Genomic DNA, 144179 nt, shown 5'->3' with positions numbered 1-144179 from the left:
CCTCCACAGCGGATACATAGACCTCACCAGCATCTCAGGTCTGCAAAGGCTTTTCTCAGTTTACGGATTTTCCCCTTCACCCCATTCCCTTCCTCTTCTTTAGTCCCTGCATCTCTAATGTGTATGTGAACTTAGGAACACATACATCCTTGGAAGGTTACAGGGGTTGTTTCATGTGAACATGTGGTCTCACTCTGCATACATTGCACTGACCTATAAATCTGGTTCTCTTCATTATTTTCCACTCAACAATGTACTCTCAAGATGTGTATAGTTAGCTACAGTTCGCACCCCGATCACGGCTGTTAAACGCCACAGGATAGGTCCCTGTATGCATCAGCGTCACTTTACCTGTCCTTTCCCTGGTGACGGTGTCCTCCAGCATCTCTCCACCACAGACAGTGATGCAGCAAACGCCCTCAGACATGTCGAAGAGGAGTCTGTAACCGAGAACGGGGTTGTGGGAGTTTTAGAGTATACACGTGTATTATTTCAGGAGGTATTGCCAGATTTCTCTCCCCAAGGTTTCTATCAGTTTATAGTTTTTCCAGCAGAGTAGGACGGTCCCCATTTCATTGCCATCACCAGTGTGTGCTGGTGGCCTAATTTCTAGTCACCCATCTGAGGAGCTTAAAGGACTGCTTCAGTATTATATGACCAATCTGAAAAATATAAAGTTTTACTTTTTAAATTTATTATCATGAAATTTTTAAAATTTTACATTTCTCTGATTATTACTGAGGGTAAGAATCTCTTATAAGACATTTAGGTTTCCCTGTTTGTGAGCTGCCAATTCACATCCATTGATTATTTTCTATTTTATTTTATTTCAACTGCAGAGCAACAGACATTTCTGTATGTTCTAGACAGTAATCTCTTGGTTTTCAATGTTCCAAATACAATTCTTGGTTCCCAAATTGTCCTTCGTTTGTTGCCTTCAGTGTCCTTCACTGCCAAAAAACCCTTAATTTAGATGTATTCACAATCAACCCATTTTTTTCCCTGAGGTCTTAAATTTTTTTCCATATGTATATTGACGTCCAGGAAATATGTTCACCACATATTGTTAAAGAAGAAAGCAAGTCATAAAACAGCACGTATACTATGATCCATCCTATTTATATAAAATGATTCACAAGGTCAGTAACAAGTATGCCCTTTTCATTGATTTGGGCATAAAAGAGTTATTTTCTTTAATTGTTCAAATGATAATAACACCAATCCTAGTCTGCTCAGTTTAGTGGAAAGCACAATTCTCCTTCCTGGGTCTCCTGCCCCCAGATTCCTCAGTGACTTTTCTCAATGTCGATTTTGTTGATCTTTTCACAGAACCAACTCTTGGTTTTGGTCATTTTTCTCCTATTGTTTTTCTATTCTCCATTTTATTTATCTCTGCTTTAATCTTTATTATTTTCTTCCTTCTTCTAACTTTGTCAAATCCACTTTTGGCTTTTAGGGTGTGTGCTTTAGGGTTTTGTCTTTAAAAAAATCATAGTTTTTAAATTTAGCTTTCTATTTGGTATAGACTTTAAAAACACCACTGTTCATTTTTTTCACCTAAAAGACCAATTTCTTCCAAAATATCAATTAATAAGTCATTCCATTTCCCATGATTAGTAGTGAAATTTGTATCATTTAATAAGGACTAGATTCTAGGATCTCCATTATATTTATTGGCCTTTTTGAATTCATTTATCCTATTATCCATTAATTCATTTAACAAACATTTATTGAGTACCTATTATAACCTGGACATTATTTTACCTGGGAAAACAGACAAAAGTTTCTGACTACCACAGAGTGTATCTTAAAGTAGGTAGTGTAGAGCCTTAAAGGTCATTATAAGGATTTTGGTGTTTACTAAAATAACAGTAACAGCTGACACACATCTTGCCTTCTTATTTGCCAGGCACTGTTCTAAGGGATTTCCATGTATTAATTTATCTAATACTCTCCACAATCCTATGAAATACTACTATTATTCCCCACCTTACAGGTGAAGAAACCATGGCACAGATAGCTTAAGTAATTTGCCCAAAGTCATAGAGCTAGTGAGTGACAAAGCTGAAATTCCAACCCAATCAGTCTAATTCTGGAGCCCTTGCTCTTACACACGGCCCAGTCTGCCTTTGAGTGAGATTGGAAATCATTGGAGGAGGACCATGATTGGCTCACATGTTAGGTTTACTTAAGCTGATGTGTTGAAATTAGGCTGTAGGTGGGGCAAGAATAGAAAAAAAGAGACCAATTAGGGAATATTTCAACAGTGTAAACAAGAGATGATGGTGATTTGGATGAATTAGTAGCAAAGAAGGAGGTAAGAAGGAGTCAGTTCTGGATTTATTGACAACTGAGCAGTGGAGTGTGGAAGAGAGAGAAGGATCATGGGTGATTTTAGAGTTTTTATCTTGAATGACTTGAAGGACAGAGTTGCCATGTCCTGAATGGAGAAGACTACCTAAAGAACAAATTAAAAAACTACCTTAGTCTTTTAGAAGTTATTAGACACTCAAGTGAGATTTGAATGGACAGTTATCTATGTGAGTCCAGGGTTCAGAGGCAAAATCTGTCCATTAGATATAAATTTGAGAGCGTCACCATATAAACTTAAAAGACTAGAGTAGGTCACCAAGAAAGAGAGAATAGAGGGAAAAAGAAGTCTAAGGACTGATCCTGGTGTACTGCAACATTACTCCAGAAAGGCAGAGGAAATGGACAAAGAAGATTAAGAAGAGGGGCTAGAGAAGGTGGAGTAAAACTAAGAGGTTACAGTTTTGTAGAGGTCAAACGAATAGAGAGTTAGAGGAGGAAGTAATCCACTTTATCAAATACCAATGATAGGTCAAGTTAGAAAAGACCTGAGCATCAATTACTGGATTAGCTACATGGAAGGCATTAATCATCATGAAACAAACAGTGGAAGATTGTGGGTTCAAGAGACAAAGAAGGGAGAGCAAGTGGAGATAATAAGAGCAACACAACTCTTTCAAAGAGCTTGGCTCGTGAATGTCACAACAAAATGGAGTGGGTGGGAGTAATCGACACATACAGGATTCTTTTTAAGGTGTGAGAACTTGAAGAATGTTTGAGTACTGATAGAAAATATTCTACAGTGAATAAAAAAATGGAGAATTGTAGTCTGTTTGAATGGGTGAGAGAGACTAGAAGTGACAAGAAGCACAAATATTTTATCCATAATAATAGGAGAGAAGGCAATGGACATGAGCACACGTGACGTTCAGTACTACTGTTTGTTTTTGTAAACTGATCACATATTCAGCAACATTGCTACAAGACCTTATTAGTTATAATTATTTGGCTGTAGGTTTTCTTGTATTTTTTGTTGGTTTAAGTACTAAGAAATCTACGAAAAAGGAGAGTTTTGTGTCTTGTCCTCTTTTTCAGTTAATATGCTTCTGTGGTAGTCCTATGTAATATTCACCAATATTTCCATAGCTTTCCTTTCTGGGTCTATATTAGGATTTTACTTCCTGGGTCCCTTGTTCTTGAGTGGGGCCATGTGACTATTTCTGGCCAACTGAATGTTGAAACAATGTTATCACTTTGGAACCAGAGCATTTAATTGTGGATACCAGACTCTCCCAAGTAGTCATGTTCCCTTAGATACAATGACCAGAAATCTTTAAGATGATGGCTTTTCCACCAGTCTGCATGTTTGAGTGTTAATGAGCCCAGCTCCCCTGCCAAGCCAGAAAGAACATTTAACATGAGCAAGAAATAAGCTCTTGTGGTTTTTAAGCAACTAAAATGTTTGGGTTTTATGAACTGCAGCATAATCTAGCCCATCCTGATTGATATGTCTCTTATTTGTTTATCTTATCTGGTTACATTGGTCAGTACTTCCAATATCATGATGAAGAGTAATGATGGAACTGGGGATCCTTGTATTATTAAATGGCAGTAAGTAATGTTTGTACTAGGTTTTTATTAAGTTAAGTAATCTTCCACTTATTTCTAGTTGTCCAGATCTTTTAATCACAAATAGTAATTGGATGCTATCAAATACATTTTGTACTTCTATTCAAATAAATCATGATTTTTCTTCTCTAATCCACTGGTGATGTAGACCTTTGCTACTAAATTATATTTAAATTCCAGGGATAAACCATACTTCATCATGATATGCTATATTGTTGGATTTAATTAACATTTTATTTTGCATTTTACCGCTTACATTTGTAAGCACAAAGGATTTAAAATTTTCTTTTCATATCATTTTTATATTTGAAAGAATGCTTTTTCTAGTCTCATACTATGAAGTGGGCATATGTATGTCTCTGTTTTCAGGAAAAAAATTAGTAGGGTAGGAGTCATCTGTTTCTTGATAATTTGATAGAACTCAACAGAAAAAAAATGTTTAATGTAATTTAATATTTTTACATAATTATTTAAATTTTTGGTTTGATTAATATTCTCTACTATTTTACTCAATTTCATTAACTTCTGCATTTATCTTTATTATTGTGGATCAAGTGAGTTAAGCATTAATAACAATGTCTGGGTCAATAAATATTCCATATAAAAATTGGCATAATTTTAATTTTCTTCTTTATTTCTTACTTGGGCTTAACTATTTTGTACATTTTTAATTCTTTTCAAAGATGAACGATCAGTTCACTTGACTTTAGTTTTTATTGCAGTAAATGGTTTAAAGCTATAAGTTTTCCACTAAATACTGCCTTTAACTATATTCCATAAATTTTGTCATGTAACAACTTCATATATCAGCTAATTATTAAATTATTTCTACTAATAATTTATGAATAACACTTCATAATTATTCTAATTATGAAATATCTGCTCAATTCTAATTATGAAATATTCAATAGCATAATTTTAGTTTCCAAACATGGGCCAGTTTTCTAGCTTTCCTTTTGTTGTCAGTTTCTAATTTGATTGAAATATTCTGTGTGGTGTTGATTCTTTCATTTATCAAAACTTCTTTGTCACATAGTATTTGTATAGTTTTGTGAACGTTTTATGGGCATTCAACAATATTAAAAATTTTCTACGCATATTTTACATTTCTGTATAAATCCATTATCCTGGGTATATTAATTACGTTATTCACATCTTCTCTTTTGCTTAATGTCTGTTTGATTAGTAAGTTTCTGAGAAACATGTGCTAAAATGCCACTCCACTGTCTTATATGCAGCGTTGCTGTTGGAACCAATCCCTTTGCCTGCTTCTGATGTTCAATGCTCCCAACCTAAGCTGAATTTCAGCACCACTTACACAGTACTCCATGAACCCAGGCCAAAGATCGGCTGGACCTGTGGATTTGGGGCCTCACAATGGTTCAGGCATAAACAACAAGCCACCAAGTTAATAAGAGCACAAGTCAAAAGGATCCCCCAACCTCCTTCCCAAGCACCTTGTACCCTTCCTATGTCTCCCAGGAGACTCACAGTTTTTCCATTCACTTTTCCAGTTCCTAATACAATGCACGTTCCACAAAGGTTCACATTCAGTGGGTCACAGTCAAACTCCAATAGGCATAGAAAGGCCTAGAAGGTGACTAAACAAAGTATTGAATCTAGAATCTATTCACCTCAACAGCATGTCCAGATTTGAGTTCAGAGTAGGAAGCCATCGGCACAAGTAAGTTCACCAATTTGTCATTTACAACACTCAGCAAGTTTCTTTTCACCTGTTTCAGAGCAAGAAGTGCCTTTATTGCAATACCATGTTATTTCTCCACTCTGAGGACTTGTTCCATGAATTATGCTCTCTCTTTTTCTTTGCATCTTAATTCTCTCTACTGGCTTCCTCTTTTCAGCCTAAAAACATGTTCAATATCCTTCCGCCTACCTTTTTATTTCTTTCAGTCCCTTTCCTCTGGAACTTCATTAAATTATGTTTTAATGACTGACTCCACCACATCACTCCTAGTACCCTGTATTTGGGCTCGAGCAACAAGATGAGGCAACAACAAAACAAGAGTGGAATCAGCCTCTAATGAGATCCTGCACTAGTCCAGGTGGAAGTGAAAGGGAATTTGGATTCATCTGGTGGCAGTGAGGATTGAGGAAAGGCCTAAAGGGCAGAAGAAAGGATTATAGTTGAGACAGTGGAGGAAAAGCTGTGAAGTACTCATCTCAAAAGTAAGCATTACTAAAGAAAGCCAATAGGATTTTCCAGCAGTGTTGTGTATCCACTTGAGTTTGATGATCAAGAACTTATCAATATATCAATCTGCCCAATTGTGTGATTTCCTCTAGCAGGTTTCAAATGATACTGCCAATCATGAAATTAGTAAGTGATTTGAGAACCCACGATTTGTTAGCCATCTCTTCTAGATTAAGCTTCTTAAATTAGAGTTGGATTTATTTACTTCTCCACAGAAATATGTGCAATGATTAGCTATCTAATGCCTGCAAAATGAAACTTACATATTTCTTAGCCTGACATTCAAGACCTCACCATAATCTAGCCAAGACTAAAACCTTGCAGCCTTACTTTCTGTATAGTTAGCTGTGTCCTTGACTTGTTGGTTAGTCAACAGCACATGACAATACAAGTACAAAGGATCTGTTGTTTTGCTTTATTTTCTCCCAGAGTCCATCATCTCCCTTTCCTCTCATACCTGCACTTAGATTTTCCTTTGGGAATCCACTTCTCCTAGGCTTTTAACCCATACAGTTTTGGGAGAGCACTCTTTTGATGCAAGGGATACATAAATAACCCAGGCCAACACACAGAAATTAGCTCAGGAAACAAATATGTCACCGAAGCCATGGTAATTAGAATACGTGAGCATCAATCTTGGAACTGTTTCTGGAAACACAGAGGAGGACAACCTCCTTACTAGTGGTGGTAAGCAGGCAGACTGTAATTCCAAAGCTGCGAGCAGTCTGGCCCACATTCAGAGGAACTTACTGAGAGTTAATCCAACAGCAGAAAGCAAATCCAGGATAAAGAAGGAAAAATATTCTTGATGACATCATTTGCATCCTGTTACAGACATGCCAGAAAATGAACTCTTGGGTTTTTCTGTTATATCACCAATGAAGTTGGTTTAGTTCACCTAAGTTTGAGATTTTTTTTGAATCCGTTAAGCTCTGTAACCTCTACAAATAGCCATCCACAACATTCTCTCCCAGCTCCAGGCCCCTAGGCGTCATTCACAGACCCTGAATCCAGACTTCCTGGGATTTAAATCATGGCTCTGCCTTTTACCTGCTGAGTGACATTGAGCAAAGTGTTGCACATTTTTGTGTTTTCTGATTCATCATCCATAAGATGGGAATGAGAACAGTGGCACCTGAAAAACAAAAACAAAACAAGCAAAGGAATGGAAACACCATATAGAGTAGCTGTAAGGAGTTAATGCATGTAAAGCCCTTAGAAAAGTATCTGGCACATCACACACACCATACAAGGAAGCCCGATGGGAGTTCGAGCTATTTTTGTTACTATTATTATCACAATGGTGATGATTATCATTATTATTATTTGTAATCCTGTTGCCTACTGCAGTGCCCCTCAATTATAAAGAGTGAATCACTTAATTATTATATAAGAGGATTTTAATATAGTACTTGTTTGTCTCATCCTGCAGTTTTAACATGGATCAAAAAACCAAGGCATTACAAGGCAGCCCTGTCATCTCAGCTCAGAATACTGTGAAAGCCCCAAATCTTCCTGCCTCATTCCTGCTACTTCCTTCTCCTTCCCCTCCACACCTCCCTGTACTCAGTTCCTGCCCTGTTAGTGTCATCTTTCCTGCCCAGCATCCATCCAGCCGGTCCTAGAACTTGCTGACAGATTTCTCCTTGGTCATTTTTGGATTCCAACTTCTGTCTTTCCCCTACCTCTTCATCTTACGGTAGTTTCTCTGCATTACTGCCACTTACTAGAAGAACATCCACTCCACTTCAAGGCTTCAGAACACACTCTAATCAGGATCCAAAATGTAACCTCCGAGACACAGGAAGTTGCTAATACTATGTATTCCAAATGGGTAAGAATACAAATCTATCTTCTCTTCAACTAAAAACTCTTCCCACGTCTCTCTTCCCTACAAGTTCAAGGAGAATCTCTAGATTGGGTAGGTCCATTTCATGTTAACAGCAGTCAGTCCCAAAGTAGGATTAGAATGAAGATGGGGCCACATTAGTCACTTACTACCTAAGGAAGATGACAAGAGGGAAGAGGGGCCAGTTAGTTTGCAAATCGTGGGGATTATTCAGCTCTATTTAAAGAATGCAAGACGTGGTTATGACCTGGCCATTTTGAGAGCTCAACACCATCACCAGCCTGGATACAGGAGAAACCACCATCACTCAGAATGTTACCTGAAGCAAAGCGGAGGATGAAGTAGCAAAAGGCTCAAAACCCACCAAAAAATAAATCTATGATTTAAACATGAGACGTTTCCAATATACTAAATTAGGAATGATTTGCTTATCTGTGGTCCTGCTGGAGGAAATAAAATGTTCAGCTTGGGAAATGAAGAAAGGAAACATATCAGTGATTTGCTCATAATGCTGGAAGAAATGGAATTATCTCAACCATGTGGATTCAAAATGTTCCCACTCTAAAAAAGTGTACTTGCTATATTTGGAAGACAATTTAAGAACTTAGAATTTCAAACTCCTAGAAATTTAATAGCTAATTTTTAAGGCAATTTCTAGTTTTCATACAACAAATATCTATAAGCTGTACTTTTATACATGGACACACTCAGTAGGAAACTTTTTTTCTACATGGCTTGCTACAAAAATTCTCACAGGTCAAATAAAATCTTATGAAAAGTTATAGAACAGAAGGCATGACACTGCATGTAATGTTGGTCATTGATTTTTTTTCCCCACCTAAAATGAGGTAAGAAGGCACATACACCATGTTAAATATTGAAAAGAAACTAACATGTACTTTGAAGAGAGACATTAGCATATTCATTAGATTTTAATGTCTCATTTTTCCTAGGTCAATTTCCCCAGAAGCAGATCCTGAGATGAAGGCGCATATGCAATGATTTATCAAGGAAATCTCATTAGTGAAACCAATAAAAGGCTGAAGGAAGCAAGACAGTGAAGAGAATGAAGCTAAATAAGGGTGTGACCTCAAGCAACATCCCACACAGGGTAGCTCCAGCCTGATGCCACAGAAGACTGAAAAGAAAGTTATACCTTAGAATTATCTGAGTCAAAGGAACTTGGCTTAAAAACTTCTGCACCCATAGGAAAGGGTCATTGGCAAAAAGGTCAACCCAGAAGGACATAAATTCCCATGTGTTCAGTCAAAGGCAGCTCTAGTAGACTGAAGAAAGTTCTCTCCAAGGTTGATAAAGTTTATGAATGATTTAATATAAGCATATTAAAGTATAGGGAAAAGGGATATTAGGGAATGTGGATATATTTTTGACATTATTTACTACTTGGTTCTTTGATGATATTCATTTATTCATTCATATTATTCATCGTTAATGATATTCATTTATTTATATAACAATTTATACCATTATTTTTATATTTTAAAACACAGGATAGACACACTTTGTATAATTCAAACACACGGTATCTTTCCAATATGAATGGATATTTAATTGCTTATATAAATGCTTAAATGAATGGATTTAATTGCTTACATAGATCAACTCAAAACAAGTCTTCATTCTGTGATCCATCATTTTTATTTATCTAGTCGTTCAAAATTATGCATTGATTGGCCACCGTGGAGAGTCCATTTAACATTGTTGTTAATAACCTTGGAGTCATCAAGAACTCGTTTTAAATCCTGGCTCCACTGGTTACCAACTGTATGCTTTAGAGCAAATAATTTAGTTCTCTAAGTTCCTGTTTACAGCCGTGTAAAATGGGGACAGTTATATTTAAGGATTAAGTGAGATAATGCATTTAACTGATTTTGCGCAATGTCTGGTACATGGTAAGTGCTCAATAAATGTTAGTTAATACAACAGTGAAAATTATGATGATAATGTACAAAGTGGGGCAGTAACATCTGTGTATGAGACAGTATACTTGAAAGAAAAGCAAGATGTGGCTCCTGCCTTCCAGGGCTTAAGATCTCAGAAGGCAAATCATGAATAAATATTTAGCATAGAAAAGATAATACAAGAGAGCAATGTGTGATTGATGCCGAATTAAATACTTAAAAAAGATACCCCACCTCTAGCCTTTCCTCCCCAGTACTGTGGTCCTCACACTGACACTGCAGTTCTCTAATACATAGCTCTAACAGTGACACCCTTCTCCCCCTAAATTGTCAAAGACTCCCTTTTTCCTGTGTAAAAACAGCCAGGTTCTGTAGCGCTCACCTATGGCATGTGGGCTCCCTGTCCCCCACCACCTACTATAGTTCACATCTTCCACTTCATCCTAGTGATAGTTCATGCTAGGACTATGAAGAATATGTAATATTTTTCAACTTCTCTGTCATTGCTCAAGTAGTTCCATCCATGTGGAGTATCTTTTTTCTACTTCTTACCGATGAAATTTCTCCATCTTTTTATATCCCTCCCAAGAGTCACCCCCCACATAAAGTTCCCTGGCTCCTCCATTCATATTACCTCTCTCCTGTCCATGCTCTTTTGGTACAGTTTTACTGAGTAGTAAGTACTGCCTGGTTTTACCCGGAGTCATGCAGTAGTAGATGTATAAAGGAAAATGGCCAGGAAGAGGGGCTTGTGCAATGAGATTGCGTCCGCCATTCAGCAACGTCCACCAAAATGTGGGTCTTTACACTGGATTGGAAGTTTTTTTTTTTTTAATGGAGGTACTGGGGACTGAACCCAGGACCTTGTGCATACTAAGCATGTGCTCTACCGCTAAGCTATACCTGTCCCAACTATAAGTTTCTTGAGGCCAAGGATGACCCTAAGATAGCACAAAGGAGTTATGAAGAAGTGAAGAAAAACATCACATTACAATATTATGGAAATTAAGGGAAGATAATCTAAAGAAAGTAGACCAGGTGTCAAATCCTTCTGAGAAATCAAGGAAGATAATGGACAAAAGAGACTTGAACAGGTGAAGGCTTAGTTATTTCAGAAAATGTTATTTTCCAAACATACCATCCTTATATATGAATATACTCCTACATTAATGTCTATGTATAGATATTGGTGGGGATAGTAAAAATATGAAACTAGCAGTGGTAAACCAGTCACTCACAGTGCAAACAGAAACTATGAGACATGGTAGCTGATGGTGGGAGGTTGAGGAGATTTATGTCATGAGAAAGTAATCTGCAAGGTTTTTCAAGAACCTATTTCTGTTGAAGGATAAAAGGAAATGATTTACTTAAGAGGGAAATATCAAAAGTGCTAGAGAGAAGAATTATTTGAGAAGGAACTGGTTTTTTTTTAAAAAAAACTCTGCTCAAAACTTTACCCTGTAATTAATCAGTGTAGCTCCCTAATTCTTATCATTCTAGAATATGGAAATTAAAACCACCCAAAATCCAGCTCGACCCGTCTGCAATTTAGCGTTTCTCCATTACATAAGTAGATTCATGTATTGAATTACGACAGCAATGGTCTGTCCACTGCTGCATTCTGAGGGAAACCCCCAATTTGCTCAATAAGGAAAATGAACTGGGTCTGTAAGGCTGGGGCTCTCCCTTCAAGCTCCCACACCCACACAGGATGACCAGACTCCCCAGACTGTCAGCAAAAGCCTCCGGGTGTTCGGAGCTGATGGGGAGCAGCTTGTCTGTCTGTGGGAGGTGGCTGGCGGTTGTCCAGGCAGCATGGTGTGTTCATTAGGACTCATTTCCGATGAAGGGGCTTTCCTTTCCCTCCCCACTTTGGGGATTCCTAGTCTTCTTCCAGTTCTTTCCCTCCAGAGTCATCACCCTGCCCTTCTTTTCCCTTTCCCCAGCCCCAAGCCCTCAATCCTCTCATCTATAAGAGAAAGAAAAAAAATTGACCCAAGTATCTTGATTTAGCATTCAAGTCAGTGGTCACCTTTCATTTTGCTTTCTATTGGTGTGGGCTGAGGATAAGGAAAAAAGAATCCTCAAAAGACACAGAGAACAGATTGCTGGTTGCCAGAGGTGGGGGGTGAGGGTGGGGGTGGGCAGAATGAGTGAAGGGGGTCGAAAGGTACAAATTTCCAGTTATAACATGAATAAGTCATGGTGACTATAGTTAACACTACTGTATCGCACACCTGAAACGAGCGTGGAGAGTGGCTCTGAGTGGTTCCCATCACAAGAAAATATTTTGTAACTGCATGATGTGAACTGACCTTATTGGGGTGCTCTTTTTGCAATGTATACAAATATCAAATCATTACATTATACATCTGAAATCAGTATAATGTTAATTATACCTCAATAATTTAAAAAAAATCCCTCAAGATACTAGTGAGAGGAAAAGGGGGTAGAAAAATACACTGAAAACAGATTAATGACCTGAGGCATTTATCAAATAGCTTAATAATATTACTAATAATGGATAACTTTATTGAGTGCTTAATATGAGCTAGACATTGGTCTCACCATGTATATATATACATGTGAGCCATAAATATATACACACACACACACATATATACACATATATGTGCTCTCTCTGTCTCTATATATAGAATTTATGTAATCATCACAGAAAATCAATGAGAGAAATGTGATTATTTTTGCTATTTTACAAATAAGAAAACTGAAGCACAAAGAAGTTAAATATTTCATCCAAGGTTACTCAGCTAAAAGGTGGTACACCTGGCATTTTGAGTCTAGACTATCCAGTGCCAGAAACTACACTCCTAATCATCACACCATACTTCAGGGATATAATGTTCTTAGTTTTGCTGAAATACTGTTTCTCCTAACTAAAACAATACTTTTGGATTATATTTCAAAAAATATACATCATTTTATATTACCACCTTGTAGAGAAAGATTTCATGCAAGTCAGTGAATTAAAAAATCAAGATCTTTATACAAAACAGAAATAGACTCATAGACATAGAATACAAACTTGTGGTTGCCAAGGGGACAGAGGGAGGGAAGGGATAGACGGGATTTCAAAATTGTAGAATAGATAAACAAGATTATACTGTATAGCACGGGGAAATATATACAAGATCTTATGGTAGTTCATGGAGAAAAAAAAGTCACAATGAATATATATATGTTCACGTATAACTGAAAAATTGTGCTCTACACTGGAATTTGATACAACATTGTAAAATGATTATAAATCAATAACAAATGTTTAAAAAAAATCAAGATCTTTGGTTCTTATATTGGTCCAGCTACAAGAGTGCAAAATATAATTGTTGATGCTGAGTGAATGTAATCATACAGAGAGTATTTTCTATAAGATTCTTGAGTGGAACAACTCTAATTAGTACATTAATTACTCTGATTTACACTGATGATTTATAAAAACACATATAACTTGCCATGGAATTGTGGAGGGAGTGTTAAATATACAGAGAAATTTGTGAGCAGACAAAATAGATTTGTCTCGGTTGTATGATTTCAGTTTAGTTTTTAAGTAAGTGCTTTCCACATGGCTTGAGTAATTAGAAAATTATGTGCAGATATACAGCATGGTTCTGTCACATGGGTTCTCAGGTGGGTAATTAGAGTTTACCTCTATCAACATACTATGAGTATTCTCAGCATCCAAGTGAAGCCTTCCTGAGAGGATCGTCTATGGATACAAATGGAAGAGTAATCAGCTGTTAATATTTCCTCAGTATTCACAGAAACAGTAAACACAAAAAAATCTGTGTTTCCCACAGAATTTCTATATAGAATTCATTTCCCTTTATGTTGGCAGAATCTAAAACAGCAGTTCTCTGTCTCTTGTTTGCTCATTCAAAGTAGCTAATTGTGTCTTTAAAATGTAGATTTCTAGGGGAAGAGCACAGCTCAGGGGCAGAGCATACGCAGGAGGTCCTGGGTTCAATCCCTAGTACCTCCATTAAAATAAATAAATAAGTAAACCTAATTACTTCCCCCCAGAAAATAAATTAAAATAAACATTAAAAAATTAAAATAAAATAAAGTAGATTTCTTGACTCTTAATTCATTAGACCTGGGGTGGCGGTGGGGGTGGAGGTGGCGGGGGATGCTTGGAGTCTGTTAAACAAGCCCCTCTGGGAATTCTGGTGATGATCAGCCCATCTCTTTCTCTGAGAAATAGATCAAAGGACATCAGGGCGGCATCTGGCTGTGCCCTGACATGCATGCTTTTCTCACAGAGCTCCTGCACAGTTTATGTACCTGGTTCTGTCCACTCTGCAGACCAGCCATTGGGTAAATGGTGAGTTTGTGGGTACACAGTTAAAGTACTTCCCTCAAACACTGCTGAGGGATCCAATGATGGGATTTAAAAACCAACACAAGGATTAGTTAAAGACTAAACCTGGAATATAGAACAAACTATCTGCCATTTATTCAACAGTTAACGTAAGGAAACATATATACAGCAGACGTTCGGGGGCTATCATTAATATCTAATCCCTCCTCATCCAAGGACTAATGAAAGTGCATCCAGACGAGGCTGGAGTCATGTTTTTGTCCTGTTACTGCATGAGCCATCTTCTTTCTTTTTCTTGCTTATTCCCATCTTGTCTCCTAGATGTTAATGTTGATTCTGCCATTTGCTAATTTAAAAATACTTTTAGACTATCTTCATTGCTCATTAAGGTCTTAACCAATTATGTATATATAACTCTGGTTATTCATATCTTTCTTGGCTACTGCACAGATCCGTGTAGAGTGAAAATTTGTTTCTCTTCCAGCTTGTTGAACATGTTGACCATGTCCAGTTGTGACAGCCTGGAAAAGATATAACCTTTATTGTGACAAGGTGAGGAGGAGAGAGAGAGTCTTGCCTTGTCACAAGAGGAGAAGGGCTGCCAGACTGAGTGACGTCTGCAACAGTTTCCATCAGTGGGCAGAAGTTTTTCTTTATTATGTGCCACAGAATTCAGTGCCCAATTGGATGCTGCTATTTTAACGTACCATTCCCTCCCCTCATAGGTTTCATGATCTTAGTCTGGTTCTTGGGTGACACAATATTGCATCAAAATCTGCTTGTTGGGGGTGCAGTTTGTGGTGGGAAAGGTATTTTTAGTATTTGGGTAAGTTTGGGATTTTACAGATTTAATTTTTTAGGTGGGGGTATACCATCATACAGGTTAGGTTTTCAACGTGCCAAGACCTGTAGAGAGAGAGTTGACAATTTTTTTTTTCAATCACTTCTTCCAATGATAATCTCCTAGGAAAATAAATGAATCACAGGGTGAAAACTTTCTTTATATCCTTCATTGTATAGTTTTTAATGCTAAAAGTTCTTAATTCGTAAATGGTGCTAAGGAGAAGAGCCAGATGGCTACTCCTGTGCTTCTGCAACAAGCACCTCGGGTGTCTGCAGCATGTTGGGTCAGTTGTGCCCAGAGAAGGACCCTAAGTAACCTGTGTGGGTGTGATCAGGCACAAGGTCAAATAACTGCCCAAAAAGTCTGCCCAGGAAGCTTCTGCAGTTAACCAGAAAGAATTTCTGTATTGCAGCTCCTTTAAAAAGTGGGAGGAGAAATCTGTTACACTAAGCACAAAGAAAGCAAAATAAAACCTGGCTTTCCCATGAAGGTTATGTTGTTTTTTAACAAGCAAAAAAAGGAGATGAGCAACTCCCTGCATTCTGCATTAATTCATTCTAGTTACACTCTGATAACAGAGCTTCAAAAGCAGCTGTGTTTTGGGGGGGGGGGTTCCCCTCAGGTATATATCAGATTTCTCAAGTTCTCCACAGTCTCCCTTTTGAGGTATCTACCAATTCTCAAGATTCTAAAGCTTAGTTCCTGCCCACTTGTGTGAAATTCTGGGATTAAGTTCTTGCTTTTTGCTTGAAATTTCTTTGCTCTGTTAAACTTCTCAGAAACAACCAACAATTTACGTTTTTTATTGTTGCTTTTGAAGCAAAGAAATGCGTCGCTTTGATTAAATAAAAGATAAAGGTAAATTTTTTTTCTAAAAAAAGAAAATTTGAAAGGTCAATGGGATATCAGTTCATTAACTGTGACAAATAACCACAGCGATGTAAGGTAGTCACACAAGGAAAAACTGGGTGTGAGTATAAAGGAACTCTCCATACTATCCTTGCAATGTGTATTAATCTAAAAGTATTTTATCAAAACATATCTTTTTGACAAATCTCAATGGGTACGAAGAGCAGAGAGATGAGAGGTAAGAACTGTGAGACTTTTGAGGTTACCTAGTCCAACCAGCCGCTAAGCACCGAAATCTTTTCATCAGCATCACCCAGAAATGTTCATCCAAGCTAAACGCACTTGAATTGTTTTAGGCAGAAATACCTCTAAGCCAGTAAGGACATTTTTCGAGACCCCTTAAAGAAAGTTCTCCTCTTTACCCAGTCAAAGCTGTCTCTCTGCAGATTCCATTCAGGAGCTCTCCTGGGGGTCCAGCCAGGTCACTAGGTCAAGGGCAGGGGCTCCTCTTACTGGTACTCTCTGCTCAGTACCTGATGAATATGAAACCAATCTTAGCCCTTGTCCTAGTTTTCCAGTTACCATAACAGAATGCCACAGATAGGTGGCTGCAACAATATCAACGTATTTTCTCACAGCTCTGGAGGCTGAGGTTCAAGATCAAGGTGTTGGCAGGTTTGGTTTCTCTTGAGGCCTCTCTCCTTGGCTTGTGATGTCCACCTCCTGGCTGTGTCCTCACATGGCCTCTTTTCTGTGTACACGCCCCACAGAGTCTCTTCTTACAAGGACACCAGTGCTGTTGGATTAGAGCCCCGTTCTGTGACCTCACTTCACGTTAATTACCTTTTTAAAGGCCTGTTTCCAAACGCAGTCACATTGCGGGTTAGGGCTTCAACGCACCAATTTGGAGGGACACAATTCAGTTAACCTTCCTTTTAAGCATTAAAGCCGTTTAAATGTTGGGAAACTGCATGAGATATCACAGGATACCGGTTAGGGGTGTGGACCCGGGGTTATTCTGCCCGATTCAAATCCCAGCTCCAGTCCTCGTCAGCAACACGGCTGACCTTGGGCAGCCACTTAACCTCATGGAGTCCTCACTGTCTCACACGGAAATGAGGATAATAATGCTAACTACTTAACTGGTATTGTAAGGCTTCCACTCACAATTCATGTAAAGCACTTCACGCAGTATCTAGCACATGGTAGGGCTTTGTTTAACACTCACCATGATGATCATCCCTCTTGAATCTCCTCTGGAGTAAGAAATCCTTACTTTCTATTCGATGTGGTTTGAGCCCCGTCAGCCTAAACTGTGTGTCCTCCAAGTGACCATCTAGGTGTGTCCTTGCACACGGGTCAGACGAAGCCTATTACGTCCTAGCATGAGAACCTAAGAGCTCATTTACTCTCTCCGCACTCAGACCACAACACCTTCATGTTAATTTGTCCAGTAAAACCCTCGAGTTTTGTTGACTCCTGAGTCTTTTTCTTTGGAGATTCCTGCTAAACCAGGTCTCATTCTCACCTATTTTGGAAGGTCCATTCCCTGTAACAAAACTCATAATTATACATTTAAATTTTACCTTGTTAGCATCTCATCTTCAGCTCATTTGTTTTGTGTTCACAAGTCATTTCACTTCTTATCAATAATACACCCTAGATTTTTCTCTAGATCCATCCGAGTTTGTCAATTTGCATAGAGGAACATCTCTGTACCAGTGACCCTGCAAATATCCGTGTGAACAAAGCTTGAACCACAGCTTACCTGAGTCCTGGCAGAACACCATCCTGGAATGCAGAGAGGATTGGAGGCCTCTAAGGAGCTGCTATGAAGCCATCTCCCACTCACTCATCTCCCTGAAAGGTTGCTATGAGATCGATTCTCATCATCTCCTGGGTTCTGATGAAGCACAGGCAACTTAGCAATGGGGTATCCCACAACTAGTGCTGCAATCATTGCCCCCTCCTGCTTTGATATCATCCTGTTCAGTGTGTGGTACACGGACTTGGGAACCAGCCCATCGACTCACTCTTCTTCCTGCTGTCTGTAAGTAATAGACTGCCTAAACCTAAAAGTGCCTCATTGTATCTTGACGAGTTGATCAGTGAGGTCTTGGCTGTGCCTTGTCTTCTAAGTCTGGGTGAGCTTGACGGTGTGTAGAAGTTTCCTTTTTAAAAAATTAGAAATAAACCTATCCATCTCTGATTCTTCCTGAATTCTCTATTCCTTGGAATCTCTCAAACAGCAGTTTGATAGTTTCATTCTTAATTGCATTCGATAGAATGTGTTGCAAGTCGCTGCAGCCAGGAAGCAATAATTTATAGCAGCTGTTTGTCGCTAGTTGCTTTCTTATCTTTTCATCCATTTGAACTTCTTTTGACTCTCAACTAAGTTCATTTCACACTGGGTAGCCTTTGTTGCCTATGTAACCTTCACCCGCCATTATCCCATTGGACAAATACTTTAACTCTGGAGATTCCCAACCTCTGACTTCCAGATAAGTTTTTTTACACTGAAGCACACATTCATTCTTTTGTTCAAACACTTACCAAGTGGTGACTAATAAGGGGCACTAAGACACTAAGTAAGGATTAATGCTGATCTAAGGTCCTTAATAGGTGTCAGTTCTTTATACATGTGAACCTTTTTGATCCTCACACAGGCTTATTTGGTATGTTCCATTATTATTGGGTCCATTATAGAGATAAGTAAAATGACACTCCCAAAGGTCAAATACTTTCTAGTTGTCAAATCTGATTCTCAGGGTTCGCACCATGATTCTGGAAAAACTTATACTAACAATTTATTCATTCCAAATATTTACAAATACTGGAGCTTCCTGTTTCTTAAACCAAATTTTGCATGAGTGCAACCTCATGTTTATCTAGGGAAAAAAGTCCTGGATGCCTCAGAGTAATAGCTCTTCTCATTTCCTTCTGTTGTTGGAGAAACCCACACTCCCACATGCACTCTTGTTTATGGATATTTGTATTCATTAGCTTTCGCTATGTAACAAGTCACCCAAAACTTTATTATTCATGGTTCTTTAGGTTTGCTGGGGAGTTCCTCTGTTCTGTGCTGGCACTGATGGGGTCGGGTGGTCTAGGGTGGCCTCATTCATGTATCTCATGGTTGGTAGGCTACTGGTATGGCAGGGGCTCCAACTGGGAAAGCCTGCCTCTGGTCCAAATGATCTCTCCTCCTCCTATACTAGCCCATCCTTCTCTCCATGGTGGCCAGGGTTCCAAAGAGAAGCAAGAACAAGTAGACTTCTGCTTGTGTCACTTTTGCTAATTTCCCATTGGCCAAAGCAGGTCACATGATTAAGCTTAACTTCAAGAGGTAAAGACTCCTTTTTAAAAATAACATAAAGATGGAATTTCCTTTCAAAATGGCAGACTAAGCTGACATAGCAAATCTCCCCTTCCACCTCAAATAATTAGATACATTTTTTAAAATGTCTCTTTCATGAAGATTCCAGTCCCAGACAGTTTTAGAAAGGGGTTTAACAAATGTTCAAAGATCATCTGGTGGAACTTGTTTCTGTTCCTGATTCTGATTTTGATCATTCTTGGATGACTGTGTCCTTAATACTAAAAGCACAGAAAGTGGGTTTTAATATTATGGTCAGTTCATTAAGAGCATGAGATGTCAGGAGTGGGTATGACAGGAAAGGTAAAATCTGATACACTCATTAGCTTTTTTAATGTTTATATTTGTTTAGTATCTTCAGTAACATGCGCTCTCTTAACTCTAAGGATTCTACTCGCTCCATCCAAAAACTCCAGTCTTTTATATTTTCACTTATTAGCGGTCCAATATTGTTAGAATTCGTGAAAACACAATTTCCAAACTAAAGATAAAAAGAAATTAAATCTCTCACAGGCTTTCTTTGATTTCTCTAAATGAATGAATAATTCCAAATTAATGTCCCTTCGGGGTTTTTAAATGAGGCTAAAGAAAAGAGAGAAGAAATTTATACCAATTCAAATTAGACAAATTTATCTAGAAAAACAAGTTTCTAAAGCCATGTAAACCAAGAATTACTGGGTCCCCAAAATACAACCAAGTCCAGCCTTTTTAAAATGATGAAAATCAACATTATTACAAGGTACATGGACAACAGAAAAAAATATTTTGCCAAATTCAGAAGAGAATAATGAAATTGCACAGATCCTCAACAACCATGCTCCTCTGACCAATCTAATGGTACTATTTTCTATGACTTTGTCTCATTAACTGAAAAATATTAATAGCTACTGAGACCTCCATTTCTACATTAAGACCCATAGCTTTATCGCAATTAGCGCCTGTAATTTTTTTTTAAGAGTTGATAAAATTTCCATTATAAATAGGAAATGCATTTTGGGCAAACAGTTTGATATACCTTGGTTACCTCTGGAGGAAATTAAAAAAGCATTATTTGTTGATACTGTCATTGTTCAATTAGTATCTTAAAATGTATGCTGCAGAAATAACTACATTTCCTTTGCATATGAACTCTCATTAGATCTTTAACCATGGTCATTTGTGGTCCTTTGTCATTCACAGTTACTGTTTTACACTAATTCTTCTCTGAAAGCATTTATAATTAGCTACACATGAGAATGCTTCATAATGGCATCACTTCGATAACTTTAAGACCATACCAAGGGACTAAAAGCTTCCAGAACTGATGAAGAAAGTGATGGATTCCTGTAACTCCCAGCCCAAGATCAAGCAGAATATTATTTACATGAGACTAAATGAACTGATAAGGATGATTAGAATTTTTACAATATAACTTCTTGTTTGAAAAAAAAAAATCTAATGGAGTGGGGTCTTCAATTTTTGCTAAGCTAGAATTACTGGGACCAGACCTGCCCACCATCATAAAGAACTAGAAAAATGGACAAAATATGTGAAACAACTGTTTCTGGACTTTGGAGAAATGCAGCAAAGAACTAGGACTCCCCAAGAGAGAAACAATCAAAGTGAGCACCACAGTCACCCCAGCTTTCTGTCTGGAAGTACAGACGTGCTGGAAGGAAGCACAAGTAGAGCATGGGATTGCCACTGAGTTCATGGAGGGAAGACTGGAATTCAGGGAAGCTGAAGTGGTTGGAATTTGTGGGAAAGAACCAGAGATGAGGACACCATACAAAGAGCGAGCTACAGGAATCTGCACAGGAATCTGCTCCAGACTCTAACTGAACACTACACACATAGGGTGAATCAGGAAAGAACAACTGAGAAATTATCAGAGCTCATGTTAGACTGAGAGATGTCTGAGTTTAATGGCCAGTGTGGACATGCTGCTTTGCCCCTTGAGAGCAGTGCCCACTGTGAATAGAGACCTGAGAATATCACTGCTAAGGGGTAGGGGTTAACTAGTCTTACAGCAACAGCTACCCAACAGAAGCCTTTACAAACAAGCCTTCAAAGAATCGAACAAACCCACAAGTAATTTAACTAACTTTCAGGGGAAAAAAAAGCTCCTTAAGACAAAAGAATCAAATACTCAAAGCAAAGAATCACAATGCGCAGGCTTCAGTTAAAATTAGTAGACCAAGAAGCTGAAAAATGTGGTCCAATAACTAGAAAAAAAAATCAGTCAGTAGAAAAAAATCACTAGAAATTACTTAAATGATGGAATTACAGAGACTTAAAAGAGGTATTATAAATATCAATATTTTTTTAAAAAACATGCACATAATGAGAAATTACAAAGAAGGACTAAATAAAATCATGGAGATATAATATTCAATATCTGAAATGAATAACTCACTGGATGAACTTAAGAGAGATTAGAAATCTTAGAAGATCAGTGAACTTGAAAATACAGCAATAGAAATTATCCAAACTGAAGAACAGGGAAAAAAAAACAGACAAAAAAATGAACAAAACTTCAATGATTTGGAGGCAACTGTGGGCTAAATTATGTGTAACACAAAAAAATTTCAAAGGAATAGGCTGTGGATTTTGTAAATTTTGTGAAAATAAACACACAGATCCAAGAAATATATACACATTGAAAACCACACCAAACACATGACATTTCTGAAAATCAATGATTTTTGAGGAAAATCTTAAAAGTAATCAGAAAGAAAAATATTTTACAATAAATTAATTCATCAAAGGACATAACAATCTTAAGTTTGTATGTACCTAATTATAGAATTTCAAATACATGGAAAGCAAAATGACAGAAAGGAAAGAAGTAGACAAATCCAAAATTATGGCTACAGACTTCAACATCCCTCTCTCAGCAAGTGACAGAATAATTAGAGAGAAACCAGTAATATAGACATCTCAAACACCACCATCAATCTAACCTAGTTTACATTTATAGAATGCTCTCTCCAGCAACAGTAGAATGCACATTCTTTACACATGCTCATAAAACATTCAACAAGATAGATCACATGCCGAGTATAAGTTAATTTTTTAAGGACTAAAGACATACGAAGTGTGTTCTTTGATGACAAAGGAATTAAATGGAGTCAATAAAAATAAAGATAACTGGAAAAATCTCCCAACGTCAAAGAATAAATGACGAGGAAAGTTTAAAATTATTTTTAAATGACTAAAAATGAAAAAAAAATGTAATGAACAAGCTAAAGCAGAATTTAGAAGAAAATGTATAGCTCTAAAAGCTTACACTGGGAAAGAAGAAAAATCTAGTATCAATGGACAAAATTTCCATCTTAAGAACAGAGGGGAATAGTCTCAACTTGATGAAGGCATCTATAAAAGTTCTATACTTAACCCAGATTTAATGGTGAAAGACGAAACGCTTTTTCCTTAATATTGGAAATGAGGCAAGAAAAAGAAAACATATGCAAATTAGGATGAAAACTGTCTTTATGTACAGCCAACATGATCAGGTAGATAGAAAATTCTAAAGAATCTCAAAAAAGTTACTATAAAAGTAAATTTAGCAAGTTTGCAGGAATATAGTTTTTCTATATACTATCAATAAACAATTAGGAAGTGTTCCTTCTTTCCTTTCTTGTTAACCCTGTCTTGCTTTGTTCCACTGCCAGTTCTCAACTGTTAATTTGTTAACCAGCCTTAACGTGTACTATATGCGGAACAAAACCCTCAGTTAACCACAGCTCAGGAAACGCCTGACATTATGGCGGTAGATTACAAAAATGGCCACAAACTCTTCCCAACTTGTATGTACGCTCCTTTGAAATACAGACATTGTAGCTCTTCCCATCAAGGGACAGAAGCTATTCTTCACCCCTTGAATTTGGGCTTGGCCACGCGACTGACTTTAGGGGATGGGACATTAGTAAATGCATCAGAAGGAAAGGCTTAGGAAGTGCTTCTGCATTAGAGTTTACTTTCTCTTCATGCTCTTTGGAACTCTGGGACCACTCTATGAAGAATCCAAAGTTAGTGCACTGACCATCCCAGCTGAGGCCCTCCTACACCAGCCAGCCACACATACAGCTGCCAGCTGACCACAGAGATAAGCCAACCTGTCTCAAACCAGAGGAAATGCCCACTCAACCCATAGAATTCTGAAAAATAGTGCTTGTTAAGCCACTACATTCTGAGGTGGTTTGTTACACAGTAATAGCTACCTGATACATGTTACTTCTGTTTTCATTTCATTAGTAAAAACAAATCACACACCCACAGCTCACTTCAACTACCAGCACATGCAGCAGGTTTGGGAAGAGAGATCCTAATGGATGGTAATTATACCTCAATGGTCAGTTTGTAAAAATCACATTTATTCTTTAGAGATGTATGTGGATATGTTTAGAAGTACAAATCATATGTCTAAGTTTGACATGAAATAGTCTTCATAGATTGGGCAGAAGGGAGGAGGGTGAAGAAAAAGGGGAAAACAGATAAAGGAAGTGACATATTGAAGGCATCTGAGTACAGGAGAGGGACAGAGGGCGTATTCATCTGCTTGGGCTGCTGTAGTAACACACCACGGACTGGGGGGCTTCATGTGTCTTCTCACAGTTCTGGAGGCTGGAAGTCTGAGACCAGGATGCCAGCATGGTTGATTTCTGGTGACAGCTATCTTATGGGCCTGCAGGTGTCCATCTTCTGTGTCCTCCCACGACCTTCCTCAGTATGTGCATGTGTATGTGGTGGTGGTGAGGGGAGAGATTGCTTTCTCTTCTGATCCTAAGGGGTAAGACTTCATCCTTATGGCCTCAGTTAGCCTTAATTACCTCCCCAAAACCCTATTTTCAAATGCAGTCACACTGGGGGTTAGGGCTTCAACATATGAATTTGGCAGGGATGGAGGAGACACAATTCAACCCACTGCAGAGGGGAATTCACTCTTATTTCTAATTTTTTACATGTTTGGAAGCGTCCATAAAATTTAAAAGATTTAACAGTATTTTGTTCCCTATCGTCTGCTTAGACTTTATTTAGAGAGACATAAATACTCCCTGAAAGAAGATTCTGGAAGGTTCTACAGTCCCTTTGTACCATTGAAAATTCTTGACGAAGTGGTTAGAAAGTCCAGCGCAAGATAATCAAGCTGTGAATTTGCTTTGACATCCAGTCTTCTGCTCTCTTCCAGGTGGTTCTAATGACAATGGTTCCAAGCCGGCAACAGGAAAGGGAGGAGACTGGCTTCTCCATGTCTGCCCCTTATCTCCCCCATCTACCTGCTGGGGGCTGCTTTAGCTTCTATCAGAAGTGACATGCTGGGGGAAGGGCTGAGAATGTATTTACTTGATTGGAACTGTCGTAAGTTGGCCTTGAGCTCCCTGGGTCTTACTCTGCTGCAGCTTTGTTGACAGACAGATGCACATGGTCACCTGGAATTCCTTCCTTAGTGACGGGAAGTCAGTGGCATATTGCAGACTCCTCCTGCTGGGACCTCCTTGCTCCTACAGAGGGCACTACTGGGTAAGCCTAGTGAAAACCTCTTTCCTCTGAGGTGCATGTCTCCTCCGTGGGAAGTGCTCACGCATCTTCTCCCCACATTCTGTGCCCGCTGCCCTCACAGCAGCAGCACTGTCTGAACTCTGTCACCAAAGCATCAGCCGGTGTATTAGTTTCCGATCACCACAGGAACAACTTATCACACATTTATGACTTCACAGTTCTGGATATCAGTAATGTCCAACATCAGTTTCACTGGGCTAATCAAGGTGCTGGTGGGGCTGCTTTACTACTGAAGGTTCTCAAGAGAGAGATCTCGTTTCTTGCCTTTTCCAGCTTCTGGAGGCTGCCTGCATTTCTTGGCTCATGCCACGCTGTTTCCATCACCACATCTCTGACCCTGGTGCCTTCCTTTCAAAAGGATCCTTTTGGTTACACTGGGCTCACCTGGATTATCTGGGATAACTTTTCCACCTCAATTTCCTCAGCTCAACCACATCTGCAAAGACCTGTTTGCCAAGTAAGGTGGTAACATGTTCACTGGTTCAGGGGATTAGGATGTAGACATCTTTGGGGGGGGGCCCACAGTTCTGCTGTCTTCTACATTTCTTGGGGGTAGGGGTGAGCTGGACCCTAATTCATTATGCCTCAACTTCAAAGGACACATAAGTAACATTGTAACTGACTAAACTTCAATTGAAAAACAAAACACACACATAAGCAGTCTTTCCAGGTTTCCTCATGGAAATCCCTCCCACTAGGCTGGAGGTAAAGAAGGGAGTCCACCCCACTCCTTACCAAGAATGACAACAGGTCCTCCGAAGATCTCTTCTCCAGTCTCTTCACAAACGTCTACCTGACCTTTTCTTTGGTCCGTAAGCCCTAGACTTGTGGAACACGGTCGTTCACAGTTCTTCAGTAAACCTGACATGTGATGCTTTTCCTCAGTTTGGTGTCCTGATGTTCACCAGATTGGCATCTTAGCTGAAACTGAGGCAGAGAACGTTCGAGTCTAACGTCCTATACGGGACTACTGCCCTAAAGCAGAAACATGAAATTACAACTAGATCTTCATGAATTGTTAAATTCTGAAAGCTTGTCTTATTCTGTGACAGAATGTATTTGATGAGTCAAAAGGAACTTCAGTATTCAAAGGTGAATATTAAATGAGCAACATTCTATAGAATGCAAAAATATTTTTAGAAGAGTGTTTTTGCTTCTGAATAGCTTTTCAGTCAGTTATACTGTTCCTTCTTGAATTAAGAACTATCACTCAACCAATCTTCTGTTCATATGAAAAAGAGTAACTTTAACTGGAGAGCAAATCTCACCTGCAAAATATTAAATGTGGTATGTGAGGTTGGCGTACTGTTTTGCCTGAAGAAATTTATTTTTTCATTTTTAAACCTCTTTCTATTAGCGTCATGGCTAAACTCATTTATAAGATCCACAAAATAATGGTGCCAATATTATGTTCACATTATTATGCATTTTTACTCAAATGATGAAAACGAATTAACATTTATCCAAAAGTGGAATTGCAGCTTTTGCTTGTCAGATCTAGAGTATTTCTTTCATCAAACATCCCATCAAAAGAGATGTCTCATCTTTGGGAACACACCAAAAAATGAGATGGAGGTTCTATTGCTATATCAGCTTGAACTCTTTTGGGGTGTCTGTCAACAGAAATCAACTATAGCTTCAAAAAGGAAAAAAAAAAAAGCTGGTGGGAAGGAACTCAGTGATAGAGGATTCAGTGACAGAACGTACATCAGAGAACTCACAGGTAGGGAACACAGCTAGACTCTAAGGTAATTCTAAACCCAGGCACTCTAAAGCATCTGGGCCTCTCTTTTTGGTCTCCACCCTCTAGTTTTCTGCATCATTCTTTCTGGCTGCAGGATTACGTGGCAGAATACATGGCAGCCAAAGGATCCTCAGTCTTCTAATTATCAATCAAGTGGCTGGAAAAGACGTCTTAATTCAAATTCCCAGGGAAGAGACTGCCTGCTCTGGCTTGGGCCATGCACTTGTTCCTGGAATAATTAACTATGGCCAGATCACGCTGCACCAAGATGGTATCAACATAAGGTGAGATGAGGGGTGCAAGAAAGACAACAATAGCAGGTCATTCCAATAGCATTTGGATAGAATGATGCAAAATACCGAAGAGATGGTTCACATCTGTGCACATGAATCCTGTAGGTCATGGGAAGTGTGTACTTTCCACACTGTCATGTCTGCTTCTGCGTCTGCAGAAGTGGCACCTAGCAGGGCCATGTTTTATGCTACCACCTCTGGTTGGCAATAACCATAGAAGGATGAAGGCAATAAAGATGTCAACACTAAACCTGCATGGTTATAAACTTGCAGAGGCAACAAGCCAGAACTCAAGCCATGGCTGACATACTCCCTTGTTCTCTCTCCCTGCATGTGGGTGGGATTTATTCTCCTGTGGGTGTAGCACACTGAAGGGCTCAGCTTTATGTGGGTCATCTTGGCTGCAAACCCCTGTCCTCTAGGCACCAGGCTTTGTGTCCTGTCCCTATATGATGTCAAGAGCCAGTCCTTTAGTCAACAAAACCAGCCGGACCTGCCAGGCCTGTCATGGCATCAGGCTGCCAATTTAACCCTGCAGGCAGTAAAATGTATGGAAACCTCATATAAACACGACTTATCAAATTGTTTGCATTCAATGTTAGGGACTCTTAAGTTGTAGTGAAAAACCCATGTATCTGACTCAAACTAGTCTTTCAAAGTTTCCTTTCGTTGTTGATTATAAAATTCTGAAGTTACAGGATTTTCTTCAATTTTTCCTAAGGCTAAACTGTGTCGGGGAGTATCCTACGTGAGATGATCTAAATGTCTTCGGAAACATGGTTAGAATTGCTCTACAGCAAGATCCTCTTAGTGTCCTGTCTGTACTCAGGGACACTCATGGAATGTATCCTCAGAAGGAGCACGTTCAGGCATCTTTACCCCCATGGAATTCACGCCCACAAAGTCCTAGTGGCATGGAAGGAAAACCACCAAAACAGGAGTCATGAAATTTAAGCAGGTAAGGCGATCCTTGGTGGGAGGGTTAAAAACAGAAGCAATGAATAAACTTCAAACAGTATAGTAAGTAGTTTCTCACCTCACTCTAGGATGGACAGAAATAGCATATGATTTCCTTCAAAATAAATAAAAAAGGTTTATATATATACCTTACAAGGTTTAGATGGATAATCTTACGGTCTTCATTGTTTCCAAACAACGTGCACAGAGAAACGTACAGCTCTCGATGTGTATTACATAAAAAGAAAAGGTTAATCCCATTTTAAAAGGCTACAGAAGGGACAGCAATGTAAACCCCCCAAAACATGGGAAGGAGTAAAGAACGAAGAGCAAAAGACAACAGCAGTAGACAGCAAGCACACAATGAAGAAAAGGGACGATGCCAACGCTGATTTTCTGAAAAGGTTAATACAAGTGACAAACCTCTGGGAATACTGAATTTTTTTAAATGGAGAAAACACAAAACAGCATTATCAGGAATTCTGCCAGACCAAAATGTTCTGGAGATTGACTGCACAACTGTGTATGTATTTAACCTTTAGGAAATGAGCCTTCCACTCCAATCATTTTTAAATAGGAATATTAAGGACGTAGTTCAGCAGAATGGGCACTGAATTTCCATATATTCATTGAACTCTTTTCAAAAGTGACAATCACATAATTTGCAAACGGACATAAAACCTAGCATTTTTGTTGGGAGCCCATAATGGATCAGTACTTAAAAGTAAGAGTTTTTAAAAATGTAATGAAGATGAGGTGGGAATTAAGCTCACTATTGTCTATACCAGGAACTTATCCGTGCAGTAGTCTGGTTACTTGTTCACCAAACCGTCTACCTTTCCTCCCTGGACACATAACTAGACTACATTTCCTAGACTCCTTGCAGTTAGGTGTGGCCCAAACTGTGTTTCGGCCAGTGGATTGTGAGTAGAAGTAATTTACACCATCTCCGGGCCTGATCCATACAACGCTCCCTTGAGCTTACCCTCCATCCCCCGAGGAAGTACCTAGAGAAGGGCGGAGTCACGGAACAGCAGGAAGCTGGGTGAGAACCCCTGGGGAGAGCTGCCATGCCAGGAATACACCCACCAGACCATTCCTCCAGCAAGAATCCTGTACTGTGTTGAGCCTCTAAAAGGTTGCATTTTTATAAAAGTTAAGTTTACCCAGACTCAACATGAAAGTTTAAAAACAAAAACAAACAAAAAACTAAGCAGTAAAAATTGTTCATCATGGTTAACTACCGAATTGACATTTTTACTCAGTTTCATAAAGGAACAGACGCTGACAACAAAAACGCCTGTTTAGTACTGGAGCTCATTCCTTTCACGTGCAGCACACACTTTCACGAGACACGGTACGCATGATGACACCTGGCCTGGCAGGCAAGTATAGCTTGCATATGTGCTTGCTCATTCGAACGCTCTAAATTTATCTGTACAAGCAAAACTTCATCAATATTATATGCCAAGACAGAATGAACACAATGATTGCAAAACTGAAAACGTGATTAGCTGGACTCTTTATATTGTTGGAATAACTCAGTTAAGGAATGTATCTGCAGGGCCCTCTGAAAATATTTTGAACTTTCTGAATAGACTTGGGATGCTCTGATCAGAGTCTTCATCAGTATCTTCTCAAACTAGGTGGCGGTAGCAGACAATGGAATTCAACACACTCTTTTTCTACACACTCTGTTTTATAAATATGACACGGTTAGAAGGACAATACGTGTTTCAAACAGAATAAAGCATAAGTCTGTGGAAAAAAAAGTTTAACAAGATTCTGGCTAGGAGTTAACTCTAAGCATTCCAACTCTACAAGAGCAAAGGTAGCGGTCCATTGCAGACTACATAAATGAGGGTTTCTTAAATAATACGGTCCTCTCCTTCAGTATCCACCTGAGTCATTGATATCCCTGGTTAAAAGATGCTGAAAAAAAGGTATCACCAAAGGCTGCCTGGGACTTCATCACACACAGAACTGGGTACACCAAGGAAGACAGAAAGGACTCCTAAACCTACAATGATTACTCCACATGTATTTCTCAGTTGATGCCTCCAGTGTTCCAATATTACCACTGGCTAGGAGCCGCTAATGGCCAATGTAAGACATGGTTCTACACGGGAGACCCACAGGTAGGCGGGGAAGAAGATTTAAGACAATACCAAAACTAAAAAAATAGAACCTTTTTACTGACTGCAATCTCATCTTGGTCTAAAACCAAGCAACATTACAGTCAGATTTTTATTATTGACAGATTTATAAACAGTTACAAATTTCTCTTGAAGAGTTTGCTATACTTATACAAATAAATCTACTGGTTTTATTATCACTTATATTTCAGTGGGGAGAAAAAAAGTGAGTTGATCCATATGACAGTATTAATATAAATTTAGGGAAAATATGGCAAAATTAGCAGAAGTGAGGAAATGACTTAAGTCCAGGAAACATCATAATACTTATAAATAATCAAGTTCTCTCTCAAGCTAAGAGCATTGAAGTGAATATTAAAATAATTAAATGATTTGGGGAATCTGGAAACACAGAATTAACATTTGTTTTAAGGGGGGAGGGTACAGCTCAAGTGGTAGAGCACATGCTTAGCATGCACAAGGTCCTGGGTTCAATCCCCAGTACCCCCTCTAAAAATAAATAAATAAGTAAACCTAATTACCCCCCCAAATAAATAAATAGACATTAAAAATAAATAAATAATAAAATTAAAAAAACATTTTTTTAAATTTCAGATTGCTGTTGTATGCATCACTTTCCTTGATGATTTAATTTAATTCCTGCATTAAATGCATTCAATTAATTTTTTACTTCCTCATCTTTTATGGCCTCAATCAACTTCAGTCTGGGTATCTGAACTCAACGCCTGAAACATGCAGACCTAAATGCTTAAACACCTATGTCTCAATAATGAACACAATCTAAACGTTAGCATCTACACAGAAATTGCCATCTGTTTATAAGATTATATTTATTCCTATAAATAGACTGGACATGGATGTAGAATATAAGTTACATGTGCAAAAAAGCCTGGGATTTAGAAATAAGCTGCCACCTACTAATGACCTGAAATAGTGACAAATGTTTACACATGTATATAAATCTAGTCAGAAAAATACTCATAAACCTAATTTCTATTTGTTACCTGAAAAATAGGTTAGCCTGTAACACTAGCACAAAACATCAAATTATATATATATAAAATGTGTACAGTACACACATTACATATAATATATAACAGCTTGATTTTAAAAAACTTTCATGGAATAAAATAAATCATGTGTGTTTCCTTAAGTAGAATATAACCAGTTATACCTCATTATGAAATTAAAATTCAGATAACTGGGATGAGAATAAAGTTTGGGAAAATTAGAGGTAACAGTCACTGAAGAGCACAGGTGCTTACCTTTGGAGAAGCAACACATGTACAAAGCACACTGGCCGTGGAGCCAGGTAACATGGTCCTGGTCCCAGATGTGCCATCACCTGCTGGTGTGTTCAGGTTCAGCAAGTCAGAAACTCTTTGAGCCTCAGTTGCCATAATTTTTTAAATGAGGAAAATGAATGAGCTGATTTTTAAGAAAACTGAAACATATCCTAAAAATTTATGATTCTATGAGAAATAGAGAATCCTCAACTAGCAACAAGTCACACGTTATAAAAGACAGACATGGGGAAGATGCAATGTTTTATTCACTTCCTAGACACAACATCAAGTTTCAATTCAATCAAATGCTAAGAAGGTAATTCATCACCTATGCTTTATGTTTCAAAACACTGAGGATATTTTCAGTGGATCTTCATTTTATTCCAAATATTTGATTTTATTCCTCTCCCCCATTCTCCCAGTCCCAGGTTTCTCTTCTTTCTGTTACCTGTAAGGAGCTATATTTAAATTAATAAATGCTTACTGAATGGTGAACATTTTCAGGAAGGGAAATCCCTCACTTCCTGTGGAGCTAGGAAAAAGTAGAAGAACAAAGTTCTTTTCCTACGTAGAGTTGACCTATGGGTCAAAGAAAACATATTAAATATGGGAATGATGTATTGCAAAAACACAGAGCAAAATTTAATAGCAATTTAAAAATAAGAGTTACTTACTTCATATCTTACTAGCTTATATCTTGGTCATTTCTAAACATCCTTCTCCACAAACACTTACTAGGAGACCCTGGGCCAGGTGGTACTTTAATGCATACATGGCAAACCTTTCTACTTACTTGCCTTGTTTCCCCAACTGTGCAGAATGCCTTTAAAACCAACACCTAACAGAAGGCTTAAATAGAACTACCAGTTTTATTATTGCAAAGTGAAATAATTTATTTCTAAAGCACTAACCCAGTGAAAAGTGGACATTTACACTATCCTGGGTGATCAGCTGGTGTCGTCTGAGAAGTACTTGATGTTAAGGAGTAAATCTCAGGTTTTGAGGTTTATCAAGCTTTACTCCAGCATTTCTTGAATCTGATCTGACTCAAACCTTGAGACTACTGCCTGAAACAGATCTAAACTAAGCCGTACCCATCTTTTCCGGCATTGTCTTGTGTATCAGAGGAAACTGAATGCACAAAGCAGTCAGGGCAGACCCAATCTAACTGTCCCAGAAAAGACCCAGTGAGACTGGAGACAGGAGACAGGTGAGGACTGCAGTGCATCGACGACCAGTGATTACTTTTGGATCTGACCTGCTTTTGCCCCTAGAATAGAATTTTAAAATTAGTACTTTAGCATGAATCTTGAGCAATTTTGCCTGTTTAATAACAAAGCAACAGCCAATAGCAAAGAATCCCCCCAAAATAAAGGAATGTGAAACTTACATGAACTCTTCATTTACATTCATATATGTGAAGGGGATTAAAAGGTACAGACTTCCAGTTATGAAGTAAGTCATGGGGATATAATGTACAGCATAGGGAACAGAATTAGTAATATTTTAAGACCCGTGTATGAAGACAGATGGTAACTAGACTTACCGTGGTGATCACTTCATAATGTATAAAAATATCAAATCACTATGTGGCACACCTGAAACTAACAAAGTATTGTAAGTCAAATATACTTCTATTTAAAAAGAAATAACATATGGGCTGGAAAAAAAAAAAAAAAAGAATGAATAAGAAAACTAAACCCAAATATAAACCACTGAAAAGCCACTCAAAAATAGTATTAGTGAGACAAAAGTGGTATGGCAAAAAGCAGTGCAATTTAGGAAAAGCTTTTTAGGCATTTCCATTTTCAAAAAAAGAGTTCTGTGAGATCGTCTTAAAAATGCGTAGCACTTAAAACCATATTTATAAAATACATCCATCCATAAGCCCTTTGGTGTATATGCCATAATCAGTGGAGCTAATCATGTAAAAAACTGGTAACTGATTTACGTATAATTCTCATTAAGCTGTCCCAATGCACAAACTTCATTAAAACAGAATCAAATGCTTCTATTGTAAAGTATAAAAATGTAACATTGACATAATGACAAACATCTGTTTATTGTATTAAATACAAGCCTGAAATGTTAAGTAGACGTTACAGATTCTGAGAAAATTACATTTCGGATTCCAAAAATGTCCTGCTGGTGCTTTGACCACTTAAAACAATGCTTTAGAGGTTTTTTTTTTTTTCTTTTTTCTAAATTCATAAAAAAGCAACACTTAGGGGATATACAATACACAGAATCCCAAACTTAGAAGTTTATTCAAAATTCCTTTGAATCCCTAAGGCGGCTGTAAACTGTTTTCACACGTTCATAGCTGAAAGGAATGTGACTATCAGTTTGCATGGACTTCTGCCTTGCAAGCCCACCAGCGCTACACAGTCGTTTCGTGTTTCCATAATCCAGTCCTGACATTGCCAGTGCTATCCGTACCCAGCAGGGGTCCGTCCTGACCGTTGCTTTTGACTGGTCCGTTCTGAATGGCCAAGTTGAGGCCATAAGACTTCTTTTGACCTTCCAGCTCAACCACAGTTGGCTTCCTTGATGCATCTTTTTTACTGCTAGTGGAAACGGGCTTGTCAAAATTCCTGCCGCTTTTGGGAAGTGTGCTACCAGCATCACTGCTGTCTTGCTGGGGTGGGTTGCACTGTCTCTCTCTGTAGGCTAAATAAGCCCTTCGGCTCCGGGAGTGTCCTTCTCCGCTGGCCGGCCGGCTTTTGGGCAAGCCGTTCTGCACGCTGCCTTCCACGCTGGTGGGGACGTCGTAGGCGTACTCCCGCAGGACCGTCAGGCGGCTGGCCCGGTGCGCTTTGCTTCTGTTTTTATGGTGGCGGCTTGGGTGCACGTTCGTTCGAAACTGCACTTCTAGGGGCGCCACGTGCATTTTAATATCATTGTCCATCGAGTGTTCCGTCAGACTGTTGTCCAGCTGAGGCGTGGCGTTCAAGGGCAGGGAGTTGGTTTGGCACTGAGCAGCAGCCGCCTGCAGGTTCGTTAATTTGCAGCCCTGGGAGGAGTTTTTGAAGCTCGACGCACTCTTGTTGGTGCAGGAAGACTCCGCGCTGCTGTTGGTGCACTTGGGAGCCTCCCCGCTCGGCCCACTGGAGCTGGGGGGCTGCACGTTGACCTGGACTGAGTACGAGCTGCGGCCCGGGCAGCAAGTCATGATCCACGCGAGCCGGACGTCCTCCCGACTGACACAGTGGTGAACCACGACGAACGCACTGAGGCTCAGACACGTGGCTCCAAAGAAGAAGCTGAAAACCAGGTCCAAAGGGTAATACAGAGAGACAGCCAAGGCCCCAAACATCCACAAAGCCACATATAAGAGCAAAGTAAGGCTGGCCCCCAAGAGTTGAGCATGGAAAGTGTGCTCATTTTCCAAGGCTGATGTCGAAATCAGGGACAGGGACATGGAGTCCTGATGACTGACTTCGCCATTCTCATTGGCGGCCAGCCTCTGCTGCTCCTCCGTGGGCTCCTTCAGCTCGTATTTCCGCTCAGGGTGTCTTTTCAACTGAATAAATATGCTCAGAAAGTACATACAGTTTACGAAAGTGATGAAGCTGGCAGGGCCGTAGAAGGCTCCCAAGGAGGGTTCCCACGCCATCCAGCAACTAGGAAGAGAAAACGGGGAACCAGCTCAGACGCAACACATGTCAGCAAAGTGCTTAAGAAACTGCAGGAAACTTTAGTGCCTGGGAAACAGTTTAAAGAGAAGCAACTGACTCAGGTACACAGAGAACGTTAAATACTCACTAGGGCGCGTTTGGCCGACTGCCGTAATTCTTGATGTTCGCGGCCGCTGTAATGCCGCAGACTATGATAGGTATCCCGCCGCCGATCAGGTAAAACCTAGGAGGAATGACGGAAATAACAGTTCATCGTTCCAATTTATTAAGGTGTACACGTTGCAGTCTCTCAGTACTGCAAAAGCTATTTATTCCTGAAAGATTCATTACTATTCCTATTCCAATAGCAGAACAAAGGTTAACTTTTGGAGGCTTCTTTGCTAACTATAACATTTAAAACAATTTTTAAACTTACGTTGGATTTCTTTTTTAAAGCATAAAGTCTACTGAGTTTCTGAGTTTAGGAAAGCTGATCAGCTTCTGCCACCTTGTGGACAGGCGAAGGAACAGCTTCTGCAAGTAGGGGTTTTAGTTTAAACTTTGTTTCTGCTCAGGGAGGAGGGAAATGGGCTTCTTGCAGATGTAGCTGATAAACCAGAAAAGCAGTCCATTACAAAAACGACTTTAAGATCTCACTGTGCCACAGCTCAGACTAAATATGCAATGGTGTTACTTATGTATTAATGTCCGGCTACACCTGCATATTCCGGGATGTCCTACCGCTGTGCTGTGTCTGTTTACCCTCAGGAACTGGGGGCTGGGCGGGGGGTGGGGGTGGGGTACCCGGATCCCAGCAGCTCCCTGCACTGCCCAGGCCCTTTCTGACCCCCTTCCCACAGACCAGCAGTGGGGTGGGACCTGAGGGAGACAGAGTGGTGGCTGGTCCTATGGGAAAAAAAAAAAAAACAAAACTTTTTTTTTTTTTCTTTTGGCTGCAGCTTCTTTGAGGTCTCTGAAGAGGAAAGGGGAACTTTCTACCCTGGCTAGTTACTACGGGGTAGAGTCCATCTTAATTCTGCATTTGCCAGTTTCAGAGACAAAGTCCAAGTGCTGAATTGGCTGGATAAAGGCAATATTCATAACACACCTTTACACACATTTTTTTCTTAAGTCCTGTTCACAGGTACTAAAATCCTTTAATATGATATTATTGCTTTAAAAGACAGCTAATGACCCTATAACACCACAGGCCTGTCTTGTATCTCACAGATTAACGGGAGGCCAACATACGTGACGCTTCCCTTCCTCCTGCTAGACTAATTCGTAGCTGCGTCCAACCTGGAAAGGTATCATTTCACCCAAATTCATCTTGGGCTCCGCACTCCTCCGTCACTCCTCCCCGGTCCCTCCTCCGGGACTGCCTGTTATTAGCCCTTATTTTTCAGCTTTCATCTACTTCCCCACTGCTTCTGACTTTCAGCCTACAAATATGTTCCCATTCTCCCCATCTTCTGAAGCCTTCCTTCAACTACCACCTACTTTCCTTCCCCTTCGGTGACAAACTCCTGGAAACACCAGCACCATCACCTGCCTCGCCTTTACCAGATTATTGTGAGGTGAGGCTGCTTCCAGCTCCCATGCTCTCTGGGGCCAGCAAAGACTCAAGGAAGGGCCCCTGCCAACCCTCCAGGTATCCCTGATGCTGAGGGTTCCTTAAGCTCAGGGACATGGAGGAGGGAGGGCGCCCTAAAGGGCAAACCTGCACTGTCTAAAGCGGGTCACTGGGAACTGCATACGGTCTGGAGCCCAAGCTGACTTTCACTAATTTTGTGGTTTTAATCATCACCTAACAGAAAGGAACAGCTGCACGAGGCTTGGATTTCCAAGTCTCTAGGCCAAACCATCTCTTGGTTCCTTTCATACCACTGACAGAGGCGTCATATCTCCTGTAATCTGACAGTGGCCGAGTGCTCCAGGGAACCACTCTCCACTGAATCTCTAATGTTCTCTTTCAAACCTCTTTATTTGCTATGGCCCATCTATGCGACTCTGGTATGGCCCACGGATCACTCTTAACTAACTTCCCCCTGGGAGAGCTTGTTCATTATCATGGCTTCAACGAACACATGTGAAAAAGTCTCCTGTCTCGTCCAGAGTACAGGTAGCTCGCCCTCTCTGCTGAGCATCAGGCTCCCAACATGTAAACTTTCCACAACAAAGTACTGGTGAGCCTGCCTCCCCTGTGCTTACTTGCCCGGAGCCCACCCCGCCCCATCTTCTTTTCCTCTATGCTTTTCTCAGTGGATAGAAGCATCGTCTGCAGAGGGGCCCTAGCTAACTAGAGCAGACGGTCTGCAGCCGCCTTCGAATTCTCTCCCATGTCTCTTAAAGCCAGCAGGTCATCCACCGGGGAGAAACTGTCTCAAGTCTCTGACCCTGTATCCCCTCTATTCTTTATGCCCCTGTTCTACTTTCATTCCTCACAGGGGACCATCAATGACCCCCACAGAATTATTCTTATATGCCCCCTACTCTTGGGTATTCCAATTTATAGCTCACATTTTTTTAATTGACGTATAGTCGACTTACAATGTTGTGTCAATTTCTGGTGTACAGAATAGTGATTCAGTTATACATATATATATATATATTCCTTTTCATATTCTTTGTCATTATAGGCTATTACAAAGTACTGAATATAGTTCCCTGTGCTGTACAGTCGGACCTTCTTATGTATCTGTTTTCTATATATACAGCCCACATTATAATGCAGCCTCCCAAGGCCCAAAAATCACCTTTCACCCTTAATTCCTGCTACTCTTACTCTTAAGGTTGTAGCCACAGCCAAAATGTATTTCTCCAAGTGCACTCAGCTCAGCACATAACCCCGTCCCTGGAGTACTACCTCTGCCCTTTACACTTGTCATCAAGCAGTTCCTAGGAACCCCCCATCGCCCCCCCAGAATGGATGACTCCTCCACTGTTGCTTTCACACAACGCACCTGCACAACAGCTCGTACCCAGCTGCAGTCAGCTCTTCATACCCTGGCTTGTAAAGCCCTCAAGGACGCAGGTCTGCCTTCAGTCCCTGCCCTAGTGCCAGGTACACACCCAGCGTTCAACACAGAGACACTGATCATTTCTACTCATCCAGCACAATTATCCACTGACGATTGTTAAAATTATAATGCTAGGAACAGCGTGACCCCAAAACTGTTTTGTCTTTTGTAGAGAATAACTACACTGAGCAGATTAGTATCTATCACATGACCTCAAGGAAATTACAGTTATTTTCAGAGCCTATTCTATGGCCAGCACCATCTTAGCTGCTTTATACACTAAGTCACTTATTCCCCACCACAACTGTATGAAGGAGAATCATTCCCGCTTTGTAGATGAGTCAGGCACCAAGAGGATACAAAACTTCAAGAACACTATCAGCCGGCAGGGTGCACAGCCAGTGTTCAAAACCAGGCGGCCCGGTTTACAAGCCCATTCTTTTATTTTCTAAAATTCCCTCAGCAATTTTCTGTTACGATCATGCTTCATTCAATGTAATATCTGACGAACGTTTAACATAAGACAGTACATGACGGTATCAGATACCTGAGCATCGGTCTTGGTGGAGGTGGCAGTTCATCAGGATCCTGGCATCTCTTAGCTTTTTTAGTGACTTGTTTATAGATATTTCGAGCTGTCACTCCCACCCATAGTACTGTAGCAAGGGTGGAATAATGAAGAATTATTCCAACCTAGAAAGAAGATTGAAGAATATGTAAACTAAGAGGGGGAAAAACAATTACCTTTAACAGTCATCAAGTGTAGCAGCTGCCAGTAAGCTTTATCAGAAAGACTGGGAAGTTACTTTCAAAAATCTGATTCAAAAACAGTATGGAGTATTCTCATGATCAACCCCTCTGCCTGCTAATGAAACACAGAAAGCAATCTAACAGGTGTGCAAACAGGCAAGCAGGTCCTCTAACAGACTAGCCGACAGCTGGATCCAGGAGGCCCACGGACTACAACTTACACCGAGATGACTCAATACACCACAGAATTCGCTTTGAAAAATAATAAACCAAAGGCATGTTTCTCCAAGATGCTATGCTATAAATTAGAGTTGAGTTCCTCCTTTTAAGGAGGAATGTAGAGGTCAAGGGTGACTGGGGTGTGAAAGTCACAGCACACAGAGGATAGGCTTTAGAGTCAAAGACCTGAACAGTTCTAATTCAGAGCTTTCACATACTGAAATGGTAAGCGAGTCACATAACAGATTGGTGATTAAATGAGTGAGCTAAAGAGTCAACAATTTTGCCTGGTTTTAAAATCAGAATCCACCCCTTGTGATACCTGAGCAAACCTGCATAGCAACTCAGGCACTGCCTTCCTCATGTGTAAACTGAGAAGAATGTGAAACCATTGTTGAGGTTTTCAGTAAGATCGTCTATATAAAGCATTTAGCACATTGCCTGGTACATGATAAGCAATTAATTGAAAAATACAGCAACACTTTTATTATTACTTATTAGGAGTATGGTTTTAAGGAAACAGTGTCAACCTTTTTGAAATTAATGTTCCTCATTTGCCTAGTGGATTATCAACCATCTCCTGTGGTTTCTGTAGGGACTGAATGGACACAATACTTGGGACATAATAAGTGCTCGATTAACGACGGTTAATTGCAACACACGTAAATGGTCACACCGAGTTTCCTCCTGGAGGGGTGATGGGGGCATGTTTATCACGTGATTTCTGTTTGAAGCAACACCAGTTAAAGATAAAATTCCAGATGAAGGCAAGCAGTGGGCAAAGAGACGTTTAAAATTTATTTTAAGAAAAAATAAATACCTGTGTGTCATCAAGGGAATAATTTAGCTTTCTTATCTAATTACTATCTTCTTATTGTTTCTTATACAATTATCACAGGTAAACTCCTATTAATAAAAATGTCCAAGAAAAAAGAAATATTCTAAAAGGATGGCTCTCCAATCTCAAAAAAATGAAATGGACTGACATTATCAAACGTAGGTCAGTCACAGAAGCATTCAGACTGCTGCCAGAGGTTCATCTTAATGAGAGCCAATCTGCAGTTCAACTTAGTGACATGAAGGCGCAGGGATTACTTTGCAGGGCAGAAAGCTAGGGTGGTCACGGTCCCTGCAATGACTGGAAGCGCTAGGAGGGTGGCTCCAGCCTGGCCAAGCCAGAGCAGTCAGAGTTTTCTTCTTAGGAAGAAAAGTGGCTCCTTGGTTCCCGCTAGGTTTTGCTGACTGCACTAGAAAAGCAAAATTTACAGATGTTTAAGTGGAACAAAAAGCATAAAATAACCCTTTGAACTATCCGGTGTCACACCGAATACTGTAAATAAAAATAGTATAATTGGATTTGGTGCACAGAAACCAAAACATTCAAAACAAATCACTGTTACTGACTCAAAATGGCAGGCTCTGCGGTTCCTGGAGTTCTAACGCAGAGGTCAAAAGTCAGAGGTCAAAAGAACAAGACGGGGTTGCAAATGAGTTTAAAAACAGAAGCTGAAAATTCTCTGAACACAGGAGGTGCAAGGTGGAGAATTTTCTTGTTTTGGATCCAAGTAAAATTCAACCTTTAGATTCTGAAGTGTTTTCCATGGCATTTCAAAGCTCGCAGAGAAGTATTCACACTTGAAAGACACCGAACCCCTCTAGTTAGACAATTATTACCAATAGTGGAATTTTAGGAGACTGATGTCACCTGGTAACAGTCACACAGGCAAGTCACCAAATATTCCACAAGAGCCAGAATAAAGGAGGCCCTGAGGTCTAGGAGTGAGGGTGCTCCTGTATTTTGGAATGAGGTTCTTCCTATTTTATTCTCCATCAGACACTTGGGCTATACATGAAATACAGCCTCACTGTCACAATGTCTTCCAAATAAATCAGAAATACATGTGGGAAGTTTGTAAATAAGTAAGATAATTCCTAAGGCAAGTAAATGATTTATTAAATGCAACGATTATAACTTAAGAAAGTCACCTTACCTTAGGACATCAATTTCCAAAGCTGCAAAATGGATTCAAAATAATGATCCTAAAGAGTTGTACTTACATGTTAACCTAACCATACACAGTCACATACCAGAGACTAGACATCATGACAATTGGATTTTTAACCACCAGTAAACCTACAATAGTGCAGCATTCACATCAAAGTGTTCAAAAAATCTTTAACACTCGCATAATCATATATGCATACAAAAACCATACAAGAGCTTCCACTGCTGAATGCCTGTGATGGACCCCAAAATGGATAACACAATTTTGTATGTGCTTCCATTTTAGCCTCTTAGCATCACCATCTGGCTAGTGTTACAGTAGAGGAGACTTAAGCTGAAAGAGGTCCACCAGAGGTCACATGGTCAGTGGCAGGGCTGCAGCTCAAACCCAAAGCCTGTGACCCTTCTATTATGCCCTGCTGGTCCTCACTAAACAGCAAAGCACCGTCACTAGGGAGGGCTGGAGAGGAACACTCAAGAGTCAAAAGAGACTGGCATTTGAATCATGCCTCTGCCACCCAAAAGCCCGAGTGATTTGGGGCAAGTTATTTCAACTCTCTAAGACTCAATTTCTGTACTTATAAAATATATGAGTAAGAAATACCTCCTGGGGTTAATATGAAAGTTAACACACTTGCAGTAGTTGGCAAGTGGAAAGCTCTTCATATCCATGGATTGAACCTTTCCCAATGCATCTCATGTGCCCCTGCAGCAGTCCCCTGGATAACAGAGGACACCTGAGAAGGTCACCGGGCACTACATTTAATAGATTCAATCACGGAGTGGTAGAGCAACAAGGTAGCTTAAGTAAGATGAGCCAAATCCCATCACTGCGTAGCTAAGGAAACCAAGACCCAGAAAATTAACAATCAATTACTTGGCAGCACATCGTGCTAGATGTGCTAGAATCCAGATCCCTTCCAACCTTGAGTCAACGTCCCTTCTCCTCTGTCACCCAGCTTCTCAATTCTCCTCTGGCTCCTTTTGCAAAAGGGAGTGAAAGGCTACAGAATGCAGCCATGGTACCACCTGGAATGGACAACGTAACAAGCAGAGTGGGCAGGACCTGGCTGGTGGGGTCTTTAATAACCTCCACCAGTCACTGCAGGGTGGGAACCTGCTCACACTCTTCCTAAAATACGTGAGCCCTAACAGTGAGGTCATGTCACACCGATCATGTGCACTTAAAAGACTGCATGTAAAATATGCACGCTTCAAGGTTCAGTTTTAGAGATGGAAGAACAGCCCATCCCATTATTTATAGAAGAAACAGTAAGCCCCTAGTAGGTTAAATGGCTGGTCATACGGGCTGTTCCGGCAGACCCCGCTGGCTGCTAACTGAATTAAGTAAGAAGCAAGTTATGTCTGAGTCAGAGATAACAAGAATGATGTTATGTCTTCCATAGGGGAAGGAAAGAACATGGTCAAAAAAAAAAAAAAAAAAAAAACCAGAAGAAAACAACATACAAAAAACATCTAGAGACCTGCCCGCCCCGCTCTCTGGGCAAATCTTTAACAGATACTCGTTCTAGAGGCCCTGAAAACTCAGTGCAATGCCTGTCCTTTTCATTCTAGAAATGGCATAAAATACCATTCAGGATGATGAAAGGCAGTCATCTTTACTATGGCCTCTTTCTATTCATTTCCTTAGTGAAATAAATTTATGTGCCTACTCTAAGGAATCAATGAATATTTTTAGACAGAATTGAGACGATTACTACCATTGTGTCCTGGGTATGCTCTTAATAGTCTACGCTCAAAAAATGGCTCCAGGGTTGAATGATTTCTGCTATTTGCAACAGAGGCCTTTTTTGTTCATTTACCCAATATTTGCTGAGCACCTACTACGTGTCAGGCTTTCTACTGATCCCTGGATAAACATCGGTGAATCAGATCAACATAATTCCTGTCCCTGTGCAGAGTCCAGGGACAATAAATAGTAAATGACAGTCAATTACAAAGTTCTGAAGGTACCATGGAATTTTAATAAGCACCACAGGATAATGAGGGGAGGGGAGGCGAGGGGAGGAACTGTTTCTCTGAAACCATAACAGTAAACTGAGACCATGTGAAGAAGGGGCGAAAGGCTGAGAAAAGAGAAGCAGTATCTTGTGTGCATCTGTCAAGCTGATTTTGTAGACTCCAAACCAGTTTGTTTTCAGATGTATAGTAACGGCCTAAATATTCTGCACAGTTAAGAGGTAACTGTGTCAATAACAGTAGCAGAAATAGCTAACATCGTTGGGCGCCTACTGTATGCCAGGTACCCTGGAGTCATTTAATCCTCTCAACAATTCTTAAATACACACACACGTATTTTTAACTGGATCTCCTGAATACAGTATTGGATTGATCCTCAGCCTTAGGTTAATGACATACTGTAATGATTGGCCCAAGCACAGCCTGTCTTTATTTAGTTATTTAATAAGTTTTTGTTAACAATAAGTGTCCAAGAATCTATCGGTAAGACAGAAGACCTTGACAAAAACCTTCATCAAACTTTAAGATCCCCATCAGCCAAGATAATCATCATCCTATCTCCTGCACTGATCATCTCTCTGCTTTCCTTTTTTACAGTTTTATTGCACCTGTATATTTTTGTGAAAAGTGTGCTGCTTCATTTCAGTTACGTTTATCTTTATGAAAAAAGCTAGCGGGGCAGGGTGGGGGGGTGAATGTAATTTACAAGACTTATTTTTTTCACTTATATTCCTGGGACTGACTCGTACCACTGTGAATGCCTTGTTGTAATTCATTAATTTTGACTCTTGTATAATGCCACAGTTTACTCATTCACTCTCTCAGTGATGGGCATCTGGGTTGCTTCCAGGTTTCTGCTACTGTGCGGAGTGCTGCTGTGAATATTCATAGGCACATGTCTGCTCCAGATGGGTAAGCTTGCTCCAAGCCCATGAGCAGGGCTGTGGGTCCCAGGGTATGTGAATGTTCAACTTTAGAAGGTAAAGCCTTGCAGAACCATCCACTTACATTCCCACCCACTATGTATAAACCATGTGGCTCCATATGTCCTTCAATACTTGGCATTGCCAGGCTTAATTTTTGCTGCCAGAAAAGGCATAAAATGGTAACTCTCTTAACCTGCATGTCCATGACCACCAACGCTGAGCATCTCGTCAGGGGTCTACTGGCCCCCTGGGTTTCCTCTGCTATGAAATGCTTGTCACCCTCACCACCAGAAGAAATTCTGGGCTGTCTGAGGCATTCTCACTGATTCTCACAGGTTTTAATCTATTTGTTTATTCTAATGCTCTGTCAGTGGTATGTATTGAGAATAGCTTCTTCTAACTTGGAACTTGTCTTTTCATTTCCTTAGCAATCTTAATTTTTTAAAAAAGATCTTACCTTTAGTTTAGTCAAATATATCTCCTTCCTTTTCTAGCCAGTGCCTTTTAGTGTCATATTTGAGAAATCCCTCCTTATCCCAAGGATTATGATATTTTCTAATAAAAATTTTAACACTTTGGTTTGGACATCTGTTTAATCTACCCAGAGTTGACTGTTTTAATATGGCATGTGGTAGAGATCCATTTTAATCTTTTTCCAAATGGATTTTCCCCAGTTCCCTTAGCTGTACAGTGGTCTCTCTCCACCCAGAGGATGAGACGTGCGACCTTGGGTCTTACACCAAATCTCTGCAAGGGTCTGCTTCCCAGCAAGCTATTCTGTTGTGTTGGTTGATTTACCTATCCCTACACCAAATGCCACACTTTTAATTACAACAGCTTCCAAAGTTTGGATGATTAGAAATCTTCCCATTCTACCATTTTTCAGAAGCATTCTAGCTATCTTCGGCCCTTCTTTGCTTTCATATAAATTTAAAGGCCATTTTATTGTGTTTCATGAAAAATTCCCTTACCTACAGATTAATTTAGGAGGAACTGGCCACCCTTCTGATTTTAATTCTTCCTATCCTTGGACCCAGTGTATCTTGCCACTTTATTTAGGTCTTCTTTAAGACATATTAAATTTTTACCTGCAAATCGTGAACATTTTAAAATTATTTCTAAGTACTGGGTATTCTCTGATACTACATAAATGAGATCTTTGCATTCATTATTTTTTCTCATAGTTGCACTTCTGCATACTAGCAGCAAACTTCTGCATCTTAAACTACATTCTAAACAATGTTACATTCACTTTTGCTAAACTCTCCTACTGTTTCTAACAGCTTATCTGTCAATTACTTCAGGTTTTAATATAATAATCACATCACCTGACAACTCAATTATTATTCCCAGTTTACAGGTAAGAAAACTGAGACACAGAACTGTTAAATATTGAAATCAAGATCTTGAAAGGATGATCGTCTTCCCATGTTCACTGCAGTGTTATCCTAGCCAAAGGCTGGGAACAACGAATGAAGAAAATGTGGTGTACACACACAACAGAGTATTTATTCAGCCATAAATAAAAGAAGGAAATCCTGTCACATATTACAACGCGGATGACCCGTGAGGATATTACGCTAAATAAATACGTCAGTCGCAGAAGGACAAACACTGCATGATTCCACTTATACGAGGTATTTAAGGAGTCGGGCTCACAGAAGCAGAGGAATGGAGGCTGCTGGGGGCTGGGGCAGAGGGAGATGATGGGAGAGGGTGTGGCTTCAGTCATGTGAGATGAAAATGTTCCAGAGATCTGCTGTGCAACAGTATACTAGAGTTAACAACCATACCACACACTTAAAACTTGGTGAAGAAGGTAGATTTCTTGTTATGTGTTCTTTTGCAATTAAAAAAAGTTAAATAAGTTGCCCATAAAAACACATTAAACAAGACCGAGAGCCAAACCCATGCAGTCTGAACTCTTAAATTACTACGTGACACTGCTTGCTGTGTGCGTGAGGAAAACAACATGCAAGTGAAGAAATAAACCTTTACATATTCCCTATTCATACATGGAATAGTATTTGGTTTTTTTGTAGTGCAAGAATACTGTTCACTAAGGCTACACATGCAGTAACTTATCTGAAATTAAATAGTTGACATTTTTAATTCATATTTACCACAAAGTTTCTCATTTTTATTTCTTACAGTTAAATTTTTTTCTAATTCCTATTGTTTTTATAAAAGGATAAAAAAGTTTTTAATATCCTACTGTCAGAAAATGTCACTTCTCTTTCAGCCACAGTAAAGATTTCATAAATTTTTAAAAATTAATTATAATAGACATAACAAGTAGCACAAAATTCCCAAAAATAAAAAAAAAGCCCTATTAAGTCATATATTCAGTTGTGAAATGATAATTCAAAACTTGAAATATACTGGGTAAAGTGTTTAAGTGACATTCAGTTTAAATTTAATTAGCTAAAGAAAAAACTTTAAAGAAACGTTGCTTCCTTTATAGCGAATGAAACATATGAAATTACTTTCTATCAATGTATTTTTTTTTTCATTCCAGTTCTTCACTTTGACTTACTGCTTGGCAGACGCTGGCATTTCTAGTTTGGGTTATTCCTCCCACAAAGACCACACAGGTCAGGAAAATATGAAAGCACAAGTTCACAAGCATGTGCCAGCCTTTGAGACTGATTCTAATCAAGCTGTTAAAAGAAAAAGAGAAAAAATTAATATGCAGGTTAGTAAGTATGAAGCTGGACACTACAATATTCATCTCCACATTAACATTTCCAACTCATAAAAGGCCAAATGTAAACGTTCACACATTTGATTTTAAAAACACACTATCGGACACACACACAGAGAACGTTTGAGAAATCACTCAACTCAATGTAGTTTCTTAACATTTAACTTTATACAGTAAAAAAGACAAGTTAAAAGGAATGACTGGATGCACTAAAGGCAAAACAAATTCTCCATAATAAGAAATATGTGAGCTTTTGTTAGTTACAATGTCTTATGACAGATGGATTACTTGTTTGCTTTCTGGGAGGTTCTGTAAGATGCCAGTCTATATTTTTCCTGACCTACTAGGATAACGTGGTCTAAATGCCCAACATATTTCTCCCTGGCCTTTCACAGTGAAATGCTGAAGTCTGTCTTTTTTATATCAAAATCTCTGTTTCTTAACTAAATGCCAAGAAATGTCATGTATGTCCAGCTTACAGAGGAAAATACATTCTAGCAAAACCTCTTGTACAGTGAGTTTCTGCTTAGCAAATGCTTTCAGTTCATTATTTCTTACCATAAAACAAAAGTTTCTCTAGCTTTCTTTGCCTCCAATTAACAAAAATCATATTCCACACTTAAATGCCACAAACTTTCTTTAATGCTGTCTATAAAAGAATATTACACACAACAGGCACAAATTCATGAAACAGGAATAACACCACAGTCTAGTTCTGGAAAACACCTCTGCAGGTAACAAGGCTCCACTTTACCTCACCCCCGGTGCCCCAGCCCCAGCCGCCAACACACACTCCCTAGATTCTTCCCCAGAAACAAAGCCAGCAAATTGAATGAATGCTGTAGAAGGTGAATTCACCATCACACATACTAATTATTTACATCTTTTAAAAAAATATTTTTTAATATTTTATTTAGTTTTTGCTTGGGTTTTTTGTTTGTTTTTGTTTTGGGGAAGGTAATTAGGTCTATTTACTTACTTATTTTAATGCAGGTACTGGGGACTGAACCCAGGACCTCCCTCGTGCATGCTAAGCATGTGCTCTACCACTGAGCTATACCCTCCTGCCATCTACATCTTGAATTGCATGGAATGAAGAAGGCTTGTAGGCATTATGAAGTAATCGTCCTTACTTTGGAAGGGTAGCATGGTCTTAAACTCAGTTCCACCCTAATTAAATGTGACATAAACTCCTCCGACTCCAAGTCCACAGATCTCCATTTGCAAAGTTTTATTTCTCACCTGTGATGGAATATGTAACTGACAAGGACTACGGAGAGGCTCAAAAGAAGAATGACGGCAGTGGTGTAAACCACAGGGTGCAGGAGACTGGCTGCCTGCGTGTAGAGATCAGACCCCGTCAAATCCTGGGGGGAAAAAGAAAGCGTTATTCTAGGAGCATGTTTCTGGACATGTAACTACCAAGAGTTTCTTGGTAACTAAAACACACTGATAAACAGAGCTCTGGCCCTTAACACCTCTTCCTTTCGAAGACTGTGTTTCATGCTATTTTCCTCACACAAGACTGCCTTCCTAACTTCCACTGTGTTAACTACTTACACACTGTGTACACACACACACACACAGTTTCACTGTGGACCATCTGCTTTACAAATGTGAATACTGCCTCTCCCATGAGGGTAACAGAGAGAGAGCAGCAGTGATTTAGAACAGCAACCATGGACTTCACCCTTTTTAATGCTGTTTCACCCCACTTACCACTTGGCACGCTCTCCAGCTGATAAGGCTCAAGACAGCAGCATCTCCACGTCAATAAACCCTAAACAGACCTCTCTAGCTGCCTGTGGTCAAGCCCAACAAATACGAATGGACCACACGCTGGGCAAGGCTCAGGGACATAATGGTAAACTGTGGTTCTTGTCCTTGAAAGCTGCGAGTCACAGGGCACTCAGACGCACAATCAGACCACAACGACATGTGATGAACACAAGGGCAGCCCGGTGATGTGAGCAACGAGGTCAAAGATGAGTAACAGCAAATAGTAACAGCCAGTCACTCACAGAGGTTAACCATAATCCTGGCACTGTGCCAGCACCTTACACGGAGGAACCCTATGAGCCAGGTATTATTAGCCCCATTTCATGGCCTGAAAAACTGAGGCACAAAGACATTAAGTGCCGGAAGGACTAGCTCCAAAAGAGCTTGGCTGCCAAGGCTGTGCCTCCAAAAACGAGGCAGACAGTGCTTCCTAAAATGAAAACAGTGGACATCTGTAGGCTTCCTTCCTTCCTAACGAAGGAGCCAAGTGGGCTGGGCAGACACCTCACCTGGGCCGCAGCCGCCATGCCAGACAAGCACGGTTTAGGAGTCACGGCTACAGGCTTACCAGGTCCTATCACTGAACTGTCTTTCTAAACCGATTCTGAAAGCTACACAGTGACAGCTAGATGTGGGAAGGCGTTCACAGCGATGTGTGTCTAGTCAGGAAGCTCTTGAGACAATTCCTGAAACTTGAAACACTAGATGGAAGGAAGGAGGAAGTGGACGGGGGACAGACAGACGAGGACACGGGACACGGCCTCAACAGAGGATGGAAGGAGGCAGCACATGTTCCCACAGAAGGATCAGAGGTTGACAATGTATGCTGACAGGTCTACAAAGACCACATCGGGATGCCCTGACAAGCCCCTCACCAGAACCAGTGATGAATGGAGGCCTGGAGCGCGACAAGACTCAGACCTAACTCTGTTCCAGCCCGAGTGCTCACCACGCTGTGACGGGTCCCACACCTGCAATGCACCTACTTACCCAGTAAATGTTAGCTGGGTGCCCACCGTGGCCAGGCGCTATGCCAAGCACTGGATATTGAAGGGAATGCAGGGCCCCTCAAGCGCTGACAGCCTATAAACCGAGATCCAGAAGGGAAAATACAAGACAAGAGCCTACCACCCTCAATTCTGAACCACCTGCCGGGTGAGATGAGACACCCACGGCATTTGTCTGTGGTACACGGCTTCAACGTACTTGCACTCGGCTAAAAGTCAGAATGTTAGAGAGAAAATTCAAAAACTACCGGGGCCATGAGAAACAGTGGACACTCACTGGAGTGGACACATTTCCCCTTGTTTCTATGAAAAGTTACTCTTCCAATGCAGAGTCAATAGCTGAGGATAAACTTTCAGTGTCTAGGATGTGGTCTCTTGACTCTTTCCCTTCCTCTAGGAAATGTTCCAGAACACATCGCCACCTGCTTACAAGCTGTGTGGTTTGGGACAGTCACCTCACTGTACGCTGGAGACACCACAATCATCTCATCTGGCAGGGTTTGGGGACGGAGCAGAAGGGTGTCCCCACGCTTTCCACAGGCCTTTGCAAAGAATAACGAAACACAGGTAGCTGGATGTCATCTAATAAAACATCAAAGTGCCAACTCTGCTCTCAAAGTATGTCCTCTAAAATATTCACGTTTAAAGGAATCAGTTTTTTTCAAAAACCAAATAAATGCGACAGAGTATGAGAGAGAAGCTGGGTGTTGAAACAGAGGGCACTGACTCTAACGATTCCAAGTCAGGACTGGAGAAAGGAGCAAGGACTACTGACTGCTCACACAGGGCACTGCTTCCTGGGGGCATCTGTGGTTGTCACAACAAACTGACCTTCCCCAAAATGAAAGAGAACCCCTGCTGAGAAAAGCCTGGGAAGGTGCGAGGAGCCAGAGAGCAAACAGTTTAAGCTTCGCTGGCCAGGAGCAAAATTGAGGCTGTTACGCAGGCACTTACTAACCACTTAAAACGGAACCATTAAATCATTTAAAAATCACCCTTAGCTTTCCAGCATTCAAAACATCAAACAAATAAATAATCAGCAGCTGCCTGGAACTGGCCTGTGGGTCAGGTGTTTGCCAGGGTTAGCAGACCGCCCCCCTTTTTAATAAAGGAAATAAATTCAGTTAAGGAAAACCTCCTAAAAAAAAGTTTCTTCTGTATAGCTCAGGGACTCTGTTTAGTATCTTGTAATAACCTCTAATGGGAAAAAAAATATGTAAATGAATATATGCATGGCTGGGACATTGTGCTGTACACCAGAGATTGACACATTGTAACTGATGGTACTTCAATTTTAAAATAAAATAAAATAAAATAAAATAAAATAAAATAAAATAAAATAAAATAAAATAAAATAAAATAAAAATTCTATTGATTACTTGAAAAAAAAAAAAGAATGACCTTCTATCTTGATAACAAAATACAAGAGAATATAAGACTATTTAAGACAATTGAGAAGATCAGGATAAGAAAGAAGTTAAGAGAAGTTAAAGACTGAAACAAAAGAGGTAAAGCTGAAATCTGAATAAAAATTATTTTCAATTATATTAGTAAACAAACAGAGGCTTTGTGATACTATAACAAAAACACAGGTGAAGGGGTCAAAAGGTACAGGTTTCCAGTTATAAAATAAATAAAGTCCTGGCAATACAATGTGCTTTATTAATAATATTATACTGTGTATCTGAAGAAAGTTTTCATCACAAGAGAAAAAAATGGTAAGTGTGTTTGGTGATAGATGTTAACTAGATTTACTGTGGTGAACATTTTGCAATATACACATACACAAATATCGAACCATCACATTCTATGCCTGAATTAATACAATGTATGACACTCATACCTCTATTAAAAACAAAACCTACCCATACAGGGAGAGAAGGTGACATCTCAAAAGCCCTCAAACCCTATAATTTCACTGCTACCCATAATTCTGGCTTTCACTCTCTCTTTTTATAAATCAAATCACTTAGATTCAAAAAAAATTACTAAATAAATTGTCCATAAATGGCCACTAGGAGACACCCGTGAGAAAAAAAGTAAAAGTGTCATTCACGTTTGCAATATAGTAGTAAGAAAGGAAATGTCCCTGCCTGTGGCGCTTACTTGACCACGGGCTATCACTTAATGGTGATCTTAGTCACTCTTTCACATGGCGCAAAGTTTAAGAAAATACTAAGCTAGAAAATGAAAGTAAAGTTTTCCACCAATGCAGAGAACATCAGAACACCCGAAAGTATGTTAAAAAATTACAGAGATAATTGTTACTAAGAAACCAAATAAATGAAAGAAGTGTTTGAAATTCTTTGTTTACTTGACAGAGGTTCATATATTTGCAAGAGTTATTTCTAGCCTGAGAATTACTAAATAGAAAAATCACTGGTAGTTTTAAATAATCCATTATTATTGTATCAATAATAATTATAACTCAGTAATTGTTTAAACTCACCAGGATCTGAATAATGGAAGGAAGTCCAGAGAAAAACACCTCAGGGAGCCCTCTGTTTGTCAGAGTACAAAGTATTATAAAGAGTTTGCCAATAAAATAAAATTTTTAAATAGATCTTAAATCAAGAATGTAAAACAAAACAAAACAAAGCAAAACAAAACAAAACAAAAACCCAAGACATAAAAAACAAGTTGATGTCTATGTTGGTTTTTATTTTTCCCCTAAGAAACAAAGAATAATTTCAAGAATTTGCTCCTCCTACCACATATCATACACAAAAGTCAAGTCCAGTCACATCACAGCATCACGGACCTAAATATGAAAGGTAAAACACATTTAAAGCTTCTTAAAGAAAACAAAGGAGAATCTCTTAATGATCTTAGGGTAAGCAAAGATTTTTCTTTTGTTTTTTTCTTTTTTTAAAATTGAAGTATAGTTGATTTACAATGTTGTGCTAGCTTCTGGTGTATAGCATGGTGATTCACTTATACATATACATTCTTTTTCATATTCTCATTATATGCCATTGCAAGATACTGAATATAGTTCCCTGTGCTATACAGTAGGAACTTGTTGTTGCAAAGATTTCTTTAAAAGGACATAAATAACACTATTTTAAAAAATTAGAAAAATTAGGAACTCTGTTCATAAAAAGGCAACATTAAGAGCAAAAGGAAAAAGGCTTGGCTTTAGACTGAATGTTTGTACCCCCCTCATCAAAATTCCTGAAATCAAATCTCCAATGTAATATTTGGAGGCGATATCTTTGAGAGGTGATTAGGTTCTGAGGGTGGAGTCTTTGTGAACAGGATTAGTGTCCTTTTATAAAAGAGACACCACAGAGCTGCCCTGCCCCTTCCATCAGGAGAGGGCACAGAGAGAAGGCAGCACCTATGAAGCAGGAAACTGCTCCTCACTGGACACCAGGGCTGCCAGCACCTCGATCGTGGACTTCCCAGCCTCCAAAACTGTGAGAAATAAAGGCCTGTTTGTAAACCATTTAGTCTGTGGCATTCTGTTACAGCAGCTTGAACTGATTAAAACAGGCATGAATTGGGAGAAGATATTTGCAAAACATAAATCCAACAGAGAGCTCCTATTCAGAACTCTTATCTAGAATTCCCATAAATCAATGAGAAAACAATGGACAACCAAATACAAAACAGGCAAGATTTGAGCAGTAACTTCACCAAAGGGCACACCCAAAGTGCCAAAAAGGAAATGAAAGGAAGGCAAATCAAAGCCACAATGATACGTCAGAGTACAGCCACAGGAATACCAAAATTTAAGACTGACAATACCAAGCATCAGCAAGGAAGTGGAGCAACGAAAACTCATTACTGGTGAGGCTATAAATCAAAAAAAAAAAAAAAAAAAAAAAAAACAAAACAAAAAAAACCACTCTGGTCAACTGTATTGCATTATCTACCAAAACACACAGATGCCTACAACCCAGCAGTTCCACTCCTGAACACACATGTCCATCAAAACACATGTGCATGAGTATTCATTGTAGCTTTTTCTTCATATCCAGAACCTTCCAACAACCCAAATACCCATCAACAGTAGAATGAACAAATTTTGATATATTTGCACAATGGACTACTATGCAGCAATAAAAAAGAATAAACTGCTACTACACGCAAAAACAAAGATAAATTTCACAGATGCAGTGACAGGAAAGAAATCCGACACAAAATAGTGCATGCTACACAATTCCAACTATATAGAATTAACGAGCAGACAAAACTTTTTATGGTGATAGACATCAAAGGGTATCTCTTGGGACAATGGTGGGAATTAACTAGAAAGAAACATACCAGAGCTTCTGAGTGCTCAAGTAAAAATATTGATCTTAAAGGCAGCTAAATATGTGTATTCATAGCTATATATACTTATGATCTGTGCACATCACTCAATAGCTCAATTTAATGAAAAAGGGGAAAAGCGCTGGTCCCCCTCAGATCATCAATTCTACTTCAGAGAAGTTATCCTGCAGATTTTCCATTAAATGTGCAAAATAATTTTGTACAAACTACTGGAAATGAAACAGAAGAATGCCCTAATAAATTATGGTGAGGACATAAAATAATATTCAGAGGTGAAAAAGAATAAGAAAGCTTTCTGGCATTGATACAGAAGTTTTCAGGAAGGAGATTTAGCAGTAGAGAGATTAAGAAGACATTTCTGGAGTCCAAATTCAAATAATTCCAATTCCAACACTAACTACCTTTGTAAATGTGGTCATGGTGCTTAAGCTCTCTATGCCCTGGTTTCTCCATCTGTCAACAGGGGGTTATAATAATAGCACTGTACTTCATGAGGTTGTTATGATGAACAAATGCATTAACGCACGTCAAGACTTCAGAGCCACCACCATCACCACCATCATACCATCCTAAGAATATCACCTTATGTTGATGAGCATAATTTATATGTCATCAGCAGAAGATATATCACTCCATGGAAAAAAGCATGGTTTAGAACAATGTTTGTAGCATGTAGCCTTTGTGTAAAAATGGAAGAAAAGGGAACCATTTATTCATTCTGTTGTAACATACATGAAAGTCTCTTCAATAATACATGAGAAACTAATATTAGTGGTTACCTATTTTGTGAAGCATGATTGATAGGATGGAGCGGTGGGAGTTCAAGTTTTCCACTGTATTCTAGTGTCAGAAATAATGGAAACATTAGACCCATGAGAATGTAGTACTTACTTAAGAATTTTATAAATAAAAATATTGCTAGCATTCATGTTCAATTATAATGTATATGAAACCAAAGTTTGCTTTCATTCAGCATGTTTCATATAAACAAAATTCAAAAGCAATTCTAGAGATGTAAAAACAAACGTGTGCTCCGGTTTCATGTATTTCTAAGTGGATACAGTAACAAAAGGGGAATCAAGGTATTTTATCTTCACCACGATTATCAATTAAAGTAGTAAGTGCTATCGTAAATAGTTTGGCCCTACTCATTACCTACTTGCTATTCAGTTTTTTGTTTCCTACTAACCCCAGCTCCTAGGAAGCCCTCTGCCCCAATTGGCTATTTCTGATCACACAATTCAAACAAAACCACTGTCTGCTTCACTTTTTTTCTGGGTCCCATGGAGAACTCAGAATATAAATGGTTATAGCAGGATGTTTACTGAGCCAAACTATGGAATCAATTCAAGATTTACAAATATAATCTTTCTAGTATTATTTTTTAAATACAAAATTCTTTAAAACCAGAGCAGAAAAAGTTCTATGGGCTAGCTGCCAAAGTAGGAACTTATACTTGCTATAAATTCCTGCCTATCTTAAGGCAGTTTTCAAGAACAATAGGATTTTTCTCTATTATTCAAAATAGTGCCAGGTAAGGGGAAAAAAAGATGTTGACTTTCGATTTTTTAAATTTCTTCTATCTTAGACATGACTTTATTTAAGGGTAAGTATGATTTCATTAACTTTGTCATCTTGCTTCACTAGCAACCCTAAAAATTCCACATATTAACCTTATTGTAATTTTGTCAACAATTTCAGACACATGTCACCTTGCTGCCTCTAGGTGGCACAGTTACATTTAAGAAAAGTGAAAGGATAATCTTTGAAAATAGAAAAAAACTTGGTGCTGTATTTTAGCTTTAAAGAATTGTGTATTACATTTTTAAAAAGATTAGAAGTATGAAAGATAAAAGAATAGCTTATTCCTTCAAGAAAAGGATTATACTAATTTAAATTTTGGGGAAGAACAGCTAGGAAGTTCGGAAATAGTTGTTTAAACTGGTATTAAATTAAATAAAAATAAAAGTTTCACCTGGTGCAATATCATGTCCTTAACAGTGAAGCTTATAAAATGCCTTTTTTGTGTGTTTCTATTTCATTTCTCTTGCCCAACTTTTTCTAGTTAACTATTATAAAAATTTCAGATAATGCTGCATCTCTTTTATTTCTCCCTCAGTACTTCATCGTTACATGTTATTTTATAATCAAAACCCGAATGAGAAAGCACTTCCAAACTGAAACAGGAAAGGCTTCATATTTTAATTACCGCTTCAGGCTTTCTTTGAAAGGTGAGTACAAAACAGTAAAATGTGAACTTACAGAAACCATACTCAGACCTACAGAAATCAAACATCTATTTGTGAAGAGAATGGTAAACGATCCAAAAGGCTAAACGACTTACACCAACAGCAGAATCTCAACTAGCGCAGATCTGCCCACTGTCAGCCCGGGCCGACTGACACACAGCAATCCTTCCGCCCTGCCAGACCATCTACTTACTCCCCCCGTCGGGTGCAGCCAGGGAAGGTATCCCAGGTTGGGGGGCAAAGAGAAAACCAAAACACAGGGTAGAGAAAAATCTATTCTAATTCACGCCTGCTTCAAGATCATCTAGTGACAAATGCTCTTTTGTCTTTTTAAGAAAAGAATAATTCACTTAAAGTAAAATATATCATGTCTCAAGATTATTTGGTTCTTTGATAAAATATTGTCTAGGTAGCATACTCAGAGCCGGAGGCAGAAATAAAAACGTAGGCGTCCTCACTCCTGGGCTAGCCTCAAGCCGTTTCTGGGAAGTGTCTTTCCTATCCATCAGTAATTCCTTCCACTATACTCCAAATGCACACATACATACTCTGGAATGTAAGTGTCTTATAATAACCACAATATGAAATAAAAACTAGCACGGTTAATTTCATAATTATCAACTCAGCAATAAGATTCACTTAAAATCACTAATTAAAAAATTCTGTTCCTATACATTAATAACTAGTTATTTTACCAAAGATTAATAGACATGAACAATAGTAAATAACGAAAAACATTCACTTGATTAGCATTAAAGCTGAAAAAGACATTTGCGCAATACCATTGCTTGCAGCGACTAGACTGAAATTATCTCCATTACTCTAAATTCAAATAAGGAGTCTAAAAATTATGACATGTAGTGGGAAAAGGCATTATATGACAAAGAAGGAAAATCTCTCACTATTCATCCTGTATATTTGGACAAATGAGTCACTCTTCCTCGGTTGAGAGTTGGACTGTATATACTCCCAAGATGTCCCCAGATTTTAAGGTCAAGGTTTAGTTGAACTGATTCACTTATAAAGTTTACTGGAAATTCCTATACCAAATTGAATCCCATACATTCACTTTGTAATAACTCAATTTCCCTTTAAAATCAGAATTACACCAAATGTCACCTCCTACTTAATTAAAGGGAGCAATTTATGTTAAAAGTTTTTTTTTAATCTTCATTTGAGCTTAACTATGCATAGGGAAAAAATTAAAATACTTAGTGTTTATGCATAAATTTAACAACGGCCATACCATCAAAACCGCGTAGTTACTGAGGGAGTAGCACTGCATGGTAGTGATATTTTCATCCGAATAGAGTATATGGCACCCATCTGACTTCCAGCCTCCTTGTCCGTTCAGCAAATCGAAGTCCCACTGGGCGGCCACAGCATCTGCTCCGTGCGCAATTCGACGTAGCGTCACATTAACAGGGATGTGGTGGGTATCGACGTTCACACCATCTGGAGAAGATGGGAGATAAAAATATTTCTGAAACAAACTTCAGAAACAATTAAATGTCAACGTCGACACTAATGAGTACTCTGAGAATATCTTCCTCACCACTGACTCGTTAAAACGAGAAGGAACAAAAATAAGCATTTTTAGGAACAGTGACTTATAAAGTCGTACTGTCCAGCGGCGGCGGGATGACATATGCCACGTACAGACCTATTTTGGTGAGGATCACGGGGGTAACCACTGTGCGCCGTTTCCCATCATCAGCCAACTTCGTCGAGTTCCCGGTGGCCGGGAAAAGCTTCCCGTTGCGGAAAGCGATGAGCTGAAGCTTACAGAGGGAGTCATCGCTGGGTCTGACTTCTCTCTTGTGCTTTGGTAAGAAGAGGGAAGGCGGCAGCTGAATAGAAGCTTCCACAATCGTGTTCTGAAAATGTATGCACAGAACAGACACAAGGAAGAGTCTCTGTGTTAGTAGGTAAAAACCACACATGTTTTTAGATAGGAATGTTTCCTAACTGTATGCTGAAGACATCTTTTTAAATGCATATATATGAAATGTAATAGTTACAACAATGTGTCAGGTAAGGGAAATGTCTTAACATCATGTAGCAGCACAGAACAAAAGAAGTACAAAGTAAAGAGAAATGCAAACTCTGTTTCAAAGAGTTAAAGTCATAAACAAGGGATAGTTTCAAACTGTAAAGTGAATTTTCCCCTGATAACATGTAGAGCTGAAGCAGGTAGCATTAAACAGAACAGGGATGTCAGCGGTCACTCTTTACATGAATTTTACAATGACAAAACATGGTAAATGAGCACACAGGGAGCAGATCGCAAATGTGAGTATCATTAATTTGGGCTTATGAAACTTTAAGGTGATTTATGATGGATTCCTACTGTCAAACAACAGAAAAAATTATACAAACATAATAAAAGTTCAGATTCTGCAAACTCTTAGCAGACAACTGAGACTAAGAAACACATTAGGTTTAGAAAAATGTAACAAAGAGGAACAATGGAAAATGCAGGCTGGGCACCGAATGCTCTTCAGATTTCTTTAGTAGGGATTTTTAAATTATAAATTATTCAGCATTCAATAAAAAATAAATGATACACCAAGGAGGCAAATGATTATCTAAAAAAATTTCTATTTTTAAGAACTTATCACAAAACCTCTCTCTTGGCACCAACCTCTGCACAATTTGATGTTCATGATGCTGACAGCATTTCTTAAAAAAAATCTGATGTTATTTCAATTCAAGTAACACCTTGGTTTCTAAATGTCAAGTCAAAAAAATCCTAAGTATGCCATATAATTTGGCAAAAATCTGTTTCAAATTCACTTTCTAACACTCTGTACATCACAACCTATAACCTGGCCACACTGAGTTTACAACTTTTTGAGATCTCCTTTTTTTTTTTTAATGTCACCATGCACATGCCAGTTATCTCCAGATGAAACAATCCACTCTTCTTATGTCTGGTAAACTCTTAAACTGGTCAGATTTGATTTTTCGTAAGTTAATTACGCTGGCAATGCAAATGATTGGTCGGGATGAGGAAGGTTGGCAGCTGAGGACTTTGCAGAGTCCTGTGCACAGGGCTTTTGGGGGATGACTAATTACATGACCCCTGGGGATACTACTTTTACAGGTAGGTGGTCCCTCTTCTGGATTCACGCTGCACTCTGCACGTGGCTCTGTCATGACGGATCTCTGCAGCATCACCATGTAATTCACTGCCTGTTCCACTAACTAGAGTAGGGGAATTTCTCAGGACAGCTAATCTCATTTCTTTTTGGACCTCCTAAGTTAATAACAGTTCCTGGCACTAGTATTTGATAAAAGTATCCCATTACTTATGAAATTAATGAAAATCTGTGTAGTATTTTTTTAAGGTTCTATTGAAGCAAATGATTGACTTTAGAATTTGTCTTTAACTGCTGTGCTTAGAACAGTGTTGTAACACAGCGATAGCCATGAGTATCTGTTGACAGTATTTTGGAAGTTTGAATATTGACAGCTTGAATATTACTTTCAAATTGAAGATGCCAGGAAAATATTCAGTAGAACTATTCCACCTAAAAAAACACATAAAAAGGTCCCTATTATTCTTGTAAATATAACCTGATAGGAAAACAAAATTTATTAGAAATTCTTTCACTAATACAGTAAATTTCTATTAAGTATATAAATTTCTCCTAAGTATATAAGGATGCATGCAACACAGGAAAGACATCAATAGATCGATTAACTAGAAGGTCAAAATCCTGATGAAATATTACATACTGGACATTTATAAAAACTTAAGTATTTTAAAAATTCATAAAATAATGTTGTTGTGAACACAAAATAACTTAAAAATAAAGCATAATTCTCTGAGAAAGTATCACTTATAACAAACTGAATTCATTTTTTAAAAAAGGAGTCAAACTATACTTTCTAAAAGAGAGCTGAAAAGGAAATGACAACTATTAATTTCTACAAGTTCAAAATTTTCTCTACACAAATTTAAACTTGTAAAACCATCCCAACAACAAATAAGAAAACTCGGGTTTATGGACAGATTGCTGAGAGATGAGAGCTATGTGTTCAAGGCTGTTACATACTCATGACTTCTAAACTATCCTCCAAAGTCTGATAAAGAAAATTACTAAATAATAATCACAGGTCTCCTACGGTGGCCTAGGGGTGCTGGAAAAGCCAACCTCACCTGTATCAATAATTTAATTTTTATAGTAAAAATGTAACATATGCATATTTAATCTCTTTAAAAGAAGTGCTGATCATTCATTAGAGAAAGGTTATGAATCTAACAACAACAAAAAAATCACCAAGGAACATATTTGTTTTATTCACTGTGTCTATATTTTTTGCCACTTGGCCTGAAGGCAAGAACACAGAGGTTATAATTTCACTTAACCATGTATTTATTTTTAAATGTATGGATTACAGCAACAGAAATAGGTATAGACATATGAATCATAGTTAATAAATTAGAAAAGTCTCTCTTAAAACCCTTCGGGAAATACTTGTTTCTGGTGTCTCGTATGTATTACTGAAGATCGTATGTCACCCACGGGGGGAAGGAACGTGGGGTCTGAAACCAGGAATCAGGATTTGGGTTCCCGCGTCACCATGGAGTAGCTGCTTCACCCTGTGTGACTTTGTCTACCCCCTGAGTCCACCCTGTCACGTGCATCTAACGATCTTCCTAACAAATGGTCTGAGGACCAAATGGGATCAAGACTAAGACAAGCACAATAAGGCTATGGAACTGTGGGTGGCATTTTTATTACTATTTCAGGGAGACCCCATGTTACTGCGCTTCACAGATAACTGCTTCTTTAGGTTTTGGTTTTAACAAACTGAAGGTTTGTGGCAACTCTACATGGCTAGCACTTTTTAGCAATAAAGTGTGTTTTATTTAAGGAGTGCACATTGTTTTCTAGGCACAATGCTATCTCACAGTTACCAGATTACAGTGTAGTGTAAATGTGACTTCTATATGCACTGGGAAACCGAAAACTCAGTGACTCACTTATTACAACACTTGCTTTATTGTGGTTATGTGGAACAGAACCCGCAGCATCTCCGAGGTCGGCCTGCATTGCTGCGGTGCGGCAGGTGGTTACCTGGAGGCTGGGCAGAGAGGAAACTGCCTAAACTGACTGACTGACCAGCCTTCATGTAGAACCTCACCATGTTTTGACTTCTACAGTTCAGCTTTAGTTTTAACCTCGATTCTAAATACTGACAAATTATAAACATGTGAAATTAATGTCATCGTGGAATTCATAAATTTATTTGCTAAATTCATATATATATTTCCGTATTTACTTGACATAAAACTAAGGAGAAAATGGTTAAGTACCATAAGGGATGTTAAAATCCAGTGGAAATACTTGAGTTAACACCATTTCTTATGGAACAATCTGGACTTCTGACACTACGTAATTAATACTTCAAAATTTTCTGAAATCCTAATTTGAAGTCTATAGAATTCAAACACTAAAATCAGAACCTGTCACTAAATCACTAAAAGAGCCACCTAATTTAAAACAGTAATTTTTTTCATGCTTTCTTGGCTATCTACTCACTTGATTTTTAAACAGACTGATGTTATGATACATCCCAGTTATTTTCTTGTGTATAATTAATTATTAACTACATACCATCTCTTGATTATCTCGCTGCTGAACTTAACAGGGATTATGTTTGCTTTTAGAATTTTTTTTAACTTTCTTTGCTAATTAAGTTTGGCTTACTCAACAGCATTTATTGGATGTTTCACTGCTCTATGCATGGCACTGTGTAGAATCTGGAAATATACAATGAAATAAGACATGGTCCCTGCCTTCAAACATTCAAAATCTAATAAGGGAGAGACAACAATAGTAAAACAACAATAAGAGATAAAATGCATTAAGTGCTTACTCTGTAGCAGACACTGTTGTAAATGTAATGTGTCACATTAAACCCTCTCAATGACCCTTTGAGTTTAATACCATTTCATGACTCCTCTATAATGGAAAGGACTGACACATTCCGAGAGGTTAAGGAACTAGCTCAAGTTTGCACAGCTTTTAAGTTGGGGAGCAGAACATGAACACATTCTTAGTAACCACAGCCTCTGGCCTCTTAACTATAGCTCAACTCACCAGCATATCAGCTTCTAATTATTCTGGAAAATGAACACAGCCCTATGGGACTAATAGGCAATGATGAATTCTGTCTGAGGAAGAGAAGGAAGCTGTCAGCTGAACGCAGTCTTAGAAGAGAAGCAGGGATCTCACCAAGCACGGGTGAGGCTGAGGGCACAGAAAAGGGCAGAAGTGAAGGCAGGAAGCGTAAAGATGCACACAGCCGGCCTGGAAAATAAAAGGACTTCCATTGGGCAAAGCCCTAGATGGGATGAGAGAAATGCAGGATGTATAGAGGAAACCGGATTTCAAATTCCAGTCAAGAAAATTTTAAAAAACCAATTCTCTCTGGCCACGTTAACAGCTGAATTCAGAACACCAAGAGCTGCTAAAAGCTCTCAGTAGTTAATTGAAAATAGGTAATATTTTGTGATGCTATCAAATCTGAATTACGGTACCAAGAGTGGAAGGAAGCATTGGTTAAGAAAAAAATTAGACTAGGTGCTGTTAAGAGTCAGATGACGGATGATTCAACCCCAACTGGCCAGGCACTGGAACTCACCGGTGACTCAAGCACCAGCTCTGACCTCAGGCAACCCTCAGCCCAGCGCAGGAGTTCTAAGACAACCCTCTGGCTCCTGTGTGTAACACTCAAGGACAGGCAGATGAGCAGAGGGTTACGGGAAAGTGAGGGAGAGAACTGACGATGAGGATGGGAGAGGCAAGGACTGACCGGTGGTATCAGGTAAGATTCCTGGAGGTGACCTTTCTGCTGGGTGTTATCATCAAACCAAGGAGCTGGGGAGGGGAGGGAAGGGAAGGGGAGGAGCAGGGATTCCAGGAGAAGAATTAGCATGAGCCTGGCCTAACAAGGCCAGTGGTCGAAAGAGACACCAAGGGAGGTTTTGTTACTAGAGGGCGGCAGTGGGGAGAGGGCAGGTAAACGGTAACCACCACATGATGAAGGTCACTGACAGCCAGCCTCCAGACACCACGCATCTACCACCGGATGGGCAAGGTCAGTGTCCACGTTGGGTAGATCCACGGATAACGTTCACAATCTGAACAGCCTCCCCAGAGGAAAGGCTCCGGCAGGTCCTCTGCTCTGCAGGTACCAGCCCTTCTGCTGAAGGGTGGAGAGCTGGGGGATGATCCTAGGAGAAGGCCCAGGAGGTCAGCTGAGGAGGCACTCAGGGGACAGGGGCAGCAACTATTCACTAAGCGCTAAGGAAGCACTTCAGCATTTTACTAACTGGCATGGTTGCACTGCTGCGTGTTGGCTGAATGCGAGCCCTGGGCAAACCAATCCGTATGGGAAAGGATGGATTTTTAAGAAGAGCCTGGAGACAGAGAGACTATATATAGGAGCTCCAAAGATTTGAGCAATAAAAATGGAGGTCCAATCCGGCTGTGATAGTCATAAAGACAGAACAACCGAGACTCAAGAAATTGTGCAGAAAGCAGCTCAGGTAAGGCTCCTACTGCTGAGAACTGCCTTTTTAGGGGTTTAACTTCATATGCTAGCATATTCTCCCATCCAAGGGAAATGCAATCAATTATGAGACGTTCAAGATGTCCAATTGGTATATTCAAGGCATTTTTTTTAAAAGTAGAGGCAAAAAGAGTAAAAATTGCCAGTTTAAAATCTAGAAGGTAAAGAAAATTTTCTGTTAAAATGCTAATGCATTTTGCACTGACAACATCAAAAATTTTAACTACTTCTGTGCCACAAAGGAGATGCTCCTTTTCCCCTAGGTTTTAAGCATGTCCATCTATGAAGCATGAATAATGGTGTGATGTGTCCTTGGTTTCTGGCCACGAGACGACCTTAAAATGATAGAACAGTATGAAACTGACAAATCTGGAAGCGCTCCTTTAAAGCTTCCTACTTTATTTAGCAGGTAGAAACTCTCCTTACCCTGAGGGGGTAGGTTGTGAAATTGATGAAATGTTGGGTTTCATCATTTTTAATCCCTTTCTACCAACTATGATCATCGAAGACAGAAGCGTTCATCAATTTTAAGTGCTCCTCAAAGACACGCACCTCCCTCTCTCATGGGCTTGTGTGTGATGCTGTTTCGATGCCTTCTGTGGTATGGTTTTACCAATAAAAAACTTGCTGAGGAAAGGAGCAGGCATTAAGGAGTAAGTAGCATTGCTAAGTGCATCAAATACTCTCATAGAGCCAAGAGTAATAGATAAATCTTTCCAGCGTTCCTCTGAATATACGGTATCTAGTAAATATATTATCATTAGACATTTTGACACAGCTGGGATTATCTTGGGCAGTGGGGGAAGTTGGACGATTTCTAAATTTGGCAAACTGGTTTGGAGGTCAGTAGGATCAAGTATGGAGAGGTCACTAGGGTCAAGTATGACAAAATACATGAATTCTTCATGTATTCGTTCACTCATTCATTACTTACTGAGCGTCCACAGTGTTCCAGCACACCTAACACCTATTTGACTGATTACTATGCGGCCATTAAAATGACTGGAATACTGTTGGTGATGTAATTCAGGGACAACCCAGAAACAAAGAAAGTACTGTGAAATGAAAAACCACAGAGAACACAGTTACACATGGCCACACAAAGTGAAATGATAAAACGTGGTTCCATCAGGGTGCTGAAATTGTACTTTTAACATTTGCTTCGATGTAGTTTAATGAAATGCATCTAAACCCCAAATTTTAAAAGTGCCTTTAATTTTGCTTGCCGCCACAAAACACAAACTGGTGAACACACATCACATGTTTGCACTTCTGTGCCCCAAATCTTCATATACAGCTTGCCTGGTTAAATGTCTGGACTGTCCCATTAGGCCCAGAGCCAAGGGCACAGAAGACTTACAGGAGGTCTACAAAAATGTTTTCATGTCTTTAAAATCAGCAACATAAAAAATGAACTTTAAAGTCAAAGAACATGTCTTAACATGTAATATTCATCTTTTTTACCACTGCAGTCATAAGATATAACTTTGATGTATTTGTGTGGAGAAAGGGGTCCAGAGCAAAAAATTCCTAGGCCCAGGAAAGTCACGATGCATCCCTTTCTGGTCTGAATTTCTTTCAAACAACAGCGAAGGCAATACCAATACCACCCCCCTAATAACTTTTCATAACGTTTATTTTTGCAAAACAAAATATTTTGAATACAGTCATCCCCCTACCCACAGAGGACTGATTCCAGGACCCCCTTGGATACCAAAATCTGTGGATGTTCAAGTCTCCTACGTAACATGGTGTAGTTTTTGCATAAAACCTAGGCACATGCTCCTGTACATTCATTTTCAGTCACCTCTAGGTTATTTACAATACCTAATACAAGGTAAATTCTATGTAAACTGTTGTAAAGACGATGCAAATCCTATGTAAATAGTTGGCAGCGTGAAGCAAATTACGTTTTGCTTTTTGGAACTTTCTAGAATTTTTTTTTTTTAACTGAGTATCTTTCAGCCATGGTTGGCTGAATCGACAGATGTGGAACCTGCAAATACAGAGGGCCGAGGCTGTGTTCTAATCTAACTGTAAAGTCTTAAATGATTACAGAATGCAACATACCTTCAACGCCAGGCTTGAAAAAGTATTTGAAACATTGCACTTAAAGCTCAGTTGTTTATCCAGGTTTCCATCCAGATCCCGCCTCCCGTAGTCAGAAAGGCCTGTGCGGTCAGCAGCTGCCACTTTCTGGAACACGGTACACGTCATCCCAGTGAAGCCAGTAGCCTTGATGACATAAGCTTCCAGAGCAATATTGGGTGAATACTTCAAAAGTCAATCAAACAGGAGTTATAAAAAGATTTATAATACGGGGAAAAAGCACTTTCAAAGAGTTTCAAACACAAAACACTATACCTAAGCTAGAAGAGAAAGCTCAGGTTTTGTTCAGTAAAAACTGTGTAGGTAACTAACAGAATAAAAAAAAGACGCTGGAAATAAAAGGATGTCCTAAAATGGAAAGACACCGATGAAGAGGAAAAGAACAAGTCATGAAGTACGGAGGATCAGATACAAATGATTAGAAGACTCTGAAGAGTGCTTTGCAGTAAACTTTAAGCTGAACGTGGAAGTATCTTATTAAAAAAAAAACACAAAACACAGCTAGAGAAATCCGTGGAACCCCTCAATGATCATAATAAAGAGGATCGGGGTTGGGAAATACACTGAAAAGTTGCCCCGTTCAATGCTTCACACCATATTCAGTTTTTCCTTTCACAAGGCCATCAAGTTAACTCATAGTATTGAGTTTCACCGATAAAATCTTTATAGAGACTCACTCCAAAGCTGCTTCCTCTAAAAAGGAAGGGAGGTGTTGGTCCAAAGAGTAATAAATGAACAGATTTTAAAAGCAAATTAAGTCAGAAAAGTTACCTGAGAAAGACAGCACCTGCCCCAACAATTGTTTTAAATGCAAGCGTGAGACTGAACTCAGGGGGTCCACCAGAACTTCCGGCCCGTCGATACAAATAGCCAGTGCGCCCACATCTAGGGGCTGCTGCACCCCTCCCATCTTTCAGAACCACAATGGACGGGGCACGGGAGGTGACATGCTGCCCAGTCTCTTTCACATCCAGCAAGAGAACAGGATTTGCTATAAAATCTCGGGACAAGATGGTATCTCCTCTTCCTTAAGGATGATAAATTCTATGCCCACTATATAGCAAGGCACCATTCTCAGTACCCTATGTGGACAGAGCCCTCTTTTTAAATTTTCTTTAAAGCATAGGACTTTCATGCAAGGTGTCTAAAATCTATTAGGAAGATAAAAAATTTAAAACAGAACAAGGCAGAATTTTCCAAGTACCATATGTACAGTAGAAAAGAATTTGTGATTCTCCCAATTTTTAAGACTCAGAAATCTTTACATTAACTTTTGCCCAACAGATGACACACTCTGCAAAATCACTGAATGCAATTATACTTAAAAATTATATTTGAAATTTTTTATTAGTCAAAGATATGTAATTACTACAAACACGTGACTCTTTAGTTAAGAGAAAGAAAACTGCCCTCCTGAGGTGGCTTTGAAACTGTATCATAAGTAGAGTTTCCCAGAAACTTTTTTTATATTTTGAAACAGTGTGTAAATTACCCACGACGCCCTTTAATATATACATCCTTGGGTTCTCAGAACAACCAAGGAAATTCTATGCACTGAGGAATAAGCAAGGGTGAGGCATGGGATTGAAAAGGGGCCTGAATGACCAGGGAGGCCCAGGTGTGGCCCTAAAACTAGCAAGCTCACTTCAAGGAAGGTCACGGGTCTGAGGGGCAACTACCCTGAACTATGCTGTCCAGACAGGAGCCATGCTGGGCCTCCATTTTTATCATTCAGGAAAGTAATCCCAAACTGAACTGAGCAAAAGGAGCAATAAAACACAGTTATTATCAAAAAGGACCCACTGGTCCAGGGGAAGACGGTAATCTTGAATTGTGTAAAATCACAGGAGGAGGTCTAGAACATTATTAGATGAACCCACTAAAATAGTTAGAAAGTGAAACTCAGGGGCCAGATCAGAATATGACTGCTACAAGAGAACAAAGCTTTATTTATCTTATTTACCACATGTTAAAACAAAAAAAAGCTAGCAATACACCAAGAAATTTAGAATGGTTCAATTTAGCACAAATAAAATATGATATGATGTAACACAGTAATTATTAAGCATAAATAACTCATTATGCCAAGAGTGGGATCGCCTGGAAAATGCCAATAGGTTCACAAGGGCTGGGAGAATCCCAGTTCTCTTCTGAAACTGAAACCTGGACAAGCAATCAAGCACTGTCTCAAAATTTCCTTCGGGGCCCAGAACACAATAGTGGCCAGGGAAAATGGCGGGTAGATGCCAGCAGGGCAATTCTGCAGTGTTCTCATTTGTGTTGTAGAAAGTTTCAAAGGAGGAGATGGTGGTAACTGTTCAAATTACAAATTAAGAAAGCATTTTCCAGTTACCAAGCAAACAGATTATTCAGACACAAAATTGCTTTATAAAATGTTTTGAGAAGAGGAAATTCTCTAATAATCAGAAGTAACAAAACACCCCATCGTGGGGAGGAGACCTATCTCTTTTGAGTTACAGTTCCCTCGACTGAGTTTTTCCCTTAGAATGGTGGGATAACGTCACACTTACTGTTGAATACACATGAGCTCCATTAGCGAGTCGGTACGTGGCGATGCGCTGTAGGCACTGGACGATCCTACTGCAGGCCCTCGCCTCCCTCTGGGCCAGCCCCAGGACGCGCTCGTCAGCCAGCATGATGTTACTTGCGATGTCAACCATCACGTCACCAAGCTGGCAGGTGTGCAGGAGACAAAAGGAAGATCTTTAAAGCCAATACAGGCAGCTTTACAACAAAATCCTAGTGAGACACCAGGATTGGCCTTCAGTCTAAATTTTCCCATGAAAACCCAATAGGCACTTGACTTGTTTTTCATTAAAACATCTCCAGATACGAAGAGCACAGTCAAATTATGACCAGTTGGTAACATTTAGCTCAAAGCAGTGCACTTAAGTAACCACCAAATTACTGGTGAGAAGACTGACGTGTAGTACTCAAACCGATGGGGGCGTGGGGGGAGGCAATTATATGAATCAGGGGAATGGAAGAGACATCACGTGATTCCCAGCATAAAAAGATCTCAGCTGTGATGGAAAAACACTTATAAACATATCTTTTTGCCTAAGTCTTACTTAATATTATTATTGAGAAATATACACGGGCTACACCTTCGGTACACCGTCATGGTCAAATCCCTAGGCATGTCCAAGTACTGAGAGTTCCCTGTACGCACTGGGCCATCACATGTGTCTGTGTACGTACAGTTCCCTCTACCTTGAATGAGCTTCTTCCCATCCTCCCAACTCAACGAATGCTTTAAGACCCGGAACCATGAAATAAATGGACCCTAAGAAGTGCTCACTTTCCCCCCTACCTTTTTATTTATTTCATTTACTGAATTCTTTTCAGTAGCTCAGTTCATCACTTACAGATGTGAACATCTGTCAGGCAACACCAGTGGCATGTCGATTTGCCACTGCTGATGGTGACTTGTCTGTCCTATATCAGAGAAGTGCGCCCGACAGTCCAGGCTGATGAGACATGTGGTTGTTGAGAGGGTCTGCTATTGAGCAAGCTATTCCTGAGAGGGAGAGCCACGGCAGAAAGAACACAAGCATTCCAGAGGCATCTTTTAAATCAGAGGATTTACAAGCTGGCTGGTTCTCTAACCAAGAAGTAAGCATCAAAGCCCCAAAGCCAAGCCAGAGAGCCAAGGCTGTTTCAGCAGATGCCTTTTGATCATCCCAGAAGATCCAGGCTGAGCTTTTTCACCCTGTCCTGCCTCCAACACTCTTCCCAGGGTGTATAATTATGAGGGCTGAGGAGGGTTTGGAAAAAGTTCAGTCCATTGCACCCATGGTTCTCTTCAGGAAGAAGACAAGCCTGCGGAAATCCACCAAATCCCAGCCCCGGAGCCGTGGAGTGAAGCAACCACAGGATGTGAGGGGAAAACACACAACTGCACATCCTGACCACGAGCAGGGGTGGCCATGGACCCTCGCATCTTCCTTTATTTCAAAAATGGGGATGATAACCCCTGCCTTTTCTGAATGTTTCAACAATTGGCTTGCACTAATAACTATAAGGTTCCTGAAACCATGCCTGAACACGGCAGGCACTCAAAGCATAGCTCTTTTCGTTATTTTATTGCTCCCCCCACTTCTTTTTTTTTTTAAACCATTTCAATCCCAAAATAAGCCTCTCTTTGAGGATGACAGGCTCTAAAAGAAGTGTTAAGAGAAGTACATTTTTAAAGTCTTTATTTCACATATAAACAGGATCAAGGAATCCAGCAAAACTGCCTCTTCCCCCTCTGTCAAGCCCCACCACCTCATCCAATTAAAATACAGTCAACTGGCTACATACTGCCCTCACCATCGTGTGTCACAATTCTGTCCTTATTTTAACTCCAATGTAAACATATGGAGGGCAGGGACAGCACAATATGCTACTTATATTCATACCTTTTTTCATTAGTGTAACTCCTCCTATAAAAGCCAACAGGTATACAGTATCTATTTACTAACTAAATATTTATTGAGAACCAAGGTGAGCCAGACACCGTCCCAAGTGAAAAAAAACATAAAAGATCATATTTCGGACTTTGTGTTGAGTAAAGAAAATATGTAACCAATAAGTAAATACTTTTTTCTTTAAAGTGACTAGGTTGTGATACCTGCAATAAAAAAGTCATATATAACAGATAATAATGGAATTTAATCCAAACACCCTATTTTAATAGACTCACATATTCTCAAGACGCATTGCACCCAAACCCAAGACATTAACAAGACCAACTGACAAAGAATTAGGAAGAGCCTATAATCAAACTTTGTAGAATCCTGTGTCTGCTCATTTGACACAATTCATGCAAACATCAGCACCCTAGAACACATTCCTAAAAACAAATAGGTAAGGGGATAAATTTCATTTTAACAGAAGCCCTTATGTGATAGAAAAGAACAAATCTGACTCCACATTAGATTTGTTCCTTTGGCTGTAACTTTGTGCTTTGTTTCCCAGGCTTAGTCTTGTTGGTTCTGAACCTTTTGTAAAAGAATGTTGCCTAGAGCCTGAAACACACAGGAGAGCCCGTTCTCAAGGCTCTGACTTTTAAGGGCATTAACATTTTCCCATTCACATAAAGATAAAAGTTGCAGAGGAGAAAACAACACTTGTTTTGTTGGAGGTTTACAGGGACACCGTGACCCGACCCACGTGGACAGCTGCAAGAACAAAGGATTCCGACACCAAGAAGTGCGCAACAAGCACAGCCCCTCCCCTTTTTAGTAGCATAAAAGGAGCCTGAATCCTAACTGGGGGGCAGATGGTTCTCTAGGACATTAGTCAGCCATCTTCTCGGTCTGCCGGCTTTCCGAATAAAGTCGCTATTCCTTGCCCCAACACCTCGTCTCCTGATTTACTGGCCTATGGTGTGGCGAGCAGAACGAGTTCAGACTAGGTAGCAGTTACCTCTCAGTTACGGAGGCAGGCAGTGACCCCTGAAGGTGTCAATCAGCCACTTAGACACCAACTAGAATAATGACTGCCACCTCTTAACGGGAATCCAGAGCAGCTGGAATCATCCGGTTACATTTTCATCTCTTATTCTTACTGATTGTTATCTCAAGTTTATGTACAAAAACAAACAGGTGAAAGACTGATGCAGTAAGACATGCTCTAAGGTATCAGAAAAGAAATGACCACTGGTTGCAAAAAGCTTAAAAGATAAACTACAGGAAGATACCGATTCTACTCTTAAGGCACTACTGAAATATTTATGAAGCGTTTAAAAAAAATAGTTTCATAATATTTTTTGAAGTTTTATATGTACGGACTTTATGAAGACCCAACATAAGACCTGACTGACACATCACCTCTGCTGAAAAACTATGGTTATTTTTTGATAAAAGAATTATTGCTATGGGTCACTAGAGAATGCCAGTAATGGAATTTCACATGTGTTAATAACCGTAAAGAAAAGAAGTGTCTCTAAGAAGGGAGAGAGCTAGCAAGAGTGATTGTCTTAGCTGAGAACAAGCTATTTTTCTCATTATTTCATTACAAATGGCTAAGAACCAAGGAAAGGGATTTGTGGCCAAAATATTCCCTAGAGTAGCTGATCGTGAAATATTACATGCTTCTGTGGCCTGGTTACGGAAGTTGTTCTGAATCCTTCACAGTGGCCAAAAAAAAAAAAAAGGACACAAAAAGGATAACAGTGCATGAAAAATTACACTGGTTAAAAACGTATTCCTGAAATTTGACACACAAATATGGTTTAATAACTGCAACCAGCCTTAGGAAGCACCGTATTTCTCTCTGACTGCACACCCTGAAGGCCAGTCCAGCCACAGAAGGGTCAGAAGGAGTGATGTACCTGCTCCTGCATCAGTCACACTGAACACTGAGCGATCAAATGAAAACACACGTGAATGCACTTTATCCGAGATAAAACGGGAAAGAAACAAAAATACCACGTTAACAACAATGAAACCGTTAAATGTCATCTGTTGTAAGAGACAAAATATTTCATGTTCTTTTCAATATTTATGTTTGGAATTCAGGTCAAAATTAGATCAAAATCATCTGTAAATTTCATGAATTTCTGATGTTAGTTTATGAAATACACAAGATAATACATCAATTAAACTTGATATTTAATTTTAATGTAATAGGAGTATAATACAACACTGCAGGCAGAATACTTATGTGCCCTGGAGTTAAATACACCTGGGATAAGGTTTCTCCCCTCCCTTACAAGTTAGATGTCCATGGCAAATAATTTTCTCCAAGACTCAGTTTGCCCACTCATAAAATGAGACCAAGAACTCTATGAGAAGGTGCTCCAAATGTCTCACTTCATGGTAAATTATGGGGCAAAAAAATCAGAAGGCAAATATCTTAAGTAATTCATGCAGTTTTTGAGAAAAGCCAAGAGCTCTAGGCCCCTCCCCACCTTTATGTTTTCAAGCACAAATCATCAGAGGGTACCCCTGGCAATTCTAATCACCAGAAAAGCAAAAAAACCAAAACCAAACAAACAAAAAAACCCCTGAAAACCTCAGGCTGAGAACTAATTTCAAAGTGACCCCCTTACCCTGGTGTTGTCCCTCAGCCCTTAGCAGAAGCACAAAAATATCACATTTCTTGGTGACATAATAGACCATGCTCACAAAGACCCTTCATCACTAACATTAACCAACGTTCTTCTGCAGGTCCTCCCCAATGCAGAACTAAGAAAAAAGGATATATTTCACACAGGAACAAACCAACTGTTATTTACTGGTGACATAATTGTCTGTCTGGAAAATCCCACATAACCAACTGCAAAATTATGTGAATGAATTCCATAAGGTAACCAGACTCAAGGTCCACATTTTTTAAAAAAACTATAATCAAAGAAAACTGCATATGGACTAGGTATTTAATGTTATTAAGCACTTAGAGCTCATTTGGGTGATATAACAGTATCATGGTCCTATTTTAAAGTTCCTCATAATTTAAAAAAATTACAGATGAAATATGACATCTAAAATTTGCTATTCAATGTTCCAGCATTGAAAACGAGAGACAGAAAGACAGACAGACTTTCAGAAAGAGAGAGAGAGGAGGAGGGAGGGACAGTAGACAAAGGAAATAATAGGACAGGACAGATGAAACAAGACTGGGAAATCCTGAAAACTGCTGAAAGCTGGTGAAAGATGTAACACAGGTATTACTAGTAACATTTCTTCCCCTATGCTTTTGGAATTTTCCAATTAAAAAAAAAAAAGTTTTTGAAAAGTTTTTAAAAAGTTAAACCCAAAGAGAACTTTTTTTTAAAAAGCAAGAGAAGGATAGAAAATGAAGATACTACCGTGGTTCTCAAAGCCTGTGCCAAAGACACGCTGCCTAGTTATCACCTGGAACTTGGCAGAAATGCAAATTCTCAGACCCCAACACAGACCGACTGAATCCGAAACATGGGAGGGTGGGCAATCAATCTAACAAAACTTCCGGGTGACCCTGATGTACACAAGTTTGAGAAAATCACGTTCTAGAAAGGATACAATAACCAGAAGCTGAGTATTTAAAAAGTGAAACAATAAGCTGACAAGTAAGATCAAGGAAGAAAAACATTAAGAATACTGAAAATAAAAAACGTAACTGTCAATACAGAAGTCATTATGTTTTAAAACAAGCAAATAAAAGAATTTTACATTAAAAAAAAACCAAAAAACCACTGTAGATAACAATGTAGTAAACTAGCCTGAAAGGTGCATGCCTCACTCACATATTTAAAACCAAAGCACAGTAAGGAGACTGGAACACATAACCAACTCTAATCTTCATATACTTTCTCATCTTCTGAAATGAATATATGACTATCGTTTTCATAAGAGAAATCACTATCACAAACATGGAACAACACTTAAGGTGCCTGACCAACAACCTTCAGCTTTTTTTTTTTAAAGACCCCAGTAAACACATCACTTAGATCTGGCAGTTTGATGCCTTTCAGCACCCACCCTAAGACAACAGAGTACTAGCTTGTGTTGGCTAGATTCAATCACAGGTTATCTTAGTTATGAAAAAAATCCACAGCAGAGTAACTTTTTGGACGTAATAAAACTCAATTTAATTATTTGTCCTATTAAGCTATACCCATTTTAGGATACCTAAGTATAATTTTATGCAGTGGTAGTTAACTTAAAATGAAGCCCTTAAGTCTCAAGACGTCTTGATACAGCAATAAACAGTGAAAGCTGCAGCCTGCAGTTCAAGTTTCCAAAGAAGTAGAGATGTCTAGTACTGCATTGTAGGTGATACTCCATTTATATCTCAATTGTTCAATCCCAAATAACTTTCCTCTGTTTCTCCAATTTATACCTAATAAGTTGCCATCATTTGTTTCCAAAGATAATTAAAACTTCATCTCCTATATCAGCCAGTGAAAGTGACCACAATCTCCTTCAAACTAAGTTTTTAGGTTAGTAACTAAATTACTCAGGTGATTTTTTGTTTTCTTTTTAAGGACCTCTTCCTTAGCTTCTGAGATCATAAGAATGTTACATTTCCTAGTTCTGTAACAGTAAACCCTAGCTCTGCAACGATTGTGCAACAGTTTCATCTCTATTTTCTCACTTGTGCACACAAACTTTGCAGGTTCAACAGGGCAAGTATCATCCTCCAGTTTAATGAAAAAGAGCCTGTGATTAATAACTCATGAACCATGTCCACTTCCAGTCCGCAACAAGATGCTCCCCCCTCAGAATATACCAAAGCGGCAGACCACTCCTCCCACACGGCGGCAAACATGGTGAAACGCATGGGCACCACACTTCTGGGCACCACACTGCTCCTCCCGAGCCGAGATGTGTGCAGAAGTCCCTCACACAAAACAGAGCAGCATGGGAATAAAAACGAATTACATGATGGCAAAACCTTTTTCAGTGTCGACATTCCAAACGTCATTCCAATTACTCCAGTGACCTGAAACATCCACCTTCCATGGATGACTCCTAATCATGTGGGCACCTAACCTGTGATTATAAATCAACAAGGGACAGCAGCATTACCACACAGCCGGGATTCAGACAGCCTCTCCCAGGGCTAGAAAAATTCATCATGGGAAGCAGGCTGTGGCCCAAAGACACAATCAAGCAGGAAGACAGTTCATTAGAAATTGTGGTCTGAAGTTCAGATATCATCAGCTGCTCTGCTGACCTGAATCCCATACGTATATACACACAGCTGATTTTCTTTCTTTCAACAGCTACATCTTATCAAGTAAAGTACCTAACGTACAGGGCTGCAGTTTTAAAACTTATCACCAAAATGTAAGATATTAATAGATATTATACAAAAAAAAAATCCCTTGGTTTAATGGTTTAGGAAAACAAGGCATATTATTTACCTTTTAGCACATTAATGTATCTGAGATGTCTCACATAAAGAAATATATTAGACTTTGTTTAATCCAGTCTTTCCCCCAGTTACATACTGAGTACTTTTGAAATAACCATGACCGGGCAACACTGTGCTGGAAAGTAAATGTGATAGAGCAGAAAACTTCTGGGTTAGACACCCAAGGTGCTCGGGTTCTGTTTTCAGCCCTCCACTAACCCAACGAATAACCTTAGGTTAAATCGCTTCATTCTCTCTTTGGGCTTCAGTTTAAGACCTGATCTAGGTTTCTTCTGACTTCTAAAGTTCATTTTTTTATGTAGCTGATTTTATCACAAGGAAAACTGTCTACATAAAGCCCTCACATAGCTTGAAAATTAAAAGTTTAATAAGAACACAGTAATCTGCACTGAAAAGCTTATTCAAAACATTATTTGCTGCCTCATTCATTCTGAAAACTGTGGTTGTCAATGTTTTCCCCTAAAGAGTATCACGTGGATAAGCATAGCAGAATTTAATGTGGCCCCTTGTCGAAGTCACTAAATGTTGGTAACTTGTATATGTTAATCATTTGGAAATTTTTTTTAAAAATTCCTAAAATAGTCATTTCCCTAGGACACTCCAAAAGCAATTAGGCAATTGAACATAAGATCTGGGTGGCTAAACTCTCATTAAGAAGGATGAGCATATGGTAGTATGCAGAAGAGAAGTCCCAAGCAGTCTGAGGGAAGGCGTGAGCGAACCCTGGGGTATTGGGAGAATTTAATTAAAAATGTGCATGAATGCAATTTGGAAAAAAAAAATGTGGATGCAGTAAGTCACACTCCTGTGGGCTGGCTCCGCCTTATCACAATCTCCGAGAACTGAGAGTTCACCCCCACTCCTCCCAACAACAAATCACTCTACTAGACGGAGCAGAGGTTTCCTTCTCATGACAACTTCGGAAATGAAAAGATACACTAATTTCAAATACAGCAAACATAAACCGCTTTTAACATACAGAGTCAACCCTCACGTGACCATCGACTGACCCCCCCACCCCCACCCCGCGCCACAAATCTGAACCAGAAAATACCTCTTTTGATTTTTCCTCTTTGGTAAATCTTCCAAATTTTTCTATCATTTCAGCCACAAAGATAACATCCATCTTGTCAGAAAAGTTGGCTGCTTCCACAGTGTAAGCCAGTAATTGTCGGGCGGTGGCCACAGCATTGGTAAGGTTGAGGGGCATCTATGTGAAAAAGAGGCAGAAAGAAGCACTTGGCAAAGTGATCGGCAAAACTGGGACATCTTACTTCCATTTCAGAACATGGCAAGAAATGCAAACTCCATCATTTACTCACCATGACCTTCTTAAAATGCTTTTCCAGAACTGAGAAAATGGGAACTTTACTGGAAACTAACCTGAAGGAATTTTTGTTTAACTTGGATTGAAATATAACAATACATAAAAACACATCGGGTAAACACACTGCGCTGGCTCTTCCTCTCTACCTATCCGAATTCTAGACATACTCAATTCCAATTCCTTAGTACCGCCTTCCCTGAATATTCCAGCTGGGAGGGATCAATATCTCCCCTGGAGCTTCTGCCACACGCGAGAATGAACCACTTTTTTACCACTTATCTGTACTGCCATGCAGTGCCAGTAATGTTTTACATTTGTTTCTATGTTGACTTAAACACGACTCAGCACCAACCATTACAAAAAGGGCATGTCAGGCGCAAAGAAGCATTCAAAGATGGGTAACACAGAAACCACCTGCTAACTGCTTATAATCTAGGGTTTAAAGAAGACACACAGAAGCAGAGATAAGAAAAGGCACGTGAACAGTACAACAAGGGATCACTGGTGACAGAGCCCTTATAAAAAAAAACCCAAGAGGAGGCTTCCCCAGTGCACTTGAAGGATGGCTGGGATTTTGTCTGGGACACAGATGATGAAACTATTCAAAGACAGAAAGTCTGGCAGTGACTAGAAAGAAAGAGTCATGCCACAGAGGGCCTGGAATATTGGTTAAAAAGAGCGGGTCTGGTCCCAAAGGCACAGTCAACTGAAGTATAAACACCAAATCCTCATGCTTTACTAGTATTAAAAAAATCTTATCTGATGTGAATACCATGTCTTATTGGCAACCTCAGCACATCCGAATACGTTCGAGTTACCTGATTGAACATGTAAAGAACTCTAGTGACGTCGTTGGCGTACTGGCAGCGAGAATAGTCGTCATCTGCCCAAAAGCCCCCTCTGTCACACCGGCGCCAGGCCTTCCTCTCGTCCTGCGCGTTCCCGGGATAGATCCCACTGCCGTGGGTGTTCCGCGCACACTGCACATACGCGGTGATGCCTGCCAGCGTCCGGGGCCACCTAGAGGGACGACGACAAGAGGGCATAAGGAAACCCACACGGACACAGTAGCAGCAGAGGAGAAGCAAGGGTCAGGGCACGTCACTCACGCATAATCAGAGAAAACCAAGGAGAAGAAACAAACTCCTTTAACAATAAAGGCCAAAAGTATTTTTCAAAAAGTTAAAATGACTAAGCCATTTTAAGCTATCAGCCGAGTATATTTTAATACCATAACGGAATATTTTCATAATCTATTCTAAGTATGAATTGACAGGGAAATTGTATCTTTATCCAGTGGGGTTAAAAAAAAACAGTGCAACAAATGGTTTTGTGTCTCTTTCTACCTCCTGTTACTATATTACTGGCTTATGTAACCATTCGGCATATAAGGTCAGAACCTTGTCCAATATAAGCAGAGTTTGCCTTTTCCAGAAGCAGAGTTACTATACGTGCAGAAAAGAGTTAACCACAGCAGGTCCCAGGTGGCTATCCTTACAGAGGCCTGCTTGCAATGCTGGCCCCTCAGTGGCATCTAGGAATCTGGGACTTGGGGTGTGCCCAGTTAACTGGTACGGGCGAGTCACTGTACCGAGACTGTTTAGACAAGCAATATGGTTCATGCTGAACACCTGCTTTACCCCTGGGGTTCTGAAATGCTGATATGATGTAGGCAGAGGATGTCTGTATGAACAGCTCCCAGTAAGAACTTTGGGTGCTGAGTCTCCAAAGGGCTTCCCTAGGCACAAATGCTCCATAGAGGTTGCTGCCTTTTCAAGGCTGAAGGAGGAGCAGGCTCTGTGTGATCCTCTTGGGAGGGAGACACAATCAAGAACCTTGAACTTGGATCTCTCCAGAACCCACCTGTGTCTTTTCCCCTTATGATCCAGCTATGTGTATTACTATATCGCTGTAACTACAAATATATGCTAAGTCCCGTGAGCCCTTTCAGGAGTCTCTGCACTTGGGGTGGTCCTGCACACATCCAATACCACATACAACTGAATTTACCTGGGAGAAGCCCAGATAAATTGTATAGTCACTGTGCAAGTGACAATGCCAACCTGCTGGATGAAGCAGCACTAACTGGATTGGGAGAAATCTTTGTAATTTTGGTTCCATTTCTCCAAAACTAGGAATGAAAATGAACATATTTAATAAAAGTTATAGCTGACTCATAACATTTGAACTGCTAGATTATAGTGTCAGCCACATGAAAATAGAATGCATTATCAAAAACTATATAAATAGATCAAGCAACACAAAACTAAACCTTATTAATGCAGTGGAAGTTTAACTGTATAATATCTTAAGGAGAGTCAAAAGATAAATAATTCATTCATCGGTTAAATAAATCAGATTCTCCTTCTATTTTTAAAAACAGAAAATACCCCAAAACTACAAGTAAAAACAGTAAGTTCACCATAAGCAAAAAACATACTATGATTATTTAATAAAGGTGTTAACATAATAAAATGAACAATTATTCATTTCACTTTAAAGTAGACAATAAAAATATTATAGATTAACAGTTAATCCACATAAAAGACTTATCCACTGGCAATAATAAATTGATTTCCATAGACTCATATCAAGGAGAATTTTTAAAAGAAGAAGGAGAGGACAAAAGACAAAAAAAAAAAAAAAAAATCAATGATGAACTAGCTGAGCTAAAGTTGTTATTGCTTCTCCACCTTGGACTTGAAAGATGAACACCAAAGGGTTTTTTTTTTTCTTATCCTGCACAATTGGGCTTAGAGCTACCAGGCAGTAATACCACCAGTCAGACAGTGTAAACTGGGTATCCCGTAATCTTTCCACTACTTTAAAGAGCTACCAATTTCCCTTCATTTATATCAACTATTAAGTCATTACTAAAACTCTGAACATGAAGAACTTTAGCTAAATAATATATTTAAAGATAGTGTTTAACAGCACCTTTGAAGTTAAGGGGAATCTATGCTAAAAGGCGTTACCTCTCACAAACTCTAAACTCTCAACTAAAAAAAAAAAAAAAAAAAATCGTAGTATTTAACTCATTCTGCTGATCTTAAGTGTCCGGCGCCAATGGCTCCCCAACTTTCAGGCCACCCAGCAGCTCTCATTTCCCAAAGCCCCCTTATTCAACTACCAGAAGAACCAGATGGGGGAGGAAGACTGGACATGTTTCTGCTAATTGTGATGTCTACTCAACTGTCCAAGGTGAAAAGTGAACTGGCACTACAAATCCTTCCACAGGTCACCCAAAAAAGCCCTCGAAAAAACAGGAAATGCCATTAGCCTGTCTCAGTTTCACACTGTTTTAGTAGAATTTCCAAAGTGTTTCCCCAAAGTAGTGGTTCTTAGCTTTTACAACAAAATCACTTGATAAAAATCTACACTTTTGGGTTCATTTTCAGAGACTCATGAATCAACAGATCTGAGATAAAGTTAAGGCACCTGTATTTATTTTTAATCTCCAAAATGATTCTGAAATCACTGTTCTAAAGGGTAGTCTTTAGATATATAAGGGTACCTATGTGAATAAACATACATTTCTTAGATTCTCTTACTGAGGACAGGAGGCAAATTATATATGTCCATGCCTTTGAGAATAAAAAGACGTGGGGCCAATCAGCCCCTTTCAGCACACGCCATGTCACTGACCTGAAATCCCCTTTATTATTTACCACCCTCTCAGGAGGACAGTACTGTGCAGAGCTTTCTAAGACCACAATATCGACCGTCCTGGTATTGTTCCCGCGTTTGGTCTGGACGTGACAGCCCCAATTTCCAGTCGATCCAGCCTGAATATTAGAAATGGTCAAGGCACTGCATGAAGAAAGAGTTCAAAGAGAGAGAAAAGATGGTTAGGCACGAAGGGAGACAACATGGGCTTCGACCATTCATTTAGCAAATGTGTCTGAGCGTGTGCTGTGGGCCAAGAGCTTGCTAGATAAAAACGAGCAAAAGCATGACCCTCCATTTAAGTACTTCAGCGTCAAGTCAAGACAGGCAGGTAAAGAGAGACCTGAAATACCATGGTCAGAGCTGTGGCAAGAGTGAACGAGGGGCACTGGGACTTCTCCAGAGAACCGGAGAGCAGGACACCGGAGGAAGGGGGACCAAGTGCCAAGGCAGAAACATCACGGCACTTCCCCCAGCAAAACTAATGGAGACGTTTCCAACTTACACCTAGCTTTTCGGATTCTAGGGAAAACATTCAAGCATGAAGGAGATTAACGTTATGAAGTGCATAACTCATATTTAAGATGAAATATTTTGTGGAAAGGGGGTTATGCTAGTAACAACCTGTTAGGTCCCTCAAAAGATTTAGTAAATTGCCAATTAATGCTTTAACCAAAGTAGTTTTCCACTTCAACTTATAGCACAGCTGTGTTTCTAAATAGCTGTCAGAAAATTCAGCTTTCAAGATGAAACCGTAATTCTCCAATAGGAAACCTAGTAATTAAAGAGCAAATGTCAGAACCTTCAATTAACCTTTATTATCCTGACATGATCTACTATACTTTGCTTTTATGAAGATACAAATAAGAAATCATTAGACATAAAGCATCCATCATTTTAATTAGCGTATAAAATTATGTCTTGAGGTCAATATACATATTTCCAGGTTCCTAAATCATTAATGGCTACACAACAATGTTCTGATAAAAGACTCTGAGGCACTGCGATTCTGAATCAAAGAAAGTGTTCATCACTTTCACGAAGGCAGTAAACAAACTAATACATTGTAATAAATATGTTCAAGATAAAATGACAAGAAGAGTTTGACATTAGATTTAAATTACCAGAAAGACTGTCAAACATTCTACTTTATATGACTCTACTGAACTAGGAAGAAGTAGATAAATAAATTTTGACAATAAAAAGCATTTTCCAATCCAGGTCCTCACACTTTCTTGGTTCACAGGACCTTCCCTGACTAGATAAACTTTTCACGGTGCCTCAGGCCTAAAAATACCTATGGTGGGTCCACTGACTAAATGAAATCCCCAAACTGTGTATACATGTCCTAATGACTTATTAACCAAAAAATAACACACATCAATGTAAAAATAAATACTTCATTCTTAACCATGACTACTTCTTAATGGGTTGTGTGTGCCTGTTGGGCACTCCAAAACTAATCAAGCATTGGGTACAGATCAGACGACGATATCCGTATTTCTTGCTTCACACTGATTTTCACAGTGCTCTGAACCACGGTAATTGCCAAAGTCCCATCAGCGTAAAGTACGGCACCAGCAAAAAGGATGTAGCACGATCTAACATCAACACCCTAACTGTCCGGAGCTGGGAGCTGTATGTTATCTGACCAATGTCAGTATCACACTCAAACACTTGAAGTACCCAACGCACCTCTGTGTACTCCCAGTGGTGCCCTGGGGCACGTTAGCATATCCTTTGGGAAAAATAATCCTAATATATTTTGCAAATTTTTTTTAAAGATAACTTTTAGCAATACCTTCAATATCTAAAACCAATGAGCAAAATAAAAATTTTTCAGGAAACTCCAACACAACATACTCGAAGATTTAAGAAGAAAAGACGTTGCTCAGTTTTACCTTTTAGGAAAACTACAAACTTTGATTCTTACTAATGTAGGATCAGTGACATAAAGAGACCAATGAAGAAACATGAGAAATATGTGGTCAACCAATTCAATAACCACGTATTTCCTTCTTCTACAACTTCTTTATTTTGGGGGGCTAACTCTGGTTAAAGAACTTCTCAGCTTTCCATATGAAAGATGTTCACTTTTGTTAAGTGTCCCCACCAACAACAACAAAACATATTAGTCAAAGTTGCGATCCTTAGAATTTTTTGTCATGCTAAAAAAATACAGGCTAAAAATGACTTACAGAAATAAATTTATAAAGTAAATTTAGTAACCTTACAGTTACAAAATTTAAGAGTTCTAAATTGAAGCTCTTTTATTCAGAAAAAGGCTCTATTGTATTTTCAAAGCTTTATTGTTGTGTTATATGGCATTTATTGTCTCCTTAGGCAATAAATTGCTTAAAGTGTACAATCTGGTAAGTTTTGACACTGTATACACTTGTGAAATTATCACCACAGTAAAAATAATGTAACAATTAGAATCTTCTCACTGGGGCTTAAATGTTTTAAGTGCAAAAAGCATGTAAAAATCTCTCCTAACAATCTTGTCCCCTAAGAAAGGAACTCTGCTTCTGATAACAGCAGAACAACTCCTATCAAACCGCCCTCCCTGCAGTTAACAATTAGAAGCTGTGGACAAACTACAACATGACAACTATCCAAACACACGGAGAGTGTGATCCAAAGCAAGCAGGAACTAAAGAGGAGCTGACACTAAGAAGTGATTGGCACTGGGGAGTAACCGGGGAATTTTTTTTGATGGCTTTTGCCCAAGGGCAGGAACTATTCAAATAGAAACTCACAGTCTTACTGGTTGAAAAATCAGAGGACAGAGGTAGAAAGGAACCTGGCTGGAAGCCTAAACTTCTGCATATAAAATTCACCCAGCTCTCTAACTGACCCCTGAACTACATGCAGACAGGGCAAACACCAAGCAGACTTCAGCTGCTGCCTACTACAGACAAGCCAGATCTAGTAGTTAGAGTTTAACCAAGCTAACTGCTTGATGAAACAAAAATCACCTCTCCTGAGGAGACTATAACAGAATCCAGAGTTAGGAGTCAGTAAACTTTTTCTTCAGAAGGCAGCTAGTAAATATTTCAGCCTTTGCAGACGAAGAAGCACCACTGAGAACACTATGTAGGTATTTATATAACCATTTGAAATCTAACCATTTAAAACTGTAAAGAGAACATTTATAGGCCAGATTTGGCCCGTAAGCTGTTCTTTGCCAACTTCTCTACAGCAAGTCATTCACAATGTCTAGGATACAGTCCAACATTAGCAGACATAGAAACATTTTTCTATATAGGAAAATATAAACCATACTCATAAGAAAATGATCAGGGTGATTGATCCCACGATCACCCAGATACTGGAATAAGCAGGCAAGGATTTAAGGAGTACCTATTATAAATGTTCAAAGACATAAATGAAAATATGCTTATAATAAACAGATAAGAAATCTCAAAAGAGAACGAGAAATTATAAAATAGAATAATCAACCCCCCAAATTTCCAGGAACAAGTCTTAACTCAGAGAACTTTCCATTTCTTGGTAAATTTTTTCATGGTACTTCTGTGAATTTGCTGTACTACTTCCCCAAGGTGCCCCAGCAGAGAGCTGGGAAACTATGGATTTATTCTTAAATATTCCAGCTGAGGTATATCTTTAAGAAATTGGTAAGAAGGAAAGAGAGAGAGACAGCCAGAAAAAGGTATGGAGACACACACAGAGGCAGAGAGAAGGAAAGAGATAATTCAATGCCTATAAATTAATATTTTACCAAAATTAAATATGGTGAATGATAATATCATACATAATATTTTAATCCTGTTCTTTGTACTTTAAGTTCATTTGAATTAACCATTTTGGTGCTCACACCAATCACGAAGTTGACAAACAGTTATTATTATATTCTTTTATACCAGTGGTATGAATAAAGGAAGTATCTTAAATTGTAACATTAATCACAGAACAGTGAAAATCAGGTGATTTTCTAAAAGTGAAATTCTGAGCTTATTAAGTGGTAGGAAGTTGTTAGAAATTAAGTTTGGCACTAAATGTTTATATTTTTTCCTCCTAAATCTTTAAACAAAGTCTCCAGTTGTTAACAGAGTTTCCCTTTTATCCTGTGGCTTTTTCCTTACAAAACTGGATATAAAAGATAGCTATTTAATTTTAGAAAATAAGCAACAACCAGGAAAAGGAATGTAAGATGTCTGTTTTTTAAATGCAAGAAGATAAAATATTAATTCAAACTGCAGCTAAATATTACAATTCTGGGATGATAAATAAAATCCACAGAGACAACTCCTCGTCTAAAAAAGGTTTACCTTGCAATCAACGAGCAGTTGTGAATCATGTTCTTTTCAACAAAGATACCTTGAGATTCATCAGTTTCAACTATTCGCCCATCCTGATACCATAACACCTGCATGTCTTGATCAATATATGAAGCCATGCACTGGAAAGGAAGGCTGTCTCCTTCAAACACAACTTGACGATGAGATGGAGTCATGTAGAAAGATGGTAATTCAAGGGGAGGATCTAGAGGCAGTTAAACAAAGACTCGGTCAACAAACGTAATACTATATTCACACTCTAGAATTAAAAGTTACAAGAATTCTAATTACAATTTTTTAAGTGGAAAGAACCAGCATTACCAGCATCTACAAAACTGTTGCTGAACTAAGTGGGTCCAAGATGAAAACAAAATTGAGTAAAACTGAAACGAAACCATTTCATATCATTTCTGACACTTAGCTGTCCCCTTCTGGCGGTATCATAAGACTATCAGATGATCACAGAAACAACACTTGAAGAACAAATTATAAAATGATACTTAAATCTGGAGAAAGGAACTGGTGATATGTAAATGCTGAACTATTTACATATTACGTTTTGGAGGCTTTTTTTATTCCAGCTGACTTAACTGTTGGCAGCACTAAATATTATCAGCTCCATGAAGACTGACAGTTGTCACTGGTGCCAGTGTATAAAGAGAATTCTAAAGGTGGTCAGGAGAAACACGGCAGCAAAGTGAACAGAGTTAACGCTTTCTCGGTTTTTCCTTCTACCTTACCGCATGTCAGCAACTCCTGCTTCACACCTGTGACCGGCTGGGCCTGCAGAGACTTAGGGTAAACACACCGTGTGTCCCGCACTGTGATGTTTCTCTCCTTCACCCAGCGATGCATCCACAGTATGTTACAATCACACAACAGATACTCAGTCTGAAACTCTCTGCAGCATACAAAATACAACGTAGAGGTTATGGTGAATGAATTAACCAGCATTTTCGCCTTACACTGGTTTTCCCTTTGTGGGGCAAGCGTATTGCTGCTCACCCTCACCATGCTAGGGCACGTCCTGCACCATCAGCTGGTTACGTCTCCTTTTCAATGAGATGATGTGGCATGTCTGACTCCAGGACTCTTCCCCATTGATCCTGGGACTGACTCTGCTTTCAATCAAAGTTGGTATGTGAACAAATCTGTTTCTCATCCCTCTTCTATGCCACAAACTCCTGATGCCCAGGGTACGGGAATACCAAATCTCCACCCTTTTTGTCTATCAAACGTCTACCTATTCATCATAAAGTCCGTGCCACTAACAGTGGATCCTGAAGCCTTCCCAGTTTTTCCAGCCTTACTGCCATGTTCTTGGCTTAAATGCCTGCAAGCTCTATTAACTGTGGCAACATAAAGAAACATATGACTGTTTTGCATGGTTATAGTCTGTCTGTCTGAGTAGAGAATAAATTCCTTAGGGTGGGGACTATTTCTGACACTTCTACTATGCACCAAGGGATAACCATAAATGTTAACTAACTTAAGGGACATAGACTCAATCAAAATATAAACATAAGAACACCTTACACTTGATATGAAAGAAAATAGAGAATTATCTTTACATGAGGCAGGAGGTTTTAAGATGTGGCATTCAGATGTAAGAAACAGTGAGGATATTTCTTGAATACTTGCTTTACGAAGCACTAGCTATTCATGTGCCACGTTACCCTAAATCCAGCTAATAAAAATAAATACAGACGCTGTCCTCTGTCAACCTGGAGGGCATTACGTAATAGGAGGAACAAAATGTAAATACAACCAAAATAGAATGCAATGCATTCTATATAAATAAATAAACCAAGTGCAAAGAGTATATATAACCACGTGTGCTTCTAACACAGACTGTGCACATCTAACACAGGCTCCATCTCATCAGCTTGGGCAAAAAAAGGTCGAGTGGGGATCCCAGTGGGACACAACAAGGAGAAAATAAAATTCAAAACCAATACCAGGAGGATGACTGACTGACTCCTCGTCCCTAAGCACCACCTTCTGGTCAGTTTCCAGCACTATCCATCATAAACACTAGCAATTTTGCCCAATTTGGGGATGAAAATAGTTCCTATGTTCCTGCTACCCAAAGTCTCAAAAGCCAGATAATTTCTTACAGTCTTTACTTCCTAAACTTCACAGAAACGGCTGACTTGAGCCCACTAGATATGCCAAAGGGAGACGTTTTCACTAAAAAGCAGCCTTCTGGATAACAATGGTAGATGCACCAAAAAGACCAGAAAGAGTCTGATGCAGTGTGACTCTAGACGTGAGTATATTGCATCTGCCACGATGGTGAGGAGCCAGACAAACGCCTAACCTATCAACTACATCCCAGTGAGAACTGCTCAAGGAGACTGAAATGATAGATTTAGAAAAGGAAAAGTGAGGAGGCAGGGAGGGAAGGGGAAAATGAAAGAGGAGGGGAAGGGAGGAGAGGAAAGAAGTCAGCATACATCAAACAGAGGCATCTGGCAGAGAAGACATTTTTCACTGGAAAAGGAGACTCAAGCCCATAAGTTATACTCAATAAAAATTTGAAAAACATTATCCTTAACTGTAATTCCAATAGGAATTAGTGTAACTTATACTCAGAAATAGATTAAAGTTTATCTGAGAATACAGTTACCTTCAAAAGGAACTCATACAATCTCTTACATAACAAAACCGTGTCTTGAGGTCGGGTTAGGGGTGGGGAGCATATTAGCCAATTGTAAAGCTAAAGAGAACTGTGTAAATACGACCTTACACTGACTTCATATAGCAGGCATTCTACATCGGCATGCCTAGAAATGTCAGTAATAAGTTATGAATTCAGTTTGGGGAAGGGGTTACAGGATTAAAATTAAGTCCCTAAAGCATAACATAGTCTTAACTATAAATTCTTCACAAGGAGAATGCTTTGGTGATTTAATTAGGCAAACAAAATATTTTCTAGCTTGTAAACACAGTCGAAGAGAAAGAATTTCCAATTGATTTACTCTAAATATAAATCAAGGAGAGACAGTATTCTAAGGAGAAAACGGTTGTCCCAGCCTGAGAAGCATCATTAAGGGTTACAGTATGTTTCTCAGTGTGCATGCAAGCTCTCCAGGGAGATTCTAATTTTTGCAGAATCACAAGATTTTCCCCATGAGGTCTCTTAAGCCACATAATAACTGTTTTTAATTTTCAAAAACTAAGATAATATTTATCAAAACAAGAGGAAAAAAATCTTACTTACAAAGACCGTAATGAACCAAGATAATCAAAAGTTCCTTGAGATAATGAAGAAAACAAATTCCCTGAAAGGTTTCTGGAAAAAAAGGAAATCATTTCACTTTAAGAGATACTAACAATTTATATATCATTTTATACTTTTTCTTATATCCTAAAATGTCCTACCATTAAACACTGTTATAAAAAATTTATGTAAGTTGTTTGAAATCTTATGAAGAGAAACAACCAGTAAATATTTTCTCCAGAGTTGAAGGAAATTGTTCTTAACTTTATTTAAAGCAGTAAACAAAATTATCTAAAGTTGCTGCCAGGTAAGGATTTTTCTATAAAGTATCATGTGAAACTCTAAAGTTACCTTCCTGAATTCGATCTTTAGTCATGCTCTGATTGCAACTAGAATTACCCTACATGTGTTCACTGCATCATTTATTTTTATTTTTTTAACTTTTTTTTATTGAGTAACAGTCATTTTACAATGTTGTGTCAAATTCCAGTGTCACTCCATCACTTAAGAAAGCAAAAATTAAAAAACAAGGAAAAGGATGGTCTGAATGACCAGCAGCACCCAACAGTAACCCGATAAGATATGTAGGCAGTGAAATGAGTCCAGCATTTAAAATCAAAGACTTGGGATATAATTCAGCGTTGGCCTTGGGCAAATTACTTACCTTCTCTCATTTCCCCTTGTATCATGGCTTTAATCAATATCTAAACCCACGCAGAGTTTTGTATGAGTTAAACCCTGAACACTACACTACCATTTGAGTAGTCTGTCACACCCACTGTGATATGATCAAATCATTTTTTGTGATTTTCTTCCATGCCTGACTATAAGCTCCAGGAGGAGAGGCACTTGTGTGTCTTATTTACTGGGGTACCTCTGGTAGCTAATAACAAGCTGGGGTATACAGTAGGTTCTCAATCATTGTAGCTGATTATTCAGGATGTGGACTCCACCTTTATAGCTTCTCACACTAAAACAGGGCCAAGGGCTCCCGGAAGACGGCAGCATGATCCAAGCACCACTGTGTCTGTTGTAGGATCAACAGTGGATATAGATATCATTTGGACCTAGAATTCTCAAGGAAGAAGTCCTGAGACCTGCAAGGAGGCCTGCCTCTCCTCCAGAGCTGGAGCAAAATCCTTCAAAGTGCGGAAGAAAGCGACAGGCAGGTGGATGGACTCCCCGGTGCAGAGAGGAGGAGAACTGATCTGGGAGAGGTCAGTCAGCTGTTCCTCTGACACCTGGAGCAACATATTCCTTGGTGGGAAGACTTACTACACAACTACCAATTCCTCACAAATTAATATATAATGAACTTCAGAAAGGACATCTCTGGATTCATTTTTATCTGTCTTGGGATTTTTTTTTTTGATAGAGTGCAAAAAGGGTGCAAAAAATAATTATGAACTTCATGAAAGAATTGCCTAGGAACTTAATAAACAAAAGGAACACTTTGCAAATTAAAACAACCGTGAAAGCAATGCCCTTTTCTTTTTTGGCCTATCAGAATGAAACCTGAATGTGGATTTTGAAAAGGGTACTGCTGATGGAGTGTAAACCATAGTAACACTGTAAGAAAGTAACCAAGACACAATTAAAATGAACAACCGTACTTGTAAGAAGCTATCCTATGTGGAATTATATGATTACCGGGATTTGTTTAAAATAATGTAGGCAGGAAGACAAGAGATGTGGGGTATAACTAAAACAAGACCAGCTATGACTGCTAAGTGTTGAAACTAAGTGATGGCTACATGGAGATTCCTTAAATACACGTATCTCTAACTTATTTTTTAGATGTTTGAAAGAGTCTGTAAATAATAAGTTGTAAATAAAAATCTATCCTACCTATTTAGGATTATATAAACAAAATAACTGCATCTTACAAGGACCATTCGATTCTAATTATTAGGTAACTTTATTTTCATTATTAGGCATTATTATTTTCTTCCCCTTGGAAATCACAGAAGAAATCACACTGGAGACAGCCGTGCCTTCCTCCCCGTAAGTCCCAACACAGGCCAACTTCTCTTCCAGCGCTGGAACACATTGCTACTTGTTTGGCTGAATACCAAACGAAGTAATTGGCTTCGGCTGATGGCCATAAAAACTTACACATATTTTAAAACATTAAAATCACATTCCAATTTTGAGATGCTTACACAGAAAAAGCACAGAGGAACTGAGCGTGACTACAGACACAGCCAAGTCCCTGCTCTCATGTCCTGACACAGTTCACTGAATGCCGTGGCCGGTGAATCAGCCACCCACTCCCACTCATGGTGTTTCTTACTCTCTCAGTTTCTCTTCCTTTACTTACTTTTTGCTAAACAGACATATCTGTATTCCTGTGAGTTAAATGTGCGCTGTGAAGCATCTGTGTACACAAGGGGTGTTTTCCAGGGCAAATGTGTTAAAAGAGGGGAAATGAATCAAACTATCTCCTTCAAGAGAGTGAATAATTGACTCAATTATGACCTGTTCTAGACTTTGAATATTCTGTAGCTATTTACAAGCATGAACTAAATCGTTATGTATTCTCTTGAAAAGGTATTAATGGCATGTCGGTATTTTTTAAGTAAATTGTTGAGTAGAGCACATTTTTAAGGCCCCGAGTGGATGCCTTTACATTTGTGGAGGTAATAGAACATCTGAGAATTTACACCAGGCAGAATTAGTACCTGCTGTCTCAGAAGGATGTGTCTGAAGTGATGAAAGGGAGATTTAGCTTTCCCTTCATCTCTCTATATGGTTTTATTACTTAATAGCACAAACAGTTTTTAATTGTAAAAAGGAGGTTCTTATAAACATCACTCAACTATTATTTCTGATAGAAAAATATTAAAGGTATTATTCCTAGGGGAAAAATATAGGGTTATAACTGATCAAAATTCATAAAGGAAAAAAAAGGGAAAGCTTTGGTTTCTTGACCTCCTGACAGTTTCTGGGTAAATTAACATTCTAAGTGTAGGACAGAGACTTCACTGAAGCCCACGACTGGTCCTCATCTCTGCTCCACCAGTTACTTCTGGAGTTAGGGTGGTTTGGGGTGGGGGCCTCTGGAAGTACGGCTTCACTTTGCAGAACTTTCCCATCAATAAAGGCAGAGATCAATACACGGCGTTAATCAATTTTACCCACCACACACTGCCTCCTCTGACATATTTTTGATGTTATTTTTGAATTCTGACACTAAGCCTCCAAAGCCAAGACTTGTTTCAAGATGATGAGAAGTCTGGTTGCAAACGCCACAGGTTGTCTGCAAGGTGCAGGCCCAGGGTGGGGGCAGGGAGGTGGGGAGACTCGATTCCAGCCTCCGTGGCTAAGAGACCAAGTCAGTCCAAGATCCCAAGTTCCAGGGTAACCCAGGGAGTTCAGCTAAAGAGCTGGCAGAGGAAGGAGCTATCCCCTCTAAACACACACTATTTTGGGTGGGAATTAGAATTGGGAGCTCTCTGAGTTCTAATCTAAGAAATGTACTGCATGTCCCACTACTAATCAGATTCTCTTTTCCACTCGTTAGATTGTGAAAATGCTCTTCTCTGTGTCTGAAATACAAATGGCTACCAGTCTTCAGAATCAGCATACAGCCTGGCTCAGGGAGCCCAGAAATCTGGGGACTGCAGAAGCCCACACAGAACACCTACCCAAAGTTTCCTGAGCCACAACTCCAGAACTATGTCAACCCAAATTATCAAAAGCAACTCAATTGCAGTGCATTCCTGAATGTTAAGAGGCTACCTTAACTGTCAACTTTTCTTAGATCAGTATTTAAAGAATACATATACGTCAGGTATAGTTCTGTATACGCCATAGACTGTTGCATTAAAAAAAGTCACAATCATCTATTATTACATGGGTTACGAAACCATCTCAAATCTCAAAGTAGGAAACCTGGTAGTGCTCTTTGTGTTTCAATGATTCACCTGGATATATATCCATTGTGTTCCATGACCTGTAAAGTCTCACAACAGGTATCAGAGAATTGGTAAAAACGTAGGAGGAGACAATTCAAGCTCTAAAACTTCCAAAAATGTTAGCTTTAGAGGCAGGAGGCAAAAAAAAAAAAAAAAACAAAACCTAAGAAAATAGTAACTTGCCTTATTGTAAGCACTGGCCCACACAACTCTTTTCCTAAAGAACATCTGCTATTGGGTCAAAAATCCCTAGGCCAAAGCTATAAATCCACTGGAACTAAAGTCAGGAAAATGGTAGACTCCAGGCTCTATTTTTCTTTACTTGATTCATAGCTATCCAAAAATGTAACAATTTTTTTCCTTCACAAATGCCCCATTTTGCCAATTCTTATGCATCCCTCAAAACCAAAAATACAGAAGTCTCAATAAAAGCACTGAAATAAAATTGTTTGCAATCCAGTTATAAAAAAGAAAAATGCAACTGATTTTAATTAATTTCCAGTTATGAGTAAAGCTATATACCAAGTCAATCTTTTGTTTAAAAACATAAACGTGGCCATCTATCTTTCCCCCCAAGTTAAAGGGCACACTGAAAAATACAAGTGCGCTAAGAAGCAGGAGTACTTTGCCCTGTTCTGCCAGGTGATTTGGAGTCCCTCCCTTCCTGTACAGAGGAAATAATCTCACAATTTAAGCCCCTGTAGCTTTTTCAAAGTTAACTTAAACGAAACAGAAGAAACATTCTAAAAAGCTACAAAGATAAAGAACCAGGCATAGATGATCTCTATACTAGACCTTCTGCCCCTAAATCCTGCATTTCAACCTGCATCCTATTTCCAAATTGCTCTCCTCTACGTCATCTTACTCATAAGACTACTGGCTTTCCCCTCGAAACTGGCCTCGCTCTTATGTCTACCTCCATGCATCATCTGCTCAATGTCTCTTCCTTTCTAATGACCTAAATCTTTGCAATCTTCTGGACCATCAGCTCAAGTATCACCTCTTCCAAGATGTTTTCCCAAACTGGCAAAGCTTCTGATCATGTCTCTCAATATGGACATGTTCTCTAGGGCACTGCATGAGTATGCATGTGTTCTGGGGTAGGGGATGTAATGCAATATTATGTTCTCATGACACTGTATCTCCATGCTTAAATTTCCAGCTCCTTATCCCCTACCACTTCTATCATCTCTACAGTTGCTACTTAAATACTGAACACATAGGTGTTCATAAGTACTTGGATACTCGTCCAAATGCTACTTTATAATATGAAAGAAAGAGGTACTTACAGCCTAACCAGATTGGTGAGTCCTCGGAATATGTCTGCATTCAGACACCCTATTCGATTGTTTGTCAGATCCCTAAGGAGAAAGGGAAAAGTATCTTCAATTAGTGCTCTTCATTGACGAAGGTTTCATATGTTCAACATTCAAGAATGGCACCCAGGTATCATACAAGACCCTTTTTTTTAAGCATCTCTGAAATATTCACCTACTTCAAGTGCATCACTGAGAAAAGAAATAATCCTTGCTTTCACTTGCCTCTGGCTCATACAGACTAAATGCAGTTTAATTACAGGGCCCTCTATATTTCAAGCATTTACTCCTGTAAAGTGACTCAACATAAAACCAGGGTAGTAAAAACAAGACTCTATCTATCTTACTGTCTGTGATAAAATTCCTTAGATGGTCTACACAGTTAGTCACGCTGGGGAAGTTAGCAAACAGATCCTGATCTCAGCCAACATCCCACAGACAATGGGTAAAAGGGCAAGTTATCAAAATGCTGCAACTTTTATTTCCTCAAGAACATCTGAAATTTAATGCTTCCTAACTTCACTCCTAAATACTCAGAAGTTTTGACTGTAATGAAAAAACAACTGAGTTAGCTTTTACTTTACAGATCTGTCATCTAGTCTCCAAGCCAAATTACTTTATAACAATATCTAGGTAATGGCCCATTTTCCCCAATCACTCCTAACTTCTTATAATTCCTAAGAAATTTTTTCTTCTCCTCAATTCATGCAACTTTTCCCCTTTTATCTATGTGATAAGTTTAGTAGGTGTTTTGTTCTACCTTTCTACACTATTTTTCACTGGCACAGTGGGGGCGGGCTTCACTTCAGAAACAGGGGCTGGTGGCTTGCTCCTCCCTGGGCACCAAGGCTGAAGGTCTGTGTCTGAACACACACATGCCAACACACACACTATTTTTCTTCACACCAAGCACAGTGTTACATTTCCATCATGAGGACCACATTTTAATTGGGAGATAATTGACAATTTCTGTAACCTTCAAGTGAGAGAGCACGGCTTCCATCATTTTTCAAGAGTGGATTTGGTAAACTATACGGAAGAAAGCCCTAAAACAATGAATCTTAATTTTTCTCAGTTGTTAGATTTGTAATTATTGATCACTTTGAATTTCAACACAAGAATCAGAACAAGCTTTCTAAACCAAACTTTAATATTTTTATCACATATTCTTTAACTTCCAAATTATTTTCTGTACTAGAGAAGCACATTTTTTTTTTTTGGACTTCAAAAAAAAACTTTATTCCAAACAGAAGTACCAAAAGCAGCATGTTAATTCTGAAACATTGAACAGATATCATTTAAACTCATACAGTTATAATAAACTCAAAACATCAAACAAAAACAGCTTTGTGGAGAAGCACATATTCTTGAATTTCACTCCGAGTCACTCTTTAGAGAACAGATTTGTACCATTCATTTCTAAAAAGACTGTCGGATTCTAAATTGTACATTTGGTAATGGTAAAAAAAAAAAAAAATTAGTCTGATAGAAATTACCAAGAGTCCACATTTGAATCCGGCACCTACTCATCAAGTATTTCCTTGAGCTATTTCAAAAGCTAGTTTAGGTAATCCTGGTGTGCAAAAATTTCACAGCTTTGCCTTCCCTTTCTTACAGCAACTTTAGATTAAAAAAAAAAATCTTAAGCTATACAAGTCTTTATCTGCACTCTCTGTGCTCCAGCACCAGCTCCTCAGAATATTAAAGCTAAGTATTTAATCGTGCAGGACTTTTTTTTTCTATTCCAGCTGATTTTCCTTCTATTTCTGGGTTTTACTGTTTAAGAAAATTAGGCATCATCTTGTGAAGTGCTGCTTAAACAAGCATTTCTGGTCTCTATTCATTATCTTGTCTCAGTTCTGAGCTTTAAATGATGTAATTATCATTGGTTCTTTGGGAAACAATTTCATTACAGCTATACCTATTTAAAATGGTATTTAGGTATTGATAATGGGTTTTCATTTGAATTGAGAATCAGCTTGAATTTGTTGATAAAGCAAAAGAGAAACTAAATGGGTCTAGGTTTTACCTACTTCTGGTACTTTATTCTTCAGAAAGCCACTTAATCTTCCTGATTCAAATTATCTATAAAATAAAGGCAAAGGCATGGTATGCTCACAAAAACACTTTACGTGTGGCTGTTGAGTGAGACGAACAATTGAAATGAATGATTTAAGGCCTCGTAAGAAAAAGTGCCTGTATCCAGAAACAATTAGCAAACATTACTCCCACAAAGTATCTTTATATCTCACTGAGTTTACATATAGGACCCTCTCAGATTGCAAGCATACCGTAAGTTCAATTACAAGTTAGCCATTTGGAATTAAGAATGAATTTTCGGGGGGTGGGGGTAGGGACAGACTGGGATTTCAAAATTTGTAGATACTGACAGGCATATGCAGAATAGATAAACAAGATTATACTGTATAGCACAGGGAAATATGTACAAGATCTTGTGGTAGCTCACTGTGAAAAAAAATGTGACAATGAATGTATGTATGTTCATGTATAACTGAAAAATTGTGCTCTACACTGGAATTTGACACAACACTGTAAAATGACTATAATTCAATAAAAAATGTTAAAAATAAAAATAAAAAAATTAAAAATAATTTTTAAAAAATCTGTGTAAACCAAAAAAGAAAAAAAAATGAATTTTCTAGTGGGAAGAACATTATAAATGACAATTACCTTCCTTGGCAAGAACACAGGAGACTAATGCAATGAAAAAAATGCTAAGGCAACATCTGGGACCATAGCAGTAATTACATTAAGTGCTACTGAACAAAATATTTATTGATTTATTTATTTTGGATAGCAGTACTCAAAAAATTATTTACTGAATGATAAAGAACTAGATGGAGAACCTAAGACAGTGTGCAGTGTCCCTGAGACATCCTGAATTTTTGTGTAGCTGAAATGATGCTGATCTCTGTCTTCTCAGTTCGATTATGTTGCTACTACCTTTAATGAATCCTAAACCCAGCTTGATCCACTGCAACTCTGATGCCACAAGTATGATCACATCAACTCTACACTGAAGAAGTTCTGCCAGTCCCCTCCTTGACTAAAGAACAGATTCGGAATTCTTCAACGTGGCAGGAAGTGATCAAAAGCCTAGTTCTTCCCTGACCGGCCTTATCTCCCAACATTCTTCTCCCACTTTCTACTTGACGCTCTGGCCAAAGACCTAAACTACTGTCCCACGAGACCTGATCTTTCATACCTACTCCACTCTGCTTAGAAAGCTCTGTTATTCTTCAGTATGTATTCACCTCTCAGGAGCAAGGTCCAATCTAAAGACTGGTTGCTCTCATGGCAAGCCATCCCCTCTCAGGTGGTCCTTCCTCTCCTGGTGGATTCCTATCATTATTACTGGGTGCATTTTCACTATCTATTTGCCCCCAAGAGTCTGAGCTCTTCCAGAGAAGCCAGAGTATAGTAAGCAGCCAGCACTTAATAAATACATTTAGAAGGAGTAAAAGGTGGTGTCACAGTCCACATGGCCTGAGCATACGGTTCCCTCTCAGACAGGAGCATTCCCTCACGGCACCCATGACAAGAGCACAGTAAGTGGAGCAGGGCTGTTTAGCTTCAGAGGTCATAAAAACTGGGCTTTTAAGTTCTGAAATAATAGATAGACATGCACCCCAATGTTCATAGCAGCGTTATATACAATAGCCAAGACATGGAAACAACCTAAATGTCCATCGACAGCTGACTGGATAAAGAAGTTGTGATATATTTATACAATGGAATACTACTTAGCCATAAAAAGAATAAAATAATGTCATTTGCTGCAACATGGATGGACTTGAAAAATGTCATTCTAAGTGAAGTAAGCCAAAAAGAGAGAAAAATACCACATGATATCACTTACATGCGGAATGGAAAGAAAGAAAAGAAAGGAAAGAAAGAAAGAAAGGAAAGGAAGGAAGGAAGGAAGGAAGAAAGAAAAAGAAAGAAAAAGAAAGAAAGAAAGAAAAAGAAAGAAAGAAGGAAAGAAAGAAAGAAAGAAAGAAAGAAAGAAAGAAAGAAAGAAAGGAAGGAAGAAAGAAAGGAAGAAAGAAAGAAAGAAATCAAACTTACTTATAAAACAGAAACAGACTCACAGACATAGAAAACAAACTTATAGTTACCAGAGGAGGGGAAGATGTGGGAAGGGATAAATTGGGAACTCAAGATTTGCAGATACTAATACATACATAATACATAAACAACAAGTTTATTCTATATAGCACAGGGAACTGTATAAAATATTGTAGCAACCTATAATGAAGAATATGAAAAGGAATATATATATGTACATGTATGACTGAAACATTAATGTTGTACACCAGAAAGTGACACAACATTGTCAACTGACTATACTTCAATTAAAAAAAAAAAAGAAAAAATGAAAAATGAAAAAAAAATTGTTTAAATACACAGATAAGACAGGAAAATGGCAAGATTTTAAATCATTCATAGAAAGGGGCCTCAATTTTTAGGGTATTTATAATACATAGTGTGAACGTATTCATAACTTGGAAATCATCTATAGATTATGACAGCTGGCAAAGCCAACAGTACTGATGTTATTAACATAAGAGGGTTGCAACCATCTACTACTAAGCAAATCAAATTACTCTACAATAAACTGCCTTCTAAGCCATTTACATTAAATATTCTATTTTTCTACCATGGACCTGGCTAGATAAACTTCTGATAGTTATTAGAAAGCCAATTTTTTATCGTGTTAAATTTTAAAGTAGGTTAACAGTTGCTCATAAGGAATAGTGCAAACTCATAAGCCAGGAATTCAAATACTTACAATCTTTTTAGTGATGACAGTCCCCAAAAGGCACCTGGATCTATACTACTAATAAGATTGTTTCGGAGGTCCCTGTTAAAAATTAAATAAAAGTTATCTGCATGTCAACACTGTAAGAAATATTTAGGTATACTGCACTTACCTGCTATATAGAAAACAACACAGTAATAATGGGAGACTGGAGCCAAAAGGTTAAGCCAAAATCACCCCAGCAGTTAAGTGGCAGAGCAAGAATTCAAAATCAAGAAATCTGGTTCCAAAGTCACTTGTTTTGGTCAATATAAGAATACAGGTATGAAACAACAAGGTCCTACTGTACAGCACAGGGAACTATATTCAGTACCTTCTAATTGCCTTCTTTAATAGCCATTCTTTAATGAAAAAGAATATAAAAATTAATATATATGCGTACAACTGAATCACCATGCTGTACACCAGAAATTAACACACTGTAAACTGACTATACTTCAATTAAAAAAAGTAAAATAAAGATATGTCAAAAAAGATATGTATCCTAGTATTATTCCAATTCAAAGTTATGACTAAGCTACAATCTTATAGATTATTTCTACAATCTCTTCCTTAGTTTGCTACACTTTTACTTATCAAAAAAAATCACACAGTGTAACTGACTATAGATACATTATAACTGACTATACATCGATAAAAAATAATAAAACATCAATGACCAACTGGAAAAAAAAATCAGACTATTTGTGACAGGCATAATGAAATTGAATTTTTTAAACCATTTTCAAAAATACACACTCAAAAATTCATGGCACTTGGTTGTTCTTATTTTTTCCTCCCTGAGCTTCTACAGCTAGGTTTTCTATATAACAACAACATGATAATTCACTTTATAGCTCAAAGCAAAGATCCACCAGCCCCCTATGCAATGGCATCTGATAGTGGTCACAACTGACAGCAGCCCCCTTTATCCACCAGGGATATATTCCAAGATCCCCAGTGGATGCCTGAAATGGAAAATAGTACCAAACCCTATACGTACTGTTTTTTTTCCCATACATATGTACCTATGATAAAGTGTAATCTATAAATGAGGCACAGTAAGAGACCATCAACAGTAACTAATTAAACAGAACAATTGTAACAATATACTGTAATAAAAGTTATATAAAATTGGTCTCTCTCAAAATATCTTATTGTACAAATGTAATGCCTTTTCCATCTTAACTAAGCACTTATCACCCACCGTGGCCATAACTTTTGCAGTCCGAGGTACGACAGCAAAACTAGCACGGATTTTTTCATTTTTCGCAATTTCACGGAGAGAAGATTCATTCATACCATGGGTCTTAGCAACCTCAGCACACAATTTTCTTTCTATCCTTATTAAGAACTTTCACCTTTTTATTAAAGGAGGCACCTCACACAGCTTCTCTTTAGCATATCTGAATTGCCGGCATCTTGTCTGGTGCTTTGGGGCCATAATGAAGTAAAATGAAGGTGACTTGAACACAAGCACTTCACTCCCTGGACAGTCGATCTGATAACTGGCTTGGCTACTAAGTGACTAACAGGCAGAATACGCTGGACAAAGGGCTGACTCATGTCCTGGCTGGGCTGACGTCAGATTCCCTCACACTATTCAGAATGGTGTGTAATTTTAAATGTATCAATTTTTCACTTCTGGAATATTCCATTTAATATTTTCCGACTGCCGCTGACCATGGGTAAATGAAACCGTGGACAGGGTGGCAGGATGACTGTGTTCTCATTCTTCCCGTGTGCAGCCCTTCCATGTTAGCACACCACCACTGGGGGCAGCAGTGAGCACCACAGTCAGGTCCCTCCATCAGCGGGGATTGGGGCCACCTGCGAAGAGGCTGCTGTCCTCTGGGCACCTGGGCTCAGCTGAGGACTCTCAAGTTGCCCCATGCCAAGTGTCCAGCTGACCTCTGTAGAGAGCTGACCATCAGCCACAAGAGCGCTTAGAAGCACAACAGGGGCTCACTTTCCACATTCCTGGCCCACACTTCAGCTCTGCTAGACACCCAGGGTGGGCCCGTGTGTCAGGACTCACTCACAACATCGCCCACTGAAGGCCTGAGTGGGCTCTGGTCATTTCTCAGAGAGCCTCAGGTCAGACTCTGAACAGAAACTGCTTCCAGCTTCCCTTCTCCTGGGAGTCCTTCCTGAACAGGGGAAACATTGCCCCTTCCACGTGTGAGCTTGTGGAGCCAATCCTCTTAATTATCCATCATTATTCTCATAATTATTCGGCTTAGGGATACACCAAGTTGGTAAAACAACAGAGAAACGCAGAGCAGCGCAATACAAGCCCGAGGTAGCAGGTACCTCACAGGGTCCTTTCGTAGCTCACTTACTTTAGCTGAGAATTACAAGGCCCTCCTGAAAGTAGATCCTGGACCAGTGGGGCGCCTGTTACCACAACATGAGGGGACACGTCTCTGGGGTCTTTTATAACTGCTGCCCCATCACGGGCATTCTAGTCCGTGAGAAGCAACCTGAATTACTGAAGAGAAAAATCCTCAGTTCACTTTCTCAAGCATCCAACTTGCCTACTTGTGCTTAAGAAAAGGACCCAGAGGAAGCCTTACTGCCGTGAGCACAGGTCCACACGCGTTTCCTCCCATCGAGTTGGGGAGGCGGGTTCAATTCTACTGACCACCGGCTAATGAAAACGAGCTGCTTGCTGTTCGGCCTGCTCTGCCACATGCTATTTTTTCTCACAGCTCAGTTTGTCAAAATAGACAAGCTGCAACGTTGGGGTTGGTTTCTGGACAGTTTCCTGGCAATTTCACAAGAACATCCTGATGAAACTGGCCCTCTGCTCATCACAGTGCCCGTCAGTCACTGCCTGGAAACCCAGCCCTCCTGATGTCCCACTGACACGGGCTTCCCACACCATCCACGCCGCTTCACACAGGCCGACAGAGGCTGATCAGAAATTCTCGTCTCTGGAGGTGCAGCCACTGAATCCTGTGCACGTAAACGTCACACCTGCCAGCAAATCCTGTTCTGCCTTCTTCATGTCTCGCTCTCGTCCTAATATGTCAGGCATTCTTCCATTAACTAGTGGTGGAATTCCACTCCCCACTCCCCAAATAGTCAGGTTCTTCTACATAAAACTGAACCCCCTGGTACCTTGCAATTCTTTAAACAAAGGAAATGATCATTAAACACGGTATAAAGTCTATGCTCCGATTATCATGACTAAATAGGTATTTCATTGATCAGAACTCAGATTTTATATTCCACACAGAAGATGTGTGTGGGGCCTTTGGGAAGTGATCAGGTCATGAGAGCAGAGACTTAATGGATGAGGTTAATGCCCCTGTAAAAGAGACCCCAGAGAGCCCCGCCTCCCCACCCCTTCCACCATGTAAATGAGGTTGCAGCAAAAACACTGCCAACTAGGTGGGCCCTCACCAGACACCAAATCTGCCAGAGCCTTGACTTAGCACTTCCCAGCCTCCAGAACTGTGAGAAATAAATGTCCCTTGTTTATAAGCCACTCAGCTTATAGTATCTTGTTATAGCAGCCAGAATGGGCTTGACAGATGATAAATGCATGAAAAAGTCAACCGTGGCTGAGAGGCAGAATTACGTTACCTGACCTTTACTATAAAAATCTTTTTAGTAAATTATAGTTAACAAAATCATTAGGATATTCATAGCCAGACAGTGTAGAGACTGCTGCATCTCATTCATAACCACTTACATTTCTCAGTAAAGATAGAGGGTCATGATGTCTGCAACTGACCTTCAAATGATGTAGCAAACATGTGTATGTGTAAGCTTATTCCAATATAAAGAAGAAATAATGGCAAATTGCTACAAATTATTAGGTAAGTAAATTGTTTTTTCCATTTTTCTGTATGCTGAAATTTTTAATAAAAATTATTTTTGTTCCCAACTTTTTTAAGTCCCAGGAATTACAACTAATCACCAGGCCCAATTTATTAGTTCCCATCTCCTCTCCCCAAGTGACCCCAATCCTATCCCTCAAAGAGATAAGATGATTTAAGGAGAAAATTCAATGTGTCTTTGATCGATACTACATAAGCAAAAAAAGTTTTGCAAAAAGAAATATATAATGTCAGTTCCATTTTTTAAAAACATATGTTTCCCTTTTCAGATTTTAAACAGAATCTACAAGAAGTGATTTAGCTAAAACAGTACATAAATTTGTGGTCAATGATGTACTGCATGTGTTTCTACAAAATACCTCTCATGAATAACCGAGGACTGTAATATGATTTAAAGATACACTTTTCCTTCAGTAATAAAAAATCCTTGACATATTATATAATATTTAATAATAGCCATATTAATCAGGCATTGCCAAAAGATATTTATAGTCAGATTCTCTCATTTAATATCCCCTCCGCCTTCCCTTCACCAACCCAAAGCTTCCCTAGTGAGCATGAGTCTAATGTCAGGATATATAGCTAAATCTGAATATGCTGCCTCATTAAAATACAAATGAACTGCTTAAACAAAATTAAAGGACTATCTTAACAGTTGATGAAAAGGGCTAAGTTCTTCAGGAAAGAATGCAAAGTCTATCAGCTAAGATGCTCTTCAACTGCAAGTATCAGAAATCTTTACTTCAAAGGGCTTTAACAATAAAGAAAGTAGTCTCAGGCATTAGACAAAATTGAGACGCTTAAGTGGGTGGTTCCATCCATCTCTCAGATCCACCCTCTCAGATCCACCTTTCTCAGAATGCCAAATCTGCCTTCAGGCTGACCCTTAATCACGCTATGACATCCCAGGTTCAAAAATCACCTCAAAGCACAACGTCATGAAAAAGAACGGACACTCTCTTCGTATCTCCTGAGGAGCTAAGAAATCTTTCTCTGAGCCTCACAGCTAACTACTGCCCGTCTCTTCTTGGCAATAACCCTGTCAATAGCTAAAGAGATACTGGGGTGACCGAGACCCACCATTTGGAGAGGAAAGAAGATTGAGAAATCAAACACATTAACCACGATGCAATTCTAGTGTCAGGAATTAGAGCATGTAATAGGGGAGGTGCATCACTAAATACTGACAAATACATAACACAAGCCAAGAACGACAATAAAAAATGAAGAGGGAGGAAGGATAAATGGGTGGATGGATTCATGAACGAGGCCGAGGACTGGAAACCCCATGTCTGGCTTCCTGAACAATGCCTAAGAGACAGCAACTTTTAAAGGCTATTTGTTAGATAAAGGATCCTCCCCTTATTTATCCAAGCAGTAACATGTGATGCTCAGCCCAAACCCACCTCTTCTCCTTCTCACACTACACTTGCTCTGAGGCAGCCTTATCACCACCCAGTCTCTAGGCTCAAAATTGTATCTCTAGCCCAAACTGACCACTCCTTTGAGCTCCCTATTGCACACACAGCTGTCTAACTCAACATCTACATCTGGACGTCTCACAGCCACCTCAAAAATCAACACAGTCCAAGTTCAATACAGTATCAGAAACTCTCATCTGTGCTTCATCAACAGCCCCCCGCCTCCACCCCCAGCCAGTGATACTGACGCACATCAAGTTGGATAACTGCCCATCCAGGCAAGGACACTCTGGTTTCCTAGACAGAAGTTACGGATTTTAATCTTAGATGTGGCACATACATATGCAATGGAATACTACTCTGTCAGAAAAAATGAAATTTTGCCATTTGCAGCAACATGGATGGATTTGGAAGGTATTATGCTAGTGAAATAAGTCAGACAGAGAAAGACAAATACTGTATGATGTCACTTATATGTAGAATGTGAAAAATACAACAAATTAGTCAATATAACAACAACAACAAAAACAGACTCATGGGTAAAGAGAACAAACCAATGGTTGCCACTGGGGAGAGGGGAGGCGGAGGGGCAAGATGGGGTGTGGGAGTAGGAGGTACAAACTGCTGGGTATAAGACAGGCTCACAGATGCATGTACAACACAGGGAACAGAGCCAATATCTTGGAATAACTGTCAGTGGAGGGTGACCTTTAAAAGTTATATAAAAATAAACAGACAAACCATCTTAGATTTAACAAAACTCCCTACTTCTCCTTGTCCCAGCACCTCATAACAGTAGCCAGAGTGCCTTCTGCTCACAGGTCCTTACGATGACCTGCTGCCTGCCTGCCTCATTCCGGCCTCCTTGCTGTTTCTCAAACACAAGGAGCATGAGTCACAGCACAGGCTTTGCGCCTGCTACCCCCTCTGCCTGTAATGTTCTCCCCCTAGATAACTCGCTCAAGGCTCAACCATCTGCTCTAAGTCTTTGCAGGATCACCGTACAAAGCTCACATACACACGCAGTGTGGACACCCCCAAACCCCACTCCCTGCTAGACATTTTCTTTATCCAGAGTACGGTCATCCCTCAGTCGCACAGGAGGATGGTTCCAGGACTCCCAACAAATACCAAAATCCAGATGCTCAAGTTATTTACTTGAAATGTCCCAGTACCCTGGGTCCTCTATACCCACTGTACAGAGGGTGGAACCGGCAGAGGGGTGGAGTGAAGGGGCTGTACGGCTGTACTTGTGCTATAAACTTGCCTGCTATGTTTATTGTGTTTCTCCCCATTACAACATAAGCTCCATGAAGACAGGACCTTTGTTGTGTTCATTAATAAATCCCAAGCCTAGGACAGCATGGGCAATTAATAATTACCTGCTGAACAAATTTAAATTAGCTACTCAGCAAAGCCTTAATAACAGTTGAGGCAATATTTGTTACCTTGATATTAGGCCAATTATCTTTCTAATGGTTTTAATTAACGTGACACAATAAATCTACATCAGTTACCTGCCCCATGCACTTCTAAAAGAACACAAAACTAATCTTTTAAAAAGGTGGACCATAACTAGGAAACTGGTTTCCAAAATGTCATAAAGATTTAGGTATTATATCCTAAAAATAAAAATTCCAAATCCTAAATTAAAGAAAAATTAAATCTAAATATTCCAATTTAAAAAAAAGCACACACACTCTGCTACTTTCTTATAAGGGACAAAAGCAAATACAAATGATGGAAAACAAGGCAGCTCCCCAATGAGAACCAAACATTTAGGAGAACAAATTGGTAAGCCTAAGGAAAAAGGATCCTTGGAGGGGTGGAGGGTATAGCTCAGTGGGAGAACACGTGCTTGGCGTACACAAGGTCTTGGGTTCAATCCCCAGTGCCTCCGTCAAGGGGGGAAAAGAAAGAAAGAACAAGGATCCATTCTAGATGGAGTCTGTAGGAGTGTGTGCACCCAGATCTGTTTTATTTTGTGAAACAATAGATTCAGAAAAAGAGAGAAAGAGAAAAATTAATCCTGTTAAGAAGTTTATTTTTCAACTCAGAAGAACTGGAGGCAGCCTGGCCTACAGATTTCCTCAATCTCTGGGGCATGTTTGCTGGCCGGCTCAAGCCAGCCCTTACCATTCTGCCTGGTCCCCATTTTCCACTATTAAGCCTACCCCGTATTCTGCATGGCCTGGCTACAGTTATTTTAAGTCCAGGGCTCTAAAGTTTGAATAATTCCTTGATCTACCACTCACTTTTTACACCCATTCCGCTGTATTTTGAAGTTGTTTGCTTTGTTCATTTCCGCTTCCAGGAATCTCTGACTAGCCAAAGCTGGGCTGCAAACATCTAGCTGGTCGTGTCTCTTAGGTGGAATTCTTCCAGACAGGGTGCCAATGCAAGTGGCTTTATTTGGGAGGGGACCTCGGGACGCATCAGTGGGAAAGTGGGGAAGGGCGACCAGACAGAGAAGGGGACTGACTAAGGGGGATCTGTTGAGGCGATCTCCACGGTGGTCAGCTGGGACTCAGCCCCCGGGGACCTGTGGAAGGCAGCCTAAAACTCGCTCCGGGGCGCCCCTCCTGAGAGGTGAGGGAGTCGGGGTGGGGACCCGCCATCTGCTCTCAGTCACCGTCTGAGGGCTGCCGAGGCCAGGCTGGGGGAGCGGGGTGGCCTTCATTCCAGTGCTGGAGCAGAGAAAGCTCTCATGTTTCACATTTGGGAGATTTAAGGAAAGACACACAGGAAAGGCGAGTGTGGAAGGAATACCGTCTGCTACGCTGTTTTCAAGTAATTTTGAAAAATTTGAAAATGATGTCATTTAAAACAACATTAAGTCATTTATTTGGCTAGCTATGTCTTGAGCTGGGTTCCCCACAAGCAGCCCAGGTCACTTCTCAGGCACCCACTGGCCACCAGCAGGCTCCTGGAGGAAGAGCCCTGTCCCCGCTGACAAACCCAGGGGCTGTTCTGCTGCTCCCCTGGGAAACTGCACCAGACGGTCCTCACCCTTACGCCTCAACGGCTACATGGCCAGTTCTTCTCCTTCTGTATCATGCTGGGTCTTGAAAAATTTGATTTTGGTTCCCTAGGAAAGAGGCCTCAGATGCTCCTTGTCCTTGGATCAAGAACCTTATATGGGCTCTAAATGGTCTTCTCCCTGTTTCCCCCTCATCCCGTGCAGGGATGGGAAGGCGGGCAAAGACGGAGCCCGTTGCTGGGGACCCACCATCTTGTAAGCTCTTCCTACGCTGCCTCTGACTCTGCAGTGAGCCCACAGAATGTGCATCTAGGTGGGCAGGAATCCTCTTTTCTTTTTTTTTTCAAACCTCCTTTCTACACTTGGACTAGGACTTTAGGAACTCACTCGTCAAAAAAAAACCTGAGTGCTTTTCTTCTGTTTTTCCATCCCTTCTCCTGAGGCAGAGTAATTAGAGAACAGGCGGGGAAAACACACATTGGTTCATCAAAATGCTACAGCAGGCACAGGAATCGTGTCCCTCCCCAAATTCCCACGTTGAAGTCCTCGCCTCCAACACCCCAAAACGTGACTGTATTTGGAGCCAGAGGCTTTCAAGAGGTAATTAAGTTAAAATGAAGTCATATGGGTGGGCCTTAATCCAGTAGGACCAGTGTCCTTATAAGAAGAGGAGATTAGGACACAGACACACAGATTCAGTGAAGACACCAGGGGAAGACAAATGGCAATCCTATAAGCCAAGGAGAGAAGCCTGAAACAGATCCTTCTCTCACATTCCTCGGAAGACACCAGCCCTGCCAGAGCCCTGACCCTGAACTTCTAGCCTCCAGAAGGGCGAGGAAACGAACGTTTGTTATGTAAGCCAGCCAGTCTGTGGTCCTCTTTATGGCAGCCCTAGCAGACCAGCACAACCCCTGGACTCACACAGACTGTGCCTGAGACAGACAGCGTCCCACATGGTCCTCAACTCCCTGCAGTCCTGGAAGAGAAGCCACCTGGGTACAGCATGGATGGTATGAGATCCAGAAGCCAATGAGAGCCCACGAGGAGACCTTTTCGTGACGAAGATCACAGAAGAGTACAATCCAGAGTCGACACAAGGAAGAGAGATCCTCCGGGTTCAGTCACAGGACGAGGACAGCAGTGCCCGGAGGCAGAGCAGGTCAGATAGCGTGGTAACCAGGGAGGGAGGGAAGATGAGACGCACGATGAAAACAGAAGCAGGAGCTGAGAGACTATTCAAGGAGCCGGCATGGGAAGCACTAAACCTACAGAAGCTTTAAAATGAGCCAACCAAATCAGAGTGCGGCAGCATGGTAGAACTACAAACGCGAGAAAGCAGTGCTAGGCCCGAGGGGAAGGAAAGCCCCGGCCCCCTCCACCCCTTCCTCTCCAACACCCCACTTCCATGCCCAGGAGGGAGAATGGGGCAGTGCCAGCGAAGGGCTAGAGGCCGTTAAGCAGCCCTTGGCAGTGAGCTCCCAGCAAAAGGGTCAAGCAACTGGTTATGGGATCTCTTGGGTCCACCTGTGCTCTGAGAATGAAGTGAAGCAAAGGCCAGGGACGTTTCCACACGAGGCCGCTGGGACCTTTCCAGCCTCTGGTCCCAGCAGGAACCCGGGGGAGTAAGGCTCATGCCCCCAGAGGAGGGCGCTACCGAGAAGGTGCGTCCTCTGTGACGCCTGCCCCCTCTCCTTCCTTCTCGGGGCCAAGTCCTCCAAGACTGCAGTAAGAGCCTCGCCGTTTCATCCCTTTTCCTTCTTTGTGACACGTGCTGTTCTCCTGCGAAGACAGTGTGGGAGGCAGCTCCCTCCGGGCGTGCACGGCCTCCCTCACGCTGCAGGAGTCAGGCCGAGATTCAGGTCTGGGCTTTGAAGTGGACTTAGAAACTGCTGAGCTTAGGGCCTGCTTAGGTGAAGATGTTCCCCAACAGAGGAGGCCCAGTCCCAAGGTCATCAGTGGGGTTTTAGGCTGAAGCCCCTATCAATACAGTCGTCTTTCAAAGTCCCCTGTGTGTGTGGATATATTATGTACTTGCACATATACACACTCTGTACCTGTATGTGTGTGTCTCTCTCTAGTCCTACAAAAGAGAGGTGGTGTTCTGGGATTCAGGTCTAAACAGGCCCCTGGCTTAAGAACAACGGCAGCATCTTAGTGTCATCTAACATGTTTGTGGCAACCTCATATGTTACTAACACGTACAGGGATTTATTTTCAACAAACGGCTGAAAATCAGGTCAAAGACAAAGGAAATCAAAAAGAAAACGTAAAAGGACACTAACTCCCACCACGGCACAGAACGTTAGCCATGCTGTCCACACTTTTGATGAATGTGAACCACCATGGCAATCCTAGTGCCCAAGCAGCTCGTGTTTCTAAACACAGCAGATGCCATTCAACCCCTTGGAGTGCTTGTCATCCTTCCTTTGGAAAGTGAACCCCCTAGTGATCCTGCAATTATTCTGAGCACCTCCTCTAGGCCTGACAATGTACTCCATCCTAAGGATACCCGTCAGGCAGGATGACTTTTCCTACAAGGAACAGAACCCCGAATGGGAACGGGCTGCCTCAGTCAACTACAAAAGTCCAGAGGGGGTCGTGCCTCATCCAGGTCCTCCCAGGGGCCTACCCCACTCTCCTTCCTCAGTGTGTCAGCTCCCGTCCAAGCCAGAGGCAGGATGGCTTCTGTATCAGAAGTGCAACTATCTTTTCTGATGACGGGAGAGGCAATTCCTCTCCCCAAAGCCCCAAGCAAGTCTCGACTCAGTTAAATGGAGTCAAATGCCCATGCCTGAACCAGTGACCATGGAATGTGTGGACAGTCCTATCAAGGTAAGGTCTGGCAATGAGGTGTAGCCAGCAACCTAGACAGTGCAGAACACAACAGGAATACTTGAATGAAAACAGGAAAATAAATCTGAGAGTTAAGCACTGCTGTGCCAAGATCATTTTATGTGTGTGTGTGTGTGTGTGTGTGTGTGTGTGTGTGTGTGTGTATATGCATATATATGTGCATATACATGTGTGGGTATACATATAAATATGAAAATGTGAATGTACTGCTGTATGTGCAAATGCATATATATAATCTTACTTAAAGACATTTGATCCCAACGAAAAGAACGGAGACATGTACAAAAGGATGAAGAACTCTACATGCTATATGCTTAAATAACACCTCTGTGATCAAAGCAATCAAGTCCTGTGGGAGTTGAACTGTGGGAGAAGATGCTAAGTGAAATGGTCAAGGAAAGGCCACAGAAGAGTAGAGAAAGCAAAGCAGAGCAAAGGGAAATAAGGAAATGAGGAAATTCTGTCATTCAACAGAAACGAAGATATGCGCTGTGTGGGCTGGCTCCCTGATGTATCTGAAATGTTATCCTCAATGCCTGAGTAATATGGGAAGTGGAAACAGGATCTTAGAACAGCATTCAGAATATAGCCAAATTAAATATCCAGCGTGTAAAATTCACCAAGGCAAAAAGTAAGTGCTACTTGTCACCCATCTGATCAGAAGCAGAACCAGACCTCACTGCTAAGCAAAACAAAACTATCACATTCAAAGACGGCTGAATAAAATACCAAAGTTTATCTAGAAGTTTCCCCCGGACATGTTTTTTAAATTCTACTTGACTATCTTATAAGGCATACACATTTCACAACAGAATTTCAAAACAGCATTGAGGTTTTAAAAGCCACTCGTCACCAAAGTATGGAGCATGGCCTGTTTTGTAAATGAAGTCACATCCACACTGACTCTTTTACGTATTGTCTACGGCTGCTTTCTCAAGACAACATAATTGAGTCACTATGACAAAGACCATATGGCCCACAAAGCCTAAATTATTTCATATCTAGTCCTTTACATAAAAGTCTGCTGATCTCTGCTTTAAAAAATTATTTTTTTAAATTCAACTCTTGAGATGTTTCACAATAAAACATTGGGAAAAATCAATTTTTATTTTGAAAAGTTGGGAGTTTATTAAAAGACTTACAATGAAAATTCATTAAATAAAATAACAGTAAGAGATGATAACAAAAGAATACTCACAATCTTTCAAGGAGACTTAACCCAGAAAATGAGCCATTCTTCAGCTCGGATATTTTATTGTTACTCAGAATCCTAAAAAAGACAAAAAAAAAAAAAAAAAAAAAAAAAGTAAGTTACCTAATATATGTACACCGTTGATATCAAAGTAATTTAGCTTGTTATGTTTATTCCTATGAGGTATTCTAAGATGTCATTTATTACCCTAAGAATTTTTGAGATGCCCGACGAAAAAGGGAGCTTCTTTCTCTGAGAAACAACCCGAAACAGCTAACTCACACATCTTGTCACATCTTAAATCGTTCCTGTCACACTGAACCAAAATTTTTGAAATTAAAAGGGAGAGAAGTCAACACAAAATAGCTCTAAGTTCTGTGTCAGAATAAGAAAATGCCATGTACATTTATGTAATTAATCAACTTACATAAGTTGAATATTTAAAAACTAGAAACTTAACAGAAAAAGTGCAAAACAAGTACCTTACAAAAAACTGACTTTTAAAGAAATACAGTATCTTCTAGATACCATTTCAATAATGCTGAATACTATTTGTAATTTACACAAATCTCTATGTGTGAAAATATGCTTTTTGCACACACAGACACAGTATTACTGAGGTGGGAAGCCCCATAAAGACCAGCAGGACCCCGATGCAGGACCACTACTTTCCCACCGGCACCATCTGGTTCCCTGGCCTGGCAGCATTATCTCGCTTTTGTGCTTCTGTAAAACGGCTTGCTTCTAGGAAACTGGAACTTACCCCTAAGATTCTATTAGTTCTCAAAGCTCACTTCTGATTGGTCCATTTGTAACACCTACTCTGCATATGGCATGAACCTAGCTCACTCCTGATTGGTCCATTTGTAACACCTCATTTGCATAAAGCTTACTCCTGATTGGTCCATTTCTAACACCTACTCTGCATATGATGTTGCAAAATGTTGCAAAGACTTGACTGGTAGCCTATAAAAGCTTGTGTAAACCTACAAACCGGGTCCAGAGCTTGGAGTGTTAACTCCTCTGGGCCTGTTGGTGTAATAAACCTGAGTTCTCCAACCCTCCGAGTGTTGCCTGGTCTCTCGCCTGGATCCAGGTTGCTGTAACACTGTGCTGTAACACACTTTGCTGTAACATTACAATATTGTATCTCATGTTATCAGGATGACATTCTTAAAAAAAAATGAACTGGAAACAAACAAAAATGATTTTTAAAAAGTCCTAGTCAAGTTACCCACATTAAGACTTGCCTAAGAGACCATGGATACTAGATCTTGCTTTCTCTCTAGGCTTTGTAACTATGCTCCTTTTGCAGCTTGAATGCCAATAAAAAAATTTCCACACAGAAGGCAAAAATGCTACAGTTCCCTAATTTGGGGGAATGAGGAGATCAAGACAAGGTAAATGAAAAAACCAAGGCATAGAAGAGTTAAATGAATGGCCCTAGATTACACTAGCAAATAGCAGAGCCAGATGTGAACGCAGGCCCTCTCCACTCCAACCCCCTATTTCTCAACACACACCAGCACTAGTCAAGAGACACACTTACTGGCAATTTAGATAGAATATTCTCCATCACACAGGGTATTGCACAAGTTCAGGGGCCCTCTTCACACTGGGTACAAGGCTGAGTGCTGCTCCCCTGCCCCCACTGGGAGGGTGCAACACTGTATATACAAATGTTACCAGAGGATACCCCTGCGTCATAAGATTTCAGGTATTCATTATCATTCTGTCCACTCACATCTCTCTTTTTTAAAAAGTCCATTATGTGTATGAAAACAATCAAGAAGTAGACATTGATTGATTTTCTTTGGCTATAAGTGGATTTTTTTTTTTAATCCCGCTAATATAGATTAACATTTCACAGCATTTTTGCCGGATGAATAGGACCTTCTAAAGTCAAGCATCCTTGTGCTTGGAGCCCAGCTCTCATTACTTTTAAGTTACACTGATATTGGGCAAGTCCCCCACCTCTCTATGACAGAGCTCCTCATTCATAAAACGGGAACAAGAGCATACAACATCAGCAGGAGAGCACAAATGCCTAACGCGCTCAGTGAGTATTAAGCTCTGAAGTTCTATTCTAGGATACACATCTTCCCTCATTTTAATGTTTCTAAAGGCAACGTGTATCTTGCAATCAAAGTATATTACTCTGCAGTATTTTGTCTCTCCTCCAAGCTGTTGCTAAGGCAAGGATGAGTCTTCAACTATCGGGACCAAGAAAACATGGTGATCAAGAACATTCCAATTAAAATATCATTTTCTCTAGTCAAAATTGCAAAAGGTTTTTTTTAAAAGTGAGGCAGTAGACAGAGGCAAAAGCAAACCTCGACTTGGACATGGCCGCAAAGGTCACTAGAACCGTATTTCCCAAGCAGCCTAGCAGTCTGCAATCCAGAGCCACCAGCCTTGCTTTCCTAAGTTAACAAGTTACCAAATCTGACAAGAAATATATTCAATGACCTTATTTAAGCATGATTTATAACAGACAAAAATTGGAAGCTACTATAGAGGTCAGTTTTTGTAAGGTACGCCGAACAACAAAATTTTATACATCTATTAAAAAAGGATGCTTTGAAAGAAAATGTGATAAAGGAAAATGCTTACAATCAGTTAAAAAGCCAACAGTAAAACTGATACCATTGACTGAAAAGAATCTATGCAGAGACAAAAAAAAAAAAAGACTTAGAAGAAATACATCATAATGATCACTATCTTAGTAATGAGGTTTCTATGTCTCTATTCTTTTTTTTTCTTTAATTTTTTTCCTTAACGGAAGCACTGGTGATTGAACCCAGGACCTCATGCATACCAAGTATGTGCTCTACCACTGAGCTATACCCATCGCACTCTCTTTCCTTCTTTATAATCTTGCAGTATCTTTTCAAATATTTAGAATAAGATTCACTTTTAAAATATACTTTCTGATAATAAACAAGAATTTTAACTACTAAGTATAGCTTGAAATTGAGTTAATTGTGATATAATTATATCTTAGAAATAGACAATGAAGTAAAGAATATCTTATTCATACTTTAAGACACTTATTTACATCCAAAGATTTATGTAGTGACTGTAACTTAACAGACACCAAAAGTAGCTCAAAGAATAGTACTGATATCTAGAGCCCAAGGTTTTCACTGAGACCCCACCAGAAACAAATGATTTAATTTGTGACAGTCACTTCACTTTTCTAGGCAGACTTCTGTTTCATTATTTTTAAGACGGAAAAGATGAGACCAGAATGACCACCAAGACCCTTCTAGCTTCTTTTAATTTTCTATAATTATTCATGCTTTAATGAGCAAAGCTGACAAACTTTACGATGGAGAATTTACAACCAATAAACCAAAAATAAGGAAATAAAGGAAGACTACACAAGCTACCAAGCTCCATGACATTATCTCGTTTTTGAATAAAGAATGAAACCCAAATAGGGAAGTAGCTTGGGGAAAAACTGCCAGGCTGGTGACTGAATTACATTCATTGAGACTCAGTATTGCTTCAGCAAAAGGACTGTCATTTGCTCAGTCATAAAGGCTTTAGTACAATAAATGATAAATTTTATTGAGGCGAGTAAAAGGGAAGGCATTTCATCACACTTAAAAAGTTATAACTGTAACCTTAAAAATACAGTTTACAACTTCATGTTAATATATTCAGTCTACATATTACTTGATGTGTTTAAGTTAGATTTTGTGCAAGAAAACAGGATCAGTATGAATAAATCTACTCTGCAGACAGCTTTTATACTCAATTTTGAGACGTGGGCACTGTGGAACTAGCAAATGCATAATATCATGTATCATCATAAACCGAAAACCCATTCATAATCAATATTTTTGCTGACATCTTTGAAATTTCCAACTTTCTAGGAGGTAACTAAATGAAAAATGTAAAACCTGACCAAAGTCATAAAGCTCATATATACCCATTTCTGTTCCATACTAATGACGTTACCACCCCATGATCTATAGACAATGCTTAGGAATGCTGTTAGGGGCTCATGCCCCTTGAATTTAAACATGAGAAGAGTCTGATGTCCACTGCTACCATTTAGCACAGTACCAAGTTAGTTCAGCACATCATTTATGCTGAAACATGGAAAAAGGAGTAAGACTTAATGTAGACATGTTTAAAAAAAATCGAAAGTTTATGGAGCAGAAAGAAATAAAAATTTAGCATTACGACTTCTCAGTTGTTTGCCATTCCAGCTCCCAGAACGGAATGCTGTTAACACCACCCACACCCTGCGAGGCAGAAGGCCTTCTGAGAGGAACTGAAAATACATTTCAAGAGTATTAAATATTCAGAGCAAACTTAGGAACATAATTCTTGAAGTCACTATAATTTCCTGAAGGAAAAAAAAGTCAGATAAACAATCAAATAAGGTTATAGTGGGATGAATGGTGCCCCTTAAAAAGATATGTTCCCCCAGAACCTATAAATGTGACCTTAACTAGAAAAAGGTGTGTGTGATAGAAAGGTTTTGAGATGAGATCCTCCTGGATTAGGGTGGGCTCTACACCCACGTGTCCTAGAAGAGAAGGGAATCCTCAGAGGATCAGGTGAAAACAAGGACAGTCTCAGAAAAAGAAAGAGAAAATGGAAAGCAGGCAGATTTAGAACCATGACTAGAGGGGAGGGTATAGCTCAGGGGTAGAGAACTTGCCTAGAAAGCATGGGGTCCTGGGTTCAATCCCCAGTACCTCCATTAAAATAACTAAATCAATGAATAAACCTAATTACCTGCCCCCACAAAAAAGAAGCATAATAACCAAAGATCTTCCAGAACTAGCGAAAGGCGCAAATGGGACTAAAGTTTTAAAATGTTGTGTATTTTAAAAGCTTCTTTTTGATTTTTTTAAATCCACCACAATGTTAAAAGATAAACAACAAATATTTACAACGAATATCAAAGACAAAGGACTAATTTCCCAAATATATCAAGAGCTCTTAATAAAAAAAAAATCCAGCAAAGGCCACGAACAGATAGTTCAACAAAAGTAAACACTAACGGATCATAATCACATGAAGGGATATACAACTTCAGTCACAAGAGAAATGTAAGTTACTAAAATAAGACACCATAAATCACTTACCAGAATCAGGGAAAATGTGATAACACATTTTCTATTCAGAGAGAAACAGCCACTCATATTTTGCTGTCAATTAGTACAATCACTGTGGAAGGCAAAAGTACAAGTGCAGGTATAATATCTGATCCAGTAATTCTCCTTCTGGAAGTTTCTCCGAAAGACGTACTTGTACTTGTGCAGAATATAGTACATGTTACATAATTATATATTTATATAACACAACTATCCATTGCATTATTGTTTATAAGAGCTAATTACCGGATGTTTAGATTGGTTCCAGGAATACAGGTTTGAGTCAAGTCATCCATAAAACGGTACCATGCAGAATGGGGGGGAGAGGAAGCTCTTCAGGTATTCACACAGCAGGACCAGAGGCATACTGAGGGAATGCATTTACGTATTAAAAGTGTCTATCCCTTGACACTTCTGATTTGCTCAAATAATACCGCAAACTGATTCTGTACTGTATTTCTCACGTAGAATAAAGCCTGTTATTGCTACATCTTTATCGGGTACAAAAAAAAAATAAGACAGTACAGCGAGGCTATGCTTTTGAGTCACTAACCTCAACGGGCACACGGCCTAAATCTTTAGGGCCACCCATTAGAAGCGACAACCAGAAACGTCAGCCCCTCAGAAGTGAATGTTTAGTGCTTCGCTTCATTTATCCCACTAATGAAAACTGGTTCCTCCCCCATGTTCCCTGGGGGCAGCCAAATCCCACCCACCACCTGTCCTCCTGACAGCCCACGGGCTCTAACAATGGTTTTTATGTTCCTTGATGGTTGATAGAAAACCAAAAGAATAATATTTTATGACACATGAAAAGTCTATGAAATTCAAATTTCAACATTCCTGAAGTTTCACTGGAACACAACCATGCCCATTTGTTCCCACATTGTCTACGACGGCTTTGATGCTCTGAGGGCAGACGTGAGCAGTGCCAACGCAGACTGTCTGGCCGAGGAAGTCTAAAATATTTACTATCTGGCTCTTTATAGAAAAAGTTGGCTGACTCCTATTTTACTATACTCTGCCCTAGCCTGTTCTCTGTTTTCAGACAAATGAAAATCAAGTGCTAATTTCTAAATTAATTCTTCCCAGCAAGAAAGAGCTAAGAGTTATCTAGAGGGTTTCAGAACACCCTGTCGGTTTGAATCATCTTTATTTTAAAATCACATTTAATTCCGCATGCCGTCAGCAATGACACACATCAGCAAGTCCCAAGTATTACCAGGCTGTTTGCCAATGTGCCCTTCTGTTCATGGGATGCATTCATTCATTCCTGCAGAAAAAATTCTGGATGATATGCTTCAGTCCGTGTGTGTCAAAAAAAATGTGCCCTCACTCTGTCTGCTATATTTTGTTTTAACAGCACTTTTCATTATCTGAAATTACTGTGGTATTTGTCTATTTACCGTGTCTCCCATGACCAGGTAGAAACCATAAAGTGTGGAGATCTTTTCCATCTTGACTGCCACCGCATTGCCACAAAAAAAGAACGTGGTGGTGAATGTGTGAGCCGTTCTTCATGTGATAGACACTCGTTCACTGCTCACAAGAACACTGTGAAACTGGTACTACTATTTTCTCTAAAACAATAACAACAAAAATTTACAAGTTCGGTAACTTGCCCAGGTTCACACTGGAACCAGGTAGTGAGTGAGGATTCAAACAGCACCTGATGCATGAGTGACCCTTGTGGCTGCGGAGGTGCACCACCACGCCACTCACATCTCCCTTCCGGAAAGACCCTGCGCAGGAGAGCAGGGAGCTGAACGCTCCAGCTGCAGCTGTCCAGAAGACCAGCCTCAGTTTCCAAACAGAGGCCACCCACTTTCCAGAGAATGCCAGCCCATGACTGAGCACAGCAGGGATGAGGGGGTTCTCCTTTCCCGGACAGGACAGACTCCCCGATGGTCTGTCTCTGCACCAGAGCTTCCTGCTGGGCTGGCCAAGACTTTCATACAGCTTTGCCGCAGTCTGAGGCCTGTCCTACCCTCAGCGTCCTTCCTCCACCCCCCTCTTTCACAGGCACCACACCTGCATCCCAACCGAAATGCTCTCCACATTCCCTTCTGCTTTGTCTCCCTGTATTTTTCACAGCTGTTTCCCCAAATAAACATCTTACTAACTCCACTCTGGTATGTGCTTCCCAGACGATCCAGCTGACAAGATGCCCACATATCTGTTCAACAAACGAATGAAATAAAAATACGGCTGGGTTGAAGGTTCTATGTTCAAAGATCCCTCCCTCAGGAATTAATGATACAGCATCTCCAGTGTCCTGGCATCCAGTGGTTCACATGAGAAGTATAAATCTCAGTTCCACACTCATTTCTTCTTTCTGAGGCTTGTAGGGGGGCAACAAAAAAGAAGCTGGGGGGAATCAAAAAATTTACCAGAATATGTCTACTTTTCTTCACTATTGTAATAAAACTTAAGATATTTTTTCCACATTTTAACCCTTCTAAAATTAGGACCATCTTAAAATGGATCTCAAAAGACACATCCAGCTGCTAAGAAAAGGAATAAGTCATGAATTTGTCAGTAGTTGTCACTGCTGGCAAATACACAAACTGTGGATGAATGTTAAATCTGGATCCTTAATTACGGCTTAATGTTTATACATTAAGGTTTCACTATGATACAGCACTGAAATAAAAAGTTGTGTAATAGAAGACTGCATATTATATGGCAGTCAGCGGAATTAAAAGCAGTAGAAATGTTAAATCTCTCAGAATTTAACATTTAGGAGAGGCTGGTGGGATTCATTCATGTGTCATGGAGAATTAGCACTGAAGCAGCTCCCATCTCTCATAAGCTGCCAGCTAATTTATAAGAGAGGCTGTTAAACTTCCAGTGACACGTGATGAAATGGGGGGGATAGGGGATTGTTAGGTTAACCAAGTAAAAAGTAAAAACAAAACCCTAATATTCTTTATAGAGATCCAAATCATATTGCCAAGACTAAAGATGCAAAAGAAAAACTCAAATTCACTTTTATAAAAAGCTCAGTGGTTTATATGCATCACGCTGTTAAATGTCTTAAAATACATTTATCGTATACACACAGAAAAACTGATAAAGGGGTAAAATGTTATTAATAGCAAAATCTGGCAAATCCTGGTATAAAATATACGACAGTTCCACCCATTATTCTTATTCTTTTAACTGTCATGTAAGTTTGAAACTATATTCCAATAAAAAGCTTTGTATTACAATGACACTCTGCCTAACGAGAATGGTCAAGTGATTCAGAAGAACTCTAAAGGAGAAGGCTGGGTGTTGACTTAAGAGGAAGTGATATTTCATGGAGTGGGAAAAATAAATGTGCATTATTAGAGACACCAGCGCCCTCACTGAAAAGCTGTTTGGAAACAGGCATCTGACCCTTGATGGCACTGAAGAATCAAACACCCGGATTTTTCCTTCTCCATCCACTTCTTAGTTGGATACTAGGTCTCCACCATCTCTTAATTATGCTTCAAAATTCTTAAACCGTTTGCTTTCAATTTTGGAAGAACTCCTCGGCTCCATTTTCTAGACCACGAATTTTCTCGGTCCGTAGCGTTCCCATTTTGCTGTGGACCCCAAGCTCAAAGAGCCCTTAGCCGGCACGGTCCACCAGACTGCCTCCTCTGCTCACCAGCTCCTTCCCCTCGCCAGCCCCTGCTTTGGGGATTTGCTGTGCTCTTGGGTCTGAGACCAGGAATGAGCTGTTTCCTGTATTATCTTTCCTTCATCATTCTGTGGATCTCCTCTCGCACGCTGACGACCCACGGCTGCCTGCTCATACTGACAGACGGGGGTCCGGACTGATGAAAAAGGTTTCTCTTGCCCACATGAAAATGATGGGGAGTGGGTAGGAAAGGGAGGCGAACAAAGTGCCCTTATTTTGAGGTACAGAAGCCCCACATCCTCAGAAGGTAGGGACACGAGAGAAACCTCCAGTCCCCGACAACTTCTCCTTCCGGCTACAGTCGCCCACCGGTATTCTGCCCGGCAAGTCCCCCAACTTATTTAAAACTAAGCTAAGGGCTTTGTCGCAGAGGCAGCCCTACCACCAAGCCCTCTGAGCCTAACTCAAGGGAAGCGGAGCTGCAGCAGCTGTTCCAGGGCTATTGGTCACGGCGAAGCATTCTCTCACCCGCCCCCTGCCTCTCCCTATAGTTTCAATTCTTGGGACTCTTCCAGGACCCTGTTAAGAAAATGCATTAGTTGAGTTATCCCTGCTCTTGTCTCTATGGAGTTGTAAGTTCCTTTGCTGGGCAGTTTCCCCAACAACCTGATCCCATCTGTTTTATTTATTCCACAGCATCCTCCATGCTTCTGGAACACGGCAGCACCTTTGTCATTTTCCAGCCCCATTAGTTACGGGTCTGTTCATATTTTTATGTTTCTTCTGTCGTTTTTCCGCAGAAATTTGGAAGGGAAGGAGAAAAAGTAAACAAGTGTGGTTCAATGTATATCCACTGAGGGGGTTGCAAAGGAGCCATTTCCTAAAAGTGGAGGCCTCCTTCCTCTCCTGCCTCCCCTCTGGATGCTGAATGCCTGGGGGGCCGGGTTTGGTGTCTAGCCCACCCCATCCCTCATGCAGGGAGGCTAGCCTTTCCCTTTACGAAGTTGCCAAAACCCAGAGAAAAGTCTCAAACCACCTCTCACTTAACAGGATGATGACGTCTAACCACAAGGGTGCCTGCTGAAACAGAATGTGTCATAGGTCAACCCAAGTTAAAGCTGCAGGCTCCCTGTAAAACAATCAGGTGTCCCTGAGCACACCCACTCCTAAGTGCTGTAGTCATCCTGGCCCAACATCCAACCCCCAAACGCAAAACAAGGGATGCACGCTGGGCCTGCCGGCAGGAAGTTGTCGTTCTGTTCTCTGGCCTGGGACTATAAAAACAACAAAATCCAACTGACAACATTTTAAAGCTCTTAACTGGCTTTATTCAATAATGCATGGATTTGGTGAATTGGGGGAGAGTTCAGTATACTTAGCCTGCCTTCGTGAAGCTGTAAGCGAGAGTACTTCCAACTTCAATCTCTGCACAGTGTACAATTTTTTTAAATTAGACAGCAAGCCAAAGATATCAACAGCTAACACACTATTACATGGTCACAATATAATTTGTCACCAGACACTTGATGCTTACATTCGCATTAATAATTACACCAAGACAACAGGTGTCAACCTGGGCATATGGTCACCCTTAGCTACTCAAATTGTTCATTAAATAATCATTCAAGTTCCCAGGCATTTTTATCAAAGACCTGACTTTTTTTTTTTTTTAGAAGGTCTGCTTTTTTGTATAATTATTTCAGATTCTTTATTCAGTAGCTTTATAAATAAAAAGGAAATTATCTATTTTTCTGCTTTAGAATTAGTTCACATATAATCAAATAGCATTTGGTTAAGAAAAGCTAAATTTTTTTTAATGTCATACTATCTTTTGAAAACACCTAAAAATGAAAAATTGTTTATTAAAGAACACTTCATGTTATCTAATGAACACATCAGCTCAATGAGAAAAGGGAGCCCCTTTTTCAAGGTGTCTGTAAGATCATAAAAAAAACTCGACACAATATTTATGAATACAATTAAAGCAAGTTTGTTTTTTTAATCAAATAGAGAGCTTTCTCCTGGGACCATACCGAGGTTCTTCTAGGATTTTGAGTCTGATTTTTAAGCTGATATTCATGACAAACCTACTACGCATTGAGAATATATCTGAACACCTACTATGTGCTGAGAGTGCCATTAAAGGACACAAAAATAGACCTTAAGAACTAATACAACAGACGGCTCTCAGTATTGAAGTGCTACAAGACGGGTGCATAACTGATTCCAAGGGAGCACAGAGTTTTAAATGTTGCTAAAATAAGGGTGATGAAGGGAAACATTTCTAATCTTTGTTGTTAAAAAAAAAATGAATAGGAATTTAAAGGGCAGACAAGAAGGGGAAATCCTTTAAACAGAGATAATCTCTCAAAGGTCTGTATTAGTTTTCTTTTGCTGCATAACAAAGTACCACAACCTGAGTGCTTTAAATCAACATCAATTCACACCATTCTGCAGGTCAGAAATCCAGGCACCGAGTGAGCGGGTCCTCTGCTCAGGGTGCCAGCTGGCTGCAGAGAACTTGGATACCAATAGTGGGGATTCTCCTAAGTTCACGAATGGGGTGGACAGAGGAAGGGAGTGAGCAGACACATCACCTGTGAGGTATTCCTGCCAGAGTCACCCTGGAATCTGAGCAGTGAAAAGTGGTATCCTGTGATTTTACTTTGCATTCCCCATTGTGAATTTGTGCTCCCTTTCTGTGAAGGTCTGGAATGCCCTTTGACCATTACAACACACCGGTTTTAAGTCTGAGTTCTCAAGCCAGACTGTCAGCTCAAACCCTAGTTCCATCACTTACTGCCCCGGTGACCTCAGGGAAATTAATGAGCTCTCTGCCCCACCTGCTCAGGCACAAAAGAGGGATCATAATAATAATGGCCTCATCAGGGAACTACAACAATCAACTAACACTTAAGCCACTTACAACAGGACCTGGCACATTCAGCAAACATTACCTATTACTGTTGGCCCGTATTTCTAATAGATCACCTGTCTTTTCTCACCAAGTCGTAGGAGGTTCTTACTACATGGGAACCAGCATTTTCCAATACAATCTCCCCCAAATCCTTAGGCAGCTGGTCCAAGTGCTAGGTGCCAGTGCTATCAAAAGATACTCAGCACATTCTGGAAATTATCACCGAAGAGTGAAATCATTATTTCTGACAAGGATTGTGCTTACTACTAAGCACAGAATTGAAATAATCCTACTGGTAAGAAATCTCCTGAGACCTTTGTAAATGTAGGTGACTGAGCCACTCTTTTAAAGTATATTGCACAGAGAAGAACCCTGATATGAACAAAAAGCCACGTAACCCTAAGATTGTAAGAAACCAAACAATTAATCCAGTGATTAACAGAATTTCGGGCTTCCAGGGCTGTTGGCATACAGCAGCCCGTGTGCCCCCGCCTCCCCATCCCATGCCAGGTCAGGCGTCAGTTCTGGTACTTTCCTGACAAGCTCAGGCAACACTCCTGTGGCTCCTCCCCATTCATAGGTGCCATCATTCAAGAAATCTATTTGCCACGCTGGTTCTATTGCAGAAATTCTCTCATAGGCAGTTACTACCTCAATGTATTTTTTAACAGCTGATGGAGGAATCATGACCAGGAACTGGCCTGCCCACTAGAGTGTGTTATGTGTAGAGAGTCAACAGGGAAGTGCTGTGAAACAGAATCAGCCAGAACAGTGGCACCAAGGATTTGTAATAAACATGTGGTCAGATGGTCAAAGCAGTCAAGGGTGGGGGAGCACGCAGGCAGCCGAAATGATTGCACAACACAGAATCCGTAGGGTATCCGTAAGGTCTGCAAATAGACGGGAAAATGCACTGTGTTTGTATGTGTAAAGTCATGAAAGGCAACTTCACTTTGCTAAAAAAAAAAAAAAAAAAAGTCTATGTTCCTAAACTTTATGAACACCCTGTACATTCCTGTGATAACTCAGATAAGCAGGCTGGTGGCCTCACTGAGCTGGGGTCTAATACTCTATACTCTTGGGACAGAGGAAAGAACGGGCTATTCAAAGAGACAACCAGGGTTTAGTACAAGAGCTCATCAAGGGGTCAGATCTCACAGAGGAACTCAGGGACCAAAAAAAAAAAAAAAAAAAAAAAAATCCAGTTAACAAGATGAAAGCACAAGGTCCTGCGGATGCTGGGATGAGCCCTAGGGAATGAGGGCATGGCCCAGCCAGTAACTGAGGGGCAGTTAGCCTAAGATGGGTGGGAAGAGGTCTGCGGGCTGGAGAACCAGGCAGGCCAGGTGCTAAGGACTGAACAGACCCAACACCCACCCAGCAAACAGCCCTGGCACTTAGTTACTATTATATTGCGATGAGTGCCCTCTAATACAACAATCTGAGCTTCATTAAATGTGCATATAAGCTCTGGATTTTTAAAAATTATCTCAGTAACCTTGAATTTCAGCAGCTAAAAAAAACCTTAAAGATAATTTAATGCAAAGCCCTATTTTACTCTTCAGGAAAGCGAGAGCCATAAAAATTATGATTTGCCAAGGGTCACCATTCTACTTGGCAGCAAAGCTGATGTGAGCCTCTGTATCCATTCAGACTCGTTGCTATTTCCCCTGTATCCTCCTTTCCAGTCATCTGTATCAAATAAGGGGTAGGAATGCCAGTTCCCTGCCTACCCAGACTCAGCTTTGACAGGCAGGTGTCAGTGGTCCCTAAAAAGAGCTTTATGGGTTCTTTCCACTTCCCATGCAGACCTACCAAAAACACAACTGCGCCCTATGATGTCCTTATTCCTTTCATCTTAATATGGCAGCTATGACTGAGAAAGGTCATTGATTACTCCAGGACCAAAATTTCAATCTCAAGAATGCAGGTAAGAGGACTCCGGAATAATCAATACCACACTGAGGTCCTAAGTATGACGCCCGGGTCACCTGGTAACAGCAAAACAAGATGTTAAACTTCCTCCCTGAGTTAGCTGAACAGCAAAACAAGTACCAGGTTAAGATTCCAAGTTCCTTTGTTTCCACATCCGTCAGCCAGCTCTAAAGAAATGGTTTAAACAAGTCCCCTGTATCTTTTGTTCTTCAAAGTCTTACCCCCACCCCTACTGCCAAAATGAGTATTCACGTTGTGACTTTTATGGACCTAGTAACAGTGAGACTTACAGGCCTAAAGGCCACAGTCCTGGGCCAGAAGCCTCAAGTGTGCAACTGGAGAGAACCAATTTACCTGTCCACACTCAGTTGGCACACCTGAAAAATGGAGACACCACCAACCTGGAGAAGTTGCTTTAACAACTGAGACACGTATGCAGAGCACTTGGCACAGTATGGCACATGATATATGTCACAACGCTGGTTGCCATCAGAACTTGTAGATCAGTTAAGGGCACTTATATACAGTTGACCACTGAACAACATGGGGGTTAGGGCCCTCCACCAAGTCGAGAATCTCAGCATAATTTATAGTCAGCCTTCAGCATACAAGTTAATCCAGATCTACGATTCACCAACCTCAGTCTATAGCATTTACCACTGATAAAATTTCATGCATAAGTGCACCCCTGCACATGACTCAAATCCATGTTGTTCAAGGGTCAACTCTATCAAGTTGTGAAGGCTTTATGGACACCTTAGTTTGTACTACTCATGGTAGTTTAAGATAATTACCAAACTAGTTTTAGCAGAAAGTCGAACAAGCATTAGAAAGAAAGTTTTTAACTATGTACATTAGCCAACTCAATCATGGACCCTTTAAGGTTACATCAGAAGTAGAAACAGCAGATTTACCAAATTAACTTCAGCAGAAAGCTAAGGAGTGTTTTGTGAAACCCCACTCTCTTCAAAGAACAATGAGAAGACCAGGATCTTCACGTTGACTTTACTATCGACACCCCAACAGAAAAATGAACACTTTCCTTTCCACTTACAAGCTGCTACCATCCACTCTCACTCTATGTACTAAGACTTGGTGTAGAAGGTCTTCACAATTCCTCTCTCATCTCTGCTGCATGCAGTGACAATAAGGCACCTGCAGTTTTAAGTTTCTTTCAACACTAAAATGAAAAATGATGGAAACACTAACACAAGGACCTGAGAACATAAAGCTTAAAAAGGGGAAGTCTGACAAAATTCTTACATCATGGCCCCCGTCTATGGTTGCTAAAAGCTATTTTAGCTAAGTTGATGGACAAGTTTTTCAACTTTATCCCTGAGGGAAGAACTTAAATACCTTTTTTTTCCCCAGCAAGGAGCTATGAAAAATCAAGTCATAGTAGACAGTTAACTAGGGTTCTCTAAGTCGGCAATAATCTCAAGTAGACAATCTGTGTTTATCCTGGTTCAGAGTGGACGACACCCATTCCTTAGCGCTTTGCCTTAAAAAGCACACCACGCCCCTGGAGGCACTGTTCTTCATGGTCTATTTTGGCAGGAGATCATGCAGCCAAGCTAGCCATTTCCTCACAGGAGTTTCTGAGCCCAAACCATGTGAAACTGCCTAAATTGAGTAATTAAGTGAACATGATAACTGATGTGGTGACCACCAAGCTGAAGGACCAGAAGACAACCACACATGCAGTGGAGGAATGGAAGATCTTTGAATCCAGGCAGATTCCAGGCAAGGCACAGTGCAAAAACCAGACAACAATGGACTGAAACTGAAATAAGAGATAAGGAAATGCAGAGGATGGATTCACACTACTTTCTAAGAAGCTTAATTGTGAAGGAAGAGCAGCTGCTCCCAAGTGCTGCTGCTACAGGGTGGTTTGGGGAAGGGGAGTTTTTTTGTTTTTGTTTTTGTTTTTAAACAGAGGCTAAATACACCAAGGAGAAATATCACAAATTAGGGGAGAAACTTAAAACACTGAAAAGATAAGTGACAGTTTCTCAAAAAGTAGGAGGGAAGTGGATCAAGAAATGAGGAAGAAAAAAACAAATTAATCTGGGAAAGAGAGAGACACTTTTCACTACCAAATGCAGAGTGGGAATTTAGGCCTTCACCTTGTAGACTGGATATTCTTCTTTGAAGGCTCTCAAAGCTTATCGATGATACAGCCACCATCCCATGTTAAAAATAATGCAAGATTCTTCCCCTAGCCCTACTTGAGGGGAAAAAAAAATAATGGGGAAAATGGGGCTTCTTTGTACAAAGATTTACTGAGTGTTCATGTGATAAACACTGAGGATACAGACATAAATATCACCATCAAGAGTTCACAATCTGGTGCAGCCACTATGGAAAACAGTGTGGAGGTTCCTCAGAAAACTAAAAATAGAACTACCATATGATCCAGAAACTCCACTGCTAGGTATATACCTGAAGAAAACAAAAATATATCTGAAGAAAACGAAAGCACTAATTCAAAAAGATGCATACACCTCAATGTTCATAGCAGCACTATTTACAATAGCCTAGATATGAAAGCAACCTAAGTGCCCATCAACAGATGAATGAACAAAGAAAATGTAGTACATATTTACAATGGAATATTACTCAGACATAAAAAAGAAATTTTGCCTTTGCAATAAGGTGGATGGACCTACAAAGTATTATGCTTAGAGAAATGTCAGACAGAGAAAGACAAATACTCGGTCATCACTTAATATGTGGATATAAAAAACAAAACAAAGGAATGTAAATAAAACAAAAAGAGACTCTCAGATACAGAGAACAAACTAATGGCTATGGGTAGGGAGAGGGAATGGGGAGATGGGCAAGATAAGGTTAGGGGATTGGGAGATACAAACTACTGTGTAAAAAATAAGTAAGCAACAAGGATATATGACACATCACAGAGAAATATAGCCATTCTTTTGTTATAGATTATACTCCATTTAAAGTTATAAAAATATTGAATTACTGTGTTGTATATCCAACTAAATCAACTATACTTCAATTTAAAAAAAAAATTTACAATCTGGTAAGAGAGTGAGGACTATCAATTAAATAATTCCAAACAGTATGACAGCTGCAGTAATGTAAGCAAACATGAGGTGGGATGCGGTCACAAGAAATGGGGGAGTCAGCCTAGCACTGATTGCCAAGGTGGACTCCAAGTTCCATGGTACCTGAAAGACTTTATCTCTGAATCCTTAGCACTCAGCACTGTGCTTACAATATTAATAGTGCCTCAATCGACGTGCGTAGGGAAGAAAAGTTGTGCTGAGTATTGGGAAATACGGCTCCAGAGGAAAAGAAGACCTTGAATTCAAAGATAAAAACCTTATCCTTGACCCACAGGAATTCAGGCCAACTTTCGAGTCTATTCATTAAAATCACCTTGCTCCTTCTCTCCCTCTGTTGCGCTCACCTGGCAATGAAGCCAACTGGCTAATCCCACCCGTTCTCATCTCTAAACTGAAAGCGGCGGGAGAGAAATCACTGTGCCAACCATCTCCCTTTGGATTTGATCACAAGCAAAAATGGACACAACTCCACCCCGGTGACATTCCGCAATCCCCAGGATGGTCACTCGCCCGCTCCCCCCTTTCAGAAGGGCTTCACTCCTCTTTACCTCGCCCTTCACACCACCTACGCACCCCCCCCCCCGACTCTGCCTCCAGGTCTTTGAGAAAATAAAAGCCATGGGGCAGGAAGGCCATCTTCACCCCACCTGTCTGCCTGTCTGCCCACGCTCCCTCCTGTCACCACGTGGGGATGGAATGTCCCTGCTGTCAAAAGCCAGCCCCCTCACGGGGCTTCAGCTCCCATCCCATCTTGCCTTCTAGCATCCATTTCTCCCTCCCCCCAACTATCCCCAACCATATTCAGGTGTGACTAATAGTCTCTTCCCTTCACAGCAAACTTCCTCCTCATCAGGGTGCTGTTACCGCCATCCTCACCCTGTTCCCTGCTCAATCCACCCCAACCTGCCTTCTGTGGCCTCTGGTCCCTGGAGGGTACCAAAGTGGCAGGCTGTCAGGTCCAGCTTGGTCTTACTGTTCCTGATTCCCAGCATCTCTCAACTGAGGCGCCCACTCCTGTCTTCAGACCTGAACTTCTCTTGGCTTTATGACGACCAGATACTGCCCAGCTGCTGCCCCCACCTCACCAGAAGCTTCCTCCTTCTCAGGCTCCGCCACTGCTCCAGGGAGCTTCGGTCTGGCCCCCTCCTCCTCCCATCGGTATACTCTTCCCTCCCTGACCTCGGCCAGACCCATGTTTTAAATACTGTGGACAGACTAGTGGTTCCAAAAACCCTCTCTCCACTGCAGTAGGGCCAGTCTATCACCACCCATCACTGTAACTCTGGAATGCCCTCTCCCCCGACTCAACCCCATCTTTTCCTCCCCTCAGGCCATGCTCAAGTCCTAACTTCTTCAGGAAAATTTAAAAATCTTCCAATGCACCCCCAGCCCCACTGCTCTTTTCAGACTTCCTAAAGTATTTAAATAATCAGCAGTACAGGATTTATTACTTAGTTACAGAATTCTGTAACTGTTCCCTAGATGTCTGCTTCGCTTTGGTGCAAATCTCTCCAACCAGGTTTAGGTTTCGGAACCATACAAGCACTTCTTTTTGTGTACTTGGCGCTGAGCTGGTAATATCCAATTATCAGTTCTCTGCTATCAGCAATATTTTATAAAGTAAAAACCAAAACTCATACATATTTTAGTTTGTTAAATAGTCTGAGAAAAATCTGGACTTTGTCCCAAAGTTACTTAACAAATCAAAAAATCATTTTTAAAACCCCTTTATCTGGAATCACCATACAGCATCGTGGGGTAAACACTAACATCTGGAAAAGCAGGACTAAACCTGTGAAACTTTCTACCACTGATGTCCTCAGAATTTTTAAAACTTCATATTGAGCATTTCATGTAAAACACAGGAATAGAGTAAATGTATTTCCAAGGAAAACATTAAATGCAGTTCAATATTTGTGCATAAAAATAATAAATGGAATTTAATCCTTTAATACAAAAGGCTACATGAGATTCAAGGACCAAGGGTGGTCAAGCTGTGGGTTTCTGCCAGACCTCTCTAGAAACATGGCTATGGAAATACGTGCTGTTCACTAAAATAGTTGAAGGATCTAAGCTTTAAGCTACATTGAAGTCCAGTTCATCTACTAAGTACAAAGAGGCTTATTTTTCATTATTAAAGAAAAAGGAAAAAGAAAAAAAAGAAAAGAAAACACGTGGCCACACCTAAAGAATTAAAACTCAAACCACCAGACAGCCTGACTGTCCTTGACCTGCCCACATAGCCCTGTCCCCACTCCAGGCACTGGACACATGCCCTTGACTCTCCAGCCACATTAACTACATCGCAAGGCAATCATCTTCATGCCCATGGGCTTGCTGGGGGCTCCCAGCTTCCATCCCCTGACTTCTTCACCACTTTCTTTACCATTATCTTTCTCATTCTTCTCAAATTGGCTCTGGACCCTCCTCTGATCCTCGATGCCACCAACTATGCCCCCAAAGAGGCTGTGGTTGCCCTCCTCTGGGTTCCTGTTGCTATTTGTGCCTCTGATACTTGAGCGTTTACCATACTGTTCTGAGATGTATTCACGAATCCTTCTCCCCAAATACCTGTTAGTTCCTGGAGAAGACAGACCATGTTTTTAACCTATATTCTGTAGTGAAAACTGAGTGTCTCCCCAAACTGTATGTCCAAGTTCTAAACCCTAGTATCTCTGAAACTGACCTTGTTTGGAAAGAGTGTCTTTGCAGATGTAACTAAATTACAAATCTTTAGATGAGATCATCCTGGACTTCGGGTGGATCCTAAACTCAATGACTGGTGTCCTCTACAAGAAAGGAGAGTATTTGAAACACATACAGGGAAGGCCATGTGAAGACAGAGGCGGAGACTGGAGATGGGCTGCCACAAGCCAAGAATGTCAGAAGCAGAAAAAAGGAAGGATTCTGCCTTTACAGGGAGCGTGGCCCTGCTGAAACCCTTGATTTCAGACTTCTTGCCTCCAGAATTGTGAGAGAAATCTGTTGCTTGAAGCCATCAGATTCGTGGTCATTTGCCACAGTCCTAGGAAACTAATACCCAGTCCAAACCTCAGCGTGCTGCCTACGACCTCGGAACCACTCAACAAAAACTGGGTTGAACTAAGACGGAAGATGAAAGCAAGGGTTCAGGATGAGAAAGCATCTGAATCACAGGGCAGGAATCTGAGACATGGGCCCTCCTCATGCCTTCACTATGGGAACTTGGGCAAATCTCTTATCCATCATGACCCTCTGATTTATTCCCTAGCAAAATGAGGAAACTGGCCCAGAACACCCTCCAACAGGACTGATATCCTTCAACTCACTTCATCTAGAACATTAGCTTTACTTGATCCTTAAATTATAATTTCTTCTCCTTTACTAAATAAATTTTATCAATTTTACTTTTATCTAAAGAGCTTTTAGGTGCAAAAAAACTGGATTAAAATGACATTTCAAAGGCACTTAAAATTTAAATAGCTCTTGAAAATTCAGAGATAGTTTGATAATATGCTGAAAAGTAATTTTCTACAATATCAACTCTTCCCTCTCCATAAAATCAACAATTTACAAATAGTTGGTTTAATCCAGCTAGAACTGTTGACAATTCAGAAAAACTCGACCTAAACTTGAATCAGCTGAACCGCCACTGGTCCAGAACCCAAATGTATGATGACTAATTTCTTCAGAGTTACAAGGGATATTGCCAACACAAAGGTTGTCTCCACTTGACTCCAGGCTGTAATTAAGGTCCCATACCCAAAATTTCCACTTCAAAGAACCTGGCTAAGAAATAAATACAGCTGCTGCCACTACCAAATGGTCAAGTGCTGGTAAAGGAGTCAAAGGAAACAAAAACTCTTTTACCATTTTCAGGCCTCCATAAACAGAAACACATAATTTTCCTGTGTCAAACCTTTCCTAATTCAAACAAATGGAAATAAAGAACAAAGGTGTTAGTAATTAAATGTATACTTATTTACCATTAAGTCCTGCTTAATTAGGGTTAAATTAAAAACCATATTTTAAGTTTTTTCACGGGTCATGCTGCCCCCCTGACTTTCATGTTTTCATAGCGGCAGCCTTGATTCTTTTTTAGGAAACCAACCAAAACATCACAGAGGAACACGGCGCCGAGGGGCTCATATTTCAGATCGACAAAATATCCACTAGAAACACTCTCAAACTTTTCCAAACCAATTCATCTTTCAGAGAATAAAATCAAGAGTCACTGGGGCCAAAGATTTAGCTACAGTTGGCAGAACCACGCTTGCAAAACTGGACGGTGAATCGTAGCAGAGTTAGAAGACCAAAAACTTTTTCTTCCAGGTGGAAACTCAATCCGCAAATTAAGTCCCTTGAGTTGGACGGCTCAACAAACTCCCAGTTTCCAATTCCGAGGTTCCCGAGTTTTAAAGACGAGCGCTCACACACAAGAACACAGGGCTAGGAGGTGCACGACTTCGTCTCAAATGTATTTCTGCCCCTTAAAAATAACTCGATTTTAAAAGGTGCTCTATAACTGTCATACAACTAAGAGTGCAAAAGCAAAGGAAACAGCCTTGGGGAATCGGGGATCCCACACAGGGCCGTTCAAGGTCCTCGTGTAGTATTCTGCAAACTAGCGCCTAAGTAACTTAACGTGCACGAAGCTGAAGCACCGGTGCTTCTAGCAGAGCACTGTTTCTGGACGCCCAAGCACGGGATGAATGAGCTTTAACTCCGCCGAGAGCATGTTTACTTGCATCCTCACGTGGCACCGCGCTGCGACCGCAACGCTGCGCCGGGACCGCACCAGGAAACCCTAAAACTTTTACTTTGCAAACTGGCGGAGCTGGGAGGGGGCTCGAGGGCACACTCGCTGGCCCGCCCCAGAAGTGCGCCCAGGCCGAGCCCACCGGGTCTTCCCCCACCACCATCCCCCGCCTGCAGCTTCCTTCCCACAAAGGCGCGGGGATGCCGGCGGGACCCTCTTCCAAGCGGCGCACAGGGAGAAGCGGCGCGACGGGAAAGCGCCAGGAGGGAGGAAGGGGGACCGGGCGCGAGGGCAGAGTGGCGCCCCGCGTGCTACTCACAGGGTGACCGTGCGGTTGGGCAGCGTGTCCGGGGGCAGGACCTGCGCGAGCTCCAAGCTGCTGCACACCACCTTGCCCTCGGCGGTGCCCGCCGCCCTGCCGGCCCCTCGGGGCCGCCCGTCGTGCTTGCAGCCCGGGGGCAGCGCCGCGGCCCCGCCGCCTCCTCCCAGCAGCGCGAGCAGCGCCAGCAGCGCCAGCGGCAGCAGCAGAGGCGGCGGCGCGCGGCCCCGCGGGCGCCCGGGCGGCTCCATGCTGCGGGCCGGGGCCTGCGGGCCGAGGGCGGAGCGCTGGCCTAGCGGGCCGCCCCGGCGCCCGGGCGGACGGGAGCGCGGTGCGGGCCCGGCGGCGCCCGGAGCCTCATGGCGGCCAGAGGACGCGCCCTCTTCGGCGCCGACATGCTCCTTTGTCCGCTGTGGCTGCGCTCGGCCACCGGGGAGTCGCGGGGTCACGGCCGCGCAGGTCCCAGCGCCGGTCTACGGACAGGCGGGAGCACCGCCTCCTCCTCCTCCGTCGCCGCCGCCGCCTCCCCCGGCCACTGCCCGCGGCGGTTCCTCCCAGCCCGCCGCTGCCGCCCGCCCCCGCCCCTTCCCTTCCCTTCCCCTCCTCCTCCTCCTCCTCCTCCTCCTCCTCCTCCTCCACTTCGGCGTCTCCTCTCCCCTCGCTGCCCGTGGCTCCGGGAAAGAGGCGCGCGCTCCCGGCCCTGCGCCGCCCGCCAGCCCAGGGGCCCGACCCCCGACCCCTTGCGCGCCCCGCCTCCGGGCAGGAGTTGTGGGGACCGCGGGGGTACGGTAACTCGTGCGGAGGGCGGAAGAAAGTTCTAGTCCAAACTCCAGCCACGGTGGCCACTATCCCGCACGCCAACCGCCCTCCAGACAAAGCCGTACTATGCGCCCCTGAGAGCCGCCCTAAGAGCCCTGGCCCCGGGCTTGGAGTGCGGGAGAAGAGCAGGGCTGAATTTCCTCGGAGAAAGGAAAGGAGAGGCAGAATGCCCCGGACCAGCTACCTTGAGAGGACGCGCCCTCTTTCCCACCTCTCTCCCCGGCAGGGTTATCGCGCCTCCTCTTGGCACACCGTTCTCTGATTTGCCCCTAATACAGCAGAACTAGGGACAGGTTCCTCTCCAGGAGAGAGGACTCTCCATAGCTGTTTCTGGCCTTCAGCGACTCCAGCTATGATCTCTGCAAAAGATGCACGGGGCTTGGATGGACCGGCAGGCTTTGGAGAAAGAAATTTCCCTCTGGGGTCCAAAGATACCCCAGATGTAACCAGTTAGAGCAATCGTGAGCAAACCAGCCAAGAAACCCCAGGTGAATGTATTATTCTATGTAAGGCTGCCAGCCCCAACATAACATTTGCAAGACCAGGGCTCACATACCCAATGTTTAAATATTTACAAGGAGTATATCAAACTTGCAAATAAAATATATTCTATGCTCCCACCTTGAGAAATAGAACACCAGGTTTGTGGACAGAGCTCTCCGATACCTTGGAGTTCCACCCCATACATGGCAGGGAGGGAAGAGGCAGACCCCAGCCCTTGGTGTCCACACTTTCATCACTTTTGCTTCTAGTGCCAGCTCCATTCATGAACAAGGGGGGTTTCCTGCTCATGTGTGGACACCCCAGCCCCTTGGTTGGACACACTCAACCAAGCTCCGTGCACACCCTGAAACAGCCACGCCTTGGCAGCCCCTCAGTCTTAGGAGTGTACACACGGGTGGTTTGGTCCTCCCTTGGGAGGACAGCTCTGGGAAGAGGCCTGCTCAGGCCCTGGAATTAGCCTTGGGAATTTTCAATCAGCAAATTCCAGGGTCCTGGGCTCCTTAGCCAAGGTCTAGAAGTACAAAGGGGATGCAAGCTCTTGGGGACACATCCCTTGGCCCTTGGGGAGGAGAGCTAGGATGGTGCCCTCTAAAATGCAGAGCCAGGACAGGGTTTTTCTTGCCTAAGTCTAAGGTCATTACTGCCTAGGGCCCCTACAGAGTCTATCTTAGGGACCAATTCCTAGGATCCTCTTTATATGACTAGAACTGTCTCAGTAGTAAATAAATTTCCTCTCCTTAACATACACTATTGCGTTAAATTGAGTAGCACTTCATATGACCAACATTTTTTGAAATTGAACTATGTGAATCCAGCCATGTGCATAGTACATTCTGTGATAGAAATGTTCTGGATCTGCGCTATCCAGTATGGTGGCCACAGAGGGCTCTTTGACACTTGACATGTAGCTAGTGTGAGGTTAGAAGATACTTTCTCATTTTATTTAATTTTAATTAATTTAAATTCAAACTTAGTCCAAGGTGCCTAGTGGCTACCCCACTGAACAGTGCAGTTCTTGACACTGATGGATAGAAAAAGTAGGAGATGAATTATCATCACCATTAAATAGCTTTATAAATGAGCTTAAGTGGATGAAACTGATCATATTTCTCTTGAATTTCTTTAAAGAATTCTTATTCCCTAACAAAATCATCATCATCATCATGATGTTTTCTTTATAAAGATAAAAACTTCTTACTAGAGCAAAATAGTTTATTAGCCATATGACTATTTTCATAGCTACAAACTGTAATGTGAACTCAGAATCTGAATATTTTCACATACCTTGTTTCAGCCTATAGTTGAAATGAATATGCATGTCTACTTTGAAATTTGTTTACCACAAGTACTAACATCAGCTTGATTACGTAACCTCTTTTTACTTCACTGTAGTTGAGAACATTTTATGAAGTACACAATCATCAAAGAGACAAGTAGTACAATGAATCCAAGAATAAATATGGAGGAAGTGTTTTATTACATGGATAATTTCAGCCATTCTTGCACAGAAATCACTCATTCTATCTTTGAAAATAAGAATCATTACAGATCACAAAATAGTAATATGGTATATTAAGGTGGAAAGGGCTTGGGAAAGTGTATCTTTCAACCCTGTAGTCCTTGGCATGCAGACAACCTTGAGTTATCATCATTCCGTACCGGCATGGGCTCATAAGGACACAGCAAGTGGTCCTTTCCCCACTTAACAAAGATCTCTGAGGATGATACTGTCTGAAACTTAACATCGTTTACCTTCAGTCACACCAAAAGCTTCACTTTAATTAAGCTACCCCAGCCTGACAGCCTCTTGTCAGACAGGTCTATCCACTGCTGATCCCCCCTCAGGCATCAAGAACATCATTTGAAGTTATAGGTCTTAATAAGTCCTTTCCAAGTTCTGTGTTTGTGAGTATCACACTTTAGAACATCCTATAGGAACTGTTTGAGAAACCACTCATTAACCATATTCCTGTACACATAGTCCTGTAAAGCTGTATTGCATCAACTGTTGCTTTAAGGATGGTAGATGGACCACATTCCAAGGCTTCTATTCTGCGAATTCTGTCTTGCTGTTATGTAAGGCTTGTAGGAGACACCAGAGGAACACTCAAAGATGCTTTGTTTTTCCTCCTCATATAGACACTGTATTAAATATGTTTAAGCTTAAATATATATGTAATAAACATGTGGATGTATATACATATATACCATCCTATTTATTAAGTTTATTTTCCATGCCTGTCTTCTTCCCTCTCTACCAGACTATGAGCTCCTAATTTCCCCTAATTTAATCTTAAATTACTCCCTTCCACCTTCAGTCACTCCCTATTATATTACTCTAGAATCTAGAACCGTCATCTAGACTGACTGACATAACATGTCTTGTCCAAACCTGAAAATGGCTACCATTTTTAAATTTGTTTATAGTTTCATGTTGTTAGCCTCCCCCATTACAGTAACAGTTGTATGACACTTTAAGCAGTTTTTTGGGGTTTTTTTTGGCAGACACTTAGTTGCTGCCAGAGAGCCATCCCCCAATTTTTTCTCCCTTAGAAGCCAGCATCTCTGGCAACTGCCAGTGGTCACAATCTGGTTCTAGCCAAAAACAATCAAAGGCTGCTGTCCAATATGGTGGACGTTAGAAGCTTTGGGATAGAAATTTTTTGTGTGTGATAAAAGGAGACTTAAAAGATTTCTCTCACCACCCTCATCCTTCTTGCTTTGGAAATGGTATTGTGAGGACATGATACCTGGGGCTGAAGCAGGTATTTGGAGACATCAAGGCAAAAAGCCTAAAGGGAAATTCCAAAATAAAAGGAGGAAATGGAAAGACAAAAACCATTTGTGTCCCTGAGGTCATACTTGAACTGCCAATCAAGCCTCTGGACTTATTTTTATTGACTATGAATATTCTCTGGTTTAAGCCACTGTCATTATGGTTTTCTAGTGCCCACAGCAGTGTCTGACCCAGAGAAGAAAGTCCAAAGTACTTGCTGATTCTCATAGTTTAAATCTTACTCATTTTTATGTTCCAAACATCCAGTATAGTTCTTCATATGTATTAGCTGCTGAGTATTGAGAAGAGTGACTAATGTTCAGTCTTCTAGAATCAAGTGGAAATGTATAATGTCATGATTAAACTGACAACAGGAAAGAACAGCAATTTTTAGCACTTGAAATGTCTCAGTGACACCTCTATAAACCCGGTTAATAAACAGACATTCTCTGTTTATTTTTGCATCATTTAATGTTAATCTATTAATTGTGACAGCTGTAGTTTATATTTTTAGTCATTACACAGCATGTGCTAGAATGCATGCTTGGTCATTACCTAGGACCCAGATAGAAACAGCAATAGTATCTCAAATAACCCCCTAGCCTTTTTAGACAGCATTGGCTCCTGTTCTGGTTTACTACTTACTAGAAATAGTGGCCTTCGGCAAGTCATTAAATCTCATCTTTCTAAATGAGACTCTGAACTGGAACCAGCTTTAAAGTGCTATGATTTTACACTCCTGAACCATGAATCCTTCTTTTGTTTGTCTGCTGCAGCCAGACTATTATTGGAATGTATCCTTGTGACAGTTAAATACCCTTTTTAGATGACCAAATATCTTTCTGAAATGGTATATTCTCTACCCACTGCAGTGTAATTACCATCAGTTGTAAATATGAAGAAGAAATATGAGGCAAAAACTGGCCAGCAGTGCCACGTGGGGAATTACTCTGATGTAACAGTAGTCTCCAAGTACATGACCCAGCAGGTGAGCACAGAGGTGTTGGAACAGGAAGGTTCACAGTGCAAATTAAGATGCTCAAACCACAGTTCATTACATCCATTTAAAACACACAGGGAAGAGTGAGAAGCAGGGAAAGAACTGGGGTAGGTGAACCCACCAGGGATAGGATGCAAACAGATGTAAGATCTACCACTGGAACATACACAATATTCATGTGCACTGAGTTAGTCCATCTGTCTGTCTCTCTTCCAACTCAGACACATCAACATTCCCCAGTGTTGGGGTTTACAGAGAACAGAATTGAAATTTAACCAAGGCGATGTAAGACATCTGGGACTGACATCCCACTTGTGCTGTCAGAGACATACAGGGCACTTGTGCGTGGCCACAACTATATCTTGGCTGTGGACTTTATTTGTGCTTCTTGGACAGAAGGCACATGGGACCAGATTTGATGTCACCAATGGATAGCTGTTTTTCAACCCAATGTATAGAGTGCCTCATAAGCCTTATGCATATTTCATGAATCATAAATATTTATTTTTCCATCCTTTTCTAAATAAGTGATTTTTCTCTTTTGTCTCATATTTTTATCTGTTCACCAAACACATATTCTACCTTCTTTTTCTACGTCTACCATGTCACTCTGGCCATTGGCTTCTCTACTTAGTGTCCTTTTTTCCTTCCTTTTTTCTATTATTTTTATAGCAGAATTAAATATTTTAAAATAACGCAGACAACATAGTACATAACAGAGGAAACAACAGACTTCGGGGAAATTTAGAAATATAGTCCACACCGGAGATGTAGATAGCTTCCCCAAATAGCACATTTCCTGAGTATTTATCTCCCAAATATAATATATATAAAACCTATCTTGTATCACTATCTACATTATTAAAATGTTACTCCTATGGGCTAATGTAATGATTAAAATCTATCAACCAACTAGTAATTATTAATGATAGGCACAGTGGCAGATATGCCAATCATGAAGTTTCCATCTAAATTTTTTTTTTAAAGCAGTAGCTTTCTTCCTCCTTAGTGTCAGTTAACATATTAAAACCCATTTGTTGAGCTGAACAGAATGGGAAGGTACATTTGAGATTATGCATTTCTTAAGAAAGAAACTACTACTTTGAATCAACCTCTGAATCTGTATGTTAATAACACATTGAGTATCTTGTTTTTTGGAATTTTGTGATATATTTTAAAACACATTCCTATATCACTTGGAAGCCTCAAACATAATGAAGTCAAATAATTTGGTTATATAAACTTAGTCAAACTTTGAAATTTTAATTTAGATATATTGATTATTTTATTCATTATATTATATGTATTTCAAGTAATAGGGCTATTTTAGTTTATATGTTAATAAACCAAAAGTCATGTATATTTTTATATAACTTTATAGAATGCTAAAATACACAGGAAAGTGCTAAAGTATAGAGGATAAGGCATTGGGTTTTTTTTTAAGTAGAGAGATTTGGATTAATATATTAATTCTACCTTAGGCAACTTACTCAACTTCTTGGTGCCTAGGTTTCTTCACTTGTTAGATGGTTTAATTTAAATTTAATTTAAAATTTAATTTAAATTATTACGATCACATTGAAAGTTCCTAGCACATGACCTGAGCATAATAGGTGCCTACCGAAGGTTATTTGAACGTGAATCTAGCCCCTTGCCTCATACTCCAGATGAAGAAGATGAAATCTAAAGGGCAGTTGAATGGAATCTATCTATGGTCACATCCTTGGTTCATGTGAAAGCCTGAACCAGAGAGCTGGGAAAACATTGTGGGGTAATTGGTTTCCCTTATAACCCTGTAATCAGCCTTTCTTATAAACCTGGTTATGAGTTATGATTTAAACCAATCACTTTCTGAGTATGTTTCCTCACCTGCAGAACTGAGGGACTAATAATCCACCCCCGCCACACACACACATTCTAGTTTTATTGGAAAGGTCAGGAAGTCATGTGTGGAAGAAGTCACTGGGAAAAACGTTCTAGGTCCATGATAACGTATCATTATAAACATTATAAGCTACAGAGCATTTCATCTTTATTAACACTATATTACAATTATATATATATATATATATCTCAGCTCCTTTCATCTCTACATCTCTAAATTCCTCTGAAATAGGTGGCATGAACATTCTTAGACACTGCTTCTTCTGGGAGGACACGATGGAGAATTGAGGCACTCACAGAAAATTCAGGAGAATGCAAGCTGATGTTCTCCATCCTGCCTGACTTTCAGAGTTCTGTTTGGCTAGGTAATTACCTCAATCAACCCCACTCCTTTGCAAGTGAACAACCATCACCATGCAGATTAATATACACACATTCTAAGTTCAGTTCAGTATAACCCAGATGCTTCTCTAGGTACATCCATGAAGGGAAAGCTTTTCTCTTGTTTATTATTGTATCTCAGCACCCTGAACAGTGCCTGGCAGGCAATTGGCACTCCATAAATATTTGTTGACTGACGAATGAATGAATGATGAAAAGAATGGATATTTCTCCATTCATTAATTTGTCTTTTCATGACTGCCAGATAACAGTAACTTACTTGCTATATACGGTAACTCAAGCAAAACTTACCTTTATGAACTCAACTTACAGCTCAATTGACTGTGCATTGAAATTTCTCACATTTTCATTTACCCCTTTAGATTATTTGAATATTTGATGCTATCATTGCTAGATTATAACTGATAAAACCCCAACAGTCTGACTCCAAAGTCTCTCCCCGTCAGGAAACTTACTCATCTATTTGAGGCCTATTTGGCTCTAAAAGCTCTGTATATTAAATTCTAAACACACTTAATTAGCTTCTCTGATCTTCATTATATAAAACTTGGTCCCTTCTGATGGGAATATACATAATTAAAAAAAAAAAACCTCTCTGGCAACTAATAGTGCAAGATATAGATAGTCTTAGGAAGACAGTGAGATTCTACCTGGTGCTGTGTCTCACTTTGAGCCTCTCAGGGGTTACTTGTCACTCAGTTGGCTAAGAATATTTTCTGCTTTTATTTCTTTTTTTGTGTGTATTCACCCCCCTTCCTGTCCTCCTTGCAGTCGAACTCTGAAAGGTTCAGGAAGTGAAGAGTCCAGCATTCATAGATCCTGCCCCGTAACACCATGAAATTCTATCAAAGCCATTCCTGTATTAGTCAAAACTATTTCAGCTGAAAGTGACAGAAACACAACTCCAACTAGTTTAAACACCAGAAGAAATATATTGACTCATATAAATAGAAAGTTGCTTCAGGCATAGCTGGATCTTGAAGCTGAAGCAACGTCCCCAGGCTTCCCTTTCCATCTCTTAGTACTTTGTTGGCTTTGTTCTCTGGCAAGAATTCCTCTGCCCGTAATTGGAGAGCCACTAGCAGCTTCATCTTTATGTTGCTTTCACATTGCAAAACCCCAGCAAAAAATAAAATCAATAACAAAGCAAAAACAACAGCCTCCCCACCCCCGCCCCAGTATTCCCAGTGAGAGAGATGATTGGCCCACCTTGTATCACACATCCCTGAAGGAAGGGTGGCGGCAATGAAGTCCTCTGACTGGCCTGACCTAGATTGAAAATACACCTTCTAGAACAGGTGTAGGATTGGCTGAGTTCTCCAAACACATTCTTCACAGTAGAAAGGACTGTCCACCAATGTTATCTTTACACCTCGTAATACAGTCCTCCCTCAGTATCCAAGGGGAATTGGTTCCATTGGTTCTAAGACCCCCATGTCATACCAAAATCTGAGACACTCAAGCTCCTTATGTAAAATGGTGTAATATTTGCATATAACCTGAGCACACCCTCCTATATACTTTAAATAATCTCTAGATTACTTACTATAACTAATACAGTATGATTGATATATAAATAGTTATTAATACAACATAAATGGTATGTTGTACCAAAAAGAATTGCCAAAAATTCAAGTTTTGCTTTTTGGAACTTTCTGGACTTTTTTTTCAAATAGTTTTGGTCCATGTTCAACCAAATCTGTGGATGCAAAACCGTGGTTATGGAGTGCCAGCTGTGTATTACAGAGACAAAGGGATAGGAAGAAAAAGTCACAAAATGTTAATCATGGTTATCTCTAGGATGGTAGGCTTACATGTGCATGTTAGTGCCTTCTTTACATTTTTCTTTATAGTGTTATTTTACATTTTAATAAATGTATATGAATTATTAGTATAATTTTTAAATTATTTTTTTAAAAGAACTTACTCATTATATCAAATAAATGAATGAATACTATTACTGAGTCTACTGTGCCCGCAAAGCACTCTTCTGAGCGCTACAAGTTAAATAAATAAAATAGGCTGAGTCACTACCTTTGAAACCAAAGGTCATCATCAGTTACATCCATTAAACTATAACGTGTAATAAACAATACACTGTAACCTGCCTTTACTGATCAAACTTACTTTGTTTTTTTTACAAAACTTGCGTATCTTCCAAGCGTCAAGTAGCCTAAACAATAAGACGTTTGCCCAACTTATTTTTTCAGAAACTTGGCGTCAGCCGCGTGCAGCACAAGCTCCCGAGCCAGTTAAGACTGGTTAGGACCACTGACCCTCCAGCTGGGCATGCGCGCGTCTTCGCGGCTCCGTCGCCTTTTGACGTCAGAAGCGCCAAAGCTCCGCCCTCAGAAGGCGCGAAAGCCACCGTTTTCCGAATGCGAGTCCCACGGAGAAGCACGCAGCTTAGCTGCACCTGCACGGAGTGGTGGGCTGCTCAGCTTTTTCTTAACTCTTATCACCTTTCCCCTCCTCCGCACACTTCTCCTTATCCTGAAAATACCCTGAGACTCTCTCGCCTTCGGGAAGGAGGATTTGAGACGTGCTTTCTGTTTTCTCGGCTGGCCGCCGCCTGCACGAACCGTTTGCTCTGCTGCGAACGTTGGCGTCTCAGCGTTTGGCTGCTGAATGATGGGCAAAAGGAACTTCGCTAACACCTTCAAGGTATTTGCTGTCAGAGCGGGAGGAAAGCCACATACTCATTTAATTAATTACTGTTGTAAAGGTCCTTAAATTCCTTCAGCAAAGGATAGCTGCTATTTAAAAGTTACCAGGTACTAGTAAGTCACTGCTTATAGCCAAATTTCTCTCTTCTGTAACAGCGAGATCAAAGGTTTATATATAAAAAACATAATCATGAAATTGTCTTAAAATTATATTTATATGCATACATAATCATAGATGTATATGTGTGTGTACACATACATACCATATCAAGACACCTCAAATTGATAAATTTTCTCATAAAATTATAAGTTCTGCCTGAACAAATACCATAAAAAAATCAAAAGTCAAGTTGCTAAAATACTTTGCAACATATGGTAGAGGAATAATTTATTTATTATATTGAAAAAACATAAATCAGTGAGAAACCCTTCAACTACTTAAGAAAAACAGGCGAAATATATGAATAGCAAGCTCACAGAAAGAAAAAAGGTGCGCAATGTGAGAGGATATTCAGCCTTACAAATAACTAAAGAAATGCAAGCAAACAAACCAACCCACCAACAAAAACTGAAATACTAGTTTTCACCCATCAAATTGGAAAAAGTTAAAGTTACGTAAGATTTGGTGACTTGCAGGTATAAAGTCAACATTTCTCCTACATGGTTGGAGGCAATACAAATAAGATACAACTTTTTTTTTTTTTTGCCCTTGTCCTCCCAGCGTATTGATATATAATTGACACATAACATTGTTTAAGGTGTCCACATGTTGATTTGATACATTTTTAAATGGTGAAATGATTGTTACTATAGTATTAACTACCACCTCCACCTTGTCATATTGTTACCATTTCTTTTCTTTTTCTTAGTGAGAACGTTAAAGATTTACTCACTTAGCAATTTTCAAGGGCACAATACATTAGTATTAGTTATAATCATCATACTCTAAATTAGAGATACAACTTTTTTGGTGCTTTTTTTTTTTGTAATGGCAAAAAAGTGGAAATAACATGTCTATTAGCAAGTTGAGTAAAAAGAGAATGGGTTCAATAAATGGTAGTAAACTAAAAATGGGGTGAGGCACTTCACCTCAAGCGAAGATTTGAGAAAAGTGTAAAAGGATCTCTGTGTGCGCATCTGTGATCTCCTAGTTAAGTGAAAAGTGAGAGATTGTTGATCTCCATTTCTGTAAATAGTGTGTATGTATGCATGTATGTGTATCTGTACCGTGAATACATGCGGTATTTCTAGAAGGATATGAAGGATCTGTTAATAATAGTTAACCTTACCTCTGGGAGAAGGACTGGTGGTGAGCAGACTTACATTTCATCGTGTACCTGTTTTCATTATTTGATTAAAATTCTGTACCTGTATTTACTTTTGAATAAAAAGCCAAAACAGTTTTTAAAATAGACTGAGAGCAAAAATTGTAAATATATTTTTCAACTTTTTGCTATCAGTAGACAGCAAATCAAATCATCAGATTATGTCCTATTTGTTCTTGAAGGAATCCTCTTAATTTTGTAAGTGTAAAAAATATGACAATGTAAGTGTAAAAACTATAAAGTAAGCAGGTACTCATTGCCCTAAGGGAGGCCTTTTTCTTTCTTTCTTTTTTTTTTTTATGTGTTGACCAAAATGGCTCTTTTTAATATTCCTTCAAATATAGATCAAGTCACTGAGGAGAAAGGTGAGTAAATCTGCATGGGGACAAAAGAGATTTCAGGGAACAAAGGGATGGCGGCTCTGAAGATCAGGACTCTTCCAGGGCTAGTGGCTTTTTGTCACTGATGGACTTACGGAGTCTTGAGGGAATTCTGTTGTAAGTAATCTTTAGCTTAACTCGGGGACTGAGGCCTGCCTGCAGAAGACTCCTGCAGCTGGAAAGAAAAATGGAACCTTTGGGGAAATTTCAAAGACCAATTTGGCAGGGACTCAAATGGAGGGGAACAGTGCCAACCAATGAGACAGGTGAGGGAGGGAAAGGTAAGATCTGGCAGGGGCTGTGGCTTTGTTCATTGAGAGTGTTGTTTTTCACCTTAGTAACAGTTGGAAGCCATTGAAGGGTTTAAAGCAGAGGAAAGACACAGTACAAGTTGTAGTTTTATATGCTGCTTTTGGCTC

At 40.1% G+C, this 144179-nt stretch overlaps 1 protein-coding gene and 1 non-coding gene across 5 annotated transcripts; one reads left to right on the top strand and one right to left on the bottom strand.

The window, feature by feature from the left end:
- Positions 1-33350: 33350 nt before the first annotated feature.
- ADGRA3 (adhesion G protein-coupled receptor A3) lies at positions 33351-132541 on the bottom strand. 4 transcript variants are annotated; one of them, XM_010963051.3, is made up of 19 exons: positions 132005-132541; positions 110283-110354; positions 97971-98042; positions 93131-93202; positions 87925-87996; positions 85442-85602; positions 84693-84906; positions 80380-80544; positions 77553-77754; positions 76462-76617; positions 68069-68230; positions 65499-65702; positions 57505-57718; positions 57088-57296; positions 47771-47895; positions 46361-46484; positions 38492-38637; positions 35073-35168; positions 33351-34930 (listed from the first exon to the last, which is right to left on the bottom strand). In XM_010963051.3, exons 1-19 carry the CDS (start codon positions 132253-132255, stop codon positions 33688-33690), a joined length of 3960 nt encoding a protein of 1319 aa, XP_010961353.2. In that variant the 5' UTR covers positions 132256-132541; the 3' UTR covers positions 33351-33687. The 4 variants fall into 4 exon arrangements, with proteins under 4 accessions (XP_010961353.2, XP_045378657.2, XP_045378658.2 ...); XM_045522701.2 differs by lacking the exon at positions 132005-132541 and adding an exon at positions 115640-115704; XM_045522702.2 differs by lacking the exons at positions 110283-110354; positions 132005-132541 and adding an exon at positions 99341-99453.
- TRNAS-AGA (transfer RNA serine (anticodon AGA)) lies at positions 114924-114996 on the top strand. The gene has a single exon. It is a non-coding gene; the product is annotated as a tRNA-Ser (tRNA).
- Positions 132542-144179: the final 11638 nt, after the last annotated feature.

Source organism: Camelus bactrianus, chromosome 2, assembly GCF_048773025.1.
Source record: "Camelus bactrianus isolate YW-2024 breed Bactrian camel chromosome 2, ASM4877302v1, whole genome shotgun sequence".
Lineage (NCBI taxonomy): Eukaryota > Metazoa > Chordata > Mammalia > Artiodactyla > Camelidae > Camelus > Camelus bactrianus.
The sequence above is the reverse complement of the archived record's forward strand: the minus strand, read 5'-3'. Positions and strand labels throughout refer to the sequence as shown.

Coding starts and splice junctions, on each gene's coding strand:
- ADGRA3 (XM_010963051.3), bottom strand. CDS start 132,255: ATGGAGCCGCCCGGGCGCCCGCGGGGCCGCGCGCCGCCGCCTCTGCTG. Junction 68,231..76,461: donor AAGAGGAAAAATCAAAAGAG/GTATTTTCTGGT, acceptor CACACCTGCCAG/CTTGGTGACGTGATGGTTGA. Junction 47,896..57,087: donor GTAACTACGCGGTTTTGATG/GTATGGCCGTTG, acceptor TTTTCCCCCCAG/GATTTGACGGGGTCTGATCT.